General features: G+C 40.1%; 1 protein-coding gene across 2 annotated transcripts; it reads left to right on the forward strand.

Moving 5' to 3' along the window:
- The first annotated feature begins 19,758 nt into the window (after positions 1–19,758).
- FAM83B (family with sequence similarity 83 member B) lies at positions 19,759–91,128 on the forward strand. 2 transcript variants are annotated; one of them, XM_084753614.1, is made up of 5 exons: positions 19,759–19,821; positions 43,166–43,669; positions 77,400–77,564; positions 78,339–78,463; positions 87,931–91,128. In XM_084753614.1, the coding sequence occupies exons 2-5, from the start codon at positions 43,226–43,228 to the stop codon at positions 90,245–90,247; spliced, it is 3,051 nt and encodes a 1,016-aa protein (XP_084609740.1). In that variant the 5' UTR covers positions 19,759–19,821; positions 43,166–43,225; the 3' UTR covers positions 90,248–91,128. The 2 variants fall into 2 exon arrangements, with proteins under 2 accessions (XP_084609740.1, XP_084609741.1); XM_084753615.1 differs by lacking the exon at positions 19,759–19,821 and adding an exon at positions 31,197–31,535.
- Positions 91,129–144,179: the final 53,051 nt, after the last annotated feature.

Consider the following 144,179-nt stretch of genomic DNA (forward strand, 5'->3'; position numbering starts at 1 on the left):
TCGTTAACTGGTGCTAATGATCTGTACATTTAATAATTTGAATGTATTCAGGCTAAAGGTAAATAAGCAAAATTGCTGTTCTTTATCATATTAAAATTTAAGGAAAACACTTAGGATCACATGTGAATTTTATGAATCCATTAGCTAAAAACGGGTCAAAGAATAAGACAGAAATGTAAACACAATTTTTGAGGAGGATGTTGAAATGAAGCCAAATAATCTGAATAGCATCTTAAATGCATAAAGATGCACCTTTATACACATATTTATCTAGTAAATATTTTACTTTACTTTCTAAAGTTTAAGTTGAAAAGCATATCAAATGTGCTATGTAATTAAATTAAAGGCATCCAATAATTCAATGATTTTTGCTGTTTACCATATAGAATTGTCTAAATCTAAGGGTTTTGGTTCATTTTTTTATGTGAAATAAAAATATCTCTTTTGGGCCATGTGATTTATTACCTTGTCTTGGTAAGACCGGTACAAATCATTAATTTTTAATGGAGTTTTCACTCCTTTAATGCCCTACAAGAGACAAATAGTCACACATATTGGCCCATTTATAACAAACAGAGTGAATAAGAGTGTTCAGTCATCAAGCAAATTTTTATAGTAATTAATATACTTTTGTTATTTTATTACTAAAGAGTTTTACCATCTGAAAGGATAATACTTAAGTCTTTTCAAGTATAAAATCAAACCTTCAATTTGAGTAAGATAATGTGTGGTTTGTCATAGAGTTGTATATTGATAGAGTCTGAAATATGTCACTAATTATTGGATAAGACATTTTTATGCTTTAATATTTATTATATTCAAATGTGCTAGACGCAGAGAGATTTTCTAGTGACAATACCCACAGTCAGGCTTTGTAAAATGAAGTTTTCTTTTTATACATATTCAACACAGGACAATGCCTACATTATTTTCCAATAAACACAAGTCACTCTCCTATGCTATGCACCAAGGGAATTTCAGGCCACCTTTGTTCTGTAAACACAGGCTATACCTAAAAAATATATCTTTACTGCAGAAATCAGAATGTTTCTGTGCAAAAGTAATATAATGTTTATAACGTGTTTCAAATAAGTTATTGTGATAAACTATATAGGATCCTAAGAGATAATATTAAACTAAACTGTATTAACAATTTTGTGCAAAATTCAACTTCCACACAATATTTCTTGAAAAAAAATTTTTTTTAATTTCTTCCCATTCCAATGTGGCAAATAAGACAACCATAATTCAAGATGACTGACAGAGTTTTATAATACAAATAAAATCTGAAAAGAGGAGCCATTTTCTGATAATTGGGTGAGAAGTTCTTTTCTTTCACTGAGTTGAGGGGCTCCTGTTTTCATACCTTACCCAGAGCGCTACATGCTTTGCAGCTGGCATTCTTTCACCACATCAAATCCTCTTTCCCCACCCTGGAGTAAGCATGAGAGTTTCATACATAATGAGGCTGACATCTAAACATGAGAATGTAATGACACTGGTTTTGAGCATCGGGGCTATGTGCTTTTCTTGGTACAAAGGGTTAAATACATGTTCTGGCTAGTTTTTGTCAGCTTGACACAGACTAGGATGCCCTGAGAAGAGGCAATCTTGGCTGAGAAGTTGCTTGCCTCAGATTGGCCTGTGGGGAGAGTCTATGAGGCAATTTTAATATAGCCAACGGGGATGGAGAATACCAAGGAAGCAAAGCCTTCTAAGTCAACACCATCCTTGAACATATGAGCTCACAGAGACTAGGCAGCAGGCACACGGCCTGCTCAGGTGCGCACCAGGTGGGGTTCTAGGGCTGAAAGGAAAAGTAAACATAATCACCCATCCCTAACACAGAAGCTATCTCAAATTGCTATCCATTTGTAAATGAAAAATAGCTTTTTTTTTTTTCCCAAGGGAGTCTTACTAGGGAAACAAACTACTCCTAAGGGTCAGCTGCATGCCCAGAAGTAGATGGCCAATGGAAAACAAACTCTCGAGCAACTTTGGTTGCTCCTGTCTCATTGTCATGTCAGAGCTTTCCTTTCATTTTTTTAAAAAAGGTGTCTTATTTTTTGTTTTTATTTTATTTTATTTATACTTTTTTTCTTGTCACTTTCCACTCTACCAGTTTGGTGTTATGGGATTTCTGAGTATGCAAAAGAGTGGTTCTCTGTGTCTGTTCCTTTACCTTTCTTGGGAGGGACACTCTTTTGTTTGTTTTATCCTATTCCAATGTATTCGTTTTTGCTTTATCTTATTATATTATGTATGCTATAGTTTATTTGATTTTGTTATTAGCCCTTAGAAGCCTGGTCATTTTCTAATGAGAGGCAGATGGTATGGAAGGTTGAGAGAATTAGAAAGAGTAAAGGGAGGAGAATCTGTAATATATATATATTGTGTAAGAAAAATTCTTATTTTTAATTAAAGGAAAAATGTACTTTAAAAGTAATCAATAAAAACAAAACTGACAAATATCAAAGATATCATCCAAAATGACCAAGTTGGTTTTATCCCAAAAATGCAGGAAAATAAATCAAATAAATGAAATTAAAAACAAAGAATACATGACTATCTAAATACATGCAGAAAAAGCCATTGATAAAATTGAATGTGCTTTCATGATAAAAGTCCTAGAGAAAGTAGGACCTGAGAAAACATACTTCAAGCGCCAGGTGTGGTGGCGCACGCCTTTAATCCCAGCACTCAGAAGGCAAAGGCAGGCAGATCTCTGTGAGGTTGAGGCCTGCCTGGACTACAAAGTGAGTCCAGGACAGAGAAACCCTGTCTTTAAACAATAATAATAATAATAATAATAATAATAATAATTATTACTATTATTATTATTATTATAAATATTATTATTAATTTATTATTTTTATAATAAAATTATTTTTATTATTTTTATTATTTTTAATTTTTATAATTTATTATTATTATTATTATTAGTCTATATATTACAAAGCCACAGCTAACATCATTGTAAGTGGAGAAAAACTCGAAGCAATTCCATCAAAATCAGGAATAAAATAGAGCTGCCTACTACTCTGATTGTTTCAATATGGTCCTTCAATACTAGCTAGAGCAAGAAGAGAAGGCAATGAAATGAAAGGGATACAAGTAAGAAAACAAGTTACATTGTTGCTATTTGCAAATAATAGGACAGCAGACATAAGGTACGCCAGTGGTCACAACATAAAGTTCTGGAAATGTTCCACAACCTCAGCAAAGTAAAGATACAAAATCAACTTAAAAATAGGTACAGTTTACATGTACTAATAACAAGCACTTGGAGAAAGAAACTATGGGAACACTTCAGCTCACAATAGCCTTGAAAGAAATAAAGATCTAGATGTAAACCTAACCCAGGAAGTGAAGGACTTCTGTAGTGAAAAATGTTAACTTCTGAAGAGATTGAGAATAACACTAGAGAATAGAAACACATTTCATATTCATTGTTCTGGCTAGTTTTATGTCAACTTGACTCAAGCTAGAGTCATCAGAAAGGAAAAAGTCTCAATTAAGAAAATGCTCCCATAAGATCTGGCTGAAGGCAAGTCTGTGGGTCATTTTCTTAATTAGTGATTGACATGGAAGGGCCCACCCCATTGCAGGTGATGCCATCCCTGGGCTGGTCGGTGGTCCTGGGTTGTGTAAGAAAGCAGGCTGAGAAAATCATGAAGAACAAACCAACGAGCTTCCGCTGCGCTCTCTGCATCAGATCCTACCTCCAGATTCCTGCCTTGCTTGAGTTCTTATCTTGACTTCCTTTAATGATAGACTGTGCTGTGGAAGAGTAGGCCAAATAAACCGCTCCCTTCCCAACTTGCTTTTTGTTATGGTGTTCTGACCCAGCAATAGTAACCTTAACTCAGACACTCAAAATTGATGAAAATTTATACCGTGAAAACGGCCGTTCCACAAAGAGCGATTGGCAGATTCATTGTAATAGCAATCATAATCTCCATCCTGTTATTCGCAGACAGAAAAAGAAATCTTAAATGATTTGCAAGCACAAAAGACCCTGGAAAGCTAAAGCAAGCCCCAGTGGCAAAACAAACAAACAAAACCCCCACAGTATAAGAAGGATTACCATATGAGATGAAGTTTCAAACTATATTACAGATGAGTAGTAATCAAAACACCATAAGACCACCATAAAAAACAACAGACATGGAGATGAATGAAAGAAAATAGAAATTCCAAGTATGAGTTCATGTATCTACAGATGTCTGCTATTTGACAAAGATACCAAAAATATATGCTGGATAATAGACAGCATCTTCAAAAAAAATGTTAGTGAGAAAACCGGATGTTCACATGTAGAAGAATATAATAAGAGCCAAAACTATCACCCTGCACAAAAGTCAGCTCCACATGTATCGTAAACATACATTTGAAAAATCAGACTCCTAGAAGAAAGCATGGGCAGTACCTCGAAGCTGTGCATTCAGGAAAGGACTTTCTGAGCAGGATGCCACCGGCCTACGAATGAAGAACAACAGTTGGCAAACGGTACTGTTTAAAACTAAAAAGCTTCTGCACAACTAAAGAAGCAAGCCAACCAGGTGGAAAAGAAACACAGACTAAAAGAGAATCTTTGCCAGTCATACCTCGAATAGAGGCTTGGTTTCTAGTATATATAAAAAACTGAAGAAGTGTTGTCTCAGAAACGTGGGCAGTGGATCTGAAGACAGAGTTCTCAAGAGAAAAAAATAAATACTGATGGGAAAATTTTTCCAAAAGTCTTCATCATCCTTTGCAATTATGGAAATTCAAATAAAAATTTAAAAACGTGAAAAATAAAAAAGGAAAATAACTGACAGTTAATGAGGATGGGTGAAGGAGCCACCATTCACTACTGGCGGGAATCACAAATGCATGCATCCACTGTCAAAACCGGTGGGAACAATTTTCAGTAAGCTAAAGCAAAGCCTACTAATTGACCTAGCTATACCACTCCTTGGCATATACCCAAAGGACTTATCATCCAACTCTACAGAAACTTACTCACCGTTGCTCGTTGCTGCTCTACACACAATAGTTAAGAAATGGAAACAACCATTCAACCATGAATGGAATAAGTGAATAAAATTGTGTTATTTTATTCAAACCATGTGTAAAAATATAGTAGAAATACACCATAACACATACCTTTCAAATATAAAAAAATAAAAATAATAGAATTTTCAAGTAAATACACGGATATAAAAAATAAACTGACTGAGGTAACACAAACCCAGGAGACAAATGGACAGCAACTACAGCCTTCAGGGCCTGTTACTAATAGGCTTTTTATAATTTATTGGTCATTCATGGCTTTATAAATTTTATTAGATCCCTTCACCTTTGTTTTCCTCTTATAAAATTGAGATAATAATGTTCACTACTGTTTATAGACTGCTTTGATGGAAAATGTTATTTGGTATATAGACTATTTTACAGACATGTCCTAATTAAACAGACATATTTAATTTTTCAGGTACCATCTAATCTCACTCTTCAGTTAAGTATCTGTATGTCTTTAATAATCTGGAAATGAAATAATGAGGTTAGATTATGCTTTGGAATAATATTGCAAAAAGAGGACAACGTAGCCACTGTTGCCCAGTGACTGTAAAGCAGGCACAGACCCAGACAGATGTGAGATCCTTGACAGGCTGCTTGGGCTAAAATGGAAGCTTCTGAAGGGCCATCTAGACTCCTTCTGGGATACCTCTGTGATGACCTGTGTTATCTGGAAGTTTCCCACCTTCTTAGCATCATGTTTCCCTCTGTCTTCAAAACCCAGCTGACAGAGTTAGGCTTCCTCCGGTTGACATTCATCTGTTTTCTTCCTTTTTGGTTTATTTCATGCTCATAAAGTCTTAGGACTGGATTGTTTCCCATCTTGGATAATGTCCCTTAAAATCTGTATCTCAAAGTTAACTTTAATTAGTCCTTTACCACATATGGTGCCACGTATGCAGTAAGAACATGAAAGTCTCTTGGAAACATTATGTAGATGAATACAGAACTAAAGAAATAAAAGTTCCTTCTCCCCAAAGTGGAAAGCATATGAAAAAATGCAAAATTCCAATTTCTTTGTATTTATAAACATCATAAAAATCAACGCTTTTCTATTTGAAACGATGCTTTGTCATTAATGAAGATAAAAATAATCTTGGCTCTTAATTATTGGAAACCATACAATGATCTAAATTATGTAATTATATGTGGACAGGAATGGCATCATTCAGGAAGCAAGAATACGTAGAGTACAAAAATCTGCTTTGAGGACAAGAATGGCAACTGCGTGCCCACATCACAGTGGGGAGCGGCCCTTTCTAGAAGCTTCAGTGGAGAGTGGAGATGCAGTTTCTGCTACTCTAGTGATCTGCTTCACTCTAGAGATGATCCTTTGGCTTACAGCTAGAGAAACTTTGCTAAGGACGAATCATTTTAAGTATAAATGTAATTCAAACCATAACATTTTCATTTTTAAAAATGTTGTCTGAAAGAGATTGTCGGGGAATTTAATAATATGTACTTTTTAAAATACAAGTTTTCTCTTTCTGAATAAGCAGGCCACCAAGATGAGACTTGATAGCCTATGAACATATAGTGGGGGAGGAGGTCCTCCTTGGTCTTAGACCTAGGGGAGGGGAATAGGGTGAAAGCAGGAGGGAGGGACAAACAGAAGGATACTGGTGATGAAATAACATTTGAGTTGTAATCTGAATAAATTAACAAAATTAAAAAGTAATAAGTTTTTCTTTCTCATTATTGATACCAGTATTACTCTAGGTCTTGATGTCACTATTTATGTTTCATTTTTTTCATTGTATATTAAATTGTCTTATCCTTTTAAAATTGTTATGAAATTTCTTTTGTTAAAATCTATGTATTTTATTTTAATTATAAAACATAATTAATTATAACTATAAAATCATATTTTCCCTGTTGCCTACTACTAACCTTAGCCAACCCACTACAGGGTTCCCAGGAGAACATATTGAAAGGATCAGCCTACTGGTTGTCTTCTTATAAGAAGTGTTGAGATTGAACTAATATTTATTGAACATCTTACCATAGCTTAAGCAGCATTCTAAGTATTTAAAATTGGATAATCATCTAGTTGTCATTTAGGCCCTATGAATTAATGTTAATGTAGTGTACAGATGAGAAAATTGAATCATGGAAAAGTTAAATAATTTCCCCAAGATTGGGCAGACGCAAGTAGCAATGTTTGCACTTGGATGATATTCTCACACATCCTTAGAGGAGCTGGAGTTAATATCTGCCAGAAAGAAGTGGGTGCAAAGGAAGGAAGGGAGGGAGGGGGAAGAGCAGAAAGAGGGAGGAAGAGAGAGCGCGAGGTAGGGAAGGGAGGAAGGAAACTAGAGAAAGGAAGGAAGGAAAGGAAGAAGGGAAAGAGGGAGAGAAGGAGGAAGGGAGGAACAGATGGAAGGAACGAGGAAAGAAAGAAGCATTGTATGTCCTTCCCACTACTCAGGAGATCCGTCCTACACCCTAAGATAACAACAGTAGCATCCTGTTTTCTTAGCCTGGCCTTGTCTTTCCTCTCTCAGTCAAGCAACACAAAGCTGCCAGGCCGTTTGTCGAAAGCATTTCTGACATCATGTTTTTCTCCTACTCCAGAATCTAAAATGACTTCATGATCCTTAACAGGAGCAAGTCTAAACTACTTAACTTGGCAATGAAGAACCTTTGTGAGTTTTTTTGTTTGTTTGTTTGTTCTGTCTTGTTTCCTATTCACCTAATCATCTACTCCTTCCAAACACATATCTCTAAAACCTTGACCTCACCCATGACTTCCTATATTTCTGACATCCTGTAACCCATCTCTCAGCAAGGACCACGTGTTAAGAACCCAATCAGCTCTTAACATGTTCACTACCACTCTGAAGCCAACACCTATAGCAGCATTTGAAACACTGATAGAGCTGCCTGACTGGTTCAACCGCTTCCACACTTGCCCTTCTACAGAACATCTACAGAACACGCCAACATCCAGTTGGCCTCTTTCTAAAATGCTTCTGCTGTCTGCCGGTCTCACTCAGTATAGAAGTCCAAAAGTTTTCCCAGATACTGCAGGGCATTACTGAATTTGGTCTCTGAAATCTAATTTCCTTATCTGTTTTTGACTGCTTTGTACTAGCAACATTGGAACTTACCAGACATGTGTCCAGTAATGATGTCTAAAACTACAAATCATTTTTAAAGATTTATTTATTTGTCATTCATACAGTATTCTGCCTGTGTTGAGCCAGTAGGCCAGAAGAGAGTGCCAGGTCTCATTATAGATGGTTGTGAGCCACCATGTGGTTGCTAGGAATTGAAGGACGTTCGGAAGAATAGGCAGTGCTCTTAACCTCTGGCCCACCTCTCCAGCCCTTACAAATCATTTTAATAAAGGCAGAATAAGATGAAACTTTCTTTATTAAAAACCAAGCAAACAAACAAACTACAAGCTGGGTGATATTCCCAAAGATGAAGCGTATACTCCTGCTTTGTAAAAAGCATCATTTAAAGGTTATTCTCCACTTCCCTTACTGGTTTTGAAAAAGTTTTATTTAAGGTAGCCATGTGTACCACAACAGAGAAGACAATATCAGAGATATTGGTGAACTGGCACTTTCTAAAGAAACAATGCTTATGAATAAAAAATGACTCTGTACTGAAATATATACCATGCTCTAGAAATGTGTTCAATTATTATATTTTTAATATGAATTATAAAAAAATGCCCCTAAATCATTGTTGCTGTAAGGTTTATCCAGTGTAAATTTTAGTAATATTTTATATAACACAATCCTGGAGGGTAGCTACGTCTTGCCTTTTATCAAAGTTAAATCATTTTTAACACTAATAAAAGTAAACTCTAAAGCAAGGGTTTTAGCTAGTTGTCAGAGAACTTGCCTAACATCCACAAGGTCCAATGTTCAATCTCTAGCACCATAATAAATAAATAATTAATAATTCTGGGTTTTAATCTTTCCTCAGTATTACAATTTGATTGTCGGAAATGCAGTTATAAAACTGAACACAGCAGCCAGGTCTGGCCTAGGCAGCAAGTGTGTGAGACCGAGACCTGCCACGGCAAAACAGTGAATTGCCATGTAAAAAATGACCAGAGAGATGGAAAATACAACAACAAAAACAGTATGTAAATGTGTTTCACACCAGCTTATTTAGAAATGGTCAGAGTCTGGCCCCTGAGATGGTCCATTGGGTAAAAGAACTTGCTACACAGACCCGATAACCTGTCGGATCTTCATACCTGGTAAGTGCAAGGAAAGTGTCCATTCCTGGGAACTGTCTTCTGACCTCAATATGCATGCCCTCCAAAGCATCACAGACTCACACACACTTAAAAAAAAAAAAGAAAAGAAACAGTCAGGTTCTTGGAACTGATCAACAGACACAATATTGAAATTTAAAATATGTGATGGGGAAGAAAGTATATAATTCAGTGGGAGAGGGCTCACATCTTCTAAGCCCTGGGTTTGGTTCCCTGAAGCACCAAATGAATAAGGAAATATACATATAATGTGCTAAGCGAGTATAGTTTATCATTTCAACTATTTAAACATAAAATTGACTAGCATTACACAGACTCACATTGCGACTATCCACAGGAGAGCTGTCATCGTCTGAAGTTGTGGTTCTGCAGGCAACTTCTCACTTCTCGTTCCCTCATCCCCAGGAAGCACCACAGTGTTTCCGTGTGAATATGACTATTCTGTGTCTCTTACAGAATTGAGCTCACATAATATTTGTCCTTAGGTTCCTGGCTTACTTTTTAAAGTTCACTTTAATGGTGTAATATATATCAGAATTTCATTTCTTCTCAATGTCCAAAAATACTATATTCTGTGTAATATATATATTATATGTGATATGTTCTTCATTTTGTCAGTGTTCAGCTGTTGAGAATGAAGGTAGTATGAAAATTTGAATAAAATGAGTGAGATTCTACCTTTCTTTTTTTTGTCTGTGCTACAGGTGGTACACTATCTCATGAAGTTATATTAGATATGAAATATTCATGTAAATATATGAAATACTCAATATATATCAGCTACCATTATTATTGGTCATGTTAAATGTTACAAATATTAGGTATAATAACTATTATACCTACACAGTTGTTTTACTTTGAAGGATCTCCTTCTAAAAAAAAAAAAAAAAAAACCAGAACACAGCAAGTCATAGTATAGGCACACACAGGGAAATTTAATTGAACTCACCGGGACAGAAAGTGACTGAGAACTTGCGTTTGGAGCCTTGGAAGTCAATGGACTCTGAACTAGGAGGCTATACGGAACTGTCTTTCTACCTCTCGTGTATTTCCACACACTTGTCTCAGTTTTTCATCTGTTTAATGACTCTGGCTTGACTAGTCCTAAGGTGAAATGGCATTGCCCGAGGCCCTGACTTTACATCCTGTAGTTCCTGTCACATGACACAAGAAAGTAGCTGCTATATAGAACAGAGAATTTTAATTTAAATTTTAATTATTTTTTTGAGATTTATTTTTAGTATTTTAACTATGTGGGAGAGGGGGCATATGTGCACATGAATGCAAATGCCCACAGAGATGTTGGATGCTCCAGGAGCTGGGCTTCCAGGCAGTTACGACAGAATGTGGCTGCTGGGGATAGAACCCAGGTTCTTAGGGAAAGCAGCATGTGCTCTTAACTACTAGGCCATCTCTAGAGCCCAAACTTTAAAGTGTTGAAGTTTAATTTTGTTCAGTAATAGTCTCCTGACCTAGTAAGGGTGGGGGCAGGAGGCATGATTTTAAACTGATGACCATCCCTTCCTCATAATGCCTGTAACTGTTTGGAGATAAAGGAATACTTCCTGTATCAGGAGAAATTCCCGCCATCTCTTACTCCTGATTTCTCAGCAGTCTTTCTTTCCATAGCTCTACAGCCAGCCCACCTGTGCGCTATAGCCAGCCCACCTGTGCTCTACAGCCAGCCCACCTGTGCGCTATAGCCAGCCCACCTGTGCTCTATAGCCAGCCCACCTGTGCGCTATAGCCAGCCCACCTGTGCGCTATAGCCAGCCCACCTGTGCTCTACAGCCAGCCCACCTGTGCGCTATAGCCAGCCCACCTGTGCGCTATAGCCAGCCCACCTGTGCGCTATAGCCAGCCCACCTGTGCGCTATAGCCAGCCCACCTGTGCTCTATCTTATTTAGTCAGAACAACAAACACTCAGAATCCTTGAACCTGGAGGAACCTGATCTTATTTTTCTAACAGACCTATTCAGAGTTCACTCTCCCATGGCTGTGTTTAAGAGAAGTGATGCTGGCTTTGGCTAAGTCTGTGCCATGCACTTACATCTGAGGTCCGGGTGCACAAGGTGAAGTAAGAGTATGCCTTACCCCAGTGGAACTCAGAGGAAGGATAGCAGGCTCCCAAGAAGAGACTTGATACCGTACGATTATATACAGGGGGAGGAGGTCCTCCTCAGTCACAGTCATAGGAGAGTGGAATAGGATGAAAGCAGGAGGGAGGGAGGAATGGGAGGATACAAGGGATGGGGTAACAATTGAGATGTAATATGAATGAATTAATAAAAAAAAGAAAGCTAAAAAAAAAAAAGAGTATGCCTTACAATTGGCATTTCCTTTAGAGGCGTGAGAATAGAAGAGAGATAACTGCACTATATCGCAAGCACTTCCTTCCTGTTACAACCGCTCAACACCACAGTGCAGTGCCCAGTGTTTACAGTCAGTAGTCACCGAAGGTTTCCACTGAACGCTGTACCGATGATTCCAAGTGCCTCCCATGATGAGCTTAGTTCCAGCCCCAAAGATAAGAAATCAACATCATTTCTAGATGACAGATCTGCTTCTGTGTATCCTGTGATCACATCCAGATGTGGTTCTCCATGATGTATTTATTCTCTTAGCGACTGCAAGTCCACCATGGATGTAGGTAAGGGGAAAGCAGCTACTATTAGTCCGTTGTTTGAGCAGAGGTAGAGACTGGGAAAGCTGGAAACATTTGCTTTAACATTAGCATAAATCACTTTCTACAAAAAGGAATACCAGGGATCTCCAGTGTGGCCACTGAGGAAACTCTTGGCCACATATATGCTTCTAATTACTCTAAAAGGACTATATTCATGTTTGATTTTTCTTCCCCCATTGGTATGTCTGAAAGGGGAAAATAATAGGGTTTCTTTGGTAGAGCTATCTAATTGTTTACTTTATCCATTTCTGTTAATGGGATTTTAATGAGCTGAATGTTGAATTAACAGATCAGCAGTAATAGGTATTGTTTTCTAGGCTTGAGGGGTCTCTTAACTGTGAAGTATCCGTTTCTTGGCCTATTAATTTATTTCTGATATCTTCACAGAATAGTAATCTGCATTATAAATCTTGGATGAAAACCAGTGAGGCATAACTGATATCTGTGCTAATAACTGCCCTTTGTGCCTTGCTGTTCACTTCATGCCTCCACTGACTGGCCCCTGCTGAGACCCAAAGTGGTGACAGTTGGGTAAATTTGTCTCTAGCCTGTTCTATAGCATCCCGATGGGGGATTTGTTGGCCTGGAAGCAGCATTGTTTGAGGAGAGCAGGATTCCACCCTTACCTGTAGTCAGCTTTGTCCTTTTGAATTTTGGGGTGTTGCAGCAGTGAAGGAGTCCAGCCAGCCCTGAAGGACGCCAAGTCTATGTGAAGTGGTGAAAGAGAAAGGTTTACTGATGCAAAGAAGGCTTCTATCCACTGTCTCAGTTCTGAGTCCCAAAAGCAATGTCCACAGTGGCAAGCAGATGGATGTGTAAATGGCTCACGACTTATTTGTCCCCTTTTAGAGGTCATCTGGATTGCTTTTAGGTGTTTGGGGGTGCCGATGTCTTGGTAACTTCTTCTAGGCTGATGGAAAGTTGGCAAGGGCAGCAACAGTTAGGGAGCCTGAATCTATACTATAAAAGTTCAGTAGAGACAGGAATGATCAACCCTGAACTGAGGAGAACAATCAACTCTGCGAGAGCTTCAGGTGGTAAACACAGTTGGTACATGGTCCTTAAACTAGCTGGTGGCTATATGAATCCCTGTGACATTATTCCTGATACATTTAATACGTCCAAGGTACACTGCCAAATTAAAAAAAAAACAAGTATTGCTATAAATGATGGACTTCCTATTGCAGATATAACCCCTGCATGGCATTAGTAAATGATTTAAGGATTCTATCTTCCCATCCTTTCTCCTACTAAAATATGGAAGGTTAGGTCACGGTCCACGCTCAACCCCATGGATGTCAGTAAGGTATGAAAATGCTATGGTTTCCAGGTGTGTTGCATGCAGGAGAAATAGGGAAAGTTTGGCACTTTAAGAAAAGCCTGTCAGACAAAATCAATCAAGAACCACTGCATCTGTGTCAGTTTTTCCCCTAGTGAAAGTCATTCTGCATCTATATCTTTCTCAGTCGGCTCATGTATGGATTCTCACCACCTTATGTACTATAGCTACAAATTTTTTAAATATTTTATTATTAATTTATTCTTGTTACATCTCAATGGTTATCCCGTCCCTTGTATCTTCCCATTCTTCCCTCCCTCCCATTTTCCCCTTATTCCCCTCCCCTATGACTGTTCCTGAGGGGGATTACCTCCCCCTGTATATGCTCATAGGGTGGTATCAAGTCTCTTCTCGGTAACCTGCTGTCCTTCCTCTGAGTGCCACCAGGTCTCCCCCTCCTGGGGACATGGTCAAATATGAGGCACCAGAGTACGTGAGAAAGTCATATCCCACTCTCCACTCTACTGTGGAGAGTGTTCTGTCCATTGGCTAGATCTGGGTAGGGGTTTAAAGTTTACCACCTGTATTGTCCTTGGCTGGTGCCTTAGTTTGAGCGGGACCCCTGGGCCCAAATCTGCCTATCACAATGTTCTACTTGTAGATTTCTAGGACTCTCTGGATCCTTCTACTTTGCTATTCTCCCATGCTTCTCTACAAATTTAAGAATGGTAAACACTAGATAGATAACGCTGGGCAGCAGAAAGGATGGTTTCTTTATGAGATGGATTTTAACCTTCCCTTCTTTGGTGCCATTCAAGACTAACTCAAAGTGTGCATTAGGGAAATTTTGCTGCGAGAGTGAGTGTGCTCGCACACAAGTGTAGTTACAAAAGCATCACTTTACTTCTTTTGTGATGTGAGAGTTTGGATCTTTAGCTGGCCCAGAAGGCTACTGTTCCCCTTCAAGGACCACTGTTGCCCAGCCGCATAACCTCTTGAGACTCATGATTCACTTGGCTAGGATTTTCTCTTCCCCACAAGCACTGTTTGCAAAGATTCCCTAATTCCTATTTTTACCATGGAAGTGCCTCCGCCTGTGATGATGAACTCTTGCCAAGGCTCAATCACTCTCATTTTCCTGCTGATTGAACTTGACCACAGACTGCAGATGGGTACCAGAGGGGATGAGGAAGGAGCTTCTATCATCACGACCCACTGCACCCCTTCGTCCTGCCAGTCCCTGGATGGAATGTTCTTCATCACGTAATAAAGAGACTTCTACTTTGGGGAATTAGTTAGGGTTCCTGTTGCTGCGATGAAACACTGTGATGAAAGCAACTTGGGGAGGAAAGGGTTTATTTGGTTCACACTTCCACATCACTGAAGGAAATCAGCACAGGAACTCAAACAGGGCAGGAACCTGGAGGCAGGAGCTGAGGCAGAGACCATGGAAGCTTGCTTCCTACTGGCATGCTTACCCTGGCTTGCTCAGCCTGATTTTTTTTATAGATCCGAGGACTACCAACTCAGGGTGTTACTATCTAAAATAACTGGACATCACTAATCAATACTAATTTTTTTAAAAGCTCTACAGTCTTGCTTACAGTCTTGTCTTATGGAGGCATTTTTCTCACTTGATGTTCTCTCTGCTCAGATGACAATAGTTTATGTGAAGTTTACATACAAATAGTCAGCACAGGGAAGAAATGTTAGCTGATTGTTTTACCACTGGAGTTAGGGGTACAGAGACGGACTGGGATTGATAGATGTGTAGTATTAGGTTTAGTTTGGTGACTCTGAAGCAAGTTTGTAAAGACTTTAATTTACTACAAAATATTGGGGGGAAATCTTAGCAAATGTTTAAAATATGTACAGTACAGTGGAAGTAGATTCCTAAAACCCAATGTACATAAAACTTTATAGTGCTTGTAGGTAAACTAGAAACCTGTCATGTAGATAATTATAGATTTGATTCACCTTCATCATGTCTGCCAGTACTATACAAGATATTAAATAAGTTTCAGCTTGAAGGATCCATTATGGGGCTTGCAATCTCCTGTCCTACAAACACCAGAAAATTCTTCAGTCATTGCATACTTTGTAAATACTGTGGAATGGTATACTTAACTGCAGCGACGTGACTGGGGCAGAAAACCTGGGCAGGTTAAAACACTCCACAGAATTTCCATAATAGTCTCAGAAAACAATAACATAACTACCAACAGTCACATATTGTTGGCATAGAGGCCGTAAGGACAATAAATCTTACTCATTTCAAAGAGACTGTGTTAGTCAAGCCTGAAATTTGACAATGTAGCAATAAAAGCGGGTCTTAAGGAAGGTGACTGTCCACAGGGGACAGAAAAGGAACAAGGGCAGCAGCATCTTGGGCTGCAGAACCACTGAGCAGAAGTGGAAAAGCTCATTTGCCTAGAAGCTGGTACCCTGTAGACATTCCCTAAACCACACCTTCCAGAAAAAGCAGTTGCCATTGACAACTTACTGCTGCTTTTTTTTTCTCCCTTTATATGTGTGCAGTTTCTCCGTCTTCTCCTTTAATTATGAACAGAAAGTTTCTAAGACCTTAGCCAACTCCGAATCACAGGCAAGAAGTGAGCGACTCTAAAGACAACAGGCTGATGTATTTCTGCAAAACCAGTACAGATCTTTAATACAAAACCAATACAAAAGGTAATACAGGGCACCTGTTGTTATTGTTGGCTATTGCCACATACTGTTGAAGTTACCTTGAACATGACTGTTCATGCTTACCCACAACAATGATAAAAAGCTAATGACTTCCTGGATGCTGCATTTAATATTTTAAAGCATATTTAAAGGGGGGAGGAGTTTTCAGGTTATTTTAATAGAAGAATAATGAATGTTTCTAAAGTCAAGTAATTAAAAGAATCAGCACTGCATATTAAATATAATCTTATTTTTACTTTAAGTCCTGCCACTCTAACTGCTTTATTGTGGTAACACCAATAAACAGGGGCAAGATTCCAAAAGTGATTTACCTGTAGTATGAAAAATGTAAGCAACATAATGTTTTGGGGTGTTTGGTCTATCCCAGAGAAAGAAGAATGCATTCACAGGAGATAATGATTTTAGCTATTAAAAATAAATTACCACGAGTTTTTGTGGTTTTAATTAAGTCATTTTATCCTTTACCTCTTCCGTAAAATAATTTGTTAATATTGCTTAATCTTTTACAGATGCTTGTAGATAAAAAAAAAACCACTTTCCCAGTGCTATATTATAAATAGAAAGATTGGATTCAGCCCAAACTAAAAAGTGTCTCATTTTTTTCTAAAAAAACAAAAAAACAAAACAAAACAAAACAAAAACATAGTAGTGGGGCAAATTGGAAAAGGAAAAAACCCTTAAACTATGTGGGTACATAATCCTACTAACCTATATTTGGTGCCACACTTCTTTGCAGAAATATCTCATACCATATTTTTGGATTTTATTTTATTTTTGTAAAGATTTATTTATTATGTAAACAGTATGCATCAGATCACGTTATAGATGGTTGTGAGTCACCAAGTGGCTGCTGGGAATTGAACTCAGGACCTCTAGAAGAGCAGTTAGTGCTCTTAATCGCTGAGCCAGCTCTCCAGCTCCTATATTTTTAGATTTTAAATGGCAAAGATGCTCAATGTTTACATAAATATGAACACACACAAATCAAGGAATTGGACAAAAATTAAATTCCTAGAGGTGTCATCTCGTGTTTTGTACTCTGCTTTGTTAATCCTTCACTCTTATCCTAACCAAGTAGATGCTATGCCTATAGAAAACTCTCAACAATTTTGCTGAACCAGTAACGTGCAATATTTTATGTAACAATTTAAATGTAAGAGACACATGAAATGGTTGTGACATCTGTTTAAATGCTTTCCCAGAAGTCTCCCAGTGACATGCAGTAACACAAGCTGATGCGGTGTTGCATCCAGCAGTGCATTTTTGCCAACACTGGTAGGAACTTTGCTTGGTAATCTCCTCCCAAAGTACTTGTGATTTTGAAAAAAAAAAGTGTCTATTTTGCTATTTTTCATATGGCTTCTGCCTATACTGATGGCTTTTCCTGACTGCCTAGCAGGCATTGTCAGCGCTTGTGTACAAATAATGACTGAGCCCTGATAACAAATTGAAATTGCAATGTATTACACATGGAAGAATTTTTAAGGGATTTGTGATTATTGAAAACAAAATAATTAAAACAGGAAATGCTATTTAAAACATGGATTCTTTCTTTCTCAATAGGTTTTGGCTTCCCTCTTCTATGGTTTCTCCTCTTGGACTCTATCTGTGTTTTGTATGCATACCTACTACTCCCTGGATTCAGATGCTTTATCTGTAATTTTCTCTATTAAAGAACAAGTACTTTAAAGACAGAAAGCTACTTCAGCACTGTTGTTCATCCCCCATGTGTGCTTGGCTCAATACAAGAAATCCATGAAGATTTGCTGAATACAATATTTTACCGATTCGTTATTAGATTCCAGACTGAACTTTCTAGATGCGGTAAAGCTATTTACTAGGCTTGCTTTTATTAGAAGGCTTATCTTGGAAGCTCTTTACTCAGGATTTCAGACTTCTCAATGACCCTTTGACTTTCTGAGTATAACTGAGTATAACACTCTAATTTTAGTTATCTTCAATAAAAACGGGTTAGAAAAGAAAACAGGTAGAATGAATTACGTATGCCGTTTGCATGCAGAGACAGACAAGGTGGGCCCTGTTCAGTGTCTGTTATTCCTTCCGCCTCCGGTACTTCCTTCCCAGAATGTTTTTCCGGGTGCTTATAGGTTACAGAGAGTCTCGACACATTGGAAACAGTCTGTCCCATGACCATACTCTCTCACCCTTCCCTAACCATCCGTGGGCTTTTTGTCTCCACTGTGCACTTTTGGCAGCTTGAAGAGCCGCCGCGGCTTCTTTTCCCTCCTCCCCTCTTACTTACCAACCTGACTCTGGCCCAGTCACAGTGGTCCTCAGCCTCACTGACCGGACATTTGTCGTTCCTTTCCGTTTTTACTGCTCCCGTGCCTGGTGTGCTTTCCCCACTACGGATGGATATAAAGTTTAGTTTAGAACTTATGTCAGACTATTTAGATTGCTGTCAATGGTGCATGTTTTTCAGCTTGACTCGGGATCCCTCACAGCACGGCTTCAATGTAAGAGCAGTGGGTGTTTTCTATGTTCTTACCACACACCTGAGGCCACTATGCTTTACAAACGATCTTTTAAATCCATAGTTCTCAACGCAGTCTTGGGGGATAACTAATATCGAGTGTGAGCAAACCATATGTCTGAATGCATCTTTTGCATGGCCAAATTGGGTAAGGGACCGATATGGTCCAGAATGTTTTTCATTTCCTGTTTTATCCTTAATTCTACTTTTTCAGGACCTGGCCATGTGCCAACTGCATTTTCCAAAGAGGTTTGCTCTTCAGGGGCCACTCGATTTTTAAGTGCCATGCTAGAATATGAACTTGTTCCTATACTAGGCTGCATTGAAATAAAGTTTTTATTTTATGTATATGGTTATTTTGCCTGCATATGGGTTCAAGGCGGCTGGCTGTAGAAGCCGGAAGAGGGCGCTGGATCCGCCAATCTAGAGTTACAGATGGTTGTGAGCTGCCCTGTGGGTGTCGGGAATCGAACCCAGGTCTTTTGGAAGAGCAGCCAGTGCTCTTATGGACTGATCCACTTCTCCAGCCTCAGAGATTGCCATTTTAACGCTGTCTGTCATAGTTGTATCTTGGTGGCTTTGTTACAGGTTACTCTTATCTGAGAGGTAAGGGAATACAACTTTTATTTACTGTTGTGTTTCTGTTAAAAATCAAATTGCAGTTTCTCCTTCTTCCTTTGTCACCTCGGATGAGCTGCTTGTATTGCTTACATCCTTGTTTTAAACTGTGTCCTCTCCTCCCAAGTAATCGGGACAATCAAAAGTCCATACCCAAACTGATGTGGTTTTTTTGTTTTGTTTTGTTTTGTTTTGTTTTAAATCATTCTTTGAATGACCAGTATACTTCTGTCTTTTCCAAAGCGGCCTGGGGTCTAAGCTACCACCGTGTGCTGCGGGCCGCTGGGTGCTGCAGGCAGGAGGGACCCAAGCCTGGCTCCAAGCCTGGGACTCCAGGGTGCATTCCGGGGTCCAAAAGCCAGGCGGAAAGCACCCCAGTGCTACTGAAAGGTCCACCTTTTTCCCAGGTAAGCTTGGCCTTTTCCCGGTTCCCTGTTCTCAGCACGCAGGTGTCCAGACTTGCTCTAGCGTCCAAGCCCGGCGGGCGAGAAGGAAAAGAAAGAGTGCTGTGTGCAAGGTTGGGATTTTGAGTTCAGACGGGACGCTGGGCCGTGCGGGCTGCGCCGTGTGTTGAATCGGGACCTGTTGGAACTCGCCGCCCCCTAGTGACACGCTCGGCACCGCCCGGGAGGTGCGGCCAGCCTCCCGCCCGCGCAGGTGCGCCTCCCTCCTCCCGGCTTCCTGGGCGCCACCTTTGCAGCGGTGGTGGCGGCGGCGGCGGTGGTGGAGGTGGCGGGTAAGTGGAGCGCGGGGGTCGGGAAGGCTCCCGAGGAGCGCCGAGCTGAGCTCCCGGGCTCTTCCTCGGACTTGGAGAGAGGGAGTTGCAAAGTTTGGAAAGTGAGGTGCGCGGGTGCATTGGAGGAGCGGTCTTGAGGACAGGCGCCGCCCACCGGGATCGCTCAGATGAATTTCCTGCTCTTGAGAAGGACCTTTGGGGAGGTCTAAGGAGGAAGAGGGTCTCGGGAGAGCAAAGGAGGAGGGGTCAGGAGTCCAGGAAGCCCAGAGCTAGGCTGCAAAGAGCTTGAGGGCCAAGCAGAAGTTGAAGAGAAAGAGTTTTTCTATGATTCACTTTCTGTGTGCTGGGTGGTAGTCCTGAGCTTTTACGACTCTGGTTGGGTCTGTGACCTCACCAAGCTCCCCAGATGATCTGATACTTTGGGAATCCGTTCCTGGTAGGCTGTGACCTTAAGGGGGGAAGAGTGTGTCTGCAGGAGATGTCTTCTAGACTTGAGGCCTTGTTCTGTGCGATGGGTCTCCTGTGATTGAGGGTGTTGGAGAGTGTGTGTTTGTTTCTGGAATCATCAGTATGTGAAAAAAAAACAATAGGGCAGAGACAGGGAGGTTATGGGAATGCTGGTGGCTCGTTGGCTATGGTTACTGTGATAAGGCTATAGATTACGAGGTCTCTGATGCAGAGGTGGAAACTAAGTAACTACAGAGCAAGAGACAAAAACACAGACAAGAAGACGTGCTGGCTGCAAGCAGTTGGAGCGAGATTATAATTTCCCACAGCCCATTTTCGGACTCAACCGACTGCAATCATTTGAGGTTCCTGGCAGGGCACCTCCCATCTTTCCCTTTCTCATCCCAACAGGCCCAAGAGCCCAAGGATATCTGACTGATGGTGAATCAGTGTTGACAAGCAACAGGGAAAGGACGCGGATAACGAGAGGCGCGTAGTAGTGAGAGCAGGCTGTAGCTCTTTCTCCAAAGCAGAGTGAGGGTGACTTCGAGGAGGGGTTAGGGATCTGTCTGTCCTCTCTCCAGGCTGCCACTGCTAGTTAGTTCCAAGCGCTGGAGCTGTGTCCCTACAGCATCAGACTGCTAACTCCACCTCTTTGCTTTTTGGAGCTAGGACTTAGGAATGTAGGGTTCTGTTAAGTGTGCTCCGTGCACCCTGCAGAGCCTGCCTGAGGGGATGGGTGGATCACCTTTTTAAGCCTGGCAGGTGGAGACGGCAGCTGCTCAGAAATGACTGTGGGACAGTCAGCTCAGTTGAACAGTTGCTGAAAGGGATTGCCTAGATGCAGAGACAAGCCACACCCCTCCCTGGTGCTGACTCAGTGATGTCTCTGTGATTATGCTCTTGGATTTATTTCATAAATGACAAAATTCTTGGGGTGGAATAATAATTACACACACACACACACACACACACACACACACACATATATATATATATATATATACACACACACATTTTATCCCTTCAGTAGCATCCCTTATAGTTTATGCTCTTGGATTTATTTCATAAATGACAAAATTCTTGGAGTGGAATAATAATTGCACACATGCACACACACACATACACATATACACATACACACACACACATACACACACACACACATACACACACACACACACACACACACATTTTATCCCTTCAGTAGCATCCCTTATAGTTTATGGTGATGCTTGTTGATTGAGAATATTCCTTTTAAAATATATTTTATATTACTGGGTGCTTCTGTGTGTGTTGCAAAGTGTTTGGAGGGGAGAGGACAACTCTTTAACCCTGAATTAACCCAGGTCGCCAGACTTGTACCACCAGGCTGTCGCTGGCGGAGACATCTCACAGCCCTTATTATTATTTTCTCAAGCTGACTCCAACCCTGTATCCCTCCCCCCCCATTCACTCCCATTCATTATACTAAAACCATAACAAGTTTACACGATGTAGCATATTGTTCTGCATTGGCCCACAGAAAACTGTGGTGAACCTGCGGTCTCCGTGAGGCCTCGGTCTTCACAAGCGTAAATCCCATTGTTGGATGCCTTTCAAAGAGGGCCACTTAGTTTAATTTGACTGTTTGCAAAGTGACACGTTATCCTTGTCTAGCTAGTTAGGTGTGTTTGTTTGGCCCTTTGCTGCTTGTAAGATGTTAGTGTCCGTAAATTATATCTGTTAAATGTCACGTCATTGTTAGGTGTGAAATGTAACTTTGTTCACATAAGCTCGAGTTTGTGCAAGTTGTGTCTTAGAGCTTCGTTGGTGAATTTATTATTTTCGGATCAGAGGGTATGCTCCTTTAAAACAGTTTTCAGCTGAAAGCAAGGCTTAAGGATACCGTGGATAAAGTTTTATACAAATATCACTTAAGTGACACTAAAAATCAAAAACCAACGTTTTTCTGAGAAAAATGTATTAGGGCCTTCAGAGGGACTGCCCTTCTTCATGAGATGGCTCTCTCTCTCTCTCTCTCTCTCTCTCTCTCTCTCTCCCCCTCCCTCCCTCCTTCCCTCTCTCTCTCTCTCTCTCTCCTCTTCTCTCTCTCTCTTGAAGTATTCCCAAGCCCCACAGTAGGGTACAGTTAGTAGGACGTGGGTACTGCCAGCCATTGTCAGGCTGTTTGCTGTGGTCACCCGAGACAGGAGCAGAGGCACTGGAGCCTCGAGGGACAGGAGTGTGTGTGGAGTAGAGGGACAAGTTGGGAAGGCGTGGCGTTGAGGGATCAGGAAAGCTAACACACATAGAGGGAGACAAAATGGGGATCGGGGAGAAAAATCATTTTTCAGTGCCTGTGGTTTTGTAGAAGGTGAATGAAGGTGTAAACGTGTGTGTGTGTGTGTGTGTGTGTGTGTGTGTGTGTGTGTGTGTGTACTGCACTCTACCCTGCGTGGAGGACAGAAGTAAAAGTCAGCCATCCTCCCCTTATTTTCCACCTTATTTTCTCACTGAACCTGAGGCTCAGAAGTTGTGCTAGGCTTTCTGACCAGTGAGCTCTGATGATCTAATTCCCCAGCAAAGTGGGAAGAGCCCATGCACCTGTTGTTCTCCTTCGGCACTGGCAATCCCAAGCTGGCCCTCACGCTTGCTTGAGGCACATACTTTACCCTCATCACGGAGGAGCAATCTTCCTACCACCAGGTGGAAAGATGCGAACAGAAGGGCTGTTCACTGCACAGGTCAATGCTGGGGAGATTTTTAATTACATGATCATGGATCATTTGAGGAAAATTCTCCTCTGGGGACATCTAATTATTGTGCGATTTTTTTTTTACGTTGTTTTATTGTGTCATTGGCTTTCGAGGAGGGGTAAAATATCCCCTGGGGCAGATGACATTTATAATTGCGCAGTCTACCTGATAATTTTGAGACTGCTCATACCTGGTCAGAGTGAAGTAGAACTGGATGATTAGCTCCTCTGAGTACGGGCAGAATGTCAGGTGCAGTCTCCTGGCCTGGCCTGGGTCTGTTTTACAAGGTTTATACAGCCATGTTACCGTAATGATGATATCAAAAGGATATGTGTGCTCTTCACACTGTCCGTTCGTTAGAAATATTCAGCGTTGTGTTCCAAGAGGTCCGTTCCTCCCTCCTCCCCCTCCCTCCCCCCCCTCCCCGAGAAGAGGAAATGAGACATCATTCTTAGATATCAGGATGTTCCCAGATGACAAACCTGAGGGTGGTGTGGAATACACACGGATGAGTGCTTCACATCCCTGCGGGTGTTGCAATGGATTTATGAATCGTTAGTTAACCTGGACATTAGCAGATCTCTGTTACTTATAATTTTGGCTACAGCGCTTAATTCTACCGACTTTCAGGTTTTTCTGTGGTTGTGAAATATTTCAGGTGACCACTCCATCACCCGCCCCTGCCCCGAAACACACACACATACACACACACACACACACACACACACACACACACACACACAGACACACACACACACACTCTGCTCTGAAATTCCCTGTGATCATTTCTCACTGTGAGCACTTGAAAACATTGTGAATGGTCTCCCCCAGAGTATCACTGGGAAGCACATGATCTCTTCTCTTCTTGTCATGGTTTCCTTGCATGTTTTAGCTGGCATTACCATCAGGTTCCTCTTGTGACGGTGCAAGCATTGCTCACTAGGGAGGGAGAGGGAATGTCCAGAGCACCCAAATGTGTCATCCTCCACCCGCCCCCCCCCCCCAGCGGCTGTGACAGACTCAGTCAGTGTGGGCCTTTTGCATGGACTGTCATTTACGTGCACACAACAAGAAATGACGGTTTTAATTTTGACCAGCACAATGGTCTGCGCAGTCACTGCAGACAGTCTCATCTGACTCATTTAGCAGCTGTTCCTTCATGTTTGGAAAGAACTGTGTTTTCCTCAGATAAATATAATATCTGACCTGTTTGCCAGAGAGATGTGCAGCACAGCTAAGTTTGTCTGTACCCTGTGGTTCGTTCTCAGTTGCACCCTTCTTCCCTTTCCACTTTCTTCTTCTATTGCTCATGAAGAAGAAGAAGAAGAAGAAGAAGAAGAAGAAGAAGAAGAAGAAGAAGAAGAAGAAGCCGCCTCTTGTCTTTCCTCGGGTCCTTTGGTCCCTTCTTGTTCTGTTTTCTTTTCAATACTTTTTCTATTTCTTTCATATCTTTTTATTTCTATTCTCCCTTTTATTTTCCCCCCTCTGAGCACCTATTTATCTAGGCATTTCCTCTTTCATGCCTGCCTGTCATCTCTATCAGAAAAGTTTTACTTTAATACCCTATACATTTCCAAAAATCTACAACATTGTGCAGAGTTTGAATACAAAGCACATTTTACAAAGGGAACTCTATATAGTACATATTACAGTACGTATAATGATTATTTAAAAAATTAACAGCCTCACTTTGAAAGTTAAATAAAACATTAAACAATGTATCCCCAGCATTTTACATCTTTAAAATGCCTGCTTTCTTTCACTAGAAGCTATGCACAATGACCTTCGGAGTGAGTCAGGGATGTTCTTCTTTTGCCATGGCCAGTCAATTCTCTCTGTGCTTACATTGTCCCTAACTTATGAGGTGAGCATCACCACAGTATGGACGTTGGTTTTTCCATAGCCCTAAAACACCATGCATCATAGTACTCAGTTGTGGAAGCAAGGCAACGAAAGCAAATGATCGTGTAGGAGCAGCATGCATGCTGACCGCCTGGTGGGCAGTGAGTTGGTTTACTCTGCAGTTGGTAGATGGTGATCTAGAATTATATGAAGGAAAAAGTACTTTGTGCATCAGTGTTTATGTGAAAGATTCCAGGCAGTTCAAAGGTCATGTGCTTAGGAACTATTAGCTGTTGATAGCTGCTGGGGAAGGAGAATCATTCGTTCTTTTAAGCTGTGGCCCTTGTAGGTTTCCCATGCTCCGGCGTATGGCCTTGCACCTATGCACGTGTAGATGAGCACTAACTGGATTTAGTAGATTGCCAAAAAGAAAAAGAAACAGAAAAGAAAAGGAGAGGTCAAGAGGGGCCATGTTGGAGAAGACGGGGAGGTGGTAGAGGTGGGAAATGGGGAGGGAGGTGGATCAGGTCAGGTCTCATTAAATACATTTATGAAATTCTCAAGAATAAAAAAGAGTTAGTGTATCTATATTTTTAAAAGTCTGACAAAGTGTAGACAAAGATACAAGGGCAGTCTATTTGTATGGATTGTTCATCCTTCTTTTTTTAAAAAAAAATCATAGTAGTGAAACTGTAATGAAGAAAATTCAAAGTTTTAATATGTATGTGCAGTTTCTATGTCAAGCAAAAAGAAGGAAGAAACATCAGTCCATCCATCGGAAGTGTCATCAGAAGGGCACTGGTAGAAAGCGCTATTCTTGCAGCAGAGGGCCAGTCACCTTGATTTTAATCAAAAGTCATGACTCAGTTCTGCTGTTAATAGTGGGTATCCCAGCGTCTTGACGTAATGTACCTGGTGAAGTAGAGTCACTCTCATTGAGCATGTTAAATCTTGTGTGTCAAGGAGCTGCCATTTGAAATGCAAGAGGAGAAATGAAGGAAGCCTTTCCAAGGTCGAGTGGTACAAAATGAGTCTCTAAGCTATAGGACCAGAGCCTTTGAGCATCCTAACAAGTGTGACCCACATGCATGACCTTGCTATGAAATCAGGACTTTGAGCAGAGACAGAGAGAGAAAGAGAGAGAGAGAGAGAGAGAGAGAGAGAGAGAGAGAGAGAGAGAGAGAGAGAGAGAGAGAGAGGAGACTTTAAATATTTACATTAAAATGCATGCATATAGGCAAGTTGTTCTAAACAGACACTAAGGAGCCAGAACTCGAGACCTATGTGGCCTTGCTATCCCCTCTATCACTGTCAGTCTAACTTGTGCTGTAAGAACAGATCGCAGAGAAACAGAAATATTAAGAGCATTTTCGAGCGTGAGAGGTTTAGATCTGTGACAGAAGTCTCTGGACACCGGCTTGGTTTCAGCGTTACATCAAGGCCTCCCAGGGCAGCTCTGCCCTCGGAGTCCACAGGCCAAGACATCCAAACCCAGCAGCAGTTTTGCAAACTTAAAGACAGCACTTTATTAACTCACACTTAAGTGTGCAGGTGGACTATAAACAAATGAAAGAAACCAATAAGCTGATTGAGAAAACAAGTCTGACAGAGAGGAGGCTAGTTATCTGATTTTCATTGAGAGTTTCTACAAATAAAAATAAGATGAAAACCGGTTTATTTCCATTATGGTACAGCTGCCTCAGTGAACCTGCTTAAAAAGGAGGCCTGAGGTCCGTGACTAGCAAGGAGCGGTGACCTCCGGGTGATATCCCATTACATGCATGATTATTCTCGCATGTTAAAGTCTTTCCGTGGGAGATGTAATATCAACATTTACACTTTTCTTGACTCTTTAGTTTCACAAATTTGTCTTCACTGGTATCATTCCCAGCTTCTTTTAGGAGCCTGAGGTTGGTCTAGAGCAATAGCTCAGCAGGTAAGAGCACCGGCTGCTCTTCCAGAGGACCAGAGTTCAGTTTGTAGCATCCACATTGGTGGCTCACAAGTGTCTGTAACTCCAATTCCAGGAGATCCAACGCCTTTTTCTGGACTCAGCAGGCAACACACACACATGCTACACAGACGGACATATATGCAAAACACCCAGACATATAACATAATGAAATCAAAATAAAATTAAAAAAAAAAAGAGCCTGCAGCTGTTTTTGTCTGACCTTGCACATTTTGACATGTAATTTATAGACTTTCACCTTTTCATAGATGAGATTCATTGCTTTTGTTAAAATTGTTTGAAACGCCGTTTTGAGAGTTCTTGTTAGACCATTTATTTGCCTTGCCTCCCTATATCATTCGTCTGTAAATGCCAACACGTCCCTAAAATGACATTTTCTTAAGTAGATTTAAAAAGTGGGACAGCAGTGCTCATGACACATGTCGAACATTTTAACACCGAAGACCACTTCTGGCCTGTGGTCTTTTGTCTAAACATGTTGTAAATTTTATTAAGGTTCTGACATGTGGGGAATTGTAGAAGGGTGTTGTAAAGTGAGGAAGAGAACCAAGGCAAAACCAAGATGGGAGGCACCAGGCTCACTCCTTATTTCTCCTGTGTAGTTGCACAGTGAATAGAATTGAAAGTTGTTACCTAAGAGAACAGTCCTTACCTTAGACAGCGCTGCCAGCTCACCAGCAAGTTAGCACACACCCCTCAGAAGCTGTCCCAGCGAGCCAATGCGTGTGACGACACTTCACAGAGCAAGTACTACATACTAAATAAAGCGAAACTGAGCACGGCGTGAGGATGGGCCCCCTTTAAATCAAGTAGTCTGGAAGAGCTCTCTCAGGAGATGGTAACGGGCACCAAGAAATCAGTGTGAACACAAACAAGCCGTTCTAGGCACGTGGCACAGCTGGCACAACAGCGAGTAACTGGGATGCTAAGTAGAAAGACTGTATCTCTGTTGCATGTCCAGGGAGCCCTCCGCAAGCCAATGGACACGTGGGTGGGGACGCTGAGCAGAGCAGGCAGCGGCTAAGGTTGGCCCATGGCCCATGGCCCGTGGCCTGTGGATGTGACATTGGGTGAGGTTGTTTTTGGTGAGCAAAGAGAGGGAAGCAGGGAAGCAGAGCTCCTTCATCCCAACGCTGGCAACGAGGAAAGAGGCGCCTCTGATGATGAGCTTTGAGGGAGTTCTTAAACTTTCCCAGATCCTAGCATTAGGATATGAGTCAGAGGCTTTCAGAGACCTTTGACACTCTTACTTATCGCTGTTTAAAAACCTTTCCCCCACATCTGCAGTGTCTTCAAGGAAAAGACATTCCTCTGTGCCATCCTGTTACTGCTTTGGCCTGTCACAGAGAGAGCTGGAAGATCACTTTATTTAATAATTTCTCATTGCTATTCCTTTAAGATACAAAATAGTCTCAATCTCTCTCTCTGTCTCTGTCTCTCTGTCTCTCTGTCTCTCTGTGTGTGTCTCTCTCTGTCTCTCTGTCTCTCTCTGTCTCTCTCTGTCTCTCTCTCTCTCTCTCTCTCTCTCTCTCTCTCTCTCTCTCTCTCTCCCTATCTCGCTATCTCCCTTTCCAACAGGTTGAGTGTGTTGTGATTATGTTTACTACCCAGGGCTTCTTCTCATCCCCTCCTTTCACTCTGAACAAACTCCTTCAGACGTAGTCCCTCAGTGGCTGTGCCATTAGCGACAATGACATTCCTTTCTCTAGCAACCATCAATGTCATATGCTCCTCAGGAAGGAATGGAGACTTAGTGGGCAGCTTGTCTATCAGTAGTGGAAGATTGGAGGGCCCAGTTCTGGACAGATGTCCATAGCTGCTATGTGTTCATGGTTGACACAGCAATGTCCTATCTGGCTTTTCATGTTACTCTACCCTATCCTCTGGCTCTTCAGTTCTTTCTTCAGTGGTGTTCACTGAGCCTAGTATGTGAGTGGTGGGTGTGGGGGTGCGGTGGATGCTGATAGAGATGGGTTGTAGAATGTGGAACATTCATCAGTCTCTTATTCTTAGCATGTCGACCAGGTTTGAGTCTCTGCACCAACCATCCTCTGCAGAAAGGGAAAGGGCTTCTTCAGACTGAGAACTGTGCTGGTCTGTGAGGGTAAACATAAATATTTAGAAGGCAGCTTAACAGCAAAGCAGTTGGTTGCCTCTAAGTGGTGCCACTATTGTACCAGTGGGCATACTTTGCCCAGTGGGTAAGTATTGTAGCATTTGTATTCTTTTTTTGTAATTGATAAATAAAATCATTCATATGACATCTAAATTGCTGTCCCATCCTGTGCATCCTCCCATTCCTCCCTCCCTCCCGCTTTCACCCCATTCCCTTTCCCTATGACAGTGACTGAGGGGGACCTCCTCCCCTGAATATGATGCTAGGGTATCAAATCTCTTCTTGGTAGTCTGCTATCCCTTCCTCGGAGTGCCATTGGGCCTCCCCATCAAGGGGACATGGCCAAATATGGGGCACCAGAGTTCATGTAAAAGTCAGTCCCCACTCTCCACTTAACTGTGGAGACTGTCCTGTCCCTTGCCTAGATCTAGGTAGGGATTTGATGGTGAGTGCACATATTGTCCTTGGTTGGTGTCATGGTTTGAGCAGAACCCTTGGGCTGAGATCTTCCCATCAAGATATTCTTCTTATAGGTCTCTAGGGCCCTCTGGATCCTTCTATTTCCCCATTCTCCCATACATCTCTCACCTAGAGTCCCAATAGGATGTCCTCCCCTCTGTCCCACTTTCCTGGTAAGTGAAGAATTTCATGGGACATGCCCCTTGCACTAGTGTCCTTTATAAATGAGTATATACCATTTGAGTCTCTCTGCTTCTGGGTTAGCTCACTTATTATGATCATTTATAATTCAATCCATTTGTCCACAAATTTTGGAAATTCCTTGTTTTTAATAGCTGAGTAGTAGTCCATAGTGTAAACATACCACAGCTTCTTTAGCATTTGTATTCTTTAACTAGGCAAGATCCCGGATTAGTTTTCTGCCTCCCCCTCCCCTCCACCAGCTCACCCACTACTAGGCATGAGATCTTTGGCACCATGAACGCCAGCCAGTAGTGGCTCTCCAGATCTGTTCCTTCTCGGTTTTCTGTGACCTATAACCAAAGAGTGTGGTGTCAAAATAGAATCTGAACTCCAATATAGTTTCCTCCAGTTTCATCTCAATGATACACCAAACTACAGGACTGTAATTAATTTTAATTCTCAGTCTTTCCAGTAACATAAGTTTATATAGAAACAAAACACATACAAGAAATAAGAAAAATGAGTCTTGCTCACATCTCATTGGAATCACTACTTGTATTGAAAACACAGTTTAAGGTCATTATGATTAACTTGAGGGTACAAAAGCTGTTTGCAGAATGAGTTTGATGTGATTAGGAAATGGAAACACATGGTCTAAGTGATGTCTCTTTTATTCTGAGAAGGCTCCATTGAAGCTAATACTTGGCCTTTGAGTCCACTCTATGCGTTCAACGGGGCTGCTTTCAGGTGCACAGTGTGTTCTCACCGTTCTTTTGGAAGCCTGGTGTTTTGTACTACCACAACACCGCCCTTTAATACAAAAGGCTCTGTGTTGAATCTTAAGAAGTTCTGCATCAATAGTTTGATTTTTAAATTAAGCTGCAGTATGTCCTAATGCATCATACTGGAGTTACTAAGGTAGTACATTGTTGTTGTTATTATTATTATTATTATTATTATTATTATTATTATTATTATTATTATTAATCATTACCCAAGTATTTAACAGTTACTAGTGAGCATTCTGCATTGTGCTTAGACAGGCACGATTGATGCCCTCATTGTAGAAGACAGTTGGCTATTGATCTGGGTAGGCGGTGCTGTGACAACTCTGTGCAGGGACTTCCAATGACGTGCATCCTATTCTGTTCTGTTCCTTCTTCCCCTCCCTCCCTCCCTCACCCTCCCTCCTTTTCTCCCTCCCTCCCTTCCTACCTTTCCTTCCTTCACCCCAGTAGTCTCACCTTCTGGATGCTTTGTACTGTTTACATCACTGTGTAATGATCATTAAACAGATTTATATGTAGGATTCTGGATCACAGACTGCCAACAGTTAAGTGCATGGAATGACTAGGTGGCTAAAGTTAAAAATAACTTCTGAGGCACTTCTTTGAAGATTTAGTATGCCTCCATTGCAAAATAGTATATATTCATTAATAAATGTCTTTAATTAATAAATATGAAAAGAGGTTTCAAAAATTAAAATCTTCTCCAGAAATACCATTTATAGAAAAACACCTCTGTGAGCTGGGTGCGCTGCTACAAGTCTGTAATATTAGAACACAGAAGATAGAAATAGGAGGGCCCAGCGTTCAAGACCAGCCTCTGTGTAATAGCAGTTTTTAGATTACTGGGCTAGCCTGGGCTACTTGATGTTGGTTTGTAACTGAGGGCTAAACAGAGCACACCTCCTTCTGCCTTATAGACATCAGCAAGCGCCTCTCGAGGGTGTCTTCCAGCCTGTGGCAAGTTCCCAGGACAAAGGTGCTTCTGGAAAGAAATGCTAAGTCCCACAGGCCAGATAGCTTTATCTCTCTCTCTCTCCCCAGGAGCCTTTCCTCACTGTTGATTCTGGGATCTCAGCACCTACAGGAGAGGTAAACAGTCCCTCTGAGTTTGTAAAACAAACTCCTGATTCTTGGAGAATGAAAGGCACCTAGGAACTTAGAGGCCTCAGGTATGGAAGGGATGGGGCTCATCCTTGGACTGTCCAGTGAACACACCTATGGTGCCCTTCTTCCATACCTCCCCCACAAACTATGGTCCTTACATATTTCCCCACAGTGTGAGACACTCTCCGCCCCCGTCTCCAAATGAAGAAACTATATCCCCTGGCTTCTCCCTTCACACCCTGCCACACTCTCTCTGCCATTAAATAAACCTTGTTGCCCTAAGGATCGCCTTCTTGCTCCCTGCCCACTACCTTACGTGATCCCTTTCACACGAGAGCCTTTCTCAAACTGCGAACCAAATAAATAAATAAATAAATAATAAAAATCCACTTTCATTTGTGGAATTATTCATTTTGATTTTACAAAACTTTCCTCTAATTATATGTGTGCTTTTATTTAATACTTTTTAAGCCCACTTGTTATCTAGGATTACTACCATAGCTAGTAGAATTTCTAAGTGTTACTAAAAGGCATACACAAAGCTTCTGACCTTCTGGCTTTGTTGTTGCATTCAGAGGCTAGGATGTTTAGTTGGCATCCACAAACCAGCAACCAAACCAGAAGTGAAGCTTGCACATCCTTCTTCCTTGAGAGGTGTTGACTTGCTAGGGACAGCCATGCCTCAGGGCCTGGGAACTCCTCTTTCCCTCCTTTCCTGTCTCTTACCTGGGTGCCTCTTCCATTGGCTATTTCCAAATCGCATCTTCCTTGGGAGGTGTTGACTTGCTAGGGGCAGACTAGGGCCTGGAAGCTCCCCTTCGGCTCTATTTTCCTGTATCTTGCCCCACGTTTCTCTTTCATTTGGATCTTCCTAAGTTGCACCCTGTGTGCTAATCCAGTGCGAAAAATTTCAAATTGATTTAAAGCACTTATGAAAAATATAGAAGTCCCAGAACATAGTAAGCAATCTTGAAGGAGAAAGAAAAAAAAAAGGTGAGGACTTCTATTATTTGACGTTAAGCTACAACATCCAAAAACTCTAAAACTGACATATGAACCAATGAAAACATCCGAGAAAGAGAAAGGAACACTCAGAAATAGAAGGCCTTTTATGTAGTATGAGGTTTTCAGTGGACAGATAAACATTCCAAGCTTTGGAGGGTATGATAAGAAACAGGTCTTTTCAATAAATAGTCTTGGAACAAATGGACATGCATATGAAAAACAAATGCACTCTTACAGTGTACACAGAGGGTAATTCAAGAGGAAACGTGGATCTAAAATATAGAAGTAAGGCTGCCATCTGCTTAGAGAGAGTGTTCCTCCCAGACATAAAATGCATTCTGTGAATTACTTCAGAATTCCTTGACTTTTGTTCCACTTTCCTTGCCCTTGATGCCTTTCAACTCATGAGGATGCCAGAGTGGCTCATGTTATGGATGGAATTTTTATTCGATGAGCAATTAATATTTCATTCTCTAAATTATACTGAAATGTATAAAATAGGTCTTACAAAAATCCAGTATTCATAAAATTCAGGGGAACGGTAATCCACAAAATGATCACTCGGTTTCTTCTGGCTGTAAATATTCTGTGCATCTGTAAAATGTTGAAGGAAGTATTGCCCCCTGGGTGAAATGTTTAAAATCTAGAAGCAGATGGCCTGGAAGCTTATCTGAGGTCACGGGGTTTCCAGACTGCTGGTCATGATTACAGGTGTGCTGTGGCCTGAGCCTTCAGGACACAGAAGGGAACAGCTGGAGGAAATATAAGCTAGCCTTGGAGCACAACTGCACAGCTCACCAGACAACAGGGGGAATCCACCTCCAGCCAGGAAGATGGGCTTGGGGGGGACTCTAACTGGTCGCTACCCAGCACAAATCACCTAGGTGCTTTGAATCAGTGGTACCTGCCAGGTATTGAAAAATAGAAAAAGAAAGAGCTTAGTGAGGAAAAAGGGTGGAAACTTATACTTTTATGTTTATCTTATATTATTTTTTTATGTTCATAGCAGTTTTATTTGTTTTTTAATTACATTTTTTATTAATTTATTCATATTACATCTCGATTGTTAGCCCTTCCCCTGTTTCCTCCCATTCTTCCCTCCCTCCCACTTCCCCCCTTCTCCCCTCCCCTATGTCTGTGATTGAGGGAGACCTCCTTCCCCTTTATATGCTCTTAGAATATCGAGTCTCTTCTTGGTAACTTGCTATCCTTCCTCTGAGTGCCACCAGCCAGGCCTCCCCATCCAGGGGACGACGTGGTCAGAAAAGGGAACTCACCAGAGTTCGTGTGAGAGTCAGATCTCACTCTCCACTCAATGAAGGATACGTACCATGAAAAACTTTACTTACCAAGAAAGTGGGTCAGAGGAGAGGACATCCTATTGAGACTTTAGGCGAGAATAGCATGGAAGAATGGGGAAATAGTAGGACCCACAGGGTCCTGGAAACCTACAAGAAGAACTTTATGACAGGCAGATCTGGGTCCTAGGATCCTCCTCAAACTAAGGCACAAGCCAAGGAGAATATAAGCAGTAAACTTCGAACCCCTACCCAGACCTAGCCGACGAACATGATATATTATTTTATATAAGTTTATTTTCTATGTAAAAATATTCACTGTACAAGATAATGAGTCTTATTATGGCGTTGTGTGTGTGTGTGTGTGGGTGTGGGTGTGTGGGTGTGTGTGTGCGCACATGTCTATATTTCTTCACAGAAGGTCCACTGTTTGTTGTTGTTGTTGCTGTTGTGATTGACAAGGTCTCTCATCTGAAACTCCCCAGGAGAATGGTTTCCAGGGAGCCCCAGTGACCTGCCAGTCTTTGTCTCCCGGGTGCTGAGACCATAAGCACAGGCCATCCATTGTGCACAACATGTTTTAGCGTAGGTTTCAGGACTGAACTCTAGCTGACATTTTGCCTCTTTGGTACCTGAAATAATTCATTAGGTTATTGCCTGGCAACTTTAAGCACTATTGCATGGCAAGAAAAAAAGATGAGAAGCTGCATCTCATTTAATCTTTACAGACACTTTCTGAGGTTAGAACTGTTAAATTTACCTGTCTTCCTGGTGAGCATTTTGAGTCTTTGAGCCTTTGCATCACAGAACTGAGGTCTCAGCAGAAGTCAGACCTGAGCCACGTTCCCACTAGGCCATCTGTATTTTCACATTGGGTCCTTAAAACAATTCTGATTCTTTATTTCACATAATTGATCATTTTCTGTATTAAGAATTCTCATTTTTCAACTAGTGTACGTTAAACAGTGAGCCACACAACTTGTGCAGTCCTGTATTTGTGTAACTTTCGGATGTTAGTTCACACTTCAGAATTTACTTTAGCTGACTTTGACACAGTTTTATTGTTCTTTTGGGGGGCAAATGAGGACTTAAGTGTGTCACGTAAATATGCTATTACTGAATTAACCCCCACTCCCAGCTCACCATTGTTAATGTTTATTATTTTGTCACGTTAGCACCGTGCTTTGTTATGTTTTGAGTGTTTTCCTGGCATCACTATTTGTATATATTTATCCATCCAAATGTTTGTTTCAATTACTAAGTACAGACCAACATTGGAACACTTCAGTATAGCACAACAGACGATGGCACCAGGAAGGCCATGTTCCATTCACTGTAGCTGCTAGAGGACAGAAAGGTTGGTGGACAGAAACTCAGGAATAGTTTGGGAATCCGTAAAAGCTTGGTTTACCCTGCCTTACAGAAGCTTCTCAGCCTCATGAAGTCCCATTTATTAGTTGTTGACATTAAGGCCTGGGCTGTTGGTGTACTGTTCAGGAAGTTGTCTCCTGTGCCAATATGTCCCAGGCTCTTCCCCACTTTTTCCTCTAACTGAATTAATGTCTCTGGTTTTAAGTTGAGGTCTTTAATCCGCTTGGACTTGAGTTTTGTGCATGGTGACAAATAAGGGTCTAATTGCATTTTTCTACATGTAGACATCCAGTTAGACCAGCACCATTTGTTGAAGATGCTATCATTTTTCCATTGAATAGATTTGGCTTCTTTGTCAAAAATCAAGTGAGCAAGACAGTATATACTCACTTATATCAAAACACTTAGTCCAAAGTATACGTACCATGAAAAACTTTACTTACTGAGAAAGTGAGTCAGAGGAGAGGACATCCTATTGAGACTTTAGGCGAGAGTTACCATGGAAGAATGGGGAAATAGTAGGACCCACAGGGTCCTGGAAACATACAGGAAGAACTTTATGACAAGCAGTGGGTTCTGGGGTCCTCCTCAAACTAAGGCACCAGCCAAGGAGAATATAGGCAGTAAACTTCAAACCCCTACCAAGACCTAGCCAATGAACAGGATATTCTCCACCATTGAGTGGAGAGTGAGATCTGACTCTCACATGAACTCTGCTAGCTCCTTTTCTGACCATGTCCCCTGGATGAGGAGGCCTGGCGGCACTCAGAGGAAGGATAGCAAGTTACCAAGAAGAGACTCGATAATCTTAGAGCATATATAGGGGGAGGAGGTCTCCCTCAATCACAGACATAGGGAAGGGGAGAAGGGGGGAAGTGGGAGGGAGGGAAGAATGGGAAGAAACAGGGGAAGGGCTAACAATCAAGATGTAATATGAATAAATTAATTAAAAAATTGTAAAAAAAAAAAAAGCTTGGCTTACCACATTTTCCTTCTAAACTTAGTGTGGAAAAATCCTGTGTGATAGCTTATGTGATTAAGCCTTTTACACAGCTGCCTTATTGTTTTTCTTATGAATGACTTTGTGAGAATTCCTCAGTATGGACTTCTAAATAATGCTTATATTTTAATGTTGCCAGTATTTACCCTGCCAACCCAATATCTGAAGTTACTATATTAGATCAATGGCAAATGTATTGGATAACAACAAATATAAGTAAACCCTGAGATTATACTGATGTGAAAGTGATATTGCTGCTTCCATCTTCTAACTTAAAAAGTTAAGGAAATTAAAAAATAATTAGATACTGAGTGACTAGAATTTGCTTTGAGGTTAATAAGGTGAATCTGAGGTGTTCTAGTTTGACCTTTCCATGACCTCAAAAAGGTAAGGAGTTCTACTCACTGGACTGTTTGCACCCAGGCCCTGTGGCAAAGTGGGGTTTTCCTACAGGGGTCCCTTATGCTGACTAACACGTGCTTTTGAGCCATTTCACTATAAGTGTAATTATGAAACCACTTTAAAATGATAATGACATTGGATATCAGAAGTAGATATTACTTATATTATAATAAGTTTATAATTTTATTATAGCATCTTAAATGTTTTATCATTCTAAATTTCTAGTAATCCAATTTGAAGAGAAACACAATCCTTATACCTAACAAATTAAAGTTAGAAGGGACCTAAGATTTTTTAATTTATTTTTTAAAATATACTTTATTGAATAAAAGAATATTGGTCTTGACCTAACAGAAAGATTGTTCCATATGAGTTTCATTCAAACAATTTTATGCAGAATTATATAATATCAGGAACAATATTTTGTCTATTAATATAAACATTCTCTAACTACAATAAGAAAATATTATTTAGTATTATACTTAGAATATGCTCAAACTTATAGCGTTTTCAAAAATACTTAAAATAACCATTGGCATTAACATGTCCTAGGTGTAAATACTGATAGATTTATGTGTGTTAATACCTTTATATGTTAATTACAAGTAAACTTTAACATAAATGATTCTAAATAAAGCTAAGTTTTCTTGGGGCAGATTGGTTTATGTTTAGAACTTATTCAATGACATAAATGTATGATTTCATGCAACATTTTGGTCCATACAGATACTGCAATGCTTTAAAACAAGCTTGCTAGAGTTGAGTTAAGATGAAGTTTGTAGATTAGTTTTAAATCTACTTATGTACAAGAGACATGTTAGTGTTTCCGAGATTAAAGAGCACACATGTTCATGGCCTTTTCATTTTAGGGGCACATCAAACCTGAATTCACCTTCATGAGAGCTGCACAACACAGAGCAGGTGGAACGCTCTGTGGCTCTTTCTGCGTTGACTCACATCTTCCTTGGTTAGCTCTACAGTGTTGACCTAGATACTCCCTTCTGACTCTGAGTTCACACTTCACTGTGTTCTTCCTAAAGTTACATTTGCATGGAAACTTTAAACCATTTTCATTTTCTAGTTGATAGATCTTCAAATGTCTGACAGCATCTCAGGCTGTAAGATGGAAATGCAGACACAGCTGCCCGTTTATTCCCGTTCTGTCACGTGTCTCTATAGGAATTCTCACTAGCATGTGCCTTAGACATCTGTGCTTTACCTTACCCCGTCCGCCCTATCACTACTACTTACCACCTCCAGACTATGCACATTTTTTATTCATCTGTCATGGCAGTCTTTACCAAAATGCTCCATGCACCACAGGAAAAGATAAAGGCTTTGAAACTTTGAAACATAAAGTCTAAAGTCAACATTCACGTTTTTCTGCACATTCCTCATGAAAATTCATACAATATGTTCTGATCACGGTTATCCCTCTGCCATCATACTGGATTTTCCTACCTCCCATCCATTAAACTCCAAGCCTTTCTTGCTCTTACATGAGGAAAACAGAGAGAGAGAGACAGACAGACAGACAGACACACACACACACACAGAAAGACAGAGACACAGAGACAGACAGAGACAGAGAGAGATGAAGATACTGTAAAAGAAACACATACACACTAATACACAGAAATATTAAAACACAGAATTAGAAATTTTAATATACAGACAAGACATCAATACAATAAAAACAATGTCCAAAACAAAGCAATATAAGACAAAAGTCTACAAGGACACCACTGAGTTCATTCCATGCTGGCTTCTTCTGCTGGACATGGGGACAACCCTTAAGTATGGCTTATACACCCAGTAGGACTCCATTGGAGAAAGTTAAGTTTTCCCTTTCCAAGCTGTTGCCAGGAGACAGGATCGTGCTTAAGGATGGATGATGATGGCCATTTCTCCCTCTAAGCACTGGGACCCTCTCTGTCTTGAACATGTGTAAGCCTCATGTGTGCTGCCATAGTCTCTGAGTTCATGAGTTTGTCAGTCCTGTTGTGTCTGGAAGATATGGTTTCTTGGTGTCTTCTATCTCTTCTAGCTCTTAAAATTGTTCTGTCCCCTCTTCTGCAAAGTTTCCTGAGCCCAGAGGAAGGGGCTTGATGGAGGCATCCCTTCCAGGACTGGGTGTTCCCTCACTCTCTGTACATAGCTGTGGAATTTGGTATTGCTATCCATCTACTGCAGGAGGAAGCATCTCTGACAATGGCAGAGTTGCTTTCCCAAAGAAATCTGTGAGATAGCGCTCTCTGGCTTGTTTTATAGTCTTTGTAGTAACAGAATTTACATTTAAAATATCTATGTGCTTGCTATCAATGACACGTCAAATTTGATACCTAGAGTATTTATACTTTATGACGCATGGACTTTAAGGGTGTTTTCCTAGGATGAATCACTTTATTTTCAGTGAATCCCACTAGTCAGCTCAGTTTTTATGTCGCGCTGAGACTTTCATTTTTCTTAACTCATTATTTCCACATAAAAAGAACACATGCTTCCTAGCTATATTAGTTATTATTAATAAAGTACTCTTGAGTTTTGTGTTCGGAGCCACACCTAGTTAAATTAGTACTCTAATAAACTTTAAGGGGAAGTTCAGGAAAATTCTTTAAGGCTGTAATCCTAAGTCTGTGAGTAAATATAGACCCTCTTTAGTTTCAATATGCATTTGTGAAGTGATATTGGTTTGTATTCTCTCTTAAAATCTGTTTCTAGCATTTGTTTTCACAAGTCTTCCTTGTACACAGATAAACCGATCTGGAAGGACACTGTTCCCAAAGAGAAATATCGAGTATGTTGCTGTCCTAAGTCTTGTGTGTAATATCCAAACTCCTTACAAGTGGCTTGTGCACTCTCCTACAACTGCCTCCAACGTGGCATTTCACACTGACTGTTAAATGAACCTCCTATTATCTCCCTTTCTGGAATAGTTCAAAGTGCAGTTTTGTCCCCTTCTGACGAGCCTTTCACGTGACATCATCGGTTTTCTTTGTGGTCTTTTTCCTGTTAACCTCTATGGCTTCCCACTGCACACACAGTTTAGCAATTAGTTTTTGCACAGTTGCGAAATTTTCACATGCAGAATAAAAAACCAGGGATGAATGATGTTTTTTTAGGAACTTTATGAATTTAACTTCCAAGGTGGTTAACAGGCATCCAGACATCCATCTTCACATATTAGAGAGATTCAAAAAGTAAAGTTCTAAGAGTTAAATAAAATTGACCCTCAAATCTGAACTTTTTTTTTTTTTAATGAACAAGTAGTTAGTTACTGACCACTTTTTACAATTAGACGATAGCTGGGATTTCTCGTTCGGCCACCAGACACAGAGGCGTTATCAGGTGAAGAATGCAGCTCACCAGACACAGGAAACTGTAGCTGAGGCAGTGATTTATCGTGTCCCATGAAAACAAGCTCTGTCTCCTTGTCACGTGTTATGTTCCAAAAAGAGTGTTAATGAGTATTGGAAAAGTATGACTTAGTAAGGTGTCTTGTTCCCTTGTTGTTGTGGTGGTGGTGGTGGTGGTGGTGGTGTCATGAAATATCTGAAGTAGAGTAATGTGTAAAGAAATGTGTTTCCATCACATTCCTGCAGGGCAAAGAGCTTGGTTTCCCATTAGGGCCTCAAGCCTTATCAGCTCTTAGAGAAAGGTGAAAGGGTAAAAGGAGTCTGTGTGTGGAAGGAGCAGCTGTGCTCAGAGGACGTTGACCTCCTTGAGAGCCACCCATTCTTATGCTAAAGAATTCAATTGCAAGGGCTCTAACTTTGCCTCCACCCCACCCTCTTGTCCTCAGCCCAGTCTCTACTGAGAGTCTGCTCTTTTGTTTGTTTTCTTGTTTGTTTTGGTTTGGTTTGCTGACAGGGTTTCTGTGTAGCTCTGGCTGTCCTGGAATTCACTCTGTAGACCAGGCTGGCCCTGAGCTCACAGCCATTCATCTGCCTCTACCTCCAGGGATTAAAGGTGTACACCACCACCACAGCCCTGGTAAAGAAAGTCTACACTTCTTAGAGTTCCTAGGACCTAATCACTGTTGCCAGGTCCCTCTCTTGATGGTCCTAACTTGAAAGTCCTAACACCTTTTATTACTGTTCTATTAGAGACCAAATTTTCAACAGTTGAAGCTTTGAGGTGGAAAACGCTCAAACTACAGAGCGTGTACGAGGATAACAAAGTGGTAACTTTTCAAATTCACCGCACTGGCGTTTTGTACCATGTAGTTCCTTACTGTGAGTGTCCACTCTGGGCCCCTGCAGCTTCCGTGGAAGGATCCTTGATCTCTCTTCCCACTAGATGCCAATAGCATCCCTTCCTGCAAGCGGCTGCATTTGAAAACCCTTCTAGATATTGTTCTCTGGTGCAAGTCCCCATTAAGCAGTGAACTGGAAGGAAATGTGATCAGGAAAACACCAGATACCGATAGTGTTGTGACTCTGCTTCCTTGTCTGCCTACCTGTGATGTCATTGCCCACCTCCCACTGGGCGTGGCCCTACCTAAGATTATAAAAGGACACACCCACCTGATCCCTCTCTCTCTTACCTCCGAGGCCACCCATCTCTGTCTCTCTCTGGGGTACCCCCCCCCTTTCCTTCTCTCCCCATGCTCATTTAATAAACGTTTCCATATAATATCTGTTGCCTGGCATTTTATTTTTTAAATTTCATTAAATATAGTAATTGAGAAATTTCTTAACATTTGCTATATGTTACTGGACCATAGCAATAGATCAAGCCAACTCTAATTAAGTTGTAAAAGGAGCACATTTTATATCTCCATGTTAGAACCCTCATTCTGACAGATGGTTCCTTAGCTATACCCGAGCGGAAGCAATACCTTCACAGTGGTAGAGCTTAGATGCTACGCCACAAAGCAAGGATCCAGGCACAGCTCTGGTGTTCCAGGCTTGGTTTAAGCCATTACTCAAGCAAAAGGGATTCCGGGAAGCAGGAAAGAGCATGTCCTGTTTTCATCCCTCACCCCTGCCCCAAACTGAAGGCTCAGGGTTGTTCCTAGGACTTTGACACAAGCTACTGATCTGGGTCTCCGGCACCTGCTTCTGTGAGACAGTCTCACTGTGCTGCCTAATTTGACTTTAGATGCAGCATCCTCCCGCCAAGAGCCCCGCCCTCTCTCCCTCCCACCCTCTCTCCCTCTCTCCTTCTCCCTTCCTGTCTCCATCTCCCCCTCTTTCTCTCCCTCTCTCCCTCTCTCTTTCCCTCCCTGCCCCCCAACACCCCCCACCCTCCACCCCCACCCCCTCCACCAACACACACGCACACACACACAGTGAAAGCCTCAGCATATGATGGTCCTTCTGATCCTTGCTCATAGGCAGACTCTATTGTCTGTCCCCCTTACAACTTGTCTGTGAGTCTTGACCGAGCCTTGTGAGGAACAGCAATGGTCTCGGGGCTTGCCCCCTCACAGATTGAATCTGAATGGGTGTGGGAGGTAGACTGAACAAATCAGTTAAGGTTAGAATGTTAAAGTAGGTCAGAAGCACTGACAATGCAGCTTTGGTCAAATCGGCTTTGTGGTTCTTGTAACCCAGGCTGCAGCTGTGTTGTGAGGCCTACAGTGGGCCTCAGGACTTCAGACCCACCCACCAAGCCCACCCTCGTCTGACTGAGATGAAGCCCCATGTCTCTTTCAGTGAGGCAGGGAAGGAGGGGTCAGCCATGAAGCCTCCAACCAGAGCCAGAGCAGGACTGGAAGACTCCAGATCTCCACATCTGGCTCAGGCTTTTCTGCTCTGCTCTGTCTCTTACTCCCAAAAGAAACCTGTTTGCCTGCATACCAGAAATTTACCCCCCAGTCCTGAATACCCTTATTTCTGGCTTGTTCTTTTGCCTGAGTTTTTTGGCCTTAACTGGAATGAAAGTATCTTCCGCTGCAGCATCAGATTTTTTTTTTCTTGTAGCCCTAGCTTCACCCGAAGCCTGCCTCCTGCTCAGGGCTGCCCATAACTCATTTATTATGTGCCGATCTCTACTTGCTTTTATCCTTAAACCACCAAATATGGCATGATTAACTAATAGTTTTGAATACTTACTAATTTGGCCCTTTGTAATATGTAGCTTATGACTTTGTTTAGAGTAATGACTAATATAGTATTGTATGTATGTCTTTCTATCCACTGGGGCTAAATAGTAAATTCCAGAAAGAAATGTCTTTTCTGCTTCTTATATCTCATCCAGCATATTAGCATATTTGTATTCATGGGTAGCCAGGCCTTAATCCTAGTCCAGTGCGATTTGAATGTCAAGCCAGAAGTGGCGAGTAGGAGTCCATGCACGCACACCCTGCCCTCAGGTGGAAGGTTGAGTAGAAGCTCTGCATCACCAGCGAAGACAGCTTCACTGTGTCACATGAGATACTTTCATTTGAAATGCCTCGATTTTATAAGAGGAAATCCACTAAGCTGACCGTGAGAGATACTGAATAGAGGCTCTATAAACGTCATTTTGGATATGATGTGTGTCGACTTGCCTCGCAGGCCATTCAAACGGTAGTTAATGTGAATGCTGTCAAAGCGATATATGGCACATATCATAAATATCTGCACGTAGGATTCTAACTGACCTTGATTTTTTTTTTTAATCACACGCTTAGGTACCTCTTGCCCTTGCACAGATGAACGTTTGAAAGTGGCCTCGTCCAACACCTGCAAACATGGAGACCTCCTCGATGCTCTCCTCCCTAAATGATGAGTGCAGGTCTGACAACTACATCGAGCCGCACTACAAGGAGTGGTACCGCGTGGCGGTTGACGCTCTCATCGAGCACGGCTTGGAAGCCTATCAAGAGTTCCTCGCCAAGGAGCGAGTGTCAGACTTTCTGGCTGAGGAAGAAATTAACTATATTCTGAAAAATGTCCAGAAGTTTGCCCAAAATACAGAACGTGGTTCCGATAATCCTTGTGACGACGGCTCATCTTCAGGAACTTACTGGCCCATGCAGTCTGATGTGGAGGCTCCAAATCTTGATTTGGGATGGCCGTACGTGATGCCTGGCCTCTTAGGCAGTACCCACATAGACCTCCTTTTTCATCCACCGAGAGCACAGCTACTTACAATAAAGGAAACTATTCGGAAGATGATAAAAGAAGCAAGAAAGGTAGCGGTATATCTGTTTTGAAATGAAAATTATGAAATGCAGGCATGTCGTGTATGATGAACACATATGCTAATTTTAAAATCTCAGGGTATGGATCATGTCTGTTATTTTTGGGAAAATATACATATAGACATATATAGGAAGCTCTCTTAAGATGTGTGTGTGTGTGTGTGTGTGTGTGTGTGTGTGTGTGTATGAATGCACACACATGTGCAAATGTATGCGATTGCTGCTAGAGACCAAAGAAGGTGTCAGAGCCCCTGGAGCTAGATTTACAGGCGGTTGTAAGCTTCTCAGCCTGGCTACTAGGAACTGAACTTGGGTCCTCTGAAAGAGCAGCAAATGTGCTTAACTTCAGCCATTTCTCCAGCCCCTACACTCACCGTATCTTATGTGTATCTGAGAAAAGCAAAAGGTGCCCGCTGAAATTTCTTTTCCTCATACTGGACCCAAGAAACTTTTTTTTAATTTTATTTTTTAATTTTATTTTATTAATTTATTCTTATTACATCTCAATGGTTATCCCATCCCTTGTATCCTCCCATTCCTCCCTCCCTCCCATTTTCCCCTTACTCCCCTCCCCTATGACTGTGACTGAGGGGGACTTCCTCCCCATGTATATGCTCATAGGGAATCAAGTCTCTTCTTGGTAGCCAAGAAACTTTTTGTCCCTGAGATAAAGGTACATGGACTGGAATACAATGGCTTTTGACTATTCATATGTTTAAAGCACTTAAAGTTTTCTTACTCTTTTCAGTGTGTGTGTGTGTGTGTGTGTGTGTGTGTGTGTGTGTGTGTGTGTGAATCTTTGCTATAGAACTATAAACAAACTCTTGCTGTCAGAATCGTTCATACTATTATTTCATAACCTAGAGTCCTAGTTAGCTTTTTTCTGAATTATACATTAATATGTAAAATCAGCATTATGACTTTTTAAAAAGCAAAGTTCTGAAGTACTTAGCATGTTGAGGCCTTGTACTCTTCATCAAGTACTTGTATTGCTTTTTGGATCTTACAAAACTTGTAGAATTCAGATAAAAATGTTAAAATATCCTTTTAATCAATGCAAATCATTACAAGTTTTTTGAGTGTTTCATCTGTTTGTTTACATATGCTGATGACCATGGAAGATATTTTCAAGTTTATGATGACTTTTCTCATATTTAAAATACCTGGGCCAGACTGGGCATGGCAGTACATGTTTGTAATCTCATGATTCACCATCTGGGCATGGCAGTACATGTCTGTAATCTTATGATTCACAGTCTGGGCATGGAGGCACATGCCTGTAATATCATGATTCAAGAGACAGAGTCAGCAAGATCTTGAGCCATATTTTGGGACCATCTTGGTCTATATAATGAATTCTAGACCAGAAAAAGTTAGTAAAACACTGACATGATGATTTTTAAAAAAAAGAAAAAAATAGACAAAAATATGATTTATTAATAAAGTATTTATTAGGCCCACCCTGTATAATAGAGAAATTTAAGACAGAAAGGGGCTGAGGAAGTACGTAAAATGTGTCATCATTCATTTTTCATGTCAACATGACACAAAAGGACTTGAAAAACATAGTTTTATAAAGTGAAAAAATATATATAAGGATCTCAGAGTCCTTAGTGACATTACAGCTTGCAAGACCTGAAAGCTGAAGACCTGAAAGTCACACAAGGGAGACACAGTGTTCTTATGCTGGTGTTGGATGTTCTGATTTTTGTCCATACAATCAAAATGACATAAAATCAAATGGCATTTCATCATATTATATATATGCCAACTTAAAGAGAATTATTTGGTCTCACAACTTACCTTGCAGGTAAGCGTAAGCCACAGGTGGTATTGTCTCAGGAGGTCAAATGTCCTAGTCTCTCTTCAGATGCAGGGCCTACCGAGGTCTAGCTGGCTGTACGCACAAGGCTTGGTGCACTGGGGCTGCTGCATCTCACGGATTTTAAATTCTCTCTCAGACATCACTCCGCTTATTGCCAGATTTTTAAAAGAACCCAGTACTCTGGGAAATTTTGTAGCATCTCATTTTTTAAAATTCACATTTTACTCTATGACTAGCCAAGGTGCTCTTACAAATTTCAGTATAAGAGCAATTATCAGTCACATACAGCATCACACACACACACACACACACACACACACACACACACACACACACATTACCCCCGTATTTCAGATATGGAACAGGGGTACTTGAGATTAGCTTGGGCTCTCGTAGTTTGCTACTGTCTCCAAAGGCCAAGTTAGTTTAACTGTAAAACATGGAAGAAAACATTATCAAAGCTTGCACGTGGATTTTTAGATATGAAAACCGGTTCTCTTGCCTGTCGTCTGTACAATAGAAAACCATGCTCTGTTCTCATCCTTTAGTCCCAGGGAAGCCTGCTAATCGATGGTAAACTTTATGGTTTGGATTTTTTTTTTCAGAGGATTAATTTATCTTATTTGTAACTCACCATATTGTCTTAACACTTCATTGCATTGGGATGATCTTTTCTCATAGTGTTTTGAATAAAATAGGTTTAAGTGAGTAGAAACAAATGCCTTGCTTCAGAGCTTCTCAGGAGAGTCTTCTGGTAATCAGCCTTGTAAAATTTTAGAGAAATACAATGCTAAATGAATAAGCCTGGGACAAGGGACAGCTCAGCTAGGATGTGGTCCCAAAGTTAGTTAAATTCTTGTTTACTAATCCACCAGCATCTAAGCTAAGACATTCAGGGAAATAAGTGCCTTGTTATGCAGAAATCTTACACTCAGGGAAAGAGTGTAAATCGTGCTGCTGCAGTGTCCAGACAGCTGAGGTCTTTTTTGGACACCAAGCTCACCTTCCCGTTCTTGGGCAAAGGGATGACATTTCCACTGTATCTTGTCTGTCTTTACTCACAATAAATGTGTGTCTCTCTGTGTGTACTACAAACGTACACACCCCTTTCAGTGTTAGGCTAGTTTTCCAGTTGTTTTGTGCTTGGGATTGAAGCCAGGGTCTCACATGCACTGAGAATTCACCCTCTGCCATTGAACTATTGATCCCCGCCCCTGAGGGCTTTGGAACGATGCTATTAAACTTTTCCTCCTAGCTTGTTATACAACCTATGAATCACTTTTGCTTTTCTAACTAGAATACTATTTTATAGCATTTAGTTATTATCTAGGTTTTAATTTTTATCCATATCTTTTTTTTTTAACCAGTTCTTGCTTAGAAGTTATTCTGTGCCCTCCACTTTATTTTACATATTTGCTCATTTTGTTCTCTTTTGAATTTTCACTTTGGAAAAGCCAATGATAGCAGCTCTCATGTATGTTCTCTACAGCAATGTATCTCAACTTCTTAACCCCCTTCCATGTTGCTCTGTGCTGTTGCCATAGTTACGTTTGGATTGGCTTCATATACTCCGATACTGTCCAGTGTGACTTTTCCCAGGCAACTATTAACATCTCAAGAGGCGTTTCCAGGATTACATATGCATATATGCTAATTACTGGGAGCTCCTCTTATGAAACACTTCTACTGATTACTTTTAAAAAGTTGTCTTTCACAGCAGTCTGTTTCCTAGTTCTGTGGCCCGCATTCAGTGGGCTGCGGCATCTGATCGTATTGGACTAAGTGTTCAGCATGCTGTTTGCCTCTCATGCTCTCACACAGCTTATTTTGTGAGGTGGAAATCTTACTCCTAGGATTATGAATCGGGAAGACACGTGAGCAGAAGTGTAGTCTGAGGCAGGGTGGAGTCGTTTCTGCAGCACCACATGCCCGAGGTTCAGGTCCCAGCTCCACCCTGAGTCACTGTTCCTGGGAGTGTTTGTTTGGCCTGGTTAGTTGCTAATGGTGCAGAAGAATATTGCCCATCAGTGCGCCCCACAGATACCAAGGGGAAGGCGAGCAGGCAATGGCACTTTTCCTGGGAATTAGGCGATTATATAAAATCAGTGCTAAATTAGACAGTTGGTCACAAGGAACCTGCACTAACCAGTTCTGACATTGTACCTTTTCAGCATCAGTATCTTCATTATTTCATGAGGAATGTGAAGCAAAATCTTGTTGGTGCATTTTTTTTTCAGGTCCACCATCTCATTCTAAACTTCTGACAGTTCTCATCAACACCAGGTTATTATAATGCACTATTCTCCTGACTGAGTTAATGTCTGATGTGAGTGAGTGAGCATCATTGTGTCACAGTGCTCCTCCCCTTTGCATCACTTCACAAACATGTCCTGTCTAGCTAAGTATCTGTCAGCACCTCCATTTCCCTGGGATTGTCCCTCTCCTAATGACTTAAGTCTTCGTGAAGACTCTCCTCTCTGATCTCTGTTCCGACTCTCACTGAATCGTTTCATTGACTTTCACTCAAAAGCAGTCCCTTCCTGCAAGTACATTTCACGTCATCAGACTTAATGACGTCACACTATTCAGTGGCATTAAATTGAGTGTCTTTTCCTTGAGTGAAGTTCATTCTAAGGCAGTGCCTACTTACGTCTGAGAACGTCTGTGAGAGAAAAAGAGGAAGGGAAGGGAGAGAGATATGAAGAAGCTGAGAAGGAAAGAGAGGGCGGAGGTGGAGACAGAGTGAGGGAGATTGCAGAAGGAAGGGAGGGAGTGGGGAGAGCCAGAAGGGGACAAGAAAGAGACTTAGTGCTGACCCTGCTGTGCATGCTGCGGCTCTGTGGTATGTGGAGCCCTTGGAAGCTCCCACAGTTCAGGGGTGCAGTTTCTAACACTCAAAAACCGGTGCCTTTTTCTGTACAGACTTCAGCCATCTGACTACCGATTGCTCTAAATGGGAAACTCTTTTTATGCTAATCTCCTGGTGCTTTGCTGCAAGATAAGGGGGCCCACGCTGTTTTCAGTCACTCGCCCACGTGTGCTTCTTCCGTCACCACCAAGGCTGATCGAGTGTAGGCTGCTTTACTGACTTAAGGGAGGCGCCACTTGGAGCATGTTGACACTGCCATGGGGTGGGGTCACATTTCATTGACTGACTGCTTAGCCTTAAAGGGCAAAGTCGCCATCAGCTTTTTTTAATGGCTCTAATTTAAATAAAATATTTTTTTTTGGAAAAAAGGCATCATAGGATGGTCTTAAGGCTCAGAAACTTGGAGTCACTTAAATCTCTGGCCAGGTGCCTTTTACTTTTCCTTGCGATTGCATTTTTTTTTTTTTTTTGAGATGGGAGGACATGGTGACAGCACAACCCACAATCCAGGGGATGCTTGGGGGGCACCGTCTGCTGACTTGTTGCTTTCTGTGGACTTAGAATCCCATGTGGTGCCAAGCACTCCGCTCCCATGTACTTACATTGCATTGTTCCAGACCTGACTTTTGCCAGAAGTCACCAGCTTAGGCTTTTGACATTTGTCCTTTCAAAATGAGAATAGCCTTTAGCCAGCCTCAGTGTTTAGTAAGACAGCATTTTGCTTGAAATACCAGCTGAGGTCATTTGAGATAAGACTGTGGCTGATGTGTTTGAAGACTACATACAGCACACTGGCCATAGGGACCGTAATGGCTCACAAATGATGATCCTTCGAAGATTCACACTGGCAAAAGATTGCCTCAACATAAGAGTAATTGAGCAAAGTCTACCACGAAGATCACTTTTGATGCTCATGATATGTGTAAAGGGATTTTTCCTTTATAGAAAACTGTGTGGGTATGAAAAAAATATGATTTCTCTGGACCTGAAATGAAACAGAACTCAGAAGTGGTCGAGCAGGACAAGAAATTTTCCTTACTAGATCTTCAAAAATATATTTAAGTTTCTAGATGAAAACATACTTTTCAACAACTCTCTGAAAGCCAGCTGTATGCATCATGGATCTGTAGCCCTTGTGTGGAAACTTTCCATAGCTTTAGTTTTGTGGTAGGTCTATGGCAGAGCTACATGCCTAACCCGGACTCATATTTTTTTAATATTTATTTATTTGTATATGAGTGTTCTATCTGCATGTCCACTTGCATCAGATCACATTATAGATGGTTATGAGGCACCTTGTGGTTGCTGGGAATTGAACTCGGGACCTCTAGCAGAACAAGACAGTGTTCTTAACCACTGAGCCATCTCGCCAGCCCCCCAACCCAGACTCTTAACTTACTCTGTTACTTACAAAATGTTTAGACTTTCGAAAGGCAACAGAGTATATTATCAAGGCTACTAAAATTAGTCCTCTAGCCTAATAAATGTTTAGCTGCTATTGGGCTGGAGATAGAGTTCAGTGGTAGAAAATCTGCTTAGCTGCACGTCTGCTAAATGATCTTCCTCCAAAATTATGCTTTAATGATAGCTGCCTTATGCTTTATGGAAACAAAATGTGGAATATGTATGAAAGCAATTGTTGCGTTAGACCCTCAATGCTGATTGTACATGAGAACTGTCGTATGAGACCCTTCATGCTAATCATACATGAAAATCGTCAGTAATTCAAGTTTGGTGTTTTATTAGACAAATTCTAAAGATCATTCTTGAATTTAATTTTCAATGTATTTTCACTGAAAACTGGCAGCTTATAGAGTGGAATGTAGCTAGGGGTGAAGTACTTAGCCGAGCATATTTGAGACTCTGGATTCAACTAACACCAAAATAAATAAGCTAACTAGCTTAGAAAACATAGCTTTACAAAGACTGTTTACAGCAAATGTATGGGATCCTTTCCCTTGCTAATATTGACGCAGCACTCTATGAACACCCGTGGACTGTAGAACTGAGTGGCTCGGGGCTGCGCTACCTGACCACGGAAGGTGTTTCAATGACAGTTTTTGCTTTAGTCAGTTATTGCTGTTAAGTTATTAAAATGTCCTGTTTTACAAAATAAGCCCTAAGAAACAACTCATGTGGAGATTGCACAACATATATTATCATTGTCCTAGATTTCAAGGGACTGTTACTGACTGTGGGACAAAAATTAGTTCTTTCTATTCTTGCATCTCTGAAAGCAAGTGCCTCTAGTTTTGTGATTATTTATATTTGCTCATTTTCTTTTCTACTATAGTCCTAAAATAATGCGAGACCCTTAGTTACTTATGGATTGCGTAATGTTATTTTTCTGATGACACACCTATAATAGTTTCTTAAAATGGTAAACAGTAATTGTCATTATAAAATAACATAATAAAGATACTGAGATACAAGCCTAAGTAGCAACTACATTCTATTTGTTTATGACTGGATTTTACAAGACAAGATTTCTCTGTGTAATCGTGGCTGTCCTGGAACTTGCTTTGTAGACCAGGCTGGCCTTGAACTTAACTCAGAGAGATCTCCCTCTGCCTCCCGAGTGCTGGGCTAAATGTCATGTGCTATCTCTCCTGACTGCAACTACATTTTGTAGGAACAGATTTTAGAAGCTTTACAAAGTTAGATACCTTAATGACAATATCAATAAGAATAATTAATTAATTAATTAATTGGATGGAAAAGAAGATAGACAGACAGACAGACAGACAGACAGACAATAAGAACGAAGAGTAAGGAATGGGTAACATTCCACCAGGGAATGAAAGAACATTGACAAAGCAGAGATAACACGCCCTGCTTATAGGCATGCCCATTTAAAACATGATAAATTTGATAAGCTAAAGACCTTGTATTCACCGAGGCTTCTTCTCATCAACGGTTAATTTCCAGGCTGGGTGTGGGAGGATATACCTGTCATGGGAAGTAGAGGCAAAATATTAGCCCCATCCCCATTGTGAGTTCCAGACTAGCAAAGGCTACCCAACTAGACACTACTGTCCCAAACCAACAACAACAGTGGCAACAGAACAAAATGAAATATAACAAAAGTAGCTGTTCTTGGCTTTTCTGACACTACAGAGGTATTGCGTTACTTTGCCTGCCAGTCTTCTCAATGAGAAGTAATACAGGGGTGTGTGAGAGAACCTTGATGCGGTGATGAGTGTGGATGAGTGTGAACAGGGCATTTATTACAGGACGCAGCTATTCAGTTTCACCATTTGGCATATACTTCTAAATCAGTTATTGGGATCCTTTAAGTGGTCACTGTAAATGATTGAAGAGGAGTTTTGAGCCAGAACAGGTGAGTTGAACCAACCAGCCAGAGTTCAGAAAGGGCTAGTAAGGGTGAGCCTATTCAGCAGTAAGTCTCAGAGGCTGAAAACATTCTAGGCCTAGATTTTGATTGTGCAGAGGCTAGAAACTTCCAGGACTAGACCTAAGCTAGCAGACAGAGGCAATGAGCCTCTTAAACAAGATTTACAACCATTGAATAAAAGTTACTTTTACAAAAAACAAAAAAAAATAAAAGAAAAATGCAATACATAATTTATGTGATAAAATATCACAAAAATAGATATTGGTAAGCTTATTAGTTCTATAAATATAGACATTTATGATTTATTTTTAAAGTAGTTTCAGAATACTTATATCTCTCATGAAAAGCAGTGAAAATAATAGCTAATGGGTAAGAAAGGCAGTTTCTGGGTAGACATAATGACTATTGTTAGCATGAGAAAATTTCTTCCATATTAGCTAAATAAACAAATGTAAAACATTGGTACCCACAACTATGTGCTTGTGTGTGTGTGTGTGTTTGTATATTGATGCCCTTTGTAGATTTTTTAGAATGTTAATTCTTTAAGTACTAGATACATATACATATGTGAATAATATGAAATCTTGACCTCTATCCTTTTTTACTTCTAATTTTTTTTTTTTAATAAAACAGTAGAACTTGCATAGTGATGTGATGACTTAACAGTAGGGAACACCCTGGGTCCAAGTGATAACAGGTTCCCTGTTGTGTGGAGTTTTAAAAATTGCTGGTAATAAGTCTGCTTAGAAGGCCTCTGGCTCTTTAATACAGCACAGCAGAGGTGATGGAAAACAGCTTCAGTGATAAGGAGCTACTCATCACGGTCCCTCCACCCATCTCTTACTCACCAGCATCCTGGGCACTATCAGTTCTGAGCTAAGAGTCTCGCAGCAGGATTCCTTTAGGAATGAGGAAAGTCTCCTGACTGTGCATAAATGTTTGCTACTAAATAATTACTGGGCTTTTGAGTCTTGAAAAGCAGAGAATGCAGTTTCCTTCTTTCACAAGACAATACTTTCCTTTAGGCCCTGCTAATTTCCTACTAATGTCCGCTTTGATTTTTTTTTTTTTTGCCTCTTGGTTAGGATGCAGGGAATATCTTAAACAAGCAGATGAATGTGAAAGGCAAAAGCATTGCCATTTGGCTAAATATCAATCCAATATTCACTGCTGAAAAAAAAATCCATAACGGACAGCATCAGCATCACAGCATCACAGGAGTCATATTTCAGCAGGCAGAAACCCTGGAGCAATTGATAGGAAAGCAAACATGATGCTTCTGTCTTTACAGACAGGATGAGCTGGAGAAAGTCCAAGAGTCCACAGCTCCCCGGCTGCTCAGTGACCGTAAGCTCTCGTAGAGGCCTGGCTCTCGGTTCCTCTGCGTCACTGCGCTCTGCCTCCCCTGAGACAATGACGTGCTGAAGCTCTAAGAAATAGGAAAATGAAGCCTTGACTCACGCTTCTGCATCTTTTTACTTTAAATTGTTCTTTTGTTACTGATACTTTTGAAATTGTTTGATTCTGTGTACTCGAGTGTTTTGTTTGCATATGTATGTGTACCGCCTGAATGCCTATGAGCATCCACGTGGGTGCTAGGGACTGAGCCCACATCCTTTGCAAGGGCTGCACTCTCTCTCTAGCTCTGTCCTCTGCACTTTTAATGGGCGTGGTATAGACCAAGGCACCATGCTGCCTTGGCGTCATCTGATCATGGGATCTACAGCAGACTATCTCGTACTAATTGCTCAACTATTTGCCGTTCATATGGAAGCATTCGTCTCTGTATATTTTCAATCTCCATTGTTTTTTTTTTCTCTTAGTTTTTGCCTATTTGGCTCAGTCTTCTCACACTCCTGGAAGTTTCTAGTGCTTTTGGAAACTTAGTAGGGAAACTATGAGGAATTTAGGGAGGCTGTGACAGTTAACATTAAGGTAGATCACCCTGTCCTGGACAAGGATTGGGGTTTTGTGATTCTGTCCAGATCTATCTATCCGTTTTCACTTATTCTCTATGAATGTAACCCTTCTGGGGTGGGGGTCTCATTAAAAGTCCAAATATGTAGCTGAATGGTGGTGGCACACAACTTTCATCCCAGCACTTGGGAGGCTGAGGTAGGTGGATCTCTGTTCAAGGTCAGCCTGGTCTAATTACGAGTTTGATATTTTAAATACTTTATATTTTAAGATATTCACTGATATAAGGTTTACCATAACACCACACCTAAATGTTATATATCTCATTCTGACACAAGTACAACATGTTTGGCTATATTAAAGTATTATTAGTCTTTTAATATAAGTGCTACGCAGAGCCAGTTTCTAAATTAAATAGAAGGTCACAGAAAGTACATTCCTCCTATGGTATTGCACAATGTACATTGCGTTCTGTTGTATCACTTTGTTATTTGTATTCATCTCTCAAGGATTACTTTTTGGATAAGGGAGACCCTTCCATGACTTCTGTTTAACAGTTTGAATGGTACTTCAGCCATGTGTTACCTTGACTCAGGTACACATGAGTATCCTCCTCACGCTGTACAAGGCATGGTCTCCACTGGGTTACACGGCTTTCCCAGCTGGTGAGTATCTGAAGGAGGAGCTGTCCCATGAATTTGTAAGCGTAGCCCCCACTGATTTGGACCGTGATCCTCTGTTGACTTGATATAGACTGACAGTCTCACAGGTAAATTAAGGGAAGAGAAGCAGCTTTATATGGTTTTATATGTGTTCACGGTGTGTGCCAAGAAGAATATGCACACACATGCCGTGTAAGATGCAGAACTATGACCTAGTGAGTTCACGTGTCATCTTTGAGAGGATTCATTTGAAGTGATTTTAATTAAGAAACTAAGGAACAGAACTCTACAGGGGTTTGTCCCCAGCCATCTGGTGCTTAGCTTAATATTTTTGTGGGTTATTTCGCTGGATCAGAATATGAAGCTAGTTCCTTCCGTGTTTTTATTTAATAAACGGATCAGGAATGAGTAGCAAGTCTCTAGAAATCAGGATTAAGGTAAAAAAAAATGATTTGTTTGACCAAAATGTATTAGAAACGAACAGATGCAAACTTGATATTATACCTTTAAAAAAGAATTTCTTGCTCTCACACACACATGAAACCTGGATTCTGGGTAAATTTAACTGACTTTGTGTCTTATCTTCACCGCCTGCCTCTATTATCTATTGGAGGTGATGCTGTGAACCTCAGGGAATATTTACGTTCGTTCACTGTCAAATCATTGTGGGACAGGCGTGTTGGCCAAGACCCTAAAGTCTATCTCTGATTCCCAGGGTTAGGGTTTAACTCAGCTATGGCTGGAGCCATTCAAAAGGCTTCGCTGTGCAGACTGTGACAGAGAAGTAAAATGAGGAAACACAAATATCATCTTTGCTGGGTAATTTTATGTTGACTCAGCACATGTGAAATTCATCTAAGAGGAGAAAGCCTCAATAAGAAAATATCTCCATAATGCTGTAGACAGACAAGCCCATAGGGCATTTTCATAATTAGTGATTGATTGGGAGGGTTCCAGCCCACTGTGGGTGGGGCCATCCCTGGCCTGATGGTCCTGGGTTCTATAAGAAAGCAGGCTGAGCAAGGCGTGGGGAGCAAGCCAGTAAGCAGCACCCCTCCATGACTTCTGCATCAGCTCCCGCCTCCAGGTTCCTACCCTGTTTGAGTTCCTGTCCTGCCTTCCTTGGACTGATGAACAGCAGTGTAGAAGTGTACTCCAAGTAAACCCTTTCCTCCCCAAGTCTCTTCGGTCCGGGGCAGTCATCGTAGAAACAGAGGTCCTGGCTATGACAACATCTGAAACCTAACCACTGAGAACGAGCGTTATAAAGAGACCTTGACTAAGTTGTCTTGAGTGAGGATGATTCAGCTGCAACTGTTTTGAACTGGGGCCTGCAGAGGGAAACTCCTGTGACATTTAAAGCTCCCTTGATTCTTAGGAAAGACCCACTTTTCTCCTCCTACTTCCCTGAGCCGTGTGGGTTTGTTTCCATGCGCGTTTTCCTATCCTCCTCGGGCAGCTCTCTCTGTTTGTCTTCCACTTTCATCTGTATATGCAGTGTGTGCTCACTTGTTCCTTGGGGAAGTTTTGACAGCTACTCATTCCAAAAAATAATCAGCAGATGCTCACGCTTTTACCCTCTGTTTCCTGTGTGGGTACATGCACACACACACACACACACACACACACACACACACACACACACACACACACACTATGTATAATGGCTGTTTCTCTGAGGAGGGCCCTAGAGTATACTGTCATTGCTGGTAGTCTTACAGCTGTCATTTTCTTCCAGTACATCTAAATGACTTCTGTGTAGTTTCTAGTAGTTCTAAAAGAGGAGTGCATGTTTTCAAGCATTTTCCGTTAAAACTAACAGAATGAAAATGGCAAAATGTTTTAATACTTGGAGTCACATTTTTATTACTGTCCGGAAAGCTCACAAGGCTTGAGACTACATGTCAGTCAAAGGCCTTGGACCTTGTTTAAGAATCAATTTTCTGATTAAACGAGACTGAAAATCATCTAGGTTTTAGAGGCCATAATGAAATAGTAGGAATTCAGAAGAGTGTGAAACCCATTTGACACAATCCTGACTGTATTCATCTGGAAGGCACTGTAGTACTCCTGACTGGGATCCTTTGGGTTGGTGGTGGTGATGTTACCACTGTCACATCCTTCCAAGGTCTTCCATCTGAGACCCTTAAGGCAAGTCATTAATTTTCACCAGAGCTAGGATACTTTCCTGGCTAATCTTCTACTATATTGGTACAGAAATAGCCAATGGCCTAGGCTAATAGGGGAAATGTAGACAGATAATATGATGTATATGTTAGCCACACACATGCTATTTGGATAGTGGTGAACTCACAGAAGGGATACAACCTTGGATATCATGATATAAACTTGGATATCAAACGTGCTGATAATGGACATCAGTATTTCTGTGGTTGCCTGTTCTGGGTACATTAGATGTTATGTTGGGCAGCCGTTAAAATGAGATTGAGATTTCTACCATCCATATGTTGTTTTATTCTCTAGAAATGCAGGGTAGTGAAAGAGTACTCAAAACCATTTCTCAGAGTTTGTCAGAAGATCTGAAAGCTCCAGCAGGTGTCTCAGAAAGACAAAATACTTGATTATACATTTATATACCTTTTGGGTCATAGTGTGCAACCTACGATTTGGTAGAGTTATAATATGGAATTTTTTAGCCACTCTTTGTATTTTTTATGGAATGATAGAATAATATTACATTGAAAAGAAAACATAATCAACTCAATAAGTAATCCACATGCCAACTTACTCTGAATGGGTAAGGATCAGACAAGGAGAAAGTAGACATAGCTCCAAAACTATTTTGTAATCAGCACATTCACCATAGAGCAGCCTTGATATTAAAAGCTAAGCATAATTAGTTAAACATTATTTGGAGTCAAAGAGAAGACGTAAATTAGTAAAATGAATATCTGAATTATTATTACATAATTTTAACCTACATTATCAGGAATTTCACACATTATGACATGAGTTCTTGTTTGATTATCTGTAAGTAACACATATCTTCTTTTCCTCATGTTGGTGTTTCTTACAATGCCTGATAATATATTCTCCCTCTCTTTGGAGAGTTTAGCTAATTTGAATATATATATCACATAATTAGCTAAATATATTTATATAATATATCATTATTAAAAGTATTTATATAAATATATATTTATATTTACCATAGCTTTCTCTATGTTCTCCTTGTACAAGAGGCATCTGGCATCCTTAATCCTGCCCAAAACTGCTTTCTTGTGTTATTCTCTTTCAAAGACTTCTCCAGCTCAAACCGGGATTCTCCGTGAGCCCCAGGCAGTATAGGGACCACATTCACCCCAGAGAGTTATCACTACCTCTGTCAAGGTGCAAAATACCACTGGCCACTCCTTATACTTCCAGGGAGTCAGAGATGGAGAAGGCTTGCCTTTGCTGCCACTTATCATGTGTTGAGAATTGTGACAATGGCCTGAAAGAATAAAACACTGCTCACAATCTTGATTCATGTTAGTATCTTCAATATATTCGCATGGGAGTGTCCTGGAGACCCAAAACTTAATACATCCTCAACTGAGCTACTTGTCTCTTCTTCCTAACTAGAGATTAGATTTATTTTCTCAGTAGGATCATGTTATCACTATCTAATCACACCCTCAAATTGCTAACCTTGAAGTCATTTAATGTCTTTCCCGTCTATCTTCCCATAACCCCATGTAACGTTTTTTCAGGACTAATTTTCCCTTCTTCTTCTTCTTCTTCTTCTTCTTCTTCTTCTTCTTCTTCTTCTTCTTCTTCTTCTTCTTCTTCTTCTTCTTTCCTCCTCCTCCTCCTCCTCTTCCTCCTCCTCCTCCTCTCCTCCTCTTCCTCCTCCTTCTTCATCCTCTCCCCCTCCCCTCCCCCTCCTCCCTCTTCCTCCTCCTTCTTCTCCTTCTTCTTCTTCCTCTTCTTCTTCTGGTTTTTTGAAACAGGAATTCTCTCTGTAGCCTTGGCTGTCCTGGACTTGCTTTTTAGACCAGGCTAGCCTCAGACCCACAAAGATCACCTACCTCTGCCTCCCCGAGTGCTGGGATTACAGGTGAGCACCACCACACCACAATTAATTAGAGGACTAATTAGTTGTATCACTCGCATGTGTCTAATTGATTCTGGGTTTACTGTCCTTATAAGTGACATTGGTAGAGTCAGATGCTGAGCCCTAGTGCCCCTAAAACATAGACTCAGTTTAATGTCCTCACTATACCAATTAAACAGACAAGTTATAATGAAAATCAGAGAAAGGAGATTGATTCAATATAGCCTCACTGGGGAGAGGAATAAGTACAGATGCCTTTATTTATCATGAAAATTAGGTCCTGTCTTGTTTGATTTCTTCTATGGTCCAGAGCAATCTCAGTGTTTTTGATAAGCACTGATGCCAGGACATGCTCAAGGTGACGTGCTTTGAGCCCATGCCATCAAAGCACAGAGTACAAGGATGTGTCACCAGTTATCAAGCACGTGCCCTCTTCTAGCACCGGCAGCAGTACCTAGGACCCTTGAGAAATGTGCTCTTGAACTACCACACACCTTCAGAATCTAAAACCCTGTGGTAGATCACCAAAGGCTGGCACTCAGAGTCCACATTCACAAATTCTTGAGAACCTAATGATGTTACTTCAAAATATTGTCCCCTAACCAGCAGGGCTGACACCACCCAGGGACTTGTTAGAAACATGGAACCTAGGATGGCCTTGAACTTACCATGTAGCCGACGATGGTGGTCTTGAACTCCTGATCTTCGTGCTTCTGCCTCTTGAGCGCTGTGATTTTCCCAGCTGGCCGGTGTTTAATCAGGTGATTTTGATCAGATGACATTTGGGCACGGCAGCTGTGAGTTCTGTCGTAGCTGCACAGTACAATCACCCTGGGAGCTTTTAGAGAATTACTAATGCCTGCCTGGCCTCACCCTGACCACAAAACAAGACCTCAAGGGGCCTCTTAGGAAGTTCTCAGGAGAACGCAGGGTGCAGCCCAGACTGTTGACCAGCGGCTTCTTGATACTGACCTCAGTAAGAAGTGTGTGTGTGTGTGTGTGTGTGTGTGTGTGTGTGTGTGTGTGTGTGCACGTATGTGTGTGTGCGTGTATGTGTGTGTATGTGTGTGTGTGTGCGCGCGTGCGTGTATGTGTGTGTGTGTGTGTAAGGCTCCAACTGTATCCCTACTATGTTTCCATACAAGCTAATATCTGAAGTGGATGCCAGCTAGGACTGGGCACCAGCCATCTTCTTACTGTGTTCACTCATGGTGGAAGGAGCCGGTAAACTGCCTGGTGCCCAAAAGTCACATTAAATATGCACAACATAATGGCATTTGCAATTTCAAAAGCATAGTTCTAACTGCGAAGAGAAATAAAAAAAATGGTTAATTCTGAAGTCAAATATGAGAGGCCACAGCCCAGGAAAGCCGACTCAGGTTGCCCCGAATACAGTGTTCCAACACAGCTACAGTTTTATCAGCTTTGTATATTAATAGAACAAAGAAAGTCATAAATCCAATCATCTAAAAGTACATTAGCGAGAAGATCAGGTTATAGTGATGCAGAAAAGCTCCGATGTAGGCCTCAGATATTATTTGATGACACTCTTGTTAGCCCTTGGATGGTGGAACATAGGAATCTGTGTAATTCCCAAAAGGATTTTAGCTTATAGCAATGAGGATGTTAGGTCAAACACAAGAGGGAGACAGCAAGTGGGTATCTAGTGAACTAAACGTGGCAATGACATATTTGTTCCTCACTAGCTGTGGACCTCTAACACTCCAGCTCTCCACAGCTGTAGAAGCTCTAACTAGTCAATCAATCTTCTAAAACCTTTAACATGTCTACGACCATACCACCCTGAGCACGCCCGAACTCATCTAAAACCTTTCGCACACAGCAGTGAAGCCTTGTACAACATACAGGAAGACATGAGGGTAAATTACTGTTATAGCACATTTAAACTTACTGATGGGGGTTTCCCTCTCTACGAAAAGCACACATATAAGCAAGTGAGATGCCTCAGTGGTTAGCAGCACTTGCTTCTGTTTCACGGTATCAAGGTTCGGGTCCTCCTCCCCCACATCAAGTCTCTCACACCACCCATAAATCCAGCTCCAAAGGGCCTTACGTGCCTCTCTTGGAAAGACACATGCATACATGTGGTGAAAATAAGCTCATGGCAGGAATGCACCTATACGCATAATAAACAATGAACAAATCTTTCTTTAAAAGGATGCATGAGAGCCTGCCATGGTGGCGCAAACCTTTAATCCCAGCACTCAGGGGCAGAGGCAGGTGGATCGCTGTGAATTCGAGGCCAGCTTGGTCTACAAAGTGAGCCCAGAACAGCCAGGGCTACACAGAGAAACCATGTCTTGAAAAAGCAAGAAAAAAAAAAGATGCAAGAAAACAAGAACAAAGCGCCAGTCTATTTTTAGATTGATGCCCTTCAGTGGAATGGGGTGATGAGGAAAAAAGGGAGCAATCCCAGCCTCATCTGACCTCATGCCAGCACATCAGAGTCCCTGGTGATGGGGGGAGTCATGGGGGATGGGGGATGGGGGTTTGGTGGTATCCGCTATCAAATTGCTCAATTTCTTTGGCCTCAGTAGAAAGACCAGTTCTACTGGTGTTCTTCCTAAAGATTACAAAGGGGGGAGGAGTATTGCTGAAGGACAGTCATTAGTTTATTGTTTATACTTATTAGGCACAAAAGTACTTCTATACACAAAATAGAATGCTTATCACATAATTTCAGTGCTGAAGATTCTATCTTTGCTGATAATTGTTGGTGACGCGTGAGTTAAAATGTTGTGCTATAGATTTGAGTATGTCAGTGACAAAACACATGGGAATGCATCTCAACCCTGTGCTGCTGGTAAAAACGGCTGGAGCATGTGGACGCCTCACCGCAAGGTCCATGGCCACATGTGCACCTGTCAGTGCTAAGCTTAATATTGGATGCAGCTATAGTTCTGTATTTGGACATTAAAAGGCAATGATAGGTCAAAATTTACATTTTTTTTTCAATAGAGCATGACAGTTCTTTGACACTGGAAAACTTTGTTGACTTAATAGCAACCTCAGCTACTCTTCACATGTGGAGAAGAACAGGGCATCTGCCTGTATAGCCCAGCTAAGGCTCTTGAATATTCTGAAAAGACTCTGAGACTAAAGATGGCAAATAATTCAAAAATATACTTTTATCTCTCCTACTTTCAGCCTATCACCCTTAACTACTGATACCCTTCTCTGAATTCGTTCTGTGTGTGTGTTTCTATTCTAAAACATTAATACAGCGGGGAAATCTAGTAAACACCTATGTCCATGTAAAAAGTCAGTAAGTAAAATGTATCTTATTAACAACAGTATTCATGTTTACAAAATTGTCTGTCTGTCTGTCTTTCTGTCTCTGCACAGTTATCCTCTTTCTCAAAAACTCTGTGTCTGTTATAATGTGGCAAATAGAATTCAGTCTTATCCCTCATCATGTTAAATAATTTTCTAATCTGTAAAAATATGTATAACGAGTCATGTAGTAACAGAAAGAAGTGTTTAAAAAAGCTGTGGTGACTCAGCATTGTAAGACACAGAAAGGTAATGGGCAGTAAAAGGGTGTTCTTAAAAAATGGCCTTGCTTTCTTTACTCATTCCTGCAAACCTGGAACAGAGGGAAAACAAAAAGTTGCTAATGCGAATGATGCCACAGAGATGCTGAGCATGACCTGGAAGACAATTGTATGATGAACACATGGATGGTTTTTATTAGCCAGATATATATAGAAGTAATGCAGGTAATTTTGTGCTTTGACAGGTTGATCGTAATGGCAGGGTATTGTTTTATGACTAGGGGATAACTTATAGATTTTATTTCTTTTCCTTAAGTCAGGCATTGCCCCTACTAATTCTTTTCCCATCCCTGAGCGTCTCTGTTATTTATGGATAAAACCTACTTTTGATTTGTAATCAGTTTGATTTTATGTACCTGAATCACTTTCAGAAGTAGCTTTTAATTCAGCCCTTCGGGTTGAATCCAAGGACTAAATGCATTGCCTGAAGTTCAGTATTTTGTTCTGATACTGGCACTGGGATCCACGCTGTGGGATTTACTAGTTTCCTATCTGATGACGTCATCACAGACTACCAAGTGCCGTTTCAGTCTTCAACTCTGTTTTGATTACAGTGTTCTAAAAGTTCTGCTCAGTTTTTCCTTTCCCTTTGGAAGGCAGTGGGTACCTTTCTTTGCTAATTTAAATGCTTTGAGAATTCTTTTCTAATTTAAATGTTTGGAGAATTGCACATATGAATAATATATTTACGTAGCTTCTCACTTCCCATGACCCCAGCTCCCTCTGTGCCACCCTACACCTTGTCAAACTCATGAATTGTTCTCTTGCAATTATCTATATCTGTATCATCAATATCCGGATCTATAGATAGTCTGTTTAGTGTTGCTCCTCTGTATAAGTGTTCAGCACTGACCTCGTGGGAATAGAGAACCCATCAGAGACGTTTTCCATGCTGGCATGTTGACTGGTGATGTCATTGTGCAGGTCTTGTTTAGGCGACCACACTGTTGCTATTTCATGAATGTGCAGCTCCTTGTGATTTCTAGACGATTCTATCGTGTCACAGGTGTCCTGTTGCTCCAGGTCTCTGGGTCTTTTTCTTGGTCTCCCTGAGCCTTACTTCTGAAATTTGATGTGACTTTGTAGGTTTCATCCCAATTTCTAAAAAGGTAGTTATAAAAACATGGTTTTCATTCATCTGCTGTTACGGTTTTATTCTACTTTTCATTTGTTTAATAGGCACATGTATTGTCCTTAGTCAGTTTTTTATGGAAGAGCTAGGCTTATAATGTTTCTATTAGTGTAATACATTTTCTCTTAACCAATCTAAAATCATCCTAATAAAAAAAGTATTTTGAGACAGGAGAGTTGCGATCCCTGCAGTCTGGAGTGTGATGCAAAAGAATTGCTATGAGTTGTCCAAATACATCCTCGCTGCAGAATAGGACCCTGTCTCATAAAAGAACAAAGAAAGAAAGAGGGAAGGAAAGAAAGAAAGAAAGAAAGACAGAAAGAAGAAAGGAAGGAACAAAGAGAAAAAAGAAAGAAAGAAAGAAAGAAAAGCAGACAGAGAGAGAAGGAGAAAAAAGACAGAGACAGAGAGAAAATGAACAAGAAAACACACGGAACAAGCTTTTTTACTTATTCTTCTCTACCTTTTCTCATTACTTTCTACTCCTTTATTTTTCTCATCCCTGTAGCATACTACTTTATTTAGCATAATCTTTTTCAATAAAAAATTTCTCTGATATGTTCTGTATATTCACACAGTTTTTCCATGCAAACATTAGCCTAGTTGCTCCATGTGTTCATACAGCAGGGATGTGTACATGGTCTAATGTCACTCTGGACAGTCCCAGAGCACCACAGTCATGAGTGCTCAGCCCTTATCTGTGAAAATGAGTGGAGGGCTCATTGCAATACTGGGAACTCCGCTGCATCGGTTTCGTTTCAGCCTAGCCAGTCAAGACAGTTTCCCATACACCCTAAGTCTCTTTTGTCCAACCCCAGATAGTGTGAACTATGTTATATTTTGTTCAACACCAGATTAAACAATAAGTTACTGCTATTTCTTTTAAAACACTCTACGAAGTGTTTTATCCTCTCCAATATTTAGTGGCTTAGTAGGCAGCGAACAACCAAGTGCATGAGCCAACATTCAGCCAATTATCAAAAAAGTCTATTTTAGAATAAAAACTGTTCAAAGCCAGGAAGGAGCATCATCTTCCAAGAGTCCCGGGGTAACCTGTAGACTGTATCCGTGGGCGCGTCCTTCCATTCAGAAGTCATGTGTTAGTCTAATGGAGATCCTTGCTGCCCTCGATAATAACATTTAAACTAGACAATCCTCTTCACACCTTTCCTCTGGCTCCAGCCCTTATGATGCATACCACACTGGGAAGCTCAGTACACAAGCACCTGTGTGGCCCTTCCTATGCCTAGGATGGCCATCATTCTTCACTCTGTGAATAGTCAGTGCAATCCTGGTTGTTAAGACATTATACTATGAGGAACTGAGGTCTACAGTGTTATTGTTACTAGAGCTATAAAGTCAAGAACCTGTAAGAGCCATAGTCTGGCTACGGTTGCATGGCCCTTGTGAAAACCAAAGTTGGAAAACTAGGATTGGATGGCAAATCGTGAGAAATTTATGGACATACAAAGCAGTAAAGAGATGCAAAGAAAAAATACTACCTGAAGGACTCCCAGACACAAAACCAGTAGGAACCATCTAGGCAGATATGAGGAGTGGCTACAGACACCTCATACTCACACTCTGTCTCCTCAAGAGCAAAGTCCTGTCTGCCCTCTTCAAAATGGGAGAGCTAAAGAAAAGGATGCTGGGAAACCAGGGAATGCTTGCTTGCTGCAGAGAAGGGGAAAGCTGTGCAGCTGATTAGAACTGCTCTTGACTCTTGTGATGCCTCTCAGCAGCTTTCATATATGCCAGTTGCCAGAAGCACTCTAAAGGAAGCCAGTTTCCCTTTAACATAAAGTCATCAGTGTGTTTCTGATTGTGCTGTACTGATGTAAATAAAAACCTAAACCCTTTTCAATTTGGTATATATGATGTATGTGTCTTTAAGATGGAGAATGAAGGGTTTATTTTTGGGGGGAGGGGTGAAAGGCACCACGCCCAGCTTTTTTGTTGTTTTGTTTTTCGAGACAGGGTTTCTCTGTGTAGCCTTGGCTGTCCTGGACTCGTTTTGTAGACCAGGCTGGCCTTGAACTCACAGTGATCTGCTTGCCTCTGCCTCCCAAGTGCTGGGATTACAGGCATGCGCCACCATGCCCAGCTAGAATGTGAGTTTTTTTTAAAGCATGCAAACATTTTATTACACTTAGTTGTTTATAGTGTGTGTGTGTGTGTGTGTGTGTGTGTGTGTGTGTGGTGTGTCCTAAGGTGTGCATGAAGAGGTCGAAGGACAACTTGCAGGAGTCAGTTGTCTTCTACTACCAGACTTGTCCTGGGAATCGAATAAGGTGATCAGACTTGACAGCAAGTATCTCTGCCAGCAGAGCCATCTTGCCAGCTTCCAGTATAATAATATCTTAATATACGCCTTGTACAATACAAATTATTAAGCAGAGTTACTATATTAATTACTTCCCATCATTATAACTTTTTGCACTGAGAATTTTAAATTTTTATCAACAACTTAGAAACATATTATTGTAATATAACAAGCAAGATTGTTATCTATTAATTAAAATTAAATACTGGTTAAATAATTTAAAACCTATATAATAACACAAAATAGTATTATTACTAAGTATAGTCACAGTGACGTAGAGTATAGATCTCATAACTGTGTTGCTTCTGTATAATTGCAGCTTTATAGACGCTACATGACAAGATCAGAGCCCAAAACTGCAAGAATATAAACAATCAGGATAGATTTTTTTAGAAATTACAATAAAACTAAAACAACATCCGGATTTGATCTTTCACAACCTTTCCTCAACAACTGTCCTTGCTGCGTGATGAAGCCTGCCTACTTTACTTGTCAGTCTATTTTCTGAGATGGTATCTTATTATGCAGCCCTAACCTGTCCTTGAACTCTGTAGGTCAGACTAGCCTCTGGCTCACAGAGCTCCTGCTCCTTCTGCCCACTGTGTGCTGGCAGGAAAAGTGTGCGTCAGCACACGGTGCACCTGGCCACTTCTGATTGTACTCACACAGGTAAACTTATTTTTCCTATGTAGGAAAACATATGCCTCTTACTCATTCGGTTTACATTAGCCATGACCTTTACACTTTCATTTCATAATTAACAGTCCCTAAAAGGTAACTTATACATATATTTTTTTTCTTTTCCTCTCTTACTTTCCATTCATCCCAATACACCTACCACTCTATGTGTATGTGTACATATATGGTGGAATATATATACATACACACACATATATATTCATATATATTCATATATATACATATATAATCTGTATTCTATGTGTTTCCTTCTAAAATATACAAGCACCCAAATCTATACTCGTGACACCATATGGATAGAATATATGGAATCAATTGAGTTGGTGTTTTGATATATATGTCATGTGAGTTTATCATCAAAACAGTGTCACTCTGGGGAATCACTGTCCAAACACAAGCATTTGTGGGGGAGAGTCCATATTCAAACCATACCAGTATTAGACCAAGCAGAAAGTTCAGACTAACCGTTCCAAAGAGCATTTTAAGAATTCACATATTGTTCTGTATATTACTCTAGGTGGAAGATTAGAGATCGAAGAGTCAGATAGACAGATACTGTGTGTTTTCTTTCTAATGAAAATAATACCTCATATTTGACCATGTCCCCTGGATGGGGAGGCCTGGTGGCACTCAGAGGAAGGACAGCAGGTTACCAAGAAGAGACTTGATACCCTATGAGTATATACAGGGGGAGGAGGTCCCCCTCAGGAACAGTCATAGGGGAGGGGAGTAAGGGGAAAATGGGAGGGAGGGAGGAATGGGAGGATACAAGGGATGGGATAACCATTGAGATGTAACAAGAATAAATTTTAAAAAAAAGAAAATAATAGAAGGGGCAGGAGAAATGTGCTTCAGACCACTTGCTCCTCTTGCAAAGGCTGAGTTAATTCCCAACACCTGATCAGACAGTTCATAATCTCATCTGACTCCAGTGCCAGGGGATTTGACACACACACACACACACACACACACACACACACACACACACACACACAAATTGAAAAACAGTGTTGTAAATAGAAGGTCTATGTGCCATAAAAGGGATGGCCGTGGGAGGCTGAAAGAGAGGCCAGAAGAGGGTGAAGAGGAGTCAATATTATTTTAAGTGTGTTGTACACATGTGTGAAAATATCACAGTGAACCCTACTATTTCATGGAGCACATGCTAATAACAAATGTAATCTTAAAAACTAAGACCAAGAGCTTTCTCCCTAATCCCAAGGAACTATAAGGACCCCAGCCTTTCTGAACCAGGGATGGTTGAGCCTTAGCGGACTCAAAGCCCAGCTCCTTTTCCTCAGCACTTAATCTAAATAATTTCTTTCCCTGATAGCTCCACGGCCATTTGGTTTCTCGTTCCAGAAACCTGCAAGTTGTCTGGGAGTGCACTCTTCTCTGGCGCCTCCTTCTCCTGTTGACTGTCAAACATTTACTGTCTAGTTCCCAAATGTCACCACTGCCTACTTTGTGCTCACAATCCTCAAGTATGTTTCTCTACATGCTCTCCCTAGCCTTGCGGTGGGATTTATTTCCTACCTGATTTTCTTTGTGATTTTGAAGCCCAAACATCACTTTCCTTGGGGCTTCTCCTACTGTGGAGGAGGTTGTCAAGGGGGAGGCACCAGCCAGAGAGGGAGTCATTTATTTGTTTTTCTTTGCTCTCTTCCTGGTCAAGGACTAGAGCTCTCTCTTGCTGTCTTCCTTAAAAATGCACCTATGTCTGTTGATAGGTTGTTTGTTTGTTTGTTTTATGCCTTAACTACAAACGCTCTTAGGAAAATTTGCCTTCCTTCCAGAACTCTGAATGACAGAGTCTTCTGCACCAATTAGGTTCAACGATCTGTTCTGTATATTTTCAACTGGTTTTGACTCATCTTTATCTGCAGGCTGCCTTGAAGGAAAGGCTTTTCCATGTGTGATCATTCAACATCTTCTTTTTAATGAGAAGAAAATACCCTATAATGAGAAATATGCAACATACACTTTTATATAAAATGACTTTACCTGTATATAAAAATGAATACATACCAACACATTATTCTTTGAGAAATTAGGGATAGGTCTCTTTTTTCTTTTAAGTATTTTTCTCTTAATAGAATCTACATGCTCAGGAGAGGAAGGGAGGGGTAGCACAGACTGCATGGTGGATATTAGAAGTATTTTTATAATATTTTTCATGTCTTAGGAATGTTACCAGTACTTACTTGGCATTCTAGAATTGAAAAGGATGCCCTCTATTTTACGTATGTGGTTTGCATTCAATGTTAGTAGTAAACAAAATCCAATCTAGCATAGTATTAGGTTGGTAACAGCAGTGAGATTCTCTCTGAACTTTATAATCACTTTGTGAATGGAGGTGGAATCTTTTTTACATGCTCATTAATTGTAATTTACTTTAAAACTAAATTATTGAAAATAATGCAGCCCATCAGGTATTTAATTCACCAGAGTTCCCAGGCTTACCATTGCATTTAATCAGCTCAATAATGCAAGCTAAAGGGTAGATTTCTCCTTATACTGTTTCACCGTTTAATAATTTGAATAATTTTTCCTCTTCCCTGACTTCTTAACTGCTTTAAAGAATATCTATATATTCCTGTTACACCCTTTGATTTATTTGCTAACCAAGTCTCAAGTAATCTAAATTTTAGGCATATTATAATTGCCTCGAAAATATTCTGCTTGACCAAATTGAAAGTCCAATTTAAATTTTGCTAGCTAGAATAGATGCGAGTTTTAAAGTGGTATTTGTGCATATGTATGAAAATTGAATTTATTCACCATTTGGAAATTCACTCAGAGGTTAAGTAAGTTCTAAAACTGTATTTTGTATCACTGAAGCAACCAAATTTGATGACTGCTGCATGGTAATGTGTGTATAGATTTCCTTCCCCATTCTGATTTATCCTTTGTTCCCTTCTTCTTTAGTAATCAGCCTCCACTAGGTTTATGGCTTAACTGTGGGCCCTTGGTTGTTTATATGGATCATTTATTTTCAAATAACATGCCTGCAGAATCCCAAAGAAGGGCGATGCACATAGGCAGACCATTTTTCTAATTGTTTTTAATGAAGCCGTTTTATTTAATCTAATGAGAATGTTTGGAAAGCATGTTGTTATTTCACCTTTTGTTGGTGCAGCCACTAAATGTAGAATGTAAAAGGAACAAAAGCAACCTTTTAACCTTCAACATTTTTTAATGAACTAGATGAAGGAAAGTAGTTATATTATATTTTTTCCCCAGTGTGAAATAAATTTAAGAATTGGACAGGGAGATTTTAATTATAGTCTCGAAGAACTGATGTAACAGAGTACCAAATCTGCAGCTTTCATCTCAAAGCATTCGCTGCGTTCTATGCCTGTGTGCTGCTTGCTTATAAAGCGACTATCCTTAGATATTCAGAATACTGAAGAAACTGGAAATGGTGAGGGGGTATTCAATTAATATTCTAAGTAGCATGATAAACTCCTCCAGTTTAGCTTGACATCCTGAAAAATATTGCCCATGTTCCCTAGCTTTGAAGGCAACTGTCTTTTACCACCAGATATGCACTTTGAAGCTCCAGCCACACGTGATTTAGGAAAGCTGATGCTGTGCAGATGCTACAAGGGATAACAGAGTAGAGTGAAGTATAGAAAACAATTAAGACCCTACAAACTCTAGCAGTTTGATTATAATTTTATTATAATAAATGGCATGGTGCTTTATAGTTCTATGAATTAATGCCTCGTCTAACTATGCTTCTTGAGAAGAGATGATATTTAGACCCTGTAATTATCAACATTTGATATTTGTCAAGTATACTTACCTCAGAAGCTGTGTATATATGAAGAAATACAGTTTGGTTTTGCAAATGAATTATTTAATATAACACAAAGATTTTATCCTGAACATTTTCACATAACTCTAAGATGATACCTTAAATTTTCTGCTTTTAAGTATTTTTTCATAACTTATTTCCATATTTAAATTAATTCTAATACTCTCTCATTTTAGTACCATGTTTATATATGAGATTAATGAAAATTAAAATTTTTGTTATATTCTTCCCAGTTGGACATAATTTGAATGATATTTGGTTCAGATTAATGATTTAAAATAATATTCATTACAATATATTTATTTTCTACATAATAAGTTTCTTTTAAAGACATTACTGGTGCAATTATGCAACAAGAACTTAAGTAAAGAAATGTTTATTAATTTTAATAAATGGCTCCTAGTATCTAAAAAACATGATCTATTTTTAAATATTACTCGATGCCTTCTCTTCAAACCTCATTAAAAATAGTTAATAACCACGTTTATCCATTTTTTATTCTAAATTTGGGTCCCAAATCATGCTACTTATCTGTGAAATTCAATAAAATATAACATTTTAAAAAAATATTGGTAGTAGATTATAGATTTTTTTTCAGTTTTTCTGTAGGTTTGACAAATTTAATAATGAAATTTAAAGTAAAATTTATAATGTGATCTATAAATATGATACTTGGGTTCTTGAACTCTGCGGTAGGGCATTGCCACCAAACACCTGTTGCCTCTGCCATCTGTACACCTTAAGATATTAAAATACAGCAATTGGGACTAGCTTTGAAGAGTCATGAGTGTGTCATGATTTGCTGGTAACACCAGTGGTCGCTAGTGAGTGTGCCACGTTGTCCGCTTGCGTTTTATGTGCTCCTAGAATTCAACTAAACATGGCCCCCATTCTTTATCAGGACACTTCTGAAAAGACAGCTTTGACATTGTAGTTATTCAGCAATAATTGTTACTTTTTAATTCGTAAAGTTACTCATTGTACCTGGTAGAGAGAGACTTGTACGTCTTAATAGGGTACTATGTGATGCACACATTGTAATATCAAATTAAACTTACTTCACATTTATTGCTTTATTATGACAAAATATTAAAAATTCTTTCCTAACCATATCTGTAGTCATTCTTCCATGCAACAGCATGTTAGCAATCCTCACTTCTTCTTTGCCATTGTCTTCTCCTTCTTCTTCTTCTTCTTCTTCTTCTTCTTCTTCTTCTTCTTCTTCTTCTTCTTCTTCTTCTTCCTTCTTTTTCCTCCTTCTGCTCTTCCTCGTCCTCCTCCTCCCCCTTCCCCTTTCTTATTTCTTCTTCATCTATTCCCATACTTCAAAGACTTGGTCTTCACACATAGGTCCACATTTCTCCTACATTACACTCGTATACTTTGAGTTTTTTTCATTACTGAATGACCCCTTTCCTATGTCTCCTCTTCAAGCCCTGATATTGTTCTCCCTGTGATGTGTTCTGTTAACGAGGCTTTTCATGGAGGCTTTCATTTCACCTCAGCTTGGTTTTTCTTCAACAGTTCTCTTCATTGCGGTATACTCCTACTTATGTCTTGAGTTGACTTTATTCTATTCAGCTGTTTGTTTTTGTCCTCTCTGCGTGCTTCACGCTGTCTCTGTGTCGGTTGCACATCCTTGTTATTGCTCTTCTCTACTCTCTGAGACTTCTTCTAAGTCACTGCCATTTGAGTCCATTTCTATGAGTTGGTGCATTTGCGAATGTAGGTGTTGCCTTTGTTTCTGCACTGAGACTTTGTGTCTGGGGTTAGTATTAACTGAGTCTTTTTTTTTTCCCTCTCCTTCTTTCTCACTTTCATCTTCTTTTTGATTTTTTTTTTTGTATTGGGGTTTGCCATATTTAGGAGAGATCTAAGCCACTGGAGTGCTAAAATGTTGATTTCCTCTGTGGAACTGGTTTTTAGGTCTTGGGGACCCATCATTGATGTCCCCCTGCCTCAGCAACTGTCTCCAGTAACTGAGCGACTTTCCGTGGCTCAACACACCCCTGGCTGAGGACCCTGCTTTTATCACCTGATAGTGTGGCTTTCCATAGATGGAGACCCTACCCTGAGACAACTCCAGCCTGTTCCCCGTTCCCACTGCCTCTGCCTAATACTGTCAGCCCTGTGTACCTGGGTGCATTAGTCTCACTTAGATCTAGTCTGCTCCCTGCTTCCTCAGCTGTGCAAGTGAGCACCCCAGCCTGCGTCAGGACGAACCCACTCTTTGATTCCATGTATTCTACCAAGCGTTCTGAGTCCCCACTCACCTGGAAATCCTTTGTAGTTACATAATTTAATCATTTTTAAATTTTACACAAATTTTACAAGAAGCTGTCCATCATTTTTCCATGGCAACTATACTGATTTACCTTCTCATCAAGAGCATGCAGTGTACGAGGGTTTCCTTCCCTCCACTTTCTTACTAACACTTTTTATGGTTAATATTTTAGTAATATCAATTTCTACTGACTTGAAGAAATGTATCATTGTAGTTTTAATATACATTTCTTTGATCATTAGTAAATTTGAAAATTTTTAAACCCGTTAGCTAGTGGTACTTATACCTATTAGCTATTTTTTTACCTGTTACATATTTGTGTTAATTTCTGGCCAATGATGTTATATTCTGTAGCCTCCTTATAGATCAGGCTATTTGTCCTTGTGCTGTTGAAATATTGGAGCATCCTGCATGCTCTGGATGTCAGCCCCCTTTCAGGCGTGTAGTTGCCAAGTATTTTCTCTCATATTTTGCATTATTTCACCACTTTGATTCCTTTTGTTGTACAAAATTTTGTGGATTTTAATTTTTTGTTTATTTGTTTTAGTAATAAAATGCCTTTTGTCTGTATTTGGAGAGAGCTTTATTTTCACACGTTAAAATAGGAGAACCATGCCATACTGATTTGTAGTTTGTGGTGTTGCCCCAAACGTTTTGCTCATTCTCTGCTTCTAACTTAATTCTTGCATGCTTTCTTCTGGAAGGATTCTATTTTGTGGTCTTATGTTTAAGGTTTCTATCCAATTTTACTTGGATTTTTGTGACTGGGAAGAACTCTATTTATAGCGTATCCTTTTGATGCTCCCAGAACTGGCTTGCACACGGTTGGAGGCATTTTAATTGATTGGTTTTTGGGAGGACAGAAGCTGCTTTGGTGTTCCGTCCTCTCCAATTCTGCCCCTCTAACTTTGCCTCTCCACACAGTTCCCCGTGAGGCTTTGGAAGGCAGACTGTATGATCCCATAGCTCGATTATCTTAGCAGAAAATAGAGTTGGGGGGTCTTGAGGTAACTTTTCTTTTCCCTCCACCTCTGCCTTGTCTAAGGCCCCTGACGCAATTGGTTTTTCTGGTCCAAGTTTCCGAAAAAGTCAAATTGAGCGAAGCATTCAGAAGTCAGAACACGTAAAGGATTCAAATCAAAGAAAGGAATGTGGGTCCTTTGCAGTTTCATCTAGGCTGTCTTCTCTCTTGCCTCATAACTACTTTTCAAGTCCCTACTATAAAGTTATTTTCAAGTAAGGGTGCTTACTTGTATGGAGCTGGTGTGAATGTTTGCTTAAGTAAAATAAAGGTAAGAGCAAAGAGCTCATGTTTACATTGAGCAGTTTAGAGCCTATATTATGTAATAAATGTGAGAAATCCTTACCCCCTTCACTTCTTCTTTTGACTTTTATTATATGTTCTTTATCAACGTTTTTCTCACTTTTCCCAATCAGCCGTAGGTCAGGCTTTTTAAAGCTGTGTGCAGTGGATCTTGCTAAGTTATTAAAGAAAAATGAAATGCGTTTCTTTGCATGCTCTGTATCATCTGGGCTACAGACACGAGGTTGGGGTTGCAGGATGTAGATCAGATTTGAATAGTAAGCTCCTGAAATCTCTAGAATAATTTAATTCTTATGTTCAATATAAGAGAATGAAGGTATTTATTATATTTCACTATAGAAGGCATGTGTATATTATATGAGCTGTCTTTATCAGGAGTAGAAAAGAGTTGCTGCAACATAGAATTTTATAATTTAATGCAGTGAAAGATCTTCTGTAGTTTAATTGATTTATTATGGACAGAGTTATTTCAATGACTTCTCCAAGATCATTTAATTCATGGTAAATCTATGAAGCTGATGTACAGTTACAAGCTATTAGTCTTTACTTAAGCTGTGCAGGAATAAGGGCCAGACACATTTATTCCCCATATCAGCTTCATTTTCTTTCTTGAAACCCATTAGCTCATTATTTTTGACAGGTTTTTACAGACTTAGAAATATATGTCCCTTAAGTGATCACTTCCCTTGATTTTTATTACTTAGTTCTTAAAAGTTTTCAGTTACGTTTGATTATATTCTAAATACTTTTTTTTTAAAAAATCACATTAGTCTTTTTTTATTTTACAAATTACTTTGCTCCTTCTGTCATAAAAATAATATATCTTCCTGTCTCTTTTCAGACAATTACCAAAGAAGTCAGGATCCCTTTAAATTAAGATTTTGACAGTGGTGGCAATTAAATAAATGCAGAATATAATCCCAGGTTACAACGGTCTATTACTAAGTAGCTGGGTCTTATGAAAGCATGTTGCTTGCTGGTTACCGAGGGGAAACAAAATAAGACTCACAAAGAAGAACCTGGCAATGCTGAAGCATATTTTTTTTTCCTGAAGAAATTGAAGCATTTATCTTCAGCAACAAAGGGGGGAAACTTTTCTTTCCAACATTCTATCTACCAAGTTTTCAGATTTTTAAATATTACTGCTGATTTGTACTAGGCACATGTGTTGGTCTGGATGAAAATGGCCCCCATGGGTTGATAGGTTTGAATGCTTGGTCCCTATTTAGTGAAACTGTCTGGGAAGGATTGAGCGGTGAGGCCTTATTGGAGGAGATGAGTCACTGGGAGTGGATTTGAGGCTTGAAAAGCCTAGGAAAAGCCCAGTCTGACTTTCTCTCTGCTTGCTGCCTGTGGATCAGGATGTAACACTCTCAGCTACCTCTCCAGTGCCGTGACTGCCTGCTTCCCAGCATTCTAATCGTAAACTCACCTTCTAAGACAGTAAACAATCCCCACCGCCCCGAATTAAATGCTTTTTGTCATAAGAGTAGCCTTGGTCTCAGTGTCAGTTCACACCAATAGAACCGTGACTAAGAGGGCATGCTTACGTCCTCACGCACTTACAAAGATGAACATCATGATTCCGTTTGTAAAGTAGGCTTTGCAATCTTCCTCTGCCATGTGTGTGACTCTGTAGAACAGGTCTTTTCCATATGCATATTTCTATCAGACACTTTTTCCCGGCAGGCTGCATGGACCAGATAGTCTATTTTCAGGTTTTGTATTGTATTTCATATCAAATCTTAAACAGAACATTTCTATACTTCTTTCTTTGGTTAAAGGTAGCCTTTGTGGTCATTTTCTACAGCACAGTGAGTAAGTGGGCGTGCAGTGCTTTCAGGTCAAGTTGACATACGTCATTTCTGATCAGTGTTCTGTGTCAAGGCTAATCCAGTACAGAACAGCTCACTTTATCCTGCCTTCCACAGCGTGGTGGAAGCGTTGCAAATTTAATACCAAACACCTAGTGAGGGTACAGGAAGCAGATGCCCGGGAAGCCGCCAGACTTGGTGGGCCCCAGATAAGCTTGTTGCAGATGTATAACTTTATATCCTAGGTCTTTGCTGAGTCTGTTATCTGTCACACAGACAGACTGGCATTTGTTCTGCCTTCGGTGTGACTGAATACTTCACTGGCTGAGGGACTTCAATTTCTTTTGCAAATAAAGCCCTGTGAAATGGGCTTTTGATCATTTTCAAGGTCTAAAATAACTTGTTACACGAGAGTCTCTGGCAATTTAAAATGGCTTCATATATGCTGGTTATAAATATCATTTTGGACAGTGCTGTCTCTTTATTTAAGCATTTTTTCCTAGCAAAAAAGATACTGTCAGACTACGTCAAGAACCTATTTTAGAGTTTATTTTTATAAAACGTGAATTTTAAGGGCCTTATCATTGATGTTCATCAAATCACTCATTAAAGCACAGTGAATGAATTAACACTTGTGGATGCAATTTGACGACATCCCATGCTTGAGACCCTGAGGAATGGCCTCGAGAAAACAAGCAAGATGGTTTTCCCCTTGCTTTTCTCCTCTTCTGGCCCCTCGTAACAATCCATATATAGAAAGCAAAGGAGATGCTGTGGTGAGTCTATTCCCCCCACAGCCTGACTGCAATGACTTGTATCTGTATTGGAGGAATGCCACCATCTCATAGTCTAAGGATGCCCCAGTGTTCTGTCTAAATGTCATATAGGGATGAACAAAGGTAATTTCATTCTTCCATGACTTTTCCTCAAGATATCCATGTGGACCGCTTCACTTTGCTCAAAGCTACCTTTGTGGGTTGGCATCCCCATACTGAGCCTGTCATACAAGTCCCCCGTACTGAGCCTGTCACACAAGTCCTCCATGTCAGGAAACCCTGATCCTTTATACTTGCTGTTCCATGTACCTCAAAAATGTCTTTCCATGGGTTAATGCAAGATGTACAAGGATGAGGACTTTTTCTTAGTGACTATCACACTGTAAGTTGTCGGTAAATATGTTTGGCACTGTCAATGCTAAGTCAATTCGGTGATTTTTCTCTTTCTTCAAGCTTGATTTCCCTCTCAGCTCTTCTGAGCGTCTGCCCTCCCCCTCAAAATTAGTCCAGATGCCTCCGAGTTAGTGGCCTGGATTTTAGGGCATTTCCTTCTTAGTCATATCGCCCCGTTTCTTCTTGGTTTTGTTGCTCTTAGTAATTTTCGCTAACTCCGTCTGTGTAGCTAGTGTTAAGTGCATAGATACGGTGCTCTGTTCTCCACGCCCCGGGACCCCCTTCATTTCTGTCTTCTGTCCTTTCCTAGATACGCATCTCTTCCAGACGTTCACCGTTCTCATTGAGAAAGCATAAATTTATCCTGCAGTGTCTCTCTTTCTTTCATCAGTCCTCCCACCTAACCAAGAACACCAGCACCTTCATTTTTTCTTCAGTTTATCAATTTCTATTAATTAATTAATTCACTTTACATCCCGATCGTAGCCCCCTCCCTCCTCTGCACCTGGCCCCACCCCTCCCTCTTCGCCCATCCTTCATTCTTACAATTTCTACAGTCCACCTTTCACTGGATGCCTCCTAAGAAAAAATTATAAACTTCTTTACTACGTTAGGTTTATAAACAGCTCTGGAGACCATATTAGGATTTCTCTTTAATTGCAGATTTGACTGAGATGTAGATTCCCATTAACCTAAACTGGTAATGAAGATTGCCTAGTTATGGAAATGCATTATTTTATTTGTATTTATTATCATGGGTTTTTAAAGTGACACACGCATTTATGCATTTCTATTTAATATATTTAATTGCTTTCTTTTTCTTTGATTTCTACTGAAACTAGTTTCTCAATGTTTATTAGTTTTCTAAAACTGCCTTATGCCTTTGTCTTTAACAGGTGGTTGCTATAGTGATGGACATATTTACTGATGTGGATATATTTAAAGAAATAGTAGAGGCATCAACGAGAGGAATATCTGTATACATTTTACTTGATGAGTCCAATTTTAATCATTTTCTGACTATGACTGAAAAACAAGGCTGTCAAATTCAACGTCTCAGGGTAAGAATTCAACTTTTTTTTTCCTCAAGTACTTTTGATTACCATTTTCACTCTAGTCAAATCTGAGTCTTGTTAAGATAAATTAATCAAAAATATTTTACATGGGAAGAGGTCCCCCTCTGTCGCAGTCATAGGGGAAGGGAGTAAGGGGGAAATGGGAGGGAGGGAGGAATGGGAGGATACAAGGGATGGGATAGCCATTGACATGTAATATGAATAAATTAATAAAATATATTAAAAAGATGACAAAACAATGACAGGAGAGAAATGACTGGAAGAACTGTTTGTTCTGGGATGTGAGGATGCCTCTGCAGTCCTGTGAATTGGCTTTGCCACGAGGGATAGTCAGAGATCTGTTTCACATATACAACTTTCAAACCTCTGGCCAGCGACTCCATAGTTCAGCATGTGTTGCTTTGCCGAAACACTTGACATAGTGCTGTCTCTTACTTGTGACTCACAGAAGGGTTTTCATGCTATTATAATCCGAAAGAGTTCCTCACAGTGAAGTCTAGTATCATTCATGAAATCATTCTGTGTAAAGAGAAAAAATATATCCACTTAAGCTGTGTTAAATGTATTTTTGAAATGGTTCTTCTCTTGAGTATTTAGTTTTAGGGAAGTGTTTGCAGTTTTTATTTTATGAATATTTATGTGTTTAAACTTTGTTTCACATAAGTGTTTTTTGATGTGTGTTTTGATTGTAATTTATTTACTTTCCAAAGTGTCTCACTTCCAGATATAATTTTACTTTATGTTTACATATAATTGTAGAACATTCGAGTACGGACAGTAAAAGGCCAAGATTATCTTTCAAAAACAGGAGCAAAATTCCATGGGAAAATGGAACAGAAATTTTTGTTAGTTGACTGCCAGAAGGTGATGTACGGTTCTTACAGGTAAGAATATGGGGTTTGTGTTAAGCATTTCCATCCACTGAAATAAGTTATTATTTTGAGAATTTAGCAAATCAACTTAGCTGTATTTTTAAAATCAGGGGGAAAAAAAGGCTGCAGGGATGCTCAGCAGTTCAGAGAACTTTTTATTTTTACAGAGGACCCGAGTTCCAGGGCTCACAACTACCATTAACTCCAGCCCTGGGGGATCTGAGCTTTCTTTGTCCTTTTCTATAACTGTACTCACATTTATAAAACCCACACAGCTAAATACACATAATTACAATTCTTTAAGAATCCTTTTTAAAAACTGAAAAATGATTGAGAATCTATAGCACGGAGATTTGGACTTTGCTGATCTCTTCATGGTACTTTGGCTGCTCATGTGACTCTGGGCAATCCTGGAGCTTGGCTTCAGTTTCTTCACCAAAACATTGATGGGGTTGGCTAACATGTAAGGTGCTTTAGAACTCTATAATGGCAAAAGTGGATTAACTCCTGCAAAGGTAATATGTAATGTGAATTTAGAAACAATCACTTAAACCAGTATTGGTAATGCATGCCTATAATATCAGCTTGCAGGAGGATTGCCACAAGTTCAGCGCCAGCCTGGTATACATAGCAAGTTCAAGTTCAGCTAAGATTAGAGCATGATCCAGTCCCAAATACCAAAAGAAGAGCTAAAGTGATGATTAGGCATGTAATGGTGTTGATTACTAAACACGATGCTTTGAGTTTAATCCCTAATACCCCCTGGTGGAAGGTGAGAACCAATACTCACTATTTATCCTCTGACATCCATATATACACTGTGGCACACATATACACACACATGTGCACATACATACATACACACGCACACACACGCATACACACATGTGCACATACATACATACATACACACACACGCACACACACGCATACACACATGTGCACATACATACATACACACGCACACACACGCATACACACATGTGCACATACATACATACATACACACGCATACACACTCATGTGCACATACACATACACAACATAAATAAATGAATAAAATAAAAATTACATATTAGACACCTATAGAAACAGAACAATGTTTTTAAAAACCCAGTTGTTCAGCACTTTGAAGAGCCCACTAGGAGATTTTCTTGCAGGATTGTTCAGTGTCTGAGAAAGCCAGATCTGCAACCGAGTCTCGGTTAGGCTGATCTGGAATGTAGACATTGCTCAGTAATTGCTCAATAATGTCCGGTAAGCCATTATTCCTGAGCGTGATACATGGAAAATCCGTATCAACAGGCATATAAAAACTCCAACAAGTGCTTCTAAAGCCCAGGACACCGAGGCACTATAACTTGTCACAGACGACATGGGGAGGACTGTAGTGAGCTACGGATGCGAGCAGGCCAGTATAGTGCAGCCATTGCCCTTTGATAAACTTAACTGTCCACAAGGAAATAATACCTTGATGTCTTGAGCAAGAGGCTCAACTTGCACTTTCCTTTGTTTATAAAAAATTAGCACGATCATGGATCACACTACATGGCATTGACGTGTAATTACATCTCCCAAGCAGTAATGTTAACTATTACTTTTAAGACTTTTTTTTTTGTTATTTTTCTGCTTGTGTTGGCTGTAGGCTCAGGGAGCCCCTCTTCCCAGACTCCCTCCCTCCTTCCCTCCCTCCTTTAAAACTGTCTGGAGTTCCAAATGAAAACTTGTTAAGACCAGAAATTACAACTAGACTTGAAATTAATGAGTCATTTTAAAGTCTCATTTATATATGTATATATTTGTTGAGATGCACTTAGTTTTAGAGGGTTTTTAATTGAATCTTTAATTACGATCGAGATTACTTAACTTACACATGGCGTTTCTTATTTGAGCACAGCACAATTACTCTTTGTATTTTTATTCTTTGACTTGATGTGTAACATTATATTCAACGCCGATTTTACCTCGTGTGCTGCTGCCACTAGGAGTTGATAGTTAAATATTGTAATGACTGGAGCTGGGCTACTTAATTTCATATAGATAAAAAAAAAAAAAACAAAAGTACCAACATCCGACCACAGGGAGGAGTGGAGAAGAATATGGAATTTCCAGGAGCTGAAAATATTACAGCTCATCTAAACTTCTTGCTAGCAATTCCATTCTCTGTATTATTTCAAGATCATTTTAAATACACTTCTCTTAGTACTTAACAGTTACAAGTCACTGGCCCTTCTGCCTTTTGTTTTCTTTCTATCATTTATTATTTCCACAGTGCATTCAAGTCTGTATTGTGCACTGAATGTCTCCTCTCTTCACCCTAACCCTCCCCATCGTCACTCCTTGCCGTTCCTATTTATCTCCTTAAATGATTTTATTTGTTTTATTTTTAAAGATTATCATAAAATGACAACATTTCCCCTTCCTCCCTTTCTCCTCTCACACACACCCTTCCTTGCTTCCTTTCAAATTCATGCCTTCTTTTTAAAAATTAGTTGTTGTATACACACACACACACACACACACACACACACACACACACACACATATACATTCCTCTGTACATAAATGCAACCTGCTCAGTGAATATAATGTAACTTCTATGTGTGTTTTAGAGCTGAAATTGGGTAAAACCAATCGGTGCGCTCTTCCCTTGGGAAGGCTATTCTCCCGCTCTTTAGTTGCCTGTAGTACTTTGAGTATGATTGAAGCTACATGGTCTCCCCTGTGTCCCCCTCCCTCCCCCCCTCCCCCCTTCCCCGTGCCCCTTCCCCCTTCCCCCTGCAACCACTTTAGCTTGTCTGTTCTTGTTGCTCTTGTTCACCTCATGCTTAACCAAACTCAGGCCCCCTAGATGATCAATAAAGGTGTTTAACTGCTACGCCACCTTTCCTGTCCTCCTGGCTGAGTGGGTACTCTTGTATTTGTCATTTTTTTCTTTTTCTTTTTGTCCACTTCCATTGTCTCCTTTCCTCTCTTCCTTCTTTTCTTTAGTTCTTTAGCTCCAATTGTCTGTGAGCAGCTACGTAGTCCAGGCTGTCCTTTAATTCCCACTATTCTAGAACTTTCCTGGCCAATGTTGAGATTACAGGTGGTACCACTACAGCCACTTAAAATGTCTTCTTTAATTGGTACCCGCCCCCTGGCCTGGAAGCCACTGAGCTCAAAGTCTCATCATTTGCACAGATGCCTGGACTCTGTAGTCACCACAGCTATGGATGTGCAACAGCTCACATAACGAAGGCTTGCCCAGCAAATGCAGAGTTTGCTGTATCCTGATGAAATCATGTTTTAGTCAACAAATATGATATTTTGAGTTTTGTATCCCCACTGAAATTATAAGGAATATTTTGAAGATATTTATAAGGGTTTTACATAAATTAAATTGAGTGGATTTTTTAAATTTGTTATAGGCAGGACTTGCAACTTGAGGTCGGCCTGCTCAGTAAGCCTCTAAGCTCCACTGAGAAAGAATTATTGTAACCTTCTATTTTTAAAATGTTACCTCTGTAAAATTTCCAAGTGTTTTACTAATTCTGGTGCCTCCAAGGTGCCGTTTTCAATCAGGCATGAAGATGGGCCACATTTGAAATCCGTGCTACAACCAATACACTTTTACTACTCAAATCCCATAGCCTTCATTTTTCCAACCCACTGCCAGAAACCCAGCTTCATAAGTCACTTTTGGCATCTGGTTAGGGGGATGCAAAATGTTTTTAACCCAAGTAAATATCTTTGTATATTTTAAAAATGTAAATAATATAAAAGGCACACAGTTCAGAGCGTGGTGGTTGCTCTCTCCCTTTGGCCCTTGGCCCTGGCCTCCAGAAGCGGTGACTCAGTTCTCACATCTGGGTCTTCAGACACTGACTCCAGTCTCTTAAATAATCTCCTAGACTACTTTTCCCAGTTCATGGATTTCCGTTATTAGCTCCCACTGTTCAGTTATGATGACTGAGGTGTATTTCCCGTCTACCCATGTTAACTTGTCATTTCTTGTCCCCATTCTTGCAGTACAGTATTACCACGAATTTGTCCACCTTGAGAAATCCAGGTTTACATTATTGAAGCTGGTTCAAAACTGAGCTTTGGTGAAGTTGTTTCACTTTTCTTCACTTTCTCATTGGCCCAGAAATCATCCTAGCTGTCAGCCTGTTTCTGACTCCTCAGGCCCTTACAGCAGTTCATTTTTGTTTGTTTATTTGATTGATTGATTGATTGATTGATTGATTTCCCCTCCATTGTCTTCTCTTCTATGCATTCCTCTTGTTTTACAGTTGATTGTATACATTTTACAGTACATGAGCGACTTTTCCAAGTGCTCAGTTACGGACAATGTGTTATGTGCAATGCAGGCTAGCAAGGTCTAAGCAGGAGGAGCACAGGCTTAATTCCCAGTATAGTACATATTTCTGGTGCTGTGATCCATGTATGCCTAAATCCCATTTTCCATTTTTCTTTCTCTGTCTCTTTCTGAGTTACTTATTTATAGCTCAACATGAGATAGAATTTTTCTAATTTCTCTCATTCTGTTGATGTCCCTCCACTGCAATCAGAAAGGATGTTTGATAATTGCAATCTTCCTTTTCTTGTATTTGGTTTTAAAATGGTCTGTCCTGGGGATTTTATGGACATTGAGAAGAACGTGTATTCTTCTTTGCCAGATGTCCTGAATGTTTCTATCATGATCTGTTCTTCCATAGTGTTTTTCAACTGTCTATTTATAAATCCATTATTGAAAGTAGCTACTATTATATTTTTGTTACTCTTTCAATTTCGTCACAGTTTACCTAATATATGTCAAAGACATGGTGCATAAATACAATTGTTATTAATGATATTTACTCATTGATTATGAATGAGTGCTATTGAGATTTTTTTCCTTCTTTATTAATTTATTCAGATTACAACTCAATTGTTATCCCACCACTTGTATCCCACCATTCCTCCCTCCCTCCCACTTTCACCCTATTCCCCTCTCCTAGGTCTATGACCGAGGGGGACCTCCTCCCCCACTATATGGTCATAGGCTATCAAGTCTCATCTTGGTAGCCTGCTTATTCTTTCTTTGAGTGCCATCAGGCCTCCCCACTAAGGGGAGGTGATCAAATATGGAGCACCAGAGCTCATGTCAGAGTCAGTCCTTGCTCTCCACATAACTGTGGAGAATGTCCTGTCCATTGGCTAGATCAGAGTAGGGGTTCAATGTTTACTATTGTATTGTCCTTGGTTTGCGCTATAGTTTGCCCCCTGGGCCCCGATCGACTCATCACTATGTTCTTGTAGGTTTCTAGGACCCTTTGGGTCCTTCTATTTCCCCATCTCCTATATTTCTCTTACCTAGAGTCTCAGTAGGATGGCTATTGAGATTTTTAACAAGCATTATCTTTTTGATAAACTAAACTTAACCCTTTTATCATTATATGATGCTTCTCTTTCATAAGTTTTCAGACTTTAAAGTCTGCTTTTTATGATGCCATGATGCTTTCTTGTCATTATCCTAGGCATTATTTTCAAGGCGCTCCTTTTCTGCTCTTTTGTTCTCAGCTTGAGTCTGGAATTTTTAATCCGTTCCTTCCATTTACGTGTTTTGGTTGGAGAGTTAGGAGACATTCTTAGTAAGAAGTTGCCTTTGCATTGCTGTTTTTAGGGCAAGATGGGACTCCTTTCTCCTCACTGGCTTCTTTTGTTTTGTTGACATTTTTATTTTTTTTATTTATTTTTGTAATGTCTTGATTCTCTTCACTCTTCTGTTCTTGTGTCCTATACATACTTTCTGTTTTGTTGCTTTTTGAGCCAGGATTTTAATTTGTAATCCAGGCTGTCCTGGACTTCATGGAAATCCTTCTGCCTCAGCCTCCAAAGCACTATGGTTTGCAAGCATGGCCTGCCACCTGAAATTCAGTATGGTATGTTACTTCCTAGGCTTAAATGGTTCATTATTATTGGCACTGGACTTATACAAACATCCTCTGATACAGTCCCACTTCACCACAAGTTTAGATTCTTTGTCATAATTTTTGTTGTGTTTTTGTTTTCATCTGTGGCCTTGCTTGTCACAATTACTATCTTTGATACAGTGTATAAGAAAGAAAAGGAAACCAATGTGTGTAATAACAGATTTAATTGAACCTTATATATTTTCTGCCAATATAAGCATTTCAGACTTTTAGGGGTTTTTTTAACTTTAAAAACAATAATACCTTTATTTTTATCACTTGTTATCAAATATTTAAGTATCTTCAGGGTACTATACCTGGATATAAAGATCTCAGCAAGCTATATGGGGGTCCCTGAGATGAATTTTACTTTAATGACAGAGGAAATGATTAATGAAATCAAAGAATACAAAGAAGCATCAGTTACTAATAGGAGATGCTGGAAGAATCTAGGGAACTAGGTAATAAATGGTCAGATAAACACTTTGGATACAATGGTTGCAAATTTCTAAAAGGAGATGAGTCAGTGATTCAGAGGGAGAAACGTATTACCAGGAAAGAACAGCTACAAAGATCCAGGATAGAGGGAAAACTGTAACACCAGGAAAGAACAGCTACAAAGATCCAGAGACAGAAGGGAAAAAATACATGGTTGAAGAGCGCAGGCAAGGGGTAAGCTACCCAGGAAGAATTAGAAAAGCAAGCTGGCTGTGGTGGTGCTCACTCGTAACCCTAGCATTCAAGATCCTAAGCCCAGGCTGGGATAAAAGCATAGAAAAGCATTTTCTAAGGCCAGGCAAGGATTTGAATTTTATTTTAGATAAATCAGAAAGTTTTCTACTGGACTATGACAGGACTCAGTCTTTATTTTGTAAAGATGACTTCTGTGCTGTGTCAGTTGACAACTAAGGAAATGAAGAAGCTAAGATTCAAATTGGCTTATGACATAATGATTTGGGTGACACAAAATTGTGGGAATTTTTGGAATCAATTTTGGCAGAACTTGTTTATTTCTGTTGGTTCTGGGAACCAGAATATTCAAAGCTGACTCCTCGTGTTGTCTGGACCACTAAAGGGATGCTTGAAAGAGTGACGTAAATAAGATGGAGGTAGAAAGAGCTTTGTGTGGGTGGATTGCCTAAAACTGTCTTTGAGTCATTGGCTCAGATCTGACCAAAACAAAGACAGACCTGGGGAAGAATAATGTGAGATGAAAGTTCTCGAATTGGACATAGAAGTCGGCTGAGGCTGGTTCATGTTGCAACACCGGACATTGACTTTATAGACACAGAGGAGCTCAGTACTGACAGGACAGGCCTACAGCTTATACCTTGTAGATGACACAGTTCTCCTCACGTGACAGAGAGGCACAGGAATCCCTTCTCACACCCTCCAAGTGCCTTGTTAATCCATTCAGATTCACCTTTGAAACACTCAATTGAATATGTTACTGTAACTTGCGATTTTATGGCAGCATCCCAAAGGAACCTTTTTCCGGTAGTCCTATATTCTCAGTTTCCTAAACTCAGCTACTGGAGCTTACTTTACTCCATAACCTTTGTGGTTGTGCTTTATTCCAATGCTTTACTCTTTATAGTAAATCCAGTCTCTGATCTTTCTAGTGTGTGCTACAGTCACTAGAAAAGTAATAACCAAACATTTCTTTCTCTTACACTATATCTAAATTTGGGAACTAATCCGAATCGACCAAACTTTCTGCTTAGCTTTCACACCTACCTACGCACTTCACAAGTCCCTCATACCACTTCTTTACTCCAGATAAATATACTGAGTGTGTGTGTGTGTGTGTGTGTGTGTGTGTGTGTGTGTGTCTGTCTGTCTGTCTGTCTGTCTGTCTGTCCGTCCGTCTGTCCATCTGTCCATCTGTCTGTCTGTCTGACTGACCTGAGTGTGTGTGTGTGTGTGTGTGTGTGTGTGTGTCTGTCTGTCTGTCTGTCTGTCTGTCTGTCCGTCTGTCTGTCCGTCTGTCCATCTGTCCGTCTGTCCATCTGTCTGTCTGTCTGACTGAATAAACTCTGACAGCTACTGCTTCCTTTGCTTTTCATTGTGTTTCTTCCAAACTGCCTGCTTCTCTCGTTTGGCTCCCACTGTCCCTGGGGAGTTCTGCACACTTGCTAATTTAACATTTATTCATTGCTTTACTGTTGCCAACACTGCCTTATTCATAGCTTCAGTTTGACTGAAAAGAATTCTTTTATTATTTATTTATTTTTATTTCGCAACTTCTGATTGATTGCTCAGGCATTTTCTTTAACCATTGATATCCATTTCATTTCTTTTATGTCATCCTGCTGGCCCACACATTCACATAAAGGGTACCTAAGAAATAGGCTTCTTGTGCCATGAATTCATGAAAAGTAACACACAGATTTTGAGCATATCAGAATGACAAATTCTCAAATTAGAGAGTCTCACTTGTGATATTTTATTCAGCACATTTAAGAAATGTTTATATTTGTATTTATTTTCCTTATATAAATATTACTATATTTATATTTCCTTATATAAATATTACAGAATACACTAAATATTCAGTATAAAGAGTGTCTCACTTTGTTTTTTAAATAAACACCATTGTGTCATTCTTTGATATAAAAAATATTGACTATTTATTTTTTCCAGTTAGTGACTCTTTCTATTTAATTTAGGTGTTCAAAAGTTAAATTCAAAAATTAGTATGAAATTTCAAGATTCCTCTCACTTCAAAACTAGGTAGGAAAGGGCTTGAAAGTTATATAAAATGCTGTGAGACCATTACAAACTTTAACGTACAGAAGTTGTGTACTGTACTCAGAGATCCTGATTGGCATTTTAATAGCATATTTTATCAGGAGCATTGTAATCCTGTGTGGACTGAGTACAGTGAGGCTCATCCACCAGTGTCCCCCAACTGATCTATTTATAGCTCTCTGCATCTCAAATTACACTGAATAACTCACAGAGATGACAGTCTGAAGGAAGTGATGCTCAAACTGCATGCTTCACCCGAGCTTCTGTGGTGCATCATGATGTATGAGAGCATTGCCACCGTGATGCTATTATGACATGTCAGAGCACTGCCATCGTGATGCTATCTATGTCTTCCATGTGGACACGAGGGAAGCCAGCCCAGCACCTTGTGGCTACAGCTTTGCAGAGGCCAGCAAAGTCTCTCATGTTTTGCTCTAATACTGGCTTTTTCCACACCCTGCTGGGTTGGAATAGGTGAATTATACTGTCATTTTTAGCTCCATAATTTCTTGACAGAGGTAGATGCAAAATATACAATCATTTCCATTCAGCTTGTGGAATATAGTATGAAAATTTTTGAATGGGCTTTAAAAACCACAAGTCGAGTTGCTTTATCGATTAAGAAGATATGTGTGTGTGTTTGTTATAAGCATACAGTTATTAAAATATTCTAAATATGCTAACCAAAAAAAAAAAAAAACAACCAAGCACAATCATTTAAATGACGCTTTCAGAGCCTAGATGATAGTGTTATTAATCTCTTACCTGAATTGTGCCTCCTTTTGTTTTCAGCTACATGTGGTCGTTTGAAAAAGCTCATCTCAGCATGGTTCAGATAATAACAGGACACCTCGTGGAGTTATTTGATGAAGAATTTCGAACACTCTATGCCAGGTCCTGTGTCCCAAGTTGCTTTGCTCAGGAAGACTCTGTCCGGGTGACGCCAGGCAAAGCCCTCTGGGAGAACGGCTTTTACCAGCGATCCATTTCTTCGTTAGCCTCTGTTTCCAGCCAGAGAAACCTTTTTGGTAGACAAGACCAAATCCATAAACTAGATCCTGGTTTCTTCAAAGGCAGAGGGAGATATACCGTAAATGAACATGACAAACAGAGCCTAAGAAATCATGGATACAAGCCTCTTTTTGTTCCAAACTTCAATGGTCCAAACTCAATACGTCACTTTCAACCCAGTCAGATCAACGAAAACTGGAAAAGACACAGTTACGCTGGGGAACAGCCAGAAAGCACACCATACCTGCTGCTCAGCAGAGCTCTGAATCGACCCAATAACACTCCCGGGCACTGGAGAAGGCCCTCAGACAGTCTCAGTGTGGCGTCCTCATTACGGGGAGGCCAGGCAAGCCAGCAAAACATGCCTGCGCAGAGTTTCGCTGATCGGCTTGCCCAGAGAAAAACGACAAATCTTGCGGAAAGAAATTCCAATGTGCGCAGGTCATTTAATGGGACAGATAATCACATCCGCTTTTTACAGCAACGGATGCCAACTCTGGAGAACACCACGAAGTCTTTCCTGCGGAGTTGGAGAATTGAATCGTACTTAAACGATAATTCAGAAGGCCCACCTGATTCGAATGGCTCCACCCTGGGTGACAGATTCGAAGGCTACGATAATCCTGAGAACGTGAAAGCCAATGCGCTCTACACTCATTCGAGGTTTCGGTCCTCTTTTGTGTTTAAACCGACTTTGCCTGAACAAAAAGAAGTCAACAGCTGTACAACTGGCTCCTCAAATTCTACCATCATCGGTTCCCAGGGAAGTGATACACCCAAGGGAGCCCCAGATAGCTCCACAAAGGCGCTGTCCTTGGCAGAAAAAAGTGAGCCTGAATCGACCCCCAAGCTCCCAACACAGTCAGAGACACCAAAAACGCACAGCTTGCAGGTTCCTGAAAAGCAACCAGCAGCAATCTTAAACCAAACAACAAATGGCCGAACAGAATTAAACAACTGTATATATACAAACCTGTGTGGAAAGAAGGAGGTGAGCGTAAAAAACCAGCAAAGCGAGAATATGCTCAAAAGGCGAAGTTTCCCGTCCTTTGACCACTCGAAGGTCAATTTAGACCACGGAAATGCCAAGAATTATGTATATAGTACCCTGACCAGAAATCGAATTCGGCAACCAGAGAAACCCAAGGAAGACGTGCTGAAGGGTTCTAAAAGCATGCACAATGTGACCCACAGCACAGACGAAGACGAAGGCGAGGTGGTCAAGAGAGACCTTCCCAGTGGCTCAGCCACCAAATCTATGTCCATCGCTGCTTTGTTGGATGTGAATAAAGAGGAGCCCAACAAAGAAGTTACTTCCAAGAAGGAAGCCAAAGGCTCCCCAAGTTTTTTGAAAAAGGGGTCTCAGAAATTAAGGTCCTTGCTTAGTCTCACCCCAGAGAAGAGAGACAACCTGTCAAAGCACAAGGGGTCCGCATTTTACCGAATGTGTAGCAGCTCAGACACTTTGGTTTCTGAGGGTGAAGAGAATCAAAAGCCGAAAAAATCCGAACCCAGAGTTGACTCATCACCCAGAGGAAAGCGTTCCTCCTCCTCAAATTCTCAAGGCAGCATCCACAAGAGCAAGGAGTCCTTAGCAGTTAGCACATGTCCCGGAATAAATTCCCAAGCAGAGGAAAGCAGGAGAATGGCGCCTTCTCCGAGTCCTGTCGAGAGGAGGCTTTCAGAGAGAGCCGGAAACGCCTCTGCCCCAAGATTTAACACGGAGCAGATCCAATACCGGGATTCAAAGGAGATGGGCGCAGCCATGGCCCCTGAAAGACGGCCAACCTCTTCTCCCGTGCTAAAGCCCAGTGAGCTTCTGCGATCTCATTCAACCAATCAGCGTGTTTACAGTCGATTCGAGCCCTTTTGTAAGATCGAGAGCTCAATCCAGCCAGCAAGCAGCGTTACAAACACACGCGTCAACCGCCCGGAAGTCAAATCCACAGCTGTGGGCGGCGGCGGCTATGGCAGGTCCAGCCCGAGCCCGATGCTGAATTACAAGGGCGCAGCAGCTTATCACTCGTACAACCCCAATGAAAACAAGTTCCGAGGATTTATGCAAAAGTTTGGAAACTTCATACACAAAAACAAGTGAAATGTTTTCATTTCCAGTTGCAATTGAAATATTAAGTGGATGTGGCTGTAAATACTTGCCCAACGAACACTCTGTATAATTTTTTGTACCATGCCAAGAGTGTTTTATATTAGAACTGGAGGAATGTATAGCAATATACAGAAAAGCTATTATTTTGTGGTAAAATGAGTTGTACTTGGTTACCCTACAAAGGACTATCCTAGTAAACACATTAAAATGATGTTTTTAAATAGCTTTTTTTAAAAAAGATGGGATTCATTGTTTCCTATCTGCTAAAAAATCTTGTGTTTAATTAGAAGAAACCTCAGCGAAGAGACTGTGTTTGGATTTTTCGCCATTCATTCCAAAGACTTCTTTTAAAAACAGTTCATATTACTTATCACTGGTGCTTTGTGATATTCCTTTATGATTTTCTCATATTTTCAGAGACTTGGGGAAACAGAACAATGTTGGCATATGTGTTTTCGCTTCTCTATTTGGGTTCTTATTTCTACCGCCCTTCTCTGCCCCAATTCCTTCCAATACCTGGACACCTGGTAGGAGAGCCGAAAGGTTAGAGCGGAGGGGGGTGGGGCTGAGACCTTAGACTACTTCCTGCTGGTTAGGAGCCGTGCGTTCCTTGAGGCAAGTCCAATCTGCCTCTCCTCAGGGTTATCTCCAACTTTTTCTTGTCTGTAACCATGTGACAGCAAGACCAGAAACCAGTAGGAGGAGCAGCCACACCTTTTTCTTTGGGCTGTAGATTTTTTTTTCTACCCTCTCTAGAGTCCCCACAATTAAACTACCTTCAGCTGGCAGAGTCATGCCCCTGTCAGAGTGCGCAAGAGGCAAATAGTCTGCTTCTGTGGACAGTCTGAGGCAGCCTTATATCCCACACTGGACTAAAACAAAAACCTGTTTACATGACATAACTCAGTTTTTAAAGAGGCCACAACTTCTCACTGTAGAACAAAGCCTTTTTGTTGATAACTTCTGTAGGATAATGTAATATATTTTATTGTCTTATTATCTTCCCTATGCAGCATTGCACAAAAAGAGTAACATTTGAATTATGTAGGCCAGCACTTTTTATTGAGCCTGAAGTGTGCTGTCCGCCAGCCTTAAGCCTTAGCCTTACATACTGTGGAAACACATACGAGCTTTATTTTCTAACTCTCAGGAGCTATGCAGTGCTCTGCTTTGTGCATCCTCATCAGCTGTGCATCTTCTGTAGTCAGCCCTTAATTAAACTTCAAAACCAGTGAATAGCCTAGGAAGACTTCCATCCTAACTATAAAACCTTCTAAAACTGTAAAATTCTTCCCACACTTGTGTTAGATTGACGTGGCAATGCGGGAATGTTTTCGTCTGAAAATTGTTTACTTCTTTAGAGTTTGGGTTGAAGGCAGCATGGACACTGCTTCATGTGGCCCAGATGGTGGCAGGGAGAGCCAGGCCTAGTCTCTCATTGTCATGTAGCCAGGCTGGATGAAGACATGTCCATACTTTGGTTTCATGGCTGTATTCAAGTCAGAAGATACCATTTGCCATTCTTAAAGAAAAAAAGAAAAGCTTCATGTTCATAGCAGAAACTTTAACATGAAATTTGTTTTATGTATAACATGTAAAATTCAGAAAGCAAAAGAATGTGAGAGGCATGCTTCAAATATACTTTCAAGACAGCTAAGCAGAACACTGTATTGTTTGTTGTTTTTAAATTGCAATATTCGGTTGATAGTATCAAATGTCAACATCTATGTTGTTGAAATCATTTACCGAAGAAGAATCCTGACAGCAGAGGCTATGGAATGGAGCACCTAGCATTTTCTGGCACTTGCCTATAGCCAGGTCATGTCTTACAAACTTATGCTCCATCACATGTTTATGATAACATTTATAAATTATTGAGATTTCTTTCTTTCTTTTTTTTTCTTTTCTTTTCTTTTTTTTTTTTTTTTTTTTTTTTTTTTTTTTTTTTTTTTTTTTTTTTGGTGTTTTTGAAACAAGAGTTTCTCTCTGTAGCCTTGGCTGTGCTGGACTCGCATTGTAGACCAGGCTGGCCTCAAACTCACATGGATCCACTGTCTCTGTCTCCTGAGTGCTGGGATTAAAGGCATATGCCACTGCCACCTGGCTAAATTATTGGCATTTCAATTGAGATGTGAGACTCAGATAATGTTCCAAGTCACATACGCAATGGCTGTAAATTATAATGTTCTGCATGGCATTAGCATTCTGTCCCCATTAGTTCAATACCTGCCCTGTTAGACCCGAAGAAAGCATTTACTTCCTAACTGGAAATCAACCAGGAAAAGTTTAATTGAATTTCACCAGATAATGAGGACACACTGGGACTAAATGATAATCGTAGATAACGTTAGAATAGTAAGACAAGATTCAGTTCTGATGTGCTTCTGCAGGGCCGGGTCTTAATTGCTTTGTGGCCATTTTGATCTTCTGGTTGAGGGAAGATTCTGGCAGAGAAGGTATTTGGGGGCAGAAGGGAGGAGCCCAGTATTAAGTACTTACAGTGGTATTATCAAGGCCATCCATTTAAATAAAACAACACCTTGCAGAAGGCATGCATTTTTCAAGGTGTGCATGGCTCCGAATACTGTAGGCTGGATTTCAGCAAGCCAGGGTTTTAGAACAGCGTTCCATGCCTGGCTGGTTTCTTGTCTGTATTATTTTGAGAACCTACTTTGGAAGTGTTAAATCGCCTCTCTCTTTTACTCAGTCTCACCTTATAGTCTGCAGAAATATGCTGATACCTATATAGGAATAATATTTTATGGATTAGAATCCAGAACAGATGTTGAGTTTTACATCATTACAAAAGTAGCTTTATGACCTCCCGTAGGAATTAAGGAAATTGCCAAGTTCTGGGATTCTGGTCTGATTCTGTTTGAGATATAAGCGCGATGAACTTGAAACCGTCCACACTAACAATAGTATTAAAATAGGGTGATAAGAGAGACCTCTTACTCCTCATGAGAAAGGAACCAATTCATAGAAACTTTGATATGCATCTCCTTATAAGACCAGAAGTTCATCTGCAAAAGGTTAGTGCTGCCTAATACAGCAATTCCCAATTCCCGTGATTTCTGAAAATATGGTTGGCTTGGAGAAACATCCCTTTAAATTGTCACTGGGCTCTTCTTTGGGAAGTGGGGAGCGAGCGGAGGGCGCTTCATCCATCTGCCTGGCAGGTTCCTGAGGCCCTTGCACAGCAGATTTATTCTCCTCGGTCTCTTTTCTTTGATTATCTCCCTATGATGTCTTTCCCCACTAGTGTACATAGTTTTCCAAAATGTCCTCTCGGAGAAACTCCCGTCACTTAAGACTGAGAAAACACATAATGCTTCACAAAATTAAGCATGGTTACAGGCTTGGTGGATATAATTTCAAGCAATACATTTCTTCTCTTTTGCCTTCCATGTTGATACTGGTGGAAAGATGTTTCCTACGTGTATTCTGGCATTAAGCTTTGGCGATGCACATTTCCCTCGAATTAGGGCTTTAGTTTCTAAGCAGAAGCACAAGGAGACAGAGTGTGATTTCTAAGTGGCTCTTGGCAGGTGGCATTAGCATATCATAAGAGATGCTTATCCTAACAGATTTACAGACCTAACCATGCCATGTTGACATATGGGCACATGCCAGTCTGCATTTGTGAATACACACTGACAAGGGCTGATTTTTTTTTTTTTTTTTTTTTTTTGTCTTTCAAGACAGGGTTTCTCTGTGTGGCCTTGGATGTCCTGGACTCGCTTTGTAGACCAGACTGGCCTGGAACTCACAGCGATCCACCTGCCTCCCAAGTGCTGGGATTAAAGGTGTGTGCCACCACCGCCTGGCCACAAGGGCTGAATTTTAGGTGAATTTGGTTTCATTTTACTCAAGAACTATCTTTGTGCCGCTATTATTCCACAAATATTTTTGTTTTAAGAGTATCTGTTGGCTCTTAATGTGCCTTTAGTTAAGGGCTTTAAAGTCGAATTGTCATTTTATACTAACTAAACTCATGATAAATGTGGGATTACGTTTAAAATTAAAATTTGGTTCTTTAAGCAAACAATTTTAAAAAGTTCTTTAAGCAAAAGTTCCTTAAAATAAGTGTGATAGAATTATAAATGAATCAACTTGTGATCTTTTTATGTACATACAATACTACAAAGAAATATTCTTCCAAATTAACTTTTTGATTAATAAATATTAAATAATTTTGTACAAATATTATATTGTTGAGTTTTTTATCATTATATCCTAGATTGCTTTATTCAAATACACTCCTTTAGTAATTATAATCAGGAATTTAGAGCATCATTTATTAAAAATATTTCTCAAAAGATAGATAAGTGGATAAAGCACCCCCACAAATATGAGGGTCAGAGTTTAGCCCTCCACTACCCACATAGAAACTGGAAGGGTGTTGTGGCACTCATGTAATCTCAATACTGAAGGGAAGGGATCTGGGGAGGGGGCCACAAGATGGCCTGCTAGACTTATCACTTGAGGAGCTCCAGTCTCAATGAAAAGCTCTGCCTCAGTGAATAAAGCAGAGAGTGATCGAGGAGACACACAGTGTCAACTTCTCCTCCGTACACACATGCATAAATCCTCCCAAGAGCATACCCTCACATCTACAAACGTGAGCTCACTCATACACATGCAAAACAACAATGTTATCTCCCAACTTCAAAGCATCTAAAATGCATTTGAAAAACAAATTTTCATAGAGCTCTTTACTCATATTTGAGAGTCAGTAACAGCACCTCACTTTACATGTTCATCTGGTCAACAATGGGCCATGTGTACGTGTGCCATTGTATGTGCATCTAAGAGTCCTACCCTCTAGTGTTTAAAATACACTTTTTCTATATGTATATATGTTTCTTTTTTATTAATTTATCCAGGTTACATCTCAATTGTTATCCTCTTGTTTGTCTCCTCCCGTTACTCCCTCCCTCCCTCTTTCACCCTATTCCCCCTCCCATAGGTCTGTGACAGAAGTATATTTCTATACACCAAAGTCACTGTGTGCTCACAGCCCTCCATCCTGCAAAATGCTATTGCCTAGTTGCTACAAACTATGCCAAGAGTCTAAGTTCCCTAAAATATCGTCTTAGTAATGAATGAAATACCCTAAATGCATCTCCATGGTGACAAGAGCCAAGACTCATCCTCCTTATTTCCATTTCTACTGTAAGGAGTTACTTGAAGTAAATTTGACTGTAAATTCATAGAATTTTAAAAGACATTCTTGTAGCTTACTTTTACATAAGTTGTTAGCATTTGGCTTTGGATGAAATTTTCTACATATGTATTTGCATTACAGCATTAAACAACCTAAATCTGAAAATTATTTAAAACTCAATAGTTCCACAGGTGGAGAAAATGACAAACCAAATTACAAGATAGTTGAAGTCTATGTATTATAAGTTAAAACTTGTGTCCCATCAAAGGTAAATGTTATTTGTAGTTCCTAAAGTATAATGACAAAGACAAACACCACCACCACTCCACCCCACCCTGCCCTGCCCCCACCTCATCCCGCTCCGCCCACCCCACCCTGCCCCACCCTGCCCCACCCACCCCTGCCCTGCCCCACCCCACCCTATTCATGGAGGAGCACAAACACAGTGATTGGCTTTAACTTGGGATCCAACATTGTGGCTATTGCAGTCAGGCTGAATTGCTTTGAAGAGTCTAACCAAAGACATCTGGACGCAGCTGTAGACCAACGGTTTTGTGGCTGGCTAGCCTGCAGAGTACCTTGTCACACCAAGGACACTAAAACATAATGATGAAGTATCTGTGTTGGCACCCACTTGTCCTCTCCATGTGTTCAATGGCTTGTGTGGTTGTTGTGTTCAGAAATGGGGCCTTGATGTCAGTTTGTGAAGAGCATCCTATTGCCTTGAAACACCCTGGCTTGTCTGGGGATTTCCACTGGACTCCTTTGGCAAACAGTTCAATTGGATGTAACCCAGTCTTGGGACTGAAATCTTTGTTTAATGATAGATATCCATCTGAGACTCTGTCTCCCTTATTATTTGGAGACTTCATTAGGATTTCTTTAATACATTTTAGGAAGTTTTCTCTGGAATAGTTTTCCATACCACCCCTCAAATGTTCCTCAATTCTAGCTGTCTTGTCAACCCCATCTCCTCTTTCCCGTACCACCTGATTCTCCCTTCCTCATCCCCTCCATCCCAAGTCCATCCACAAAATCTATTCTCTTTCCTCTTCCAAGGGAGATCCATGTACGGCCCTAGGCCCTTCCTCTATACTTAACCTCTCTGGGTCTACAGATTGTAGCTTGTTTATCATATATTCATTTTGCTATACTCTGCTAAACAGTGCCTTATTCAGCCAGCAAAGAAACTTCTTCCCTGCAGCAAATGAGAACAAATACAGAGATCCACATCCAAACATTACACATACACACACACACACACACACACACACACAGAGAGAGAGAGAGAGAGAGAGAGAGAGAGAGAGAGAGAGAGAGAGAACAGAGGAACAGAGAAACAGAAACAGAGAGACAGAGAGACAGAGAGAGACTTTGGAACAGCTCTAAATGGAACGTCTCCATCAAATGCCTCCCTTCAGAGAAGGGAAAGGTGGGAAGAATAGGCAGGGGCAGCAAGCACAGGGCCAGTAGTGTCTGCCTCAGGTCCTCTGTATATATATTATACCTTTCAGTTTAGCATTTTTTTCTGTTAATACACGTGTTTTATTATGTAGCACTTTTACTCCTATGAACGCCATAAATCAGCAAGGTACATGTTATTCAACAGACTAAAGGCAACATAGAAGCCATAGGAGATATACAGTATCGATGCTCCAGAAATAGCACATATGCAAATTCATGTATTAATAAAACAGTCTCATAGATGAAATCCTGAGATAATTCATTCTGAAGTTCACATTGCAATTCTATTTTTTAAAAAAACCCTTCTAACATAAACAATTAAACCCACTTACGGACCAGAGCAACAAAAAGTAAATTATGTCAAATTGGTAATTAATAAATTTTATAAAGTTTTCTTCACCCTTTGAAACAACTTTAACGTTCGAAGTTTTTGCACTTACAATCTTAGTTTTCGTGCATTTTTATGAGGCTCCTGAGTGTGGGAGCCGTGGGTCTCTGCTTCTTGTGCCTCCTCTTGGAGTTCTCTTCTTCCTTCTCTGGCTTTGCCTTGTCCAACTTCAGTGTGATGAGTTTTGTTTCATCTTATTATATTTCATTTTATTTAAGAAATAAACATTTGTTTAAATTTTTAAAAAAGTTTTTTCATGAGAGCCAAGTCGTATGACTTGGCATATGACAGAGACTGGCGGGAATAAGGTGGCCCAAGGCAGCATGCCACAGTACAGGCTGCTGTTAACTTCTCCTAGGTCAACTCTGTGTATCTTTCTTAAGGTGTAGATAAGAGCCAGTCCATCAGGCACAATGGCAGAGTCCATTTCCTCCTGTTGGGATTCTAAACACCAGTTCAAGAGATTGGAAACTTTTATTCAAAGAGCCTGATAACTTGTTTTTAAACTACCTCTACCTCATGTCATGAATTTATACGAATTTCTGGGAGTCTGACAGATCACCAGCCTCAAAATGCCATACCTCTGCTTAGTTAAAGACAAACTTCTTTGCAAAGCGTGGCGACCGAACTCTGTTATTGTGTGCATTGGTACTGGTTACGAACGCTTACACGTTAGGCTCCATGTTGATTCATGCAAGTTCTTGGAAGGCGCCCCTCTGACATGACTACATCATCTCTCATCACAGGGAGCCACCTATGAGGCAGGGTTTGCAGGGTTTGCAGGCTTGCCCAGCGACTCTCTTTTCTGACGTAAACTATCTATCCTCCATCAGTGCAGGAAATTGAGGATTTAATTCAATATGCGTACGTACTACTCACCGCCCCCCCTCCCTTCCCTCCCTTGTTCTTCTCTCCAGCCCTTGCAAACAGCCAGTGTTCTTGGCCCAGCCAGTTACTCAGTCTCTGACTCATTTGCTTAATAATTATTCCACTCTGATGAACAGTAGGAAGTAGCCACAGGCAAATGCTTAAGTGGACATTAGATCCTTTGTAGAAACTCAAAGAAATATGAGAAAAAATTACTCTTTTCCAGAAACAAACTTATTCTCATAACTAAGAAAAGGGCTTTTAAAGCCAGACAATAGTGTGATCCACAGTGTATGACGTAATATTGAGCATTACATTGTGGATCTGAGATTAATTACCTCAAGTATCTCTGACTATGATTAAGATCATTTTCAGATACCAAAATAAGACTGAAGTAGAATTTATTGAAGTGTAGAGGTAGGACACACATGACACTGTAAAATACTCCATAATTTAGTTGAAGGAGTAAAATTAACAAAGAAAACTTAGTAGTGTTTGGAAAACGTACTTCACTAAACTCTCTATGTGTCTACTCCCTGGTTGCCAGATTTGCGAAAATATCCCCATTAGTGAGGACTTGGTGCAGAGCAGAGGCTCTAGAGTTTAGACATATGTCTAATCTGCTTTGAGAGCATAGTAATACACCACGGATGTCTACATCTCTTCCCCGGGGTGAGATGGCTGTTCTGGTCTGCATTGGAGTCCAAGAATCCGTGTTTCTAGTAAGTCTCTGCATAGCAGTCACAGGTAGCCTCGACATTTAAATTTGAGAACTACTAAGTACTAAATCATTGAGTGATGCTAAGAAAATTAGTCTTTATAATCCCAGGAAAGGATGTATTACTATAGTAAATGTTGAAATCATAGCATTTAACTTGAACAGATTTCACAAAGGTAGAATAAGATGTGCTTCTTTGAACTGACGTGTCTCCTTTTCAATATCCTATAATGCCGGCCCTTACACGTACCTTACACACCTATGATAAGAGCTTCCTTTGACTTAATAAGAGGTGACATTCTCAGTCAGTTCTGTATTTCTGACCTCTCTCTTTCTGCCTTCCTCCCCCACTTCTAACAATGTCTTATTAAGTAGCCTATGCCCCCACCAAAATACTTTTAAAGGTGAATCATCTTTCACTGGATCAACTGACTGTGGCTCTAAATATGATCATTACTGCTTTAACTACCAGCTCTGTTCAGGCCTGGTGCATCATCACAAATTAGGATGGAGAAGAATATTTCTCTGTCTATATCACCCAAATTAATTTGAATCACTTAGGATATAAAATGTAGGTATGACTCTCAGAACAATGTCCTGGATACGATAAAGGTTTACTTGATATTGGAGATGGAGAGAAAGAATAGCATGCTGGGACGCCACAAATGCATCTGGATGGATGAGTTAAGGCTGGATATCATTCATGCTCCTTTGTTCTGATGATGACATGCTCTTTACAAGCCTATCCATTCTACTTTCCTCTAAAGTCCCGTGTTCTGTATATATTTTCCTCAAATCAACATGTAAATGATTAAGCAAGAGTTCCTTCCTATTTAATATTTATCTTCTTTTAAAAATATCTATTTATTTATTATGTATACAGTGCTCTGCCTACACACCTGCATACCAGAAGAGGGCATTAGATCACATTATAGATGGTCGTGAGCCACCATGTGGTTGCTGTGAATTGAACTCAGGACCTCTAGAAGGGGAGTCAGTGTTCTCAACCTCTGAGCCATCTCTCCAACACCCAAAATGTGTAACCCAGACTGGCCTCGAACTCGTGAACCTCCTGCTTCCGCCTCCTTCAGCAAATCCTACTGGTGTATGCCACCACTACAGGCAAATGTTCTGCATGAATGTACATCTGCAGGCCAGAAGAGGGCACCAGATCTCATTATAGATAGTTGTGAGCCATTATATGGTTGCTGGGAATTGAACTCAGGTCTTTTGGAAGAGCAGATAGATGGTGCTCTTAACCTCTGAGCCGTCTCTCCAGCCACTTATCTTATTTTTTCCATGAGAGATATAAATGAATCAGAGCTCAAAATAGATGTTGCTTTAGTTTAACAGTCATGCAAACACTAATTTGTTTCCTTTGTCAAAGAAAAATCCACATTATCTTTAAATAAAAGTTTATTTTAATCCCTATTTGAGGGTTACTTAGTTTTGAGCTGAGTTTTGTTCAGATTGAAAAAGCAAACCTACTTAGGAACATCTGATTTACTTTAAATTTTAAGGAAGGAATTTACCTATAAATTTACTTTCTTTACTGGAGATGAATATTGGTTAAAGTAAGCAATGTTTCCAAAGGTGAGTTATTCACCCACACCACCACGCCACAAAAATGAAAATTCTGTGACCCAGTATAATAAGAATTGGAGGTGAAGCCTTTGAAGCTAATGAAAATGATCCGTTATTTCAGTCTCAGGGTCACAACATCATTGCATACATTTATAAGTTATGAGTTTGCTAATTCATAAGTCAACACACAATCATAACACAAGTAGTAGCTTGCCATTATACCCTAGTCTATGTTTTTGTTAGGAAAAGGCATCTATGCCTTAGCCTTTTGTGGCTACGTATTTATCATACTGTAAAAAGAATATCCTCCAGGCATAGTGGTGCATGCCTAGCCTTTACTATTAAAACAAGGGAAGTGGGTGTTCTGCTCCCCTAACCTTCCCAGCAGGGCCAGCAGATCATGGGAGGAGGAAATAAGCTTTGTAGATTAGCTTGTTTAATTGTGGGGAACAACAGCTATTTAAACCTTTGGGGATTGGATAGAGGCTTTGGGGTGAGTGTATATCATTGGCTACAGCTAAGGTGCTGGTAATGCCTCATTTGCATGAAGAGGAATTCCAAGTGCTAGCTGGACACAACCTTATAAGGAGAGAGGAAATTTAATCTGGCCATGGCTATGTGACCTTCTCTGGTATGGTTTGGGAGTGCAGGAGTGCATGTGCCGGAACGTGCAGGCCAAGGCCAGGGAGGGGGTGGTCCTCCTCACTACTACCACTCTTGATACAAGGTCTGGGGCTGCATATAACTGGACCCCATTCCTCTTCTGGACCTGGTCCACAGTACCTGAGCCCCACAGGGAGGCAGGGGTAGGTATCTCTGCAAGTTAAAAAAAAAAAAAAAAAAGAAGCCTGCTGTACATAGTGAATTCCAGGACAGCCAGGGCTACATAGTAAAACTGTGTCTTAAGGAAAGAAAGAAAGAAAGAAAGAAAGAAAGAAAGAAAGAAAGAAAGAAAGAAAATTCTGGAACAACAATAGCACTCTCACACTAGAGATGGGGGGGGGGCGGGCAATGGAAGGAGACAGACTGTACAGTCATATAATTATTTTAAACTATTATATTTGAATTTAGATGACACCAAAGGGAAATAAAAATGGCATTATATAGCCATTTAATAATAAATCTTATGAATATCAGGTGTGAAGTCATTACTCTGAAAGCACGATTTTGACAATGTAATATTTTCAATAACTTATAGGACCAAATTTTTCTGAAGTAATTTCTGGCTGCTGAAACAAGGAATAATTTTTTTTCTTATTGGCGATTAACTGCATGTATAATTTTGAGTAATCATTTGTAATTATTACTTGGCCGTAGTCCCTACACCTTTCATCCAAATCTAGCATATGGTCTGTGCTTTTGAAGGTAGATTAGAAGTGGGCATGTTTGTAATATGGGAGTTGGCTACTGTTCCACTTGGAAGAGGACCAGAGATCTCCCGTGCCACACCGACATCGGCTAAACAAAACACTGTCCTAATGTTAGCAGCTCAGCATTCTGCAGAAGTATTAAGAGTCCCGTGTCCCAAACCTTTTTGCAGGGCTCGAGACAGGAAAAATGACCTGCAGACCACTGAAATGCCTTCCATCCATGTTTGCTCTCCATAGATGTCCTAACAGAACTGTCCAGTCAGGGCATAGTTGTCAAAACATGGTCTTGATGCATGTCAATCTGACTTGGACACAGTGTTTTAATTAACTATTTGGGTGTAGCCTTGAGTAGGTTCAAGAAATATTTTTGATCATGGAAATTTAACAATGTTTTCAGACTGAAGACATCTTAGGTTTGCAGTTCAGGGTCTGGAACAACTATTCAAGTCTCATAGGACAAAAATCAGCCATTGATAATATGTGAACAAACTTGGTGATGTCCTAATACAATATACTTATCCGACAATTTGAAGTTCATATAACTTTTACATCTTTCTGGTCCCCATGCCCTCATTGCAGTGAAGCCCTTTCATCACTGAAAAACTCTCCTCACGTGTTTCCCCTCCAGCCACTATCCTTTCTCTGCTTTGCTGCTCACTCAGACTTGCCCAGGTGACGTTTACATTAGCTAGGCTTAGTAATAGCATCACACTAGAAGGTGGGAAAGCCCCCTTTCATACATCAAGAACAGAGGCCCAGAGTCAACATCTAAGCACCAAAATGGCCAGCTTTTGAAATTCTACAGCATTTCTGTGTAAGATTATGTATTCAAATCACACTGTTTATGTCTCTTAAATAAAGCTACAAAATAGAGAGAAGTGATGTGCTGATTTCAAATAAAGAGGCTGGCATGTGTAATCTAAGGGCCTCCCTCGTGTGAAACATAAATTACTGCTTAGCTAAAGAGGAAAGAAGTTACCTCCCTGTATGTGGGAGTGTGTAAGTGTGTATTTCAGATTTAAATAACTCTTAACCATTTTTTCCCCAAAATTTCTGTTTACAAGAGACACCACTCTATGTCTTTAACTTCCCTTCCCACCTCTCCCCAAGGACAACAGGCTTAGAGCTGGTAGGATCATTCTGGAAATCCTTCCCAGTGAGTTCGTAAAGCCAAAGCGAGCGCCAGGCGCCCCAGGCAGAGCTCTCTGCCCGTTTGACTGAGGGACCTCCTCACATTCCGACACCTCAGGCTGAGATAAGGAAGCCCATGAGTTTGAAGCATCCGGCATTTGCGCCTCTCCTGTATCAGTGTTCCTCAGACACCGTAAGTCAACCACTGCCACTTAAGTGACTGTTAACTGAAGTTCGAAGGGTGAATGACCTATCCCAGGGAGGAAAAAGTGCAGAGAACAGGCTTCTTACAGAAGAGATGGAGAAGTGGAGATGAGCTAGTGAACGACATTAAAGAAAATGGCTCGACATTCCAAAATGGCGGAGTGGAGGGAGCAGAAGTCCTTCTGCACATTTTACTGTTGTTGCATAAACTGTGTTTGAGATACATCGCCTCCTGTCCGTCGTCTAGGGTTGGAGATTGATTTCTCAGTGTGTCAGTGACTGTGATTTAGATGGCACAACACCAAAACCAATAGAATTCTGATGTATTATCTAACTGTGTTATCTAGTTTATAGATGCGGGGGGGGGGGAAAGCATAACAACAAAGGGAGAAATAATGAGATGCAATATGAGGGATTTCCCCGTAAAATGTTATGAAACAGATACGCCAAGAGAACTTACACTACAAAGTACTTGTTTAACTCGAGAAGAATTTACTCATACCTTGTTTTTTATTTGTTTTACAAGAATGTACCTTTGTCAAGTCTTTGTGTTGTCATTTGATGAGAGTACCCCTTTTGAAGTTTTGTTGGGCTTTATGCAGCCAAGTTGACTGGATCACCCCGATTTGATCACTTCCCCTTGGTGGGGAGGACCAGTGGCACACAGAGGAAGGGGAAGCAGGCTATCTGGGTGAGACCTGATATGCTGTGGCCATATGGTGGGGGAGGAGGTCCCCTTCTGTCAGGCCTATGGGAGGGAAATAGGGTGGAAAACAGAGGGAGGGTGGGAACGGGAAGATACAAGCAAGGGGATAACAATCTGGATGTAATCCGAATAAATTATAATAAATTAAATTTTTTTAAATGTTATTTTAGAATAAATACCAGGAGAGATGAATCATGGTGCCCACACAAGGTTTTAGTGTAGAGTCCTATTAAATGTTATTAGTATCAATCCAATGCCTTGGTCCTAACTTGCCACTGCTGCTGTATAAAACTGTGACAAGCACTTGCACTTAAGCTCTTTTTAGTTCTAGTGAAGGGACAGAGAGTGCAGCCAAAGGGTTTGGCCTTATTTGGAGTCTACCATTTTTGTCTGGGTGATTCGTTTCGTCATTCTGCATTGCAACTGAAAGGAATAAACAAGTCACGAAAGGAATAAAGTTTGAGTCAGGGCTTGAGCGGTTTCGGTTCACAATCAGCTCATTCCATCGCTATGGGCCTATAATAAGGCAGAAGATCAAGACTACTCACTTCTTGATGGATAGGAGGCAGGGAGCAAAACAAAGTAAGGGGGATAGATATGGACAAGGTACCCAGGGCGTTCCCCTGTGGCTTACTGTCACCTAGGCCCACCTTCTACCGTACTTACCTCCCCCAACTGGTCCACTCCCTAATGAACTCACCAATGGATCAGTACACTGAAAATTGTGCCTTTGTAATCCAGTCATCACTTAATAACACCATTTGCCCATCAATAGCTTACAACACAAAAGCTTTGGGAGGGGAGCATTTTATATACGAAACAAAACTAAAGTACACTTTTTAATCATGGGGTAATTCAGGATGGTTCTGTGGCCCCTTTGGGGGAAATAGCTCTAGGATGAATTAGACCTGCCTTCTTGCTGAGAACTAGGAAACTCTATCCATGGCAAAGCTTTTCAAGAAGAAATGCCTTAGCTTTATAGCCAGTCCCTGGGTGTCTCAGGACTTAGGCTTCACAATGCCGGTGTTCACAGTGAAAGAAATCCAATTTAGTGTGTTGTGCAAAGCAGCAAGGGTTAGCCACACCTAGACATTTAAGTCCAAAAAACCATCCAAGTATCTCTGTGTTAAGTGCATTCAGAATTAGTTTTGAGCAGAAACTTTTTACAAGGATTGAGTTTGCTGGGGATCAAATATGTTAACCTTGAGAATGGAGTATGAAATATAAAGAAAGGGAATTGATTTTGGCCGGGTCTTGGTACAGATTTGGATTCCCACTGCTTAACAGGGCATCCTGCTTGCCAGCAGGTTTATAACCGTAAATCTGCACTGGTGGGAAATGCAGGTCTTGTCTAGGTCAGGAGAGTAGGAGCACTGTGCCATGCTCCTAACACTTAACACAGCCAAAAGCCTCTAGCTGTTGAAACCATCCTCCCGTCCCACCTCTGCAGAGCTGTCTCTCATGGTAACACACTTTACAGTAGCTGAGGATGAGAAGATAACATGCACAGACACATCACAATGAGATGGCCCCACCCAGGGAAGTGGTTCCTCAGGACTGGTGAAAGTCTAGCCGAATCTGAATACCAGCATTGCCCTTACCCTTCAGGACTTGGAATCCTCCAGTGAGTCCTGTTGACTAACCTTCTCTCTGGCTAGCAAAACTGAGAGAATGACAATAGCAACAAAAAATATTCTCTTATCCTGTGAAAAGGCATGGGGTTTGACCCCATATAAATGGTATCCTGTTTCTAACACTTGCTATTTTTATAATATTGAAAGAAAACAAACTATGAACTATTGAGTAGAGACTAAATGAAATATTATGGTTGAGAAAGATAGGACAATGCTCAGCCTCCATGGTTTACCTACACCACATCTCCTGGGGAGATAGCTCAAGAGAAAATGGTCACGGTGGGCTGGTGATAAACGGTGAAGTTCTCTCATAGCTGCTGTTTGGCAAAAACCCTGGCTGAGCAGATGTAACATTATCAGTAAAGACCTTTGGCACAAACAGACACTTTTAAATCAATAAGTTCTCAAAAGTAAACTCAAATTTTCATCATGCATGGCCACTAGATGTTTCTTTATAATATTTTTGTTAAAAAAGTATTAAGATGATATTGGAAGGGCAGGCAGAGCATATACATTATAAAACAGATGTTCTGATTGGCATATTTGGTTATTGAATGACAAACTTTTTTTTATTTAGCTTTTTATTATTTGTGACAGAGTTGGTTTAAGTTTTTTACTTAATTCTATTGTTATCTTTTGTGTCATTTTTGTTCTTATTTTTATAATATTTTCCTGAAAGAGTGATGCCCAAGTCAAACTAAGCAAAGGTGACCTCAGTCCAAGGTCTCAGTCCTTCTCTGGGCATGCACTGTGCCCCTGCCCCATTCCCAAGAACTGAGGCAGTCATGTCCTCTTATACTAAGTTTCCTTTATTTGTCATTTTCCCCCCACAGGTCTTTCTCATGCTCTATATTGTTACAGGCAGGTCTGTTCCACTTACCCAAGAATTTCCTACCTGTTCAGAAATGACGTGGAACTGAGCAATGCCAAGATTAGGTGTGGAGGACATTTTTTAGATATGGTCAGACATGACATCTCTTGATGCCTCATCTAAGATTGTTTTAATAATGATAGTTCCAATTTTGTATATTTGCATTGATCATGAAATGAAATGGAAATAAAAAGGCTTAGAACATTTTTGGCTTAAATAAAAAGATCAATAACTGGTAGCTAATATTTCAGGGGAATTTCATTTTGTTGCTTTTGCCCAATAACCTATGAAAGCAGGAGCTGGTTTCTCGTTCTTTGAATATTATTGACGATGCTGACAAAAATCTTATTACACGATTACAAGTATTAAATAACAGATGGAAAGAGGAAACAGTAACATTAAGTTGGAGCTGTATATGATGAAAAAGGAATATGGTCAGTGACAAGCAGCCTGAAGGCAACACTACCATTACCAAAGAAAACGCCAACCGAATTTTACACAGTAGGACTTCATAAAACTGTGGTTCTTTCTGGGTGATTATTTTAGCAAGGTTCTGCAGATACAATCCTACACTCGGGTGTCTATGATTCATTGTGTCAATAAGTTAGTCAGAACTATAGCTCACACCACTCTGTGAGCGGACTGCCTCTCTGAGGAGGAAGGAGGGGGTGGTGTTCATTCTGCCAGGCACATCTAACGTGTTAAGCACATAATAAAGACTGGAAGCTTGGCAAACATCATGTAAGAAGAAATGAATGTAATTTTGTGTTCCTGGGACAAAAACTACTTTATAAATTCAAGGCAGCCTGGTATCTCATTTCCTCCCTGATTTTTTTTTTGTTAAAACTGGAATTGAAATATGACAGAACAAAGAGTGCCCACGTCTTGCACTCCGTGCAGAGGGAGTTGTGGTTAATAATTTACATTTTGTTGAAAATTGTCTGAATGCGTAGTTAATGATAAAAATAAAAAAAAATTATTTTGGCATTGTTGCATGGAAGACAAACAGTGGCACAATGAAAGAAAAAGCAAATATCTCATGTCTGAGGATGCTGTCTGGATTATTTGTTTGAGTGTTTTCTTTTCTATATCATGTAACCAGCAATTAAAATACATTTTACTATAACAACTGCCAAAACTTTGTTTTTAACATGTGCGTGTCTTCTAACAAATAGGTGTTTGCTACTCATTTTCTCTAGTAAAAACTATAGAGAGACACAGACTTTATATTTTAATAACACAAACGTTCAGACGGCAGCGCATTATTCTACTGGGGAAGCACACTCAAAATACTCCACTCCCTGGGCATTCTTCCATTCCAAAAGGCAATTCAGTTTCCAAAGACAGAGATAATTGTTTCCTTGGAATACAGAACAATTTAAAATTATCATCTACAATTAATTTTTAATTTTTCTTCCTGTACATAGTTCACATCTGATCATTATAATTAAGTACCTAAAAACCAACCAGGGAAACTATACTGCCGACGTTCGTTTTCTAAATTAAATAAATATGTGACTCTCCAACAGTGGCCTGATGGGGAGCGGGGCAGACAGACACAGAGCGCAAGTGCCTCTCGTATAAAAGAGTTCAAGATCAGCTTTCTTACTATCTACTGCCCAAGTGAGCTTTTGTTTACTAAACACATTTTTTCTTTTGTCTTGTATCTTATTTAGCAGTGACGTTTTGCTGCTTTTCCAGCATGGGTAACAGCTACACTGTTTTATGAACTTTTCCAGAATTATAAAAAATATACTCAAATTCTCTCTCTCTCTCTCTCTCTCTCTCTCTCTCTCTCTCTCTCTCTCTCTCTCTTTCTCACACACACACACACACACACACACACACACACATCCCACTGAATGTGGAAATATTTTTTAAATTAGATTTTTTGTTTATAAATTCTTCTCTTAAAGCCATATGCATATAAGAATAAAGGGACATAAAAATGGTTTGGGTAAAAATGATTGCACTTTGAATAAGGATGATATGGGAAGACTGTGCTGAACTCTTTTATCAGGTAACAGTGAAGAGCCTGCTCACAACCCTCCAAGTTTAGATTCATAATCACTGTGGCCTTGGGAGGCTTAAAACAGCATGCTTTCTGTCCGTGACTCCGGTACACTGCTCTCAGTGGGCTCAGAATGATCTGGATTACCAGACAGGATCCCAGCACTATAGGGCAGGAAGCAGAGGCGGGGGCAGGAGGCAGGGGCAGGGGCAGGAAGCAGAGGCAAGGGGCTGGGCCAGGGGCGCATGGTTGGAAGGAAATGTCACACTGCAGCAAGGATTCGACATGCTCTGGTTGCCAAGTGCTACTTACTCTACCCTGGCGCATCAAAACTTAGCAGTCTCTGTGACTTCTTTAAGCCTTAGTTTCCACTTTGAGCTCATTCTCCTGCTAGACTCAGTCCTGGCACCACTGGCTTGTGACATTATGTCCTCTGTGCTTTATAAAATTCACTGTCGAGACAAGCTAAATCAAGCAAATGCCCAGCTTGTGCAAAGCCACAATAACTTTCAATATTGTGATTTGACTTCTGTTCTGAAGTTGCTAAAACAGACCCCTTCAACAGTGGGACTGCAGAAACCAAGGTTCTCATATTTTCCGTCTTCGGAACCGTCAACCGAGCCAGGGACCGCGGTCCATTTAATGACATAGTTGGTTATATCCACACCTTGTTTCTTATTGGGATCCCTGTCAACTTTCCTAAATTCACCTTAGTTAAACACGGGTCACGTTCATCACACGGATAGTTACTATAATCTCGGTGAGTACCTGGCTTTTACACTCTTTCTCTTTCTGTGGGGACTAGGAAAAAGACACAACTTGATCTCAAACCTATTGCTAAGGCTGACATCACCTTACAGTTCCTGCTAACTGCTGTAGCGAACGAGGACCGGCAGATCAGACTAGGGGAGAAGAAGAAAAAAAAAAACCTTTAAATCCCTAAAACCTATTTTCCACATGAAGAGACTTTTATCCAGAGGGCTCTTTAAAGAGTATTTAGACACCTCTGATAAAGCACCGAGAAACAGCACGGGGGATTAGAGAGCATGGGAAGGGGCAGGACCAGACTCTTATAGCTTAAGACAAGTCGGTGGTTAAAAGACCTGCTACAACTCGGAACAGCAATCCTCTTTGCAGAAAATAAGGGTGCTTCCATTCTTACAGCTTGAGCATAAGGCACGGGGGTGGGTACGTGCCAAAAAGTTGTGACTATAGACCTGCAAAGGCATGTATGGTCTTTATTTCTTATGGTTCTAAGCAAGATAAACCCCGCACTGCTGCTGCCTCCACTTCCGGCCTGCTCCCACTTGGGCTGAGTCCTGAACGCGTGACTCCAGGTCTTCTCACAAGAATAGAACTGACACCTGGAATATCTTTGCAGCTGACCTGTTCCCAAGGCTGCTGGCCTGTGGGACTAGAGAACTCTTTCCAGAGTACAGAAGTATAGATGCTTCCTGACCTCTCCGTTGCCTTCATTTACCACACTCTGTAAATTTTCTCTCTCCCTATCCCCCTCCCTCTTTCCCGCCCTCCCTCTCCCCCCTCCCTCTCCCCGCGCTCTCCTCCCTCTCCCCCTCTTGCCCCTCCCCCTCTCTCCCTCTTCCCCTCTCTCCTTCTCTCCCCCTCTCTACCCCCTTCTCTCTCTCGCTGCTTCTCTTCTCTCTCTCCCTCTCCCCCATGTCCCCCTCTCTTCCCTCTCTCCTATGATAAGAGAAAATAATTTCACAACGAGGGCCTCAGGGCCCATGGAGGTTTTATGAGAATTCCCCTAACAAACATCTTTCCTCACAGTTCATTAGCATTTTAGGTCTCTGTTCTGCTTACTTGACATTCTTTTCCTAAATCTTAGTAATGTCACTTAAGCAGAGTCCTCTAAGGTGACCCCAAAGGCTGTCAATGATACAGCGGCTTATGGTGACGTTGAGGATGTCAGGGGCTGTGAAGGAAGCAGGCGGTAGTGTAAATTTGAGTGGAGAGTGGCCTCCATAGGTCGGGAGGGAAGAAAGCCTCTCCACATTGTGGCCTGGGGACCTTCACCTTGCTACCTCTCCTGCCCTCAAGATAATAAGACTATTAACATCTTGTCCTGATTTAAGTTTTGGTCCTTTATCTATTTGCTATAAATAAACGCTTTATTTCCCTCAGTGTGGGAAATAAATTTGGCATGGCTGCCTTTCTGTTCAGTTATATTTTCATGCATGTGTAAAAGAGTATCACAAACTATAAGACAATGTGAAAGAGAAGATCGTTTGTAAAGTACCACATGACCAGGGTTTTCTATATAAACATTATTAGAATTCATGGTGCTATTGTAATGGTCTGGCAGAAATGAAGATTTTCTAAAGAGACACTTGTGTCTCTCAATCAGAGTCTCAGACTATTGAAGCAATATACCCCGAAGAAATAGGAGTTACTCCCAAGATTCTCTGCTGAGAGAAGGAAACTTTCTCAGTTAGGGGGGAACTTGTCTCCTGGAAAGAGATTGCAAATAATTCTAACAATGGTTCAGAGCACTGTGTGGGATGAGACTGAAGTCCGGATAACGATGGATCAGTGGTGAGTCCCGCCACACCTTGACCAGGACTGCTGAGATGTACAAATGTAGACCCATTATTTAAATTTTGATCTCATTTCAGGACCCCGAAGATGGACTTGAACTGTTTTCTGGGGCTCTTTCTCCTTCATCTCAATGTGTCAACAGAATAAATTATTTTCTGCTTCCTACTTTTAATTTGATTCTTTTAACTTGAGACACAGGTTGTGACCCTTACACTCAATAACACTATCGTAAATGTGAAAATGTAAATGATAAGGTTCTTGTTCTTAGGGTGATAACCTGTTTAAACACATAAAATATTAAGTACAAAAACTGATGTACAAAACTACAATAAGGTATTATGATTAAAAGCATAGCCTGTATGCTGCATTTAGTTACAGGAAGTAAAAATAACATTTGCTGTCTCGCATTTATTTCAAATGGCAAGCATGCCATCAAAGGCTTCTTACCCAGGCTCAGACTTATTTCCTATGGAGTTCAACTTCATGTCTGTAGCCTGTAGCCCCACTCCTACAGCACACTCACTTCTGTTCCATACAATGGGCTGGATGGACAGTCGCAAGCACCTGTCTTACAATGACCACACTAATGAGAGTGTGAGTTGGGCTCAGTGTGCCTACTCCAGACAGTTTCTTAGGAAGTCCTCATCTTGGTGTTTGGTGTGGAGAGCTGCGAGGTGCCGCGCCTTAATATGGCGCAGGTTTCTGCCATCCCGACGACGAGCGCTCTCTAAGATAAACAAGTCCTTATATGGCAAAAGGCTGTGCAAGGGTAACTGGTGATCTGATGACGAGCAGTCCTGCTCTGACGCAGACCTATGAGGAGGTGACACTTGGCATGAGCTGATTGGCCCTTGAGTTGTACTTAAGCTTGGCCCTTCCCTTCTTTGGGGCCATTCCCACTGAGCTTAATCCTGAGTAAAGATCTCGAGAAGAAGTCTGGTTGTTGGTGTCTTATTTCCGCTGGACGGTGTGGCGCCGACAGTTTGGGGCATGTCCAATATATCCAGCCTGTTCTAAAGGTAAAACTTCTTGTGGTTGAGGTAGATTTGCATTTCTGGCCTGCTCAGCTTTCTCCTTATCTTCCAGTAAATTCTTGGATGAGTTTTATACAGCTAGTGAGGCATGCATATGACAGCTGACCAGAAAATCTTGGAGGACATTATCAATGTAGACCATCAAATGCCTGGCTGCTTTGTTAAGAGGAAATTTAGTCCTTGAAGGAAAAAAAACCTCTACTGTTGGAACCTTGCAGCATTTCTCTGAATTCAGTATAGTGATGGCTAAAGGAAATAATGAATCTTCAAGAAAAATAAAATAAACATTGTCTTGGAAAAGGAATGTAGCATTTATGATTGTTTTAATTGCATTCTGTAACTGTGATTAAACATAGGCCAAAGCAACATATGGAAAGAAAGGGTTTATTTGGCTTACATGTTTGGGTCACAATCTGTCATTGAGAGGTATCACTCACTGCCTTGCTCAGGCTACTGCATGCTTTCTTATACAGCCCAGGACTACCTGCCCAGGAAAAGGTGCCACCCACTTTTGGCGGGGCCCTTCTACATAATTAAGGAAAGATGGTCTCTTGTAGACAGGTCAGCAGACCATGATGGTAAAGATAGTTATACAATTAACACTCAATGAAATAAATTAAAAACGTTATTCTAAGCCATGTCAAATTGACAGCTAATGCTATCCAGGACAATGGCTATCATACAATGTTGATAAAAATGTCTAAATATAAATTTCAGAGACCTTTGGGAGATGTCATTTTTATTTGAGTTGGTTTTAGATCTAAGGTTTTAAAAAAAATAATAAATCTGCATCTCAGTGAGAATAAACTAGGAACAAGAATCTAATTCTATCTTTTCTTAGATATAATAATAGATTAAATTGTTTTTGTTTTTTTTTTGTTTTTTTTGTTTTTGTTTTTGTTTTTGTTTTTAGCATGAAACTTCACTCAAAACCCTTCTGTTTGGAAGAGCCGTCATACTTACAGATGTAATATGCAACTCTGTGGTTTGGGACTGGCTTGAATAAAGTTTACAATGTCAGCAGCTCATTTTGCCGCAGCCTGCGAGTACATTGCCAGAAAAAACAAATCACCATTCTTAAGTAAAGCAGCATTTTCTATCAGCATAGTGGCACAAAGTCTTACTGAGGACATAGCTCAGCCTATGTCTTTAGGAGGACAACTTTTGGAATTAGTTCCTGCAAGTGGACCTGTAGAGCATGTCAGGCAATTTATAAATATTGAATGTGAGAATTCACTAGAGTTTACTAAAATGCAATTTAACAATAGGAGTAGCACTGAGGAAAATTTGTAACCTAGAGAAGAGTGTCATCTTTCCTAAGGAACAAGGGTTTCCCGGCTAGATGTAGGGGTGGTGAAAAAGATCAAACTTGCTAATTTTCAAAATTAAATAAAGAAACCACGCTGAAGATTAACTCTATAACTCACTTAATGAAGAAGTAGCTGGCATCTCTAGCTGTTCAGTTGATCTTACCAATTCCCAAGGATACTTCGGCTGTCATATTTATTATGTAATATTACTCCTTATATTCTGAAGATAAATTTTGGAAAGTAAACGAGGAAGCTGCTTTTGCCTGTGTGATGCTCATTAAGGCTCTTCAAGACTTACTATTGCTTCCAAAAAGGGACATGCGAACTGGACACCACAATGTTAGATTTAGGGGGACACTGAAAAGACCGCTAGGCGTGTGATCTAGCTGTGCCTTTCTGCATCTTCTCCAGGACCACAATCTGTCCTGTAGCTGCCTCCAGTGTGCCAGACTGCTCCCTCTGCACTAACAGGAAGATTTTGTTACTTTTTGTCAGTGATAGGATTAGTGGGGCTGTTGAAATGAATGTTCTAGATTGTCACTCCTGTCCAAACTCTGCCCTGGAACAAATTGTTTTCTACAAGGGAATTTCCAGAGCACTGAAAGCATATCTCTAAGGGATGACGTACAAATGCAGGGCATTTTCACAACTGACAGAATTTGAAATCATCAATATCATTGAAGACAGAATGTGTCTATGACATCAGAAATTAGCAGTCAAGAGTATTTTAAATTTTGGCCTCTCAAGAACATATGAAAAATCCTAGTTCCCAGTATCACTGAATGTGGCCTTAGTAAAATTGGGACACTTCAAGAATTTTTTTTCTTGGCCAGGCTCAGTGCCACATGTCTATAATCCCAGTACTTGGGGAGGAAGAGGCAGGCAAATCTCTGTGAGTTCAAGGCCAGCCTGGTCTACAAAGTGAGTCCAGGTCAGCCAAGACTACACAGAGAAACATTGTGATGAAATACAAAAAAAAACAAAACAGAACAACAACAACAAAAAGACCAAAAAGAATTTTTTTTTCTTGAAACATAACAAAACAACAACAAAAGCGTGACAGAAGAGGGCTGGGTGTGAGTTCAGGAGTAGGGCACTTACTTAGCATATGTAAATATTTATATTAAGTCCCAATTGTCACAAAATAAGTTAAACTTATTTGTAACATCACATAACATGGAAACACTGTACATATTAATATTGTAACATGTGTAAATTGTATAACATTAAAATTGTATTTAAGATATTTATCTTGCGTTTCTTCATGATTAACTCTGAAGTTTCTTCTTTTTTTTTCTTTCCATCTTCTCCTCCTCCTTCTTTTGTCTTCTTTATTTTTGTAATATATGACACATTACTGTCACCTATAGTTACCCTGCTGCACTACAGCACACTAGCACTTCTTACTTCACCCTAACTATAACGTAGAGCTTTAGGTCAACATTTGACCATCCTCCCTTCCTCATCCTAGCTCTGGTAACACTCATTGTATTACCAGTTCCTAAGACAGCAATTGCTTTTTAGATTCTACACATGGGATCAAGAAACTCTTGTCTTTCTATACATTACACTCACCCTCTAACATAATGATGACCAATTCCAGCCATGTGGTCGCAAATACGGTAATTCTGTTCATTGTTACGCAAAATAATCAACTGTCTACAGATACTACTTTCCCCCTGTATTTCAATTGATGAACACGTAAATTGTTTCTATTACTTGGTTATTGTGAATAGTTCTTCAGTGAACAAAGGATCATAGGTGTCGCTTCACTGCGTTCATTTTATTTACTTAGACATGTACCTTGCCGGGAGATTGAGGAATTCCGTGGAAGCTTTTTGAGATCCAGGCATTTTGCTAAATATCAATTTCTCCCAAAGTCCCAACCCCAAATGATCTTCTTACCTTAGCCTCTACCTACTACAATAGCAAGCATACAGCATCAAAATTAACTGTAGTTGTGTGAGGATTTTTCATAATGTCTCCCATATGGCTTTATTACTCCACAAACCTAACAATAGTATTCAAGAATTCCCCTTTCTCCACATCCTCTTCAGTACTTTCTTCTTGGCAACATTACTTTTCATGTAGAATCTGACATACCAGAGTGGCTTTTATTTGCATTTAACTGATAGTTAATGGTGTTGAAAACTTTATCTTATTCTATTTGTTTTTTTTGCATTTGTTTCTTTTTTTTTCTTTTTTAAATTAATTTATTCTTGTTACATCTCAATGGTTATCCCCTCCCTTGTATCCTCCCATTCTTCCCTCCCTCCCATTTTCCCCTTATTCCCCTCCCCTATGACTGTTCCTGAGGGGGATTACCTCCCCCTGTATATGTTCATAGGGTATCAAGTCTCTTCTTGGTAGCCTGCTGTCCTTCCTCTGAGTGCCACCAGGTCTCCCCTCCAGGGGACATGGTCAAAGGTGAGGCACCAGAGTATGTGAGAAAGTCATATCCCACTCTCCACTCAAGTGTGGAGAATGTTCTGTCCATTGGCTAGATCTGGGTAGGGGTTTAAGGTTTTATGGCCTGCAGTTGTTTCTTGTACTATTCCCTATCATAGTATGACGCAGCATTTATGCTATATTGTGTTGTAATAATTTCTGAGTTTCAGGTCTTATACTTGTAATCTTTAACATATTTGAGTGGACATTTAAAGATGAGAATTCAGCTTCATTCTGCAAATGGATCCGATTTCCACAACACATTCTATGGAAAGACATTCTTAAACCTGTAAGTTTCAAAGTTAAATCAGACTGATGACTACTTTTCTCCTCTGGTAGTGTGCATAGCACCTGAACGCTACCAAGGAGTGATGAAGATTCTGAGAAGTACCAACTTGATATTTCCATGCTCTGTGACTCAAAGTCTTAATTACTGTTCTATTACTGTGAAGAGAAACCATGACCAAGTCAATTGTTATGAAAAATTACATTTAATTGGAGGGTTGCTTACAACTGAAGAGGATTAGTCCATGATCACTATGGCAGGAAGCAGACAGGCATGATGCTGGAGCAGTGCCTCAGAGCTTTCCATCTTGATCCACATACGGGAGGCAGAGAAAAACACTGGACTTGGTTTATGCTTCTGAAAACTCAAAGTCCATTCCCAATAATGTACCTACTCCAACAAGGCCACACCTCCTCAACCAGGCTACAACTTCTAATCCTTTCCAAACAGTTTCGCCAACTGGGAAATAAAAATTCAAAAAATTTGGGCCTATGGATGTGTGCAGTGTCTTCAACAGTTATGTCTTGCCATCAAGTTTTAGTGAGAGTAACCACAAGAATTGGCAATAACCACTAATGCTTGAGGGTCTATGAGGTTTTACTGATCCACAAAATCCAAAAGTGAAAATCCATTCCTGCCACTGAGCTTTTTGTTTGTTAGCCTATGGTGTCTAGTAGGAACATTGTTGCCCCATTTTAGGGTATTATACACTTATAAAAAATTATATCGTTGTAGATATAGAGATTTAAAGCTCATTGTTTATTCTCTTAATCTGTACAGTCTATATTGGTAAACACTCTTCTGTCTTAATTTCCTAAACTTTGTAAAGTATACTGAAGCTATGAAATACATTGGCTTCACTTCATTTTCCCCCCTTAAAATCCATTGTACGCAGCAATTGGGGTTTCTTGTGGTTCCATATGAATCTTAGGACTATATTCTTGGTTCCCAATGGCTTACTAGTAGGCATTTAATCTGTACATTTCTTTGCATAATGCAGATATTTTAATGATATTTATTCTTGTAATCAATGAGCATAGATTTTTTTCATTGTATCCTCTTCAATTTATTTCATTTATTCCTTTGCTTAAATTTGTTTCCAGCATTATTTTTATTTTTATGTTTTATAAATGAAACTATTTTCCCCATTTGGGGTTGCAATAGGAGTACAGTAACATTACTATGTTTTGTGTGTTTATTCGGTCTGCTACCATATTATTTTTTGGTTGTAAACTGCTTTTATTTGTTTATCACAAATTAAGTTATATTTTTATCTAACTTCAGCATTTTTATCATTAAATGATTTTGAACACTGTGATGGTTTGAATAGGTATGGCCCACATAAACTTATCTATTTGAATGATTGGGCTATAGGGATTGGAACAATTTGGACCTATGGCCTGGTTGGAGGAAGTGTGTCACTGTGGAGGTGGGCTTTGAGGTCTCCAACACAGTATCTTCCTGATGCCTGTGGATCAAGATGTAGCACTGAAGGCTAGCTTTGATATCACAGGGTAAACTGAGGCAGGGCAACGTGCTGGTGACTGATCACTCAGCCGACTTTTCTCTGAGCGTAAGTAGAAGGCTTGATTCTCTGGGCCAGAACTGCTTATAACTGAGAAAGGAAAAAAATTAGAAAGGGGAAAAGGAATCACACACACACACACACACACACACACACACACACACACACACACAACACACCTTGGTGGATGAAGCAAGCAAGCTTCAACAACTTCACACATGCACACTTGTTATAGATTATCAGTGTAAGCAAGCAAGGTAAATTTTTTCAGTCGGTTTCTCTTACTGGTAGGATGCAATTTGAGGTTACAAAGAATGAATCAATTATTTTATTATTTATCTTAAAAATTAATCTTGTAAGATTCTTAAAAATCTTACAAGAATCATAGATCTAAACTTTTATATGAAAACAGTCATTTCTACTCTAAATCCTCAGGGTGCCTATATATGTATTAATAATTTTATTAAATAATAAAAGGAAGATGAGGGCTAAAATCGGTATAAGAAATTAATCACCATCGTTATCACCAGCTCAGCTTCAGTGAGAGAATCAATCAGCCAGTGCTAACTTGGGCTGCCATTGCTCTTGCCCCCTAACCTCAAAAAGTCCATAGCTCAACTATTAAGAGTGTGCTTCTCTGAACTTCAAAGTGTTCCCTAAGATCTTCTATATCAGAGCCACTAGCAAAAACATCTTAACCTCACCTTACAAAACAATCTATTTTTCCAAATCCTTCCTAGAGGTGGTGGTCATTGCTAACAACCTACATCTTTAAGGTCTTTCTGTGGGCGGTCCATGAATCATTAATCAGGCTCAGCAGCAATGCTGGAAAGGTCAAGCACTATTATTCCGGTGCCAATGATACTGCCCAGTGAGGGGCTTGAAACCCCCTTGGAGTTTCCATACCACCCATATATTATAAGTGTGTGGTGATGACAAAGACAATAAACAGAGCAAAACTCCACGATAGCATGAAGTCCTCCCGACATGTATTACTCAGGGCTCTGCCTCTCCGAGGCACACCCATCATGACTGTCATGACCAGTTGGCCAAATTCCATGAGTCCTAAAGTTGTTTTGCTTTTTTCTCCTACATGACCCTCGACAATGCAGAACTCTCACGTTCTCCTCCACCCTGTCTGCCTGAACGCCACCATGCTTCCTACTACGATGATAATGAACTAAGCCTCTGAAATGGTAAGCCAGCCCCCAACTGAGTATTTTCTTTCATAAGAGTTTACATGGTCACAGTGTCTCTTCACAGCAATGAAACCCTAACTAAGACAAGCATTATCAAATTCTTTTGCTGGTAATACTTGGATGATCATGTGGGGCTTTGCTTTTTAATCTGTTTATGTGATGTAACATGCTTTATTGATTTATGTATACCAGAGTATCCTTGCATTGCAGGGATGGATCTTTAGAATGTGCTGTTGGATTTTGTTTGCTAATAATTTATTGTAGATTTTTGCAATCAACCTCACTGAGGACATTATCTTGAAATGTTCTTTAGGTGCCTTTGTTTAGTTTTGGTATAAGTGTAATGCATCATTAAGAGGTATTTGGAATAACTATTTCCCTTTCATTTTTATTTTATTTAAGGAGAGTGACATTAGCTCTTTTAAAAACCTTTAGCAGAATTTAACAAGGGAAACAATCCCATATAGTGAATGTAAACATGTTTTTGTTTTGATCCCAGTCCTGGGATTTTCTTTGACATGGGAAATAGTTATTGCTGATTCCATCTGACGAGCCACGTTTCTCCAGCTCCACATCACGGATGTGTTCAGGTGTTCTCTTTCTTCGTATCTCAGTCTTCATAGCTTGTATGTGTCTAGGAACTTTTTAACGTTTCCTAAGTCCTCAAATTGTGTGCAATTGTCTATAATCTTAAATGATTCTTCTCATTTCTTTGTGGCTACTTGTGATGTCTCCCACTTGATATTAGATGAAACCTCTCTTTTTCTCTTAACCTAGCTAACATTTTGTCCATTTTTAAAATTAATTTTATATTATATGTATCCATGTTTTCCTGGATGTATGTCTGTGAACCACATGTGTATCTTATGCCTGGGGAGGCACAAAGAGGAGGCTGATTGTCTGAAGCTGGACTTAACCAATGGTTGTAAGCCATCTGTGTGGGTCCTCTGACAGTGTGGCCTATGCTCTACCTGCTGAGCCACCTTGCCCAACACAGCTTTGTCTTTTTAGCACTTTAAACAAATTCTCCTTGTATATTTTACCTTTCATCTCTACCATCTATTTCATTTATATATAACCTGATCATATTATTTACTCCCGTAAGCTCATTTTGAAGTTTGTTTGTTGTTAATTTTCAAGCTTCTTGAAATGTAGTTCTGTTTAATATTTGAAACCTTTCCACTTTTTGAGGCTTTCCTTTGTGATGAAATAATGTACTCTAGCACTGTACTTTGATTCTATGTCTATTAAATTACATTCGCCTCTTATCAGATTTCACTTTATGGTAAGCATGAGGCTTACAAAAACATCTTTTTATTACCACAAGCTACCTTGAAATGATAGCAGTCTAATATGATCATAAAGATAAGAGATAAGAGGAGGATGAAAAAACCTTTCTATGTACCAACAATAAAAGTGCTGAGAAAGAGATCTTGGACACACACCTAGCCATAATAATATCAAAGACAAGAAAAATATCCTGGTATAATCCTAACCAAGGAGGTAAAGGACCTGTACAATGAGAACTTTGAATCTCTGAAGAAAGTAATTGAGGAAGATATTAGAAAATAGAAACACCCGTCCAGCTCTTGAATTATTAGACCTATTATTGTGAGAAAGATCATTCTATGAAAATCTATTTTAATATATCCAATGATATTCCAATCAAAATATCAACAGCATTATTTAAATAAACAGAAAAATCCTAAAATTCATATAGAACCACAAATAACCCCAGATAGCCAAAACAATACTGGAGAGAGAGAGAGAGAGAAAGAATATGCTGGATGGATTACCATTCCAGATTTCAAGATGTATTATTGAGCTCTTGTTATAAAAAAAAAAAACAGTATGGTGCTAGTAAAAAAGCAAAAGTGTAGACCAATAGAACAAAATAGTAACCCCGAATATTAGTACCCATAACAAGAACCATCTGATGTGTGACAAAGGTGAAGGGAAAAAAAGCAGTGGCAACAAACAGTACTGAGACAACTGAATGTCCACATGCAGAAGAAGAAAATTTGATCCTTATCTGTCACTCTGCACACAAATAATTCCATATGGATCAAAGACCCGATTGTGACCTCTGAAACACTGAAACTGCTCTAAGAAAAAAAAAAGCCAAATCAATCCGGAATAAAAAGATGAGTGCTAGAGGGATTACCATTCCAGATTTCAACAAAACCTCTGTGAAATACAGGTTTCTCAAGGGTACCTCATTTGCTCCAAAATCTATACCAAGCATTGACAAGTAGAATCTCATAAAACTCCTGTACAACTAAGGAAACAATTAATTGAGTGAATAAGATCCTCACAGAATGAGAGAGAATCTCTGCCAGCTACAACAAATCTGACAGAAGATTGATATCCACAACATATGAAGAACTCAAAAGAGAAATAGTCAAGAAAACAATCTACTTAAATACCTAAGTCGGAGAGGTAGAGGCAGGTGGATCTCTGTGAGTACGAGGCTATCCTAGTCTAAATAGTGATTCCAGAATAGACAAGGCTAGACAGAGAAACCCTGACTCAAAAAAATGGACCTACGTAAGACCTGAATAATTCCAACAGCAACTGAGACTTTAATATAAATGGGAGAAATCTCCTGGGGCTCCCACCTAAATGAAGAGCTCCAAGCAATTAGCCACTGCTAAGAAAAGAAGAATAGGCTTGCCTAGCTAGGATGAGCCCTCTGATTGGCTATTCAGTACCAATGCTCAGCTCTAGAATCATGCAGGCAGCACTGACTGGAGTCAGCAGGTTGTATTTGTAAGTGGATTTGCCTATCTGTGTGTGTAGGAACACTGGTTAAAGAAGAGGACGCCATGAATTCGGAGGGAGCCGGTGGAGGGCACATGGAAAGGTGAGGAGAGAGCACATGGGAAGGGGAAACGGCATCATTATATTTAAATTAGAGAAAAACAGATTGTAGAAAAAAAAACTATTTGCCTTTTTTTCCTTATCCCCTTATGCTTGTCCTTTGTGATTATATAATCCATGGTGGTGTGTTTACATTCCTTGTTTATCAAATTAGGTTTTTTTATGATCACCTTTCACTTTATAGAATGCAGGAGGCATAGGAAGTGTTGCCTCTAATTATGACAACCCCGTACGAAATGAAATCAGCCTAATATGATCATAAACGTGAGAACATAAACTAAAGAGGGTGGGAAAGTTCTAGGACAGTTCTGAACTTGTACTTCATTCCCTCTGGTGCTTTGAATCCTTGCTGTTCCTGTTCACGTCTGTCCATATTTAATATCTAATAACATACTATGTTCTTCCTGTTTTCTCATTTTTTGTACTGAAGAGATGAGTAGTCTACTCACCACAGTTATAGTGTTGGAACATCGGGTACTTGTGCAGCTATTATCATCAATTTATGCCGTCCAGTATTTTCTCTGTTATTCATTAACCATTTCTTTCCATTTCATTAATTTGCCTTTACACTTCTTTTAGGGCATGTCTGTATATAGTGTGGCGAAAGTCTTACAGACGTGGTTGCATTAAATCTGCCTGGAAAACACATCATATCATTTACTCTTTTTCTACATTTTGAAATACTCTAGTATTATTTCTTTGAACAAGTCTTCTACACTTTGGCCATCTTAAAATTTCTCTTCAATTACACCAGTGAAGTTATCGCTTTTCTATTGCTGTGATAAAACGCCATGACCAGAGCAGCTTACAGAAGGAAGGACTTATTTGGATTTCTGGTTCCAGTGGAGTAGAAAGTCCAGCCCCATCCCAGCAGTGAAGGGCAGCGTAGGCGAGCTTGATGACAGGAATTGGAAGCTGAGAGCTGAGGGTTTGTATCTTGAACCACAAACAAGAGACCAAGAGACGGAGAAAGGAAACTGGGAATGATGCGAGCTTTTGAAACCTCCAAGCCACAGGCACACATCTCCCTCAGCAAAGCCTCATCTCCTCAGCATCCTAGATGGTGCCAACAACTGGGGACCAGGTGTTGAAATGCAGCGACTATGGGACCAGGCCATTCAGACCACCGTATCACACTTTTGATACTGTCCCAAGCCTCCATAAACTTGTTTTCTTCCTCTTCTTTCTTGTTCCTCCTTTCTTCTCCAACTACATATTTTAGGTTCATTATTTGTTTCTTCCGTTTAGCCTACTCTACTTTATGCTTCCTGTTGTATTTTCAATTTCTCTCAGTATATATTTCAGTTCAATTTTTTCCCATTTTTTGTTTGTTTGCATGTCTTTGATAATTTTCTGGAAAATAGTGTCATTTCTCTGTGTTTTCTTGAAGTTCCTTGGGTTTTTTTTTTTTTTAAAAAAAACATATGTTTGAAATTTTCCCTATGAAAATTCTCCATACTGATTATTATCTGGTTAATATTGGCAATTGGTGAAACATTGACTGTTGGTGAGTTCGTGTTGTAATGTCACACCATCTGCACACTGGAGTACTGAAAATTAGCTTTCTTATGCTCGTGTGTGTGTGTGTGTGTGTGTGTGTGTGTGTGTGTGTGTGTGTGTGTATGTGTGTGTGTGTGCACACTTTTTCAGAAATCCTATATAGTCTGTATATATTCTCTGAACTTATAGCCTGTTCATTTATTTTGACCATGGACACTGTCAAATTTAACTGTTCTGTGGATCTGTTATCATTATGTTGTTACTAATTTAGCACTACGGATGATCAAAAAAATCCCACATTTTCCAGAATGAAGGAGGGAAAGATCAATAGATGGTCACTGCTATTCGTACGCCTTTCACTGGAGATAGGGGTAGCCTAGAAGTTGTTCTTCAATCAGTGCAGCAGAGTCAGGCACTGAGAATCTCTCTGCCCCTGCAAAGAGTCACCAGGGATGGATCCTCCTTAAATGTTGATTCCTGACAAAACCATCAAATTGTGTCATACCCTTAAGCCAAGGCTAAGGAAGACCAGCATGGCATGGCACTGTGGTAGGGCTGCGGCCCATAATCGTGGTATATTCATGGTTCATATACTGCTGACTACAATAGAAGTCTAATAGACCGGTGCTACGTGCCTTAGTATCTAGTCTGTTCCGGAGGCTCTGTGCATAGGCCTGGGAATGAAGACTGGTATTGAATTCCCACTGTTGGGTTTTGCCTCTAGAGCACTAAGTTAGAGGTGATAGGCCCATATGTACTATACTGTTTTACCCTCAGTAGGTGGGGTCTTCTTCGTGTTTGCATCAAGAGTTTGGTGTAGATTTTGGGAAAGCAGTCTTTGATCATTTTTCCTATTGCTGAGCTGGATCACACCTCAATAGATTTAGTGACCTGCACATCAAGCTGCACACTGCAAGGAGCTATCTCAAAGGTGACCTAAGGATTGGTCTGACTACATACCCTGCATACTCTAGACTGACTACATACCCTAGATAACTCTTTGTTACTAGGTCATAGACATATTTTCCTTCACACATAAAAATCTCAAATATCTATAGTATGCACTATAAATGTTCATAAACGTACACCCTATGCAATGTTCAAGTCAGAGGAAGCAGTTATTTGCAGTAAAACATTCAACTTCTTTTCTTACTACTTTCTTGAAATATACAGAACATAGTCATTGTTTAAGTCATACTACATGAAGTAAAATTTTATAACTTCTCCTATCTAACTAGCAACAGGGTATTTTTTTTAAATCTAGAACAAAACTAGAAATAGAAATAGAAAAGCCATCCTCTCAGTGGACCAGAAATGAGTCACGGGAAGGTGGCAGCCAGTGGAATCGGATTAAGAGGAAATCACAGCTCAAGAGCTATGTACAAGAACACTTCTGACGAGAAGCTTAAGGTGGTGTGGGGGACAGAGGAAGGGGTAGCTCCAAATTTAGATGTGACTCATGTGCGGAAAAGGAAGGACTGAGGTATCAACCAGCACAGGACAGCAAGGTGGGGCTACTCAGATGCCTTTTCTCCTTTGTTCGTGTTGGGACAAGTCTCCATGGTCAGGCATGAGCAGTAACACTGAACACATGTGAACTAGAGAGGCAGGAAGGACCCAGAAGGACCAGAAAAGCATCAGCCCTTTCTATAGCTTTGCCACACCTGTATCCTGGCAAAGGAAGGCACAGGGACTTGCCTCGAGGTACAGAATCTTAGGAAACCAGGACTGAGCATTAGCAAATGTGATGGACACCTGAGGGAGGAGCACGAATAAAGGACAAAGGAAGCAGAGCACAGTGGTGCACACGCACTCAGGAGGCAGAGGCAGGTGGACCTCTGTGAGCTCAAGACAGCCTGGTCTACAGAGTGAGATCCAGGACAGCCAGGGCTACATAGTGAGACTCTGTCTCAAAGAAAGGAAGGGAATAGAAAGTAAATAGAGAGCAAAATAATGGACCAAGCAAACGAAATCAAAGCGCTCAAGGAACTCTGGAAGCACCACAACTTGTTCACCTAAGGAAAGTTGTAGAGCTGGAGTGATATCGTGGGGGACTCGCAAGATGAGCGCAGAATGGGAGATCACACTTTTAGGCATCTTTTAAATTTAGCCACAAATGGGCGTGACAGAGACGTTCTAACATCTCTCACAGTAGGAAAGAAGGAAATAGTGAGTCAGAACAGTAACCACATGAGCTGGACATTCATCGCATCGTAGCACAAATCGAAGCAAGGGCTCGCAGAAATGGAGACTGTGCTCGCCTTTTAGAAGACGCCGCATGTGGTGAAATGCATTGTGGGCTTCAGGAGGAGACAGAGTGAAAGCTCTAGAAGCCAAGAAGTGCCTTGAAGTCAGAGTTTCAGCTGAAAGCTCTGAACGAAGTCGCTCAGCACCTTTGCCACTCTTTGTTAAAGTGACCACAACTTTAGAGCTCTCGAAATGCAAACAAATTCCATGTGTGAGGTATGGGTAAAATAGTTTTAATCCTTTTGCACAAAAAAATAAATAAATAAAATAAAAAAGGCTTTATTTCAAATGCTTAATTGAAAAACCTTATAGAATAGTGAGAAATACATTCCAAACAGGAAAATAGAAAATTAGAGTAAATGAATAAAGAAATTATGGGTTATTGGATTATACCATAAAATTTAGGTTAGTTCAGCTTATAGCTTAACAGAAAAATATCAGAAAATTCTTAAAAAGCAAGCAAACTCAAAGAAAACAGTGTTCCAATGTATTTCAAGCAAAAATAAAAAAAGAAGGCACACATAAATACTTAGACTTGAATTTTGTTTGATTTAAACTTAGATTATAAGAAAAAAATGTGCCATTTGTGAATACCAATTTAAAAGCTATTAAAAGGTTTGTGACATAAGGAAATCAGAGAATTTATATACTAATGAAAGTCTGCAAATTTTTCTGGTTAGTAAGTTATATTAGGAATTCAGAATTCAATCTTTAAATCTAGTATATTGATATATTCAAAATTGTTTGAATGTCATCAATGTCAGCTTGTGCAGGCACCTAAGTATAGGTAAGTATATATGTACATGAATAGTTGATGTCAGTTTTAATAACAGTAATATTTACTAATTCACATTTAGCAAATGCTGATCATTTATCACATCATAGAATATAGTACGTTCTTGCATATTGTCATAATATCTTCATCAACCCAAACGCCAAGTATATTACTCATATTTGTTTTGCTAATAATTTTGTAAAACAAGCTGGTTTTATTGACACTGAAAATTTGTTCTTTTGTATAACCCTCTTTCTGTTTAACTGTTGAAACTCGTTTTTAACAGCCTGTGTTCCAGTTTAGCATTTTCACTGTAGCCTTGCGTTCTGACACTGTAACTGGTGACAGTTCCAAGGGAAGGAAAAACAGACCAGAGGACTCTTTTAAAACAGTGCAGGCTTTATGTGGAAGAAAAACAAACCAACCAACCTTCAGGAGTAGGGGAGGGTGTGGGAGGGGTTTGTGTCTGCGAGAGTCAGAGCCTGGTGCCCACATCCAGTCTTGGAGAGTCACAGGGCAGAGAGGGAGGGATATAGAAAGAAGCCTTAGAGTTTTCCTTTTGACCCCAGGCTGACCTTTGTGAGGAGTGACTAAGAATGGTGCTTAGTGAGTAAAGAAGTCAGATGATGAGTAAGCGTCTCTCCTATGGCCAGTGGCTACTAGGGGTCTGCACCTGGGAAGGGACAGGAATCCGGGAAAGCAAGTTATTTCAGTCCTGGAATGCTCATCATTGTGGTCTGGTCGTACAGTAACTCAGACAACGCAGGAACCTTCATACTGGGCGTGGCCACGGCTGACAACTGGCCTATCAGGCAGGTAAGCACACATTCTAAAGAGACACCTACGTTCCCCTCTTCGGTTATGTGACTTCAATAACTTAAAATTTCCTCAGGAATCTCTTGCTGGGAGAAAAAGTGGTGAGAGCCTTGGGGCATACAGAAAGAGAACTTTTCTCTTGAAAAAAAAAAATACAGCTTGTGAGATGATCCTGTAGAATGAAGCTGAGACTCTGCTGGGCAGGGACCACACCTATCTCTTGCTTTCTATTTCGACTTTACTCGCCTGTCAAATCTGAAATCACTGTATCTCTTTGTCCTCTTTCCCTAAGTGACTACATAGAACAAATCTCCTTTATTCTATGTTTTATTATTATTTTGACTCCTCCCATTGGCTGATTGAGGATGGGTGGCCAGTCGAAGATATGGGATGTGAACCCCTAAGGATGGTAAGAACAACGTCTGAGCTAGCCATCTCTGAGGCTTGGGTAACTTTTTACTGACTTTAGAAGATGTGGCCATACGTATCTCTGGCTTCTGGATTTACATCAATGTTAAGCATTTTGATTTTTTTGTTTTTGGAAAAATTACCATCTCATGAATCTACATGTGAATCATGTGTGTCATTTCAGTTTCATCATGCACTATCGATGTTAATCTAGTAACTCCAAAGGCACCCCCACATACCTGCATATCAGTGAGGCTCTTCTCATGAGGATCAACTGTGTCCCGGTCTGTAAACACTGAACTTACTGCCAGAAGCACTGTAAGTCACAGATAACCAGAGGCTGTCCAAGATGGTTCCTCCTTAAGGGATAGCACGGCCATTTCCCCCCACCCCACCCCGCCTTAGGAACTATAAAGAGCACTTCAGCATAATGTGTGTTACTGGAATTAGAGCTTACAGCATGTCCTGCAAAATTAATTCATCTCTACATTAACAAAATGTATGTACATATTAAATGAGCCAAATCAGAAGTATCTCTACATACAGGTCAAGCCTAAAGTTAAGCTTAATTGTACATTTTATGGTTACCTCAAAAAAGGAGTTCAGACATTTTCCAAGCATTTAAAACATACTTTTTTAAAACTAGCTTTACGTTAGTTTTCTTCCCTAAATTTATAATCAGTTTTCCTCAGCATCGGTTTCTGAAATTAACCATTGAAAGCATCAGACCCAATTCACTAAGAAGAAACCTCAAAATTACTATTTCAATTAGCATTTTTTGATAACTCTGCTTGAAGTTCATCCCAATACCATTTCCTTTTGTCCTCAACATATTCAAATTGTATCTAAGCATTGGCATTTTTAACTAGCTTCAACAACAACAACAACAACAACAACAACAACAACAACAATAATAGCAACAACAATAAGCAGGCCTGGAACCAATTGCTCTCAATAGTCCCCAGAACATCAACAAATTCACACACATTTCAAAAAAGCCACACCAATCATAATTTTTAGTGTGCAATGAGTCTTAAAAGGAACAAATGCAAAGGTAAGGTGACCAGAGAGTTCTTAAACAGTTATTTTTAGATTCTCCAGAGGCAATGACTGTGGAGGTTTGCCCTCTGCTGTCTTAAGACACTCCTATAAAAGTAAAAAACAAAGCAAAACAACACAAAACAAAACAGTCCACTACAGTTCTGCCTTGCAGGTAGCAATGTAATGAGAAGAAATAATACTCTTTTGGTTACGTAAAGCACAGAAGGACTCTCCTTAAACACTCTTTTGTCATTACCTCGGATGTTTTCAGTTAAGCCACAATGATTCAAAGGAGTTCCAAACCTTTTGTGTCACATGGTGGAAACTTCAGATAGTTCAAGAGAACTCTGCATTTGTTCAAACAGGCTTCCAAATTGACAAGGCCTGTCCTACACATATTATTGTTAGATCAGAGCCCTGTCTACTTTTTCTTAAATATATATTTGTGTTTTAAGCATGTGGGTATTTCACATGCACTTATATCTGTGCACTGTGTTTGTGCATTGTCCACAGAGGCAAGAAGAGGGTGTCAAATGCCCTAAAATTGGAGTTACAGATAATTATGAGCTGCCATGTGGGTGCTAGGAATCAAACCAGTGTCCTCTGTAAGAGCAGCCAGTGTTCTCAACCACTGAACCATTTTTCTGGGCCCAGGCCTGCTCATTTAAGACATCGATGAGCTGGGGTGGGTGGTTAGGGGGTCTCCCATCTCTGATGACTATGGACAGGGGATGGGAGAAGAGGGAGGAAGGTTGAGCCTGGGAGGACAGGAGGGAGGTGGCTACAACTGGGGTGTAAAGTGAATGGGGGGGGGGGGAGAAGAGATTGGTCCCTCTGGATTTTCAGCCCTCATAGTTTGAGGAAATCAAGCCACATTCTCTGTAAGAACTGATAGGGCCCCTTATATGATGATCAGAATGCACAGGTCTGTGCAGGCAAAAAAAAAAAAAAAAAAAAAAAAGCAAACCTAAGACAAAGTGGACCTAACTAACTATGATTCTGATGGAAAAAACAGAAGAGCAATGGCTCCCATCTCCACAGTTCCTAAGTTTGACTGAGAATACCAGGCACCCAGTGCCACTGAGAGCTTTCTCTGCTGCAGTCACAGTGTTGTCTACATAGCAGGAACAGCCTAAAGAGCCTAGAAGAAAAATCCTAAAATACAAAGCCAGTCATCAAAGGGCAGCTGCTCTAAATGGTTCAAAAGAACCCCAAGTCACCCAAAGGATCCCAAAAGTAAATATAAAGGGAAAGGCCACAGTGAACACATTGGAGATAAACTCTCCACAGGTCTGACTTTTTCAAGAATCCAAAGCAGAGTGTAAATAATTCATTTTTCTGCGTCAGCAAGTAGAGGTAAGAAGGGCAGTTGGTCCCTGCTGAGTGAAAAAACAGGAAAAAGTCTCCGAAGTAAAATGGTGTTAGAAGTAGCTGGAGCCATCATCTGTTTTTCCTCCCTATCAGTGATTACCCTTCTGTGGGTATCTGAACCCCTAAAATGTGACTTTTGCTCTTTCTGTCCCTTCACAGTCGCCATAAATATAAATCAACTGTGTTAACTTTTCAGTGCTGCTCTCTCTTCTTGAGACTCAAGGGTTAGGAAGACATGTCTCATTGGTTTGACTAGGAAGTACAGCTGTCCTCAGGCCAGGCAAGGGCTGGGTCTACAGCATGAGAGTGCCATCAAGATTGGCACAACATGCAAAGGACAGTCCAGCTACTGTTGCTAAAATATGGTTCCACGGATCTAAAGAGCCTGGGTGCTACCATTACTAGATCAACTCTTCAAATATATGCCAATAAAAGAGCCACATGTTTAAACTCACACTGAAGCTGCTTTATATCAAAATAATTAAATATCTTAAGTTTAATCAGTTTGATATTTTTTATTTAAATAGTTTATTCATATTGCATCTTTATTGTTGTTCCCTCACAATTATCTTCCTTTTCCCCAGTCCCTCCCTCTTTCACCTTTCCATTCCCCTGGGCCCATGACAGAAGGGGACCTCCTCCCCCACCATATGATCACAGCCTATCAGGTCTCATCCTGGTAGCCTACTTGTGGGAAGCCGCGCTCACATTCGCCATTACAAGATGGCGCTGACATCCTGTGTCCCATGCTGACAAACAACTAATCTGCGCATGTGCGAAGGGATTTTCCACTCGTTGTGCTCTGCCTCTCCCGTGGCGTCATCTTGCCCGATGAGCAACAGCCAATCAGGGACTGACACATCCTAAGCGGAGGACAGTTTCCTATATAAGGGATGGGTTTCTGCTGTTTGGTCTCTCTGTCTCCATTTTACTTGTGTAAGCTTATGCTCTCCCTCTCAAGATGCATTAAAGCTTTACTGCAGAAGGATCCTGTTTGTGTGTGCAGCGTCGTTCTTGCTGGCGAGACGGTAACGCTAGCCACACCTACTTACCCTTCCTCTGAGTGCCACCAGGCCTCCTAACAAAGGAGAAGTGGTCAGATAGGGGGCACCAGAGTGCATGTCAGAGTCAGTCCCCACTCTCCACACATCTGTGGAGAATGCGCTGTGCATTGGCTAGATCTGAATAGGAGGTCTAGGTTTACCTCATGCCTTGCCATTGGTTGATACAGTAGTTTGTGTATGCCCCCTGGGTTTAGATCCACCAGCTTGATGGTCTTATTGTAGGGTTACTGGACCCTCTGGGTCCTTCTTTTCCCCTATTTCCCATATTTCTATCACCTGGAATCCCAATAGCAAGTCCCATCATCTTTCCCAACCTGCCACTGAGTGAATACTCTCAGAAGACATCCATGCTGGGCTAGTATCCAATTATAAGTGAGTAGATACCATGTGTATTTTTCTGGGTCTGGATTAACTCACTCACGATGATCATTTCTAGTTCCATCCATTTGCCTGAAAATTTCAAGATTTCCTTGCTTTTAATAGCTGAGTAGTATTCCATAGTGTAAATGTACCACAGTTTCTTTATCCATTCTGCGACTGAGGAACATCTAGGTTGTTTCCAGATTCTGGCTATCACGAATAAGGCTGCTGTGAACATAGTTGAGCAAATGTCCTTGTTGTGTGGTAGAGCATCTTTTGGGTATATTCCAAGGAGTGGGATATCTGCTCTTGAGGTAGCCCTATTCCCAGTTTTCTGAGAAAGCACCAGATTGATTTCCAAAGTGATTGTACAAGTTTGCATTTCCACCAGCAATGAAGGAGTGTTCCCCTTTCTCCACATCCTCACCAGCATGTGCTGTCACTTGAGTACTTGATCTTAGCCATTCTGATGGGCATAAGATAGAATCTCGGTCATTTTGATTTGCATTTCTATGATGATGAAGGACTTTGAGTATTTCTTTAAGTGTTTCTCAGCCATTCAATATTCTTCTGTTCAGAATTCCCTGTTTAGCTCTGAATTTCATTTCTTAATTGGGTTATTTGGTTTGGCGGTGTATATTTTTTTCAGTTCTTCGTATATTTTGGAAATTAGCCCTTTGTCAGATGTAGGGTTGGTGAAGATCTTTTCCCAGCCTATAGGCTGTCATTTTGTTCTGTTGACAGTGCCTCCTGCCTTACAGAAGCTTCTCAGCCCCATGAAGTCCCATTTATTAATTGTTGACCTTAAAGCCTGGGCTGTTAATGTTTTGTTCAGGAAGTTGTCACCTGTGCTAATGAATTCCAGGCTCTTCCCTACTTTTTCTGCTAACTAATTTAGTGTCTGTAGTTTTATGTTGAGGTCTTTAATCCATTTGGACTTGAGTTTTGTGCATGGTGATAAGTATGGATCTACTTGCATTTTTCTACATGTAGACATCCAGTTATACCAGCACCATTTGTTGAAGATGCTATTCTTTTCCCATTGTATAGGTTTACCTTCTTTGTCAAAACTCAAGTGTCCATAGGTGTATGGATTTATTTCTGGGTCTTCAATTTCATTCCATTGATCAACCAGCCTATTGCTGTGCCAGTACCATGATGTTTTAATTAATGTTGCACTATAGTATAGTTTAGATCAGGGATGGAAACTCCTCTATTTGATCTTTTATTGTACAGAATTGTTTTAACTAGTCTGGGTTTTTTGTTTTTCCATATAAAATTGAGAATTAATCTTTCAAGCTCTTTAAAAAATTGTGTAGATATTTTGATAGGGATTGCATTGAATCTATAGATTGCTTTTGGTAAGATGGCCATATTTACTATGTTAATTCTCCCGATTCATGATCATGGGAGATCTTTCCATCTTCTGATATCATCTTTAACTTCCTTCTTCAGGAATTACTTGAGAATTTTTTTTTCATACAAGTCTTTCATTTGCTTTGTTAGAGTTACACCTAGATACTTTATATTACCTTGACATCGTGAAAGGTGTAGTTTCCCTAATTTCTTTTTCAGCATGATTGTCATTTGTAAACAGGAGGGCTACTGACTTTTTTGAGTTGATTTTGTATCCAGCCACTTTGCTAAAGGTGTTTATCAGCTGTAGGAGTTCTCTGGTGGAATTTTGGGGGTCACTTCTATACACTGTCATATCATCTGCAAATTGGTATAATTTGATGTGGATCCCCTTGATCACCTTTTGTTTTCTTATTGCTCTAGCTAGAACTTCAAGTACTATATTGAATAGATATGGAGAGAGTGGGCAGCCTTGCCTAGTCCCTGATTTAGTGAAATTTCCTTGAGCCCCTTTCCATTTATTTTGATGTTGGCTATTGGATGCTGTATATTGCCTCTATTATGTTTGGGAATGTGCCTTGAATCCCAATCTCTCCAAGACTTTAAACATGAACGGGTTTTGGATTTTTTTCCAATGCTTTTTTGGTATCTAAGAAGATAATCATGTGGGTTTTTTCTTTCAGCTTGTTTATATAGTGGAATACATTGATGAATTTCCATATATTGAACCATCCTTGCATGCCTGGGATGATGCCTACTTGGTCATGCTGAATGATATCTTTGATGTGTTCTTGGATTCTGTTTGCAATTATTTTGTTGAGTATTTTTACATCAATGTTCATAAGAGAAATTGCTCTGAAATTCTCTTTCTTTGTTGGGTCTTTGTGAGGTACAAGGTGACTGTGACCTTATAGAATGAGTCTGCTAATGTTCCATTCAATTCTATTTTGTGGAGTAGTTTGAATAGTATCAGTATTAGCTCTTCTTTGAAGGTCCGGTAGAATTCTGCTCTGAAACTATCTGGCCCTGGGGTTTTTTGTTTGTTGGTTGGTTGGTTGGTTTGGTTTGGTTTGGTTTGGTTTGGTTGGGAGACTTTTGATGACTACTTCTATTTCTATAGGAGAAATAGGATTATTTAATTTGTTTATCCTAGCTTGGTTCAACTTTGGTGTGGAATCCATCAAGAAAGTTGTCCATTTCCTTTAGATTTTCAAATTTTGTGGCATATAAGCTTTTGAAGTAGGACCTAAGGATTCTTTGTATTTCTTCAGTGTTTGTTGTTATGTCTCACCTTTATTTCTCATTTTGTTGATTTGAATAGTGTCTCTCTGCCTTTTAGTTAGTTTGGCTAACAGTTTGTCTATCTTGTTGATTTTCTTAAAGAATCAGCTCTTGGTTTTTTTTATTCTTTGAATTTTTCTCTTTGTTTCTAATGTATTGATTTCAGCCCTGAGTTTGATTATTTCCAGCCATATACTCTTCTTGGGTGTTTCTGCTTCTTTTTTCCTAGGACTTCCAGATGTATTGTTAAGTTGCCTATATGAGATGTTTCCAGTCTCTTTATGAAGGCATTTAGTGCTATGAACTTTCCTCTTAGCAATGCTTTCACTGTGTCCCATAAATTTGGGTATGTTGTACCTTCATTTTCATTGAATTTTAGGAAGTCCATAATTTCTTTGTTTCTTCCCTGACCCACTTGTCATTGAGTAGAGAGTTGTTCAGTTTCCATGTGTGTAGGTCTTTTGTTTATTCTGTTGTTGATGAATTCTACTGTTAGTTCATGGTGGTCTGATAGGATACAAGCTGATATTTCAATCTGCTTGTATCTGTTAAGGCTTGCTTTGTGACCTACTATATGGGCAATTTTGGAGAAGGTTCCATGAGGTGCTGAGAAGAATGTGTAATCTTTTGTAGTTGGGTGAAACATTTGGAAGACATCTGTTAGATCCATTTGATTCATCGGTTAGTATGAATCCAATAATGACATCAGTTTAGTATCATTATTTCTTGGTTTAGCTTCTATTTTGTTGACCTATCCTTTGGTGAAAGTGGGATATTGAAATCTCCCACTAAAAATGTGAGGGTATTGGTGTGTGGTTTAAGCTTTATTAATATTTCTTGTACCAATGTGGATGCCCTTGTATTGAGGGCATAGATGTTCAGGATTGTGATATAATCTTGGTTGAATGTTCCTTTGATGAGTATGAAGTGCCATTCCTCACCTCTTTTGATTAATTTTGATTGAAAGTCTATTTTATTAGATATTAGAATGGCTACCCCAGCTTGTTTATTGTGTCTATTTGGTTAGAATACCCTTTTCCAGGATTTTAGCCTGAGGTAATGTCTATCATTGTGCCTGAGATGTATTTCTTGGATGCAGAAGAATATTGGATCTAGTTTTTGCATGCATTCTGTTAGTATGTGTATTTTTATTAGAGAGTTGAAGCCATTGATATTGAGAGATATTAATGGCCAGTGACTGTTATGTCATTCGATTTTGATGTTGGTTTCAGTAGAGTGTTTGTATGGTTGTGTTATCTATTTCCTGTGTTATCTCAGTTGTAGTTTGTCACTTTGGGTTGGAATTTTCCACAATGCACCATGCATTTCCTCTTCTTCAAATAATTTTAATACAAAGGATTTACTTTTTAATTAAGTTCTTCCTTGCCACAAATATGTTCCTCATTACTGGGACTTCACTTAAGACATAGAAACATCAATATTTGTGTAGTGTCTACATACCACAGACTATATCAGGGAGTGTTTATACTCAGTGTCTCCAAATCATTATTTTAATGTCTGAGAATTCTTTGCCTCTTACTGGCTTTGTGCCTGATGTACAAGGAAATATGTGCTGTACATACAACATTAATAGTGAAGGCAATTCAGGTTAAATTCTATTCTATTAAATTACTATTTACTTTAATTAGCTCTTGGATAAGTTATATAATTTTGAACGGTTTTTTTTTCCATCTACAGATGAGGAGAATGAAACTCAGTTCTTGGAGTAGAAGTGGGATAGTATTACAATATAAGTTCTCCAAAGATTATGGCTTTTCTCTCTTTTATTAGTAACTAGAGTCTTAGTACCTAAATATGACTTATTAATCCTTGATATTTGGTGCACACACTCACATTTATGTGTGGTTAACTTGATGAATTAAATTGCTAGTAGCCACTCAGCCAAAAAATGAAAAACATTCAAATATTTTAATTTTTAGTGTGTTCCCACACCTTTTGCAAGGAATAATTGAGAAAAAGTTGAATTCCTTGCTAGAATGCAGCAGCCAGATCATTGAAACCCACCCAGGCAAATTTGGATTTCCACACTCAATATGTCAGTTACATCACAGCTCTACAGAAGGTTGAGATGGTGATGCTGAAGAAATGGTTCTGCTATTACAGAAGAGTTTCTTTTTATCCTTCTGGTTACTGTTTCCTTTGAGGCCTGACAACGTGACTCTCATCCCCAGGATCCACATGGTAGAGAGAACTGACTACCGAAAACTGTCCTCTGACCTCCATGAAGTCAACCCCTCAACACAGAACTAACCAAATAAATGTAATAAGACATTTAGTAAAGAACGAAGTTATTTTTTATAACAAATCAGCATACAAAGCAGCGTATTTCATTGTCATTGTACTTTGTTTACGTTTATTCCCTTGTCCTTACCCTCTTTTATTATCATCCTTCCTTCCTCCAAATAGTGTCCCCTTATATTTTTATGTCACATGCATTCCATTGCCCTCTTTACGCCCCTCCCCCAATTCCCTTTCCGTAAGACCTGTTCCCATTCAGAGTCCACTGTCGAATTTCACTTCATATCATATCATATATACATGACACGTGGTTGTACACATTATGTGTAATAAATTCTATGTATATATACTATTCATATGAAGGAAAATGTGCAACACTTGTCTTTACCGAGCTTGACATATTTCAGTTAACACAATGCTCTATAGCTCCTTTTATTTTTTTACAGCATTTTTTATTTCAATATTCTTTATGACTGAATAAAATTCCATTGTATCTACTTCATTTTTTATAAGTCGTCTGTTCATAACTAGAACTATGTGAAATAAAAAACCTACTGCACAACAAAGGAAAGACACAGGCGGATAACTAGACAGCCCACAGCATGAGAAACAATGTCTGTCACCTGCCCATAGGACAGGCAATTAGTGACTCAACCCTATGGAGGTCCACAGAAGTTACCTGTGAACGTGGGATGTGTGAGTGACGACATGCCCACTCGCTACAGGGCCTCAGAGACCCAGATGTCACGTCCTGCTTTAAACAGTACTTCTGATCTCCCCACTTGTGTATTTTATTTCACATCCTTATAATCGCAAATGAAAGTAAAGTTCTGAGTCATATAAACATAGCATTTGGGGGAAAGACCAATTCAAAAAGACGTAACGAGCCTGAATATACTAGTGAACGTTTTAAAAAAAAAATGAGTTGTAAAAAAAATACTATGATCATACATTTTCAAATATAAAAGCACATCCTACTTTGTACTCAACATAAATACATGTCTACAATGACTATACTGTGGGTAATTTCCTTCTCCTGGGCCAAGTTCCAAAGATTTCATTTTCTGATAAGCTGAGATGATCCTAAATTTCATTGTTGAATTTGAAGTTATTCTCACTACAACTACCAGCATCGGCTTTCAAAATTCACAAACTAAAGAAAAATAAACAAATAAAAATATTTTAACATAAATTTAAAATAAAAAACTCTACAGTTTAAAGCTTTCTTCTAGAAAAAAAGCTGTAGTACATTCAAGCCCATGAATGTCCCAGAAAGAGGCAGAAAGCAGAAAGCCCTAGTCTGTAGTCAGAGCCAATGGGAGATCCATTTGCAGGTTATAAGCAAGGGCAGGTACAGTGATCACCTGTTTCCTTCCATCCTTCCCTAGAACATGGATGTTGATTCTATAATGCTCCATCTGCTGATTCTAATCCCCAGCATTCCTCTAAGGTAAATGTGACCATATGGCTAGGTGGTTGAACTACAGATTATGAAAAAAAAAATGTGTGCAGTTTTTGCTTTAAATGACTGAAAGATGCATATACCTGGCCGTTGCCCTATATTCGTCTTTTGGGTCATGATACAGATGTGGAACTGCAGTGGATATGACGATGAAGTGGGTCAGCATCTCACCAATGATAGTACAGTGGCTGGAAGGCACCTTGGTCTTCCTAAGACTCCAAGAAGTAGCTGTGTACCCTCTTGGCAATGTTTATTTTCTCTATGGACTTTTCCTTTGGAAAGCAAAATTAACTCCTCTTGTGTGACTCGTAAAGCATTGAGGTTGTCAGGAGCTCGCAACATTTTACAATTAACATACTCCTTAACATGGGGCTAATGGTACAACTTACCATTGTCTACTGCAATAAAAGTGTGAATTTGCTGAGATTCTTTTTGCATTTGACTTTGTATCACTTTTATTGAACACAGTGCCTCAAGACAACATAATGGAGTGTGCCTATAAAATCAGGGAGTAGGAAATCTAAAATGGCAATTCAGCTTCATAGGCCCTGGAAAAACCCTACAAACGTTTAGTCAAGTGAATTATACCGTCAGCACTCTCAAACAGTTCTCAAGTGCTTCCTTACAAAGTGAGACCTTTCACCCCAGATCCGTGTGGCATCAACAAAAGCCTACCGGAACCTACCGGTGCTAAATGTGGGCTACCTTTATTAATTTTGTTTGTTTGTTTGTTTCACTTACTTACAAAGTTTCTATTACTACTCTGTGCAGGAATTTCATACACTAGTCTACTGTAACAGCACTCTCAGGTCCATTACATTGGCAGCACTACTCGTCCAGCGAAGCAGGGAGGGAAGTGTGCAAGGGAATGCGCTAATTAATGTTGCTCAATGCGCAATCAAACAACCACAGAGCAGGGAATTTAGTCTGAAGTAAAACAAACAAGTGAAAACGATAAAATTAGGGAGTATGGGAATCCCCTTGCTCATTTGCTTTGTTCTCAACTGATATATAAATGGAGGACTGTAAAATATTTCAACACACAAATCCATTGGGAAGAGCACGGAACTTGGGATGATTTGTGAAGAATATTAAATCCGGAGCGTTTCAAGGGGAAAGGAAGCAGAATAAGCATGATTTGGAACTAAGGTAGCCTGATATACTATAGAAATTCTCAGAAACCAACTTAATGGAAGTGGAGATTGTGCTGAGAGAGGCACAATAAAGAGCGATCGATGCGGGCTGCCGCTCACACAGGCACCACTGGCATGTCAATACGGAGCACTTGATTTTCAAAAGGTCTCAAGTAAGGATGGCATCTGGATTACAAGACCAAATTGGTATTTTAGAAAGACCGATCTGATTTATGCTTTGTGTTCAGGGAAAACAGGGAAAAGAGCTAAGCTGTTGGAATAACCTAGAAATGAGACGGACGCACTGCTGCTGATCGTAGGTTAGATGAAAATGGAAATTTAAATGGGTATTTTCACACTATAAAAAAAGACTTCCAGACTAGAAGCTAGTAAGAAAAACAATGTTGCAATGCCATCTCCAGATCAGGATTTGCTGTTTCTGTTTCAAAGTCACAGGTGTCTGGGCAGCTATCATTGCTTGCCACAATTATTCAATGTTCTTAATAGTTTGACAATTGCAACCAATTTTTACTACTTATCCGCCACCTTGTCCCCATTTTTGAGAGGCAAGGAGGGCTACTCAGGGAGAGTGGTGGTAAGGGTACAAAGTTGTGGTGTCCCAGCCCGGGGGAAAAATCGAATCAGGGTTCACCTGAAGGGGGGGGTGCTGGAGAGATGGCTCAGAGGTTAAGAGCACCTACTGCTCTTCCAGAGGTCATGAGTTCAATTCCCAGCAACCACATGGTAGCTCACAACCATCTATAATGGGATCTGATGCCCTCTTTTGGCCTGCAGGTGTATGTGCAAGCAGAGCACTGTATACATAATAATAAATAAATAAATCTTAAAAAAAAAAAAAAAAGAGGGAGTGGGGATTGAAAGTAGGATACCGAGACACAAGAAATAACGAATCAAGTCAGGAAATTCCTGATCAAGATTCACTTTAATGCTGACTAGTAAGAATATATACAGAGCAAGGTCAATAGAATCTATTCTAATCTCACTCACCCTAGCCCCCCAGGCAAGAATACAATAGCCTAAATTGCTCTCTGTGGAACTTCCTAGTTCTCTGACTAGTTCCCTGTAAGAACTTCCTTGATCCTCTGGGTAGTTCTAAGTTGGGACTTCCCTACTTCTTTCAAAAGTAAATAGTCCAAGAATAGCCTAAAGCTGGAGGGGAAAGGGGAGCTCTGGTTACCAGCTTCTCTTTTACTTCTTTCTTGTTACATTTTTTTTTTTTTTAGATTCAAAAACAAGGGAAAAGGAAAAGATTTGGAAATTGTCCTGAACTGGAGGCCTGAGGAATCTAAACAGTTTCCCTGGGTTATTTATTAACTGCACTACTCGCTAGCATTTGTTTCATGAATCTAAGAATCATTTTCTTCACTATCTAAATGCCAAGAAGTTTGTCCCCGCCTTTTAGTCACTTCCTCAATTCCTGAGAAATGTGTTAATGTAAATAAAATGTTCATCCTTTATTCAATATATAGGTGGAGCTCCTATCCATCTGTATTTCATAAAAGAGTCTACATACATATGCATATGTATATGTGTAAGTTTGTATGTATGTATGTATTCCACATGTATATTTTTGGGGCTCAGATACAAGAAGATAAAAACTTTCCTTCAAACCTAGTTTGCAGATTTTCTTTGTTAATTCTATTTTTGGTGGCAATTGTATCATCTTTTCTAGGTTTACATGTTGGATGCCTTCCAATTCTAGTAATTTATTATATCAGCAATACTTTAACAATTTTGTTTATGAGTTAAGCTATATTCCTTTAAATATTTAGATTCGTTTATTTAGTGTGTGCAGTATGTTGGTGACTGATGCACACAGTAGTCAGAAGATGGTGTCAGAATTGAGGTTACAAATGTTTGTTAGCCACCACATGACTGCTGGTAACTGAACCCAGGTCCCCTGCAGGAGCAACTAGTATTCTAAAGTGCTGAGCCATCTCTCCAGCAGCTTAGGCATTATCCTTAAAGCCTTTCTTCCCACCAAGAAAGTTGAGTGAGATTTTCAAAGAAGTTGCTTAATAAATCCATCCCTAATGTGTTCTGTGACAAGTGACAAACTTACCTCTCCAATGTAATGGTGGCATGAGGCAAGACGGTTCCAGGCAACTCTCTTGTGCTGTACATAGTAAGCCTTTATCACCCCTCCTCCATTTAGATTATTAATTTTCTACCTACGTTTGATCAAGAAGTCAAATGTTTAATCCCAATGAAAAACATACCGTGTCTCCAGTGTGACTTAGAGTGAACGTGTGGAGTTTGTGATTTCTTAGGTTCATCTCTCCTTCTCCAAATGGGCCACGTTTCATGTGTTTGCACAAAGGTTTGAAGAGACAAGGAATAGTTTCAAAGAGAAAAGATATTACTGTTGTTTCCAGGGTCAGCTCATTGGAAAGCATGCTGCTCATAAGAAATGTCAAAGTCAGTAAAAGTTAGATAGTCCATGACTGCAACCTCAACCCCCATAAGTGGAACAGAGTGCAAGGTACGCTTTTGCTTCAGCGTTATGTGTGGACTCATAAAGATGATGGCGATAAAATTACTGTCCTAGGGAATTAGTTGACATAGAGACAATAACTGTAGGATCTGGACATTCAGTGTGTGACACTGAATCCTGTAGTTATAATAGTTTGATAGATCAACTGACCAAATAAACAAATATATTATATAATGCAGAGAGGTAAGTGAATATTAACCTGGACAACAGAACCAGATGCAATGACCAAAATAGAACACTGAAACAGTGGACCAGCAGAGCACAATACAACCCCAAAACACTTGTAAGCATTGCTCAGCTTACTTCATGTTCTATTTGGAACAGTAGATAGAAGTGTACTGAAAGAAAATGAGAATATTAACACCCGTGAGCTCACTGTATTAGGTGGACAAGGACTTGTAAGAAAGCAAAGAAAGCAAAAGAATCAAGGCAGCATAAAATGGAGATTCTTTTGTTAGACATCTTGCCAACTCTATATTGTGGAAGGCTTGGTGATTGGGAGTTCATTGTGATCTGTCCGTAGTCATTACTCCATATATGTTTTAAAGTAAATTCCTTACACAAAATATTGCTTAATAACATACAGAGTCAGGAATGGTGGTGAGTACCTGAAATCCTACTTGGAAAGGTGATGTGGGCAAGTATGTGTTCCAGGCTTTCTGGGAAATTTAGTAGAGACCCTTTCTCAGAATGTGGCGAGAGGGTCTGAGGGTGGAGAGGGGTGATGTGACATAAAAGTAGGTGTGGTTATAGCCCAGGAGAAAGATGCTTAGCAAGCATCCACAATGCCCTGGGGTCAATTATCAGCAAACAGAAACTGAACAACAAAACATACAGATTATTTTTATTTCCCATATTTATTTGTGGTTTTTAATAGGTAGAGCTTAATAACCATCTGGCTTACAATTGAGGCAAGTCCAAATGAACTTAGCAGGTTCCCATTTGGTCACTGTGTTGGAATGAAACAGAAACAGGAACTATTACACACACACACACACACACACACACACACACACACGCACACACACACACACATATATATATATAAAATCACTGCACTGGGCAGACCAGACCAGTAGAGACCAAAGGTGCTCAGAAACTAGTTTAGCTTGATTCTCATGAAGCAGCTAGGTCTCATGTGTGACTCTGAAAAGGAAAAAGATATTATCTGCTATTTTGTTTAGCCTCCTCTAGGATATAACTTTTCCATCCAAGTTATTTCATTGATTTGATGCTTCATCCTCAGAGAAAACATGAATTATTCAAGGCATACTTTGCAAGAATGTCAAAGATGAAAGGTAAGGCCGTGCACTGCATGTAGACAAGGGTAAACAGAGGGTGGTACATATTTTTTTACTCATTACTTAGAGTAAGACTCCCCCGACTCCTGTTGTCTTGATGATCTTGGGCAGCTATAAGAAAAGACTATAGCTTTAGGTGCTAAAAAAAAAAAATCATATCCTTCTTCCAATACTGAAGACTGATATGTCCGAGGTTAAAGTGCGGACAGACCCTGTTCTTAATGAAGGACACTTCCTGGTTGCAGAGGGTCAACTTCTTGATGTGTGCCTCCATGGTCTTTCCTTGGTGTGTTTCTGGGGTTGCATAATTCGGTTTGGGTGTTTGCTCTTGTTTCCTTCTAAAGACCTTGACGGGACCATAAGGGATGACTGCTATTAATCTGTCATTTTTCTCTCCAAGGCAAGAGTTTCGAACAGCACTGCATCGGGTCTTAATTTTGGAAGTTATCAATATTCCTCAATTTCTTCAACTTTCTCCAATTCATTGTTTCCGTCGTTGTTTTAATCTTATACCTGGATTTTTTTTTACCACATCAAAATCCCAGGTAAAGAAATAGGAGATTCACTCTGTGCCTTTAGATTCTTTTTTTAAAAGATTTATTTATTGATTATGTATACAATGTTCTTGTCTACATGTACATCTGCACACCAGATCTCATATTAGATGGTTATGAGCCACCATATTGTTGCTAGGAATTGAACTCAGAACCTTCGGAAGAGCAGCCAGTTCTCTTAACTTTAAATTCACATCCTAGGTTTCAGTTTTTAACTACAAACCTTCCTTTTCCCATTCCCTCTGCTTCTTATCACTATTTGTTTAAAATGGCAACATAATTTCTTTCTGAAGCAAAGGCCTCCAGATTGAAACTGACTAAGGCATTTTGCAAAGATGTGAAAAAAACTTTTAATAAGTTAAAACAAATTTCTCTTTAAAATTTCCCTGTAAAGTGTTGTGGGTCTCCTCGGGAAATCATTATGGAAAATGGTCTCTCACATACTCCTTAGATCTAGCCATTTAGAGGACAATACCCCCATGTACTATAATTTGGTATTATTTGTATGTGGGTTCTTTCACTACAGGGATCCCTCTAGCTGGACTCATCTCAGAGGGCACACAACTAACTAGCTTACTTGACCATATGCAGTGGATAAAGGCGCCATAAACCTTACCTCTAAGCTATGCACTCAATATGTGTTCTCAATATGTGTTTCACCAGAAAGAAAAACTGTAAAAGAACTTTTATTCTCCTGAGCTAATTATTGTCTGGATTACTGCCTCCATCTGCTAACCTAGGCTTAGTGCTGGGAGCTTCTAGCCTCTGTGCAATCGAATCTAGGCCTACTATGTTTTCAGCCTCTGAGAATTATTGCTTAATAAGCTCACCCTTACTTGTTCTTTCTGAGCTCAAAGCTGGCTTGTTCAACTCAGTGGTTCTGGGTCAAACTTTTCTCCTAGCTGATTTCTTCAGCCTGCCTACTCTCTGGGCCTCTGGATTGCTCTGCTTAGCCTCAAACTAACTCCAGCAATCTTTTGTAATCTTCTGTCTTTCTCATTCTCTGGCTCATTCTGTCTTTAACTATGCCTAGCGTGTTTTCTCTTCAACCTCTTCCTGTAAAACTGTCTCCTCTCTCCGCATTGCCCCTTAATTAGCTTCCCTTTCCTCTCTGTTCTCACGAG

The sequence above is a fragment of the Acomys minous genome (genome assembly GCF_964271855.1).
Source record: "Acomys minous genome assembly, chromosome: 13".
NCBI classification, from domain to species: domain Eukaryota; kingdom Metazoa; phylum Chordata; class Mammalia; order Rodentia; family Muridae; genus Acomys; species Acomys minous.

Bases quoted from the DNA above. Each gene is read 5' to 3' on its own strand.
- FAM83B (XM_084753614.1), top strand. From the start codon at position 43,226: ATGGAGACCTCCTCGATGCTCTCCTCCCTAAATGATGAGTGCAGGTCT. The intron at 43,670-77,399 runs GTAGCGGTATAT...TGTCTTTAACAG, and splicing joins TGATAAAAGAAGCAAGAAAG to GTGGTTGCTATAGTGATGGA. The intron at 78,464-87,930 runs GTAAGAATATGG...TTTTGTTTTCAG, and splicing joins GTGATGTACGGTTCTTACAG to CTACATGTGGTCGTTTGAAA.